Raw genomic sequence first — 121896 nt, 5'->3', positions numbered from 1 at the left:
CCTAACGCAGGGTGTCTGGAACCATCGGGCTGCAATTGTAAAGTAGCTTACAAATCTATTTATAACTACACTTTTCAAGATCCGCTGTGTACATTAAAAAACATTTCTTTGATAGAAATATTTTTCCCATGGAAAACCAATGTATAATATAAATGGGAAATATTGTACACTTACACATTTCTGAACTATAAGTAAACACTGATCAGAGCATTCACCAGTAACGGCAGAGTATCATGAACTCAATCAAAATGGCCATGGCTTGCTTAGGGCACTATAAATGGGTATGTTCCCGTTACATAAAACTGCTGCCCAGATTTGTACGCCATTGTTCTTCCTGCTTCGAATATTTGGGAGAACCTTGTCTTTTTCTAGTTCTGTGTACATCAAAATAGTAGAACTGAAATTTATATTTACTAGAACTTCTAAAAGATACTTTCTATATTGTAAAAAGCAAATGAAAATCACAGAAATAAACGTTTATACTATTCTGGAGTTTGTGTGGTTTTTAATTGCATGCTCGCACTGTTTAATGTATTGGCAGGAAACTGCAGTAAAATATGCTGTCCACTATTAGATGCCTCAGAGTGCTCAAAAAATAAATAAAATATATATAAAAAATATATGGTTAATGGCATGGCTAAACACAAGGTTCCACTCTTTGTTTTGTATAGAACTGATACTTGGCAGAGTACCATGTTCTGTGATGCAACTGTGGAGAAAGCCTCTTAAAGTAGATGGGGCTGTAACAGCTGGTTTCCCCCATAAAACCACAAAATGAGAATAAGACTGATTATACATCTTGCTGCATCCAAACCTTAACACCACAGTGATGTCCACATGCCACTCTCGAAACCTAATCTTGGAGCCATTGCACAGGGAAATCGTACGGACTGTCTTCCTGCACAGCAGCTCCAAATTGTAGGATTGAAAAATCTGCTTTTCACCCTGTTCAGCATACTGAAGGTTTTCTGCAGTCCACACTTTCTATCCATGGTCTAGCAGGATTTAGGACTCAGTCTATCAGTTTGTTTTTTTCACATGCAAGAAAATTCTTGGTTGCTTATCGGTAACAGGATTTTACAGAGCCCATGACAGGACCACCTGACAGGGGGCATCTGCCCACCAAGGACAGGAAACCTACTGATAAAAAGGCAGTACCTCTCCTCCACATCAGTTTTGTTTCAGAGCATGAGAGGACCACCAGACAGTATCTTAGTACACAACTACCACCAAAACATTTCTTACTATACACTCTTACATAGTGCACACCACAAGTGATAAAAGGGAGGGAATATAAGGGTGCAGTCATGGGCTCTGTAAAATCCTGTTACAGGTAAGTAACTAAGGTTTTTATTCCCCTTCTCCAATGAGAGCACCACCTGAGAGATTTGTATAGAACAGACACCTTAGGGAGGGATCACCGCTTGTAACACCTTTCTCTCAAAAGGACAGATCAGCAGATGAAGATAGATCAAGCTGGTAATGGTTATAGAAGATGACCATGTTGCTGCCTTACATATGTTGTGAATGGACACCTCAGCCTTCTCAGCCCAGGAGTCTGCCACAGCCATGGTGTTGTCCTTCAGGTTCTCTGGAACTGGCACATTACTGGAGGAATATGCTAATGGCATCCCTGATCCATCAAGCTCCCCTTGTAACCTTAAGCCCCCCTTCTAGCTCCCTGGAAGGAGACAAAGCATCACTTCTCCTCCAAGGCATTACCACCTCCAAATACTGAACCAAAAGCCGCTTAACATCTAGAGTATGAAGCCTCTGTTCCTCTAAATCTTTTAGGTTAGGATAGAAAGAGGGGAGAATGATCTATGTTGTGTGGAATTTGGAGGCAACCTTCGGAACATAGGTCGGGTCTTAAAGTAACTATCTATAAAGACCCGTGTAAAAGGATAATTTACAGACAGTGCTTGTAAGTCACTAACTATGGGCTGATGTTAGAGCTATCAGTATGACTGTTTTCAAATTGAATTTTTTCTGTCACGCTTTCTAATGGCTCAAAGGGAGACTTGGGGCTTCTAGGAACAGGTTTAGATCCCAGGCAGGTATTCTTTGGGTAGCAATAGGTCTGGATCTATCGCATGCCTTTAGAAACATGATGACTCCTATCTGCTGCCAAATTTTAGTTATATAGTGCTCCAAGAGCTGATACTTGCACCTTAAGGGTACTGGTAGCCAACCCCATATTTAAGCCCCTTTGAAGAAATTCCAGGATAGCTTTAATAGGAATTTTACCCTTAGCTGACTGCCCTGATGTAGATTGGAATTTTGCCCAAGTCCTACTATAGATCTTAGTAGTCACAGGGTTTCTGCTTTTGAGCAGAGTAGTGACTAGATGCTGGGAAGGTTAACCCTGCACAGCGCACACTCCTTGTTCTTGCTTTTGGCACCTAGACTTTTTGGGCCTTTCCTAGCAGGAAAAAAAATATAGAAAAAGGGACCCATTTACTATGGTGAACTTTCACAGATCACTCACCACTCTGCCATTCAGTCTAGGGTACCAGAGATGGAGGCTGGATCTATTCACATTATCACTCCTGTCTGGAGGTGGTGGACTCTCAACCTGCCCTGCTCCTCTGGCTGGTCTTGCTGGCACTCGTCCAACTGCCACGACCCTGATGACAGTGCTGCTGTTGCCACTTTAGCGCCAACCGCTGCTGCTCAGGTGACTGCAGCTCTTAGTCCATGGTGGGGATTTGCACACACCACCATCTTGCAACCCTCCCTCTTAAATAGCTGAGGGATACCACCACCCCCCCCCCTCCCCCCAGGCAGATACAGCTGTGCTTTCTTAATTAAAAAAAGACCCCTTTTTTTTCTACTACAACCTACTGGCACACACAAGCCACAAGGAACATCACTTCCTGACCTGCGCAGTCCCAGCACGCTATAGCAGCAGGGCATGCCTGACTTCCCAACATGCTACATCAGCAGGGTGCGGTAGACCCAGAAGCCTGCGGGCACGCTTAGCATATTGCTGCACTACTCCGTGTGCGCAGCCCTGGCAGCAGGTCCTGGTGCAGTCCATCGGAAGTCTCCCGCCCAGCAGCAGGGCAGGCAGCACTGAAAAACCTGACGTGCTACCATGGGCAGGCCCCAAATGCGTGCATGTCTGAGAGAACCCCACCTGCATGCCTACTCACCACTGACCTCCAGGCCGCAGTATAATCCAGATTCAGGGTATCCCAGGTGCCAGACACCCTCAGCCAGGTAAGTCCATAAGGTACCACCTTGAGGTTCCCATCAAGGACAGGAAATCAAACAAATGCAGAGGAGAGGTACTACCTTTTTATTTAGTAGGTTTCCTGTCGTTGGTGGGCGGATACCCTCTCAGGTGGTGCAGTCATGGGAGAAGGGGGGGGGGGGGATGGATTGAGTTATCAGATTTTCACTGATTAAAGCTGGAGAAACTCCTTGCGTTCATGAAAACCGGACAGCACATGGATTGCATCCAAGTTTTTTTTTTTTTTTAATATAGACACTTAACAGACTTTGATCAGATACTTGGATCAATATCGAACAGGTTTTGTAATTTGCATCAACCACTAGGTCTGCACAAAAACAAACATGTGAACAGCCTCATGATGGCATAGTCATGAGTGCCATCTGAAAGGAAACCATAAGCTGATGCATCTATAGACCCTTGGGCTAAGTACCCACCATCATTAGCAGGATTTCTGCACTAGTTAGCTAAATTAGTGTTTTTTCCAGGTGCAGTCTTTTTGCTATGTTTTATATAAAATGTTTGATTCTTCCTGGTGCATTGCTGTGATGGACCCATCTGGCCCTCTACAACACCACTGATAAGTACTCTTGCTTTTCAGAACCATCATACTCATGGGGCTGGGGTACAGCACAGTAATGGATGCAGAGCTAGCATGTGACTTGGATAAAGCTGCTTTTTTTGCATGTAACATGCATTTGTAACAAGCTTCTTATTTTAATGTGAAAACTGAAGCCATTTGTACTTCATCTTTAATGATGCAACAGCTTAGGAAGTAGCTGTTTAACCACCACACCTGTGATAGTGGTCAGTGTGACCAGCTGCGATGTGGGACCCCAACACAATTATAGGCACAACTACTGACTTACTAAGTGGTTTTTCATACATGGCTCAAACCTTATGCACACATGTACTTTGATAGCTCTAGGAACTTCTGGCCTGCAATGAAACTTACTGTAGGAAGTTACCATACTTGTGACATTAATAAGTTACAAAACTATTTCCTATGACATTCTGAGGCTGTCATACAGGCTTCCTCCATATGCAGGTATAATGTTTTCCCCCAACACACTTAAGATGGATGTGTGATCAGCTGCAATCTAAACATGGCTTCTACTGTAATATCCCACTCTAGATTCCCTAGATATTTTTATATATACAAGGAACACTTAAATTGCTTTTAAGAACTACTCCATATAGTCTATCCTATTGCCAATGTGTTCTAGTTTTAAAATAGAAAGGCTGATCAGGTCAATAAGTTCTGCAACAGCTAATTTCCAGTCTATTGTCCCATCAAGGCAATTAAACAACTTCTAAAGCCAACAGCAACTTGCAAAGTTAATATGGAGCCCACCTTCATAACTAAATCCTTTAGATGCTTAACTATCTAAAACATTAAAGGCGTATTCACATTTATTTTTGTAGCACATATGGAGCTTTAACATGGCACCAAAACAGGCCAAGTATTCTGTATGTGTTTATTTTCAACTTCTCTCAGTACTGAAGAGCCTTTAGCTAATAACCTCATTGCCCCTGCTCAAGTGACAGCTGTAGTGGGGCTCCTGGGTGGATGCTACAGTCATGCAGGAAACGTACCCAAGCAAGATGGAATAAAATAAGCAAGTCTCATCTAAAACAGACTCCTGATTTCATAATGAGTATATGGGATAAAGACAATTCCTAAGACACAAAACAGCATGGAGTTTATTAGATTGCTGCTCTGTGCAGTGTATCACAAGGGGGGGAAGCATCTGAACCACCAACTTGTACCAAAAACAGTCCATGTGTGTAACCATTGGTTAGGGACCCAAATATCCCCTGTAAACCACACTGAATGCATACCAACAATCCTAAAAACTGCAGTGCACAGAACTTACCTAGAACATGGCTCCATGGTGCACAGAAACCCCAAGCACCACTGACAATATGCACCATTAGTACACAGAGTTAATTACTTTTCACAATGCTTTACATAAAGCATATATGATATAATGAAAGATTTACAGTTCAGTTTTGCTTAATGTAGAATTTTAATTGCAAAAACCTTAATTAGAAATACATCTAGTACCATATGCCTATTGCAAAGACCATATGTTCTTGACCCTTTCGTAACGAGTCTTCAGTGGCACAAAATACAGTTGGCACCATCTCCATTGAAGTATAATCTGTGGGGACAAATTAGTTTTATCATTAGCCCATACTAAAAAAAAAAAAAAAAAAAAAAAATTAAAAAGAATTTCCAGTGCAAGAAAAGTAATCATTAAACAGTTAACTGAATTTTGACAGCATGTAGTACACACTCACAAGTTCCCCATGTGGGTGGGCAATTTACATACATAGTTACATGTAGACTAGACTGCACTTCAATCAAGAAGCAGGATGCAACTAGTCAGCAGGTGTCCACATACTTCGGTCACATGACCACCCACATGGTGAATAAAGTGCAATCATGACAGTGCACATTGTGCATGAGCATGATTCAGCAGTCTGCAGATTTTAGATAGAAAAAAACTATTAAATGTTCTACAATTATACTGAAACCATTCAAAATAGAAGTGTAAAATGCTTCCATGTCTAATCCCTGTTCTATATGTATGGCACGGCCTCAGAGTTAAGTGCTGTGATCACTTCTAGCCAGTTAATGGTCACATTAGTATGTACAGGAGGTTCCAGGCCAAATGTCATCTGGCCAATAAAAAAAAAAAAAAAAAAAAAAATCCACTCACTAGAAAAGGCTTCTCCCCAGTACTGAAGTAGTTGGGTAGATCCAAGGAAACCAAAACAGGAGGTGCCATAGCTACCATGTAGCAATATTTAGCAGTTCATATGCAGCGCCATTCAACTCAAAATGAAAACATGACCCCCAGCAGGTAAGCTTTAAGGGGCTGTCCAGTCAGAATTAATGTTTAACCTCTTAGTGACCACCAATACATTACTGACCTGAGATACAAGCTATAGTACAGCTGCTATATTGTCACTTGTCAGGGGATGTTATTCTGAGACCCTGCTGCATTAGACCATGGCTGTTTAACCCTCTAGATCAGCATTTCCCAAACCCCATCCTCATGGCCCCCCACAGGTCATATTTTCAGGATCTCCTTAGTATTGCACAAGTGATTGAAGTATCAAGGCATCAGAAATTGCAATACTAAGGAGATCCTGAAAACATGACCTGTGGGGTCTGTGAGGATGGGGTTTAGGAAACACTGCTGTAGATGCTGCTGTCAATAGAGACTACAGCATCTAGATGGTTAGTGTGGGGGGCTCCCGCTAACCCCAAGAGCACCCTGAGATCAGGATTGTGTGGTCCTGATGGATGCCATGGCAATTTAAGGCCTTAAAGCAGAAATGAGGCTTTTTTCTCTATAGCACCAACATTCTACAACACTTTACATTTTAGCATGACTTGTACCAACAATAAAGACATTACAGAACAAATACTAAAAAGAAGTGCCCTGCCCACAAGCTTGCAATTAACTTTATGTGGCATGACTGGGTTAAAAGGGATCTCCGTCTGAAATTTGCACTATTTTTGAAATTTGCCAAATTTTAGGTTGATATTTTTATAAAATCGATCAACAAAGTAAGACAAAAAAATCACTAACTCTGGAATGTTTCAACATATCCTAGTGATTTTGCAACAAAGTGAATTGTCAGACTTGAGGGCGTGGCTAATTGGCCTGGTCACTAAGGAGTCAAGTCAGGAGCTGATCTGCAGTATGCATCAGCAGCTGCTACACATTAAACCAATCTGCAGTACAACTGTTCAATATGTATATCCAACTACTGCCAGAGTCACCCAGGAGATCTATCCTTAAGGCTGTGCCCACTATGCGTTTTTGCTGTGGAATTTCCGAAGAACACACTTAACGCTTGGTAATATGTGCCCCATGGTCCCCAATGACAATCTGCATGTGCTGTACGCATGCTGCAGATCATTGTGGAAAAATACGCAGCATGTTTATTTTTACAGAAACGTGGTGTAATTGCTGCCATTGAGTCGCATAATATTTGCATGACTACATATGCACATGCAGATATTAAGAGATTCAATATGCGGATGGTACCTGGGTCTGGAGAAGAGGAGACTCCTCCAGACCAGGGAATTTGTACCTATAAAAAAAAAAAAAAAAAAAAGAATTTAATTTAAAAAAAAAACAAAAACATACCTTTTGATGGCCCCCAGTCTCCATAGCGATGCGTCCTGTCTCCCCGGCAGCTCACAGCGGTGCAAAAGGACCTTCCACGACGTCATTTAGTAATGTGACAGGTCACGCAACTGCTGACGTTAGTCACATGACTAAATGACCTCATGAAAGGTCCTTTTACACCATCATAAGCCACTGGGGAGCCAGGACGCACTGTACAGGAGACCACGGGCCATCCAAAGGAGTGTGTTTTTTTTACCATTTTTATTTTTTTAACTAACTTGGTCACACTATATATGCCGGTTGCATGGATTTATATAGTGTGACCAAATTGTCAAGCACTTTCCAAGTGATGATAAAAATCGCTTGGAAAGCACTTGATAACCCGCATGTGGAAATGCATGTGAAGAACGCTTGACAAACGCATCTACCTGGCAGGAAAAATGCATGTAAAATCCGCATGTGTTTTTTCCTGCCTGGGAGATTAAGAAAAAAAAAAAAGGAGCAGCATTTCTGCACCGTGGGCACATAGCCTAAAAAAGAGATTGACCTTTTATAATCTTTGTGCACATTGATTTAATTTTAAACCACTGAAAAGTTTTTCAAATTAATTATTTTCATATTTGCTTGCTCAGTGATAATCACATGACCCCTGGGTGCAGCCTGTGCTATTGGATGAGGTCATATCAACTTTCAGACAGGAAGTTAACCCCTTCATGATGGAGCAATTTCAGTTTTAGCATTTTTGTTTTTGCTCCCCTTCCCAGAGCCAGAACTTTTTTATTTTTCAGTCAATATGGCCATGTGAGGGCTTATTTTTTTGCAGGACGAGTTGTACTTTTAAACCCCATCACTGGTTTTGCCATATAGTGTACTGGAAAAGAGGAAAAAAATTCCAAGTGCGGTGAAATTGCAAAAAAATGCAATTCCACTTTTTTTTTTTTTTAAACACCATGTTCACTGAATGCTAAAGCTGACTTGCCATTATTATTCCCCAGGTCATTACAAGTTGGTAGATACCAAACATGTATAGGTCCTTTTTATTTTAGTGAAAAAAATATCCAAGCTTTGCTAAACAAGAAAAAAAGCCATTTTTCAAGACCCATAGTGTCTCCATTAGTAGTGAGCGAGTATGTTTTAACCCTTTCAAAGAGTACGCTCGGGCCGAGCTCCGAGTATTTATAGCTGCTCGGTGATAAGGTTAAATCGCTCCCTGTGCATGATTTGCGACTGTTTGACAGCTTTATTACATGTGAGGAATGTGTAAGAAATAGACATTCCTCACATGTACTAAAGCTGTCAAATAGTCACAAATCATGCACACGGAGCGATTCAACCATATCACAGAGCAGCTGTAAATACTCTGTGCTCGCCTGAGCATACTTGGCAAAAGGGTTAACAAAACATACTCGCTCATCACTAGTCTCCATTCTTTGATTTGGGGCTGGGTGAGGGTTTTTTTTTTTTTTTTTTTGTTTACACCATTTTGGGGTAGATCCGAAGTTTTGATTGCCCATTATGGCATTTTACTGCAATGCTGCAGCAACCAAAAACGTAATTCTGGCATTTGGATTTTTTTTGTTACGCCGTTTACCAATATTGGCACGAAATTTAAAACACTGCTTCTGTTGGGCCGCAGCCACTCAGCGACTGGGGCAGCCAAGCCGCGAATTGGCGCCAGATTTGAAACACGCAGGCCACCGTCAGGAGATCAGCGGCGACGCAGCCGGGAGATGACGGTGCTAGCCGGTTATCTCGCAGCAGAAGTACCCCAACCAGCGGCCTCGCTCCCCAGTCCTCCCTTCACACTTGCTGTTGGGAGGGGCCCCAGGGGGTAGATTTGGGGGGGGGGGGGGGGGGGGGGGCAATTTAAAGTAGTGTACAACCCATTTAAACACTGCTTCGCTGATTAGTCACACCCGGTCGGCTGCATACATATTCTAGAATACCCGATGCGTTAGAATTGGGCCACCATCTAGTGCTTCAATAATCTCCAAAGGAGACTAGAAGCAGCAGTTTTCTGATTGCTTCTACTGCATACAGGCGACGAGCAGATCACCTGTATGCAGTAGAAATGCTTATGTGCTATGAGCGCCGACCACAAGGTGGCACTCATAGCAATCTTTACATGACAACCACAGGGGTCTGCTGCAGGTTGCCATGCCCACCCATCAGTGACCCACGATCATGTGATGAGGTCACTGATGCGCTTCTGGCACGGCACTTTTAAATGCCGCTGTCAGATTGACAGCGGCATTTAACTGGTTAACAGCCATGGGTGGATTGCGATTTCACCTGTGGCTGTTGCAGGCAAATGTCAGCTGTATAAATCAGCTGACATGTGCCCGGTTCAGTGCGGGCTCATCGCTGGAGCTCCTGCTGAACTGGCCTTTCCGACATGGTGTGTACCATTACTGACCATGTCGGAAAGGGGTTAATGTTGCATCACTGGAAGCTGCAGCCATGTGATTGTTTTTTTTCAAATAAGTTTTTTTTCATATTTGCTTGCTCAGTGACAAACCACTTATTTCAGTGGTTTAAATCAATGTGCACAATAAAGATTATAGTGCCTCTTTAATATAGTTCATGTCTTATGAAAGACCAACACCTTGGAGTGTAAGGCCAAGTGTCCATGATGCAGAAATGCTGCATATTTTTTACACTTCTCCCTGGCAGGAAAAACGCATGCGGATTTTATATGCGTTTTTCCTGCCTGGTAGAAGCGTTTGTAAAGCGTCTTTGCATGCGGGTTGTCAAGCGCTTTCCAAGCAATTTTAGCATCACCTGGAAAGTGCTTGACAACTTGTTCACACTATATAAATCCATGCAACCAGCATGGATTTATAGTAGTGTGACCAAGTTAGTTAAAATAAAGAATGGAAAAAATAAAAAAAAATAAAGTTTATACTCCCCTTCTGATGTCTTCCCGGTGTTTTGTCTGCTCCGTCCAGTGTCTTGCACTGCTTGCGGGGGTGTGAAGGACCTGCGGTGACGTCATTTGAGCCATGTGATGGGTCACATGACTCAGTGACGTCATGGCAGGTCCTTCACATCAATGCGAACATTGCAAGACACCGGACAGAGCAGACAAAACAGTGGGAAGACATCAGAAGGCGAGTATAAACTATTTATTTTAAATTCTTTTTCTACAGTTTCTATGGTACCCAGGTCTGGATGAGAGTCTTCTCTCCTCCAGACTTGGGTACCATCCGCACATTGAACCGTGTGATATCCGCATGTGCAAATGCAGTGATGCGGATGTCACGCGGTCCAATGCAAGTCAATGGCGGAGATTACGCTGCATGTCTGCAAAATTAATGGACATGCTGCGGATTTTTGAGCGCAGCATAAACGCTGCGGAAAAATCCGCAACATGGGCATTGACATTGCGGCTTGTCATTGGGGACATGGGGGGCGGATTACCAAGCGTTTATGCTGCGGAAATTCCGCAGCATAAACGCTTGTAAAACGCTACGTGGGCACCCAGCCTAAATCTTGCCATAATTCCTTAAAGGGACCTGTTAGTGTAAACACTGCATTCTTTTGTGCTACTATGCATGTCATTTCAGAAAAAACACCTCATTTACTGTGTATTTAAAGAACCTGTGAGCATGATTTTGTAAAGACAGCTGTAATACCTTTGGTGAATAAATAGCTGTGGTTATTTAACCCCTTTACAACCTTGACATAGGTACAGCCAACGTAGTCTGCACATAACAGCTGATCAGATCAGCTGTCAAGTGGCTGGAACAGCCGCAGGTGGACCCAACCAGTTAACTGCCACTACATGCTGGCCGCACATCAAAAGACAGCCCATTGGCCCTTTGTCATGTGATTGTGGGGCACCGATGGGTTGTCATGACAGCCGACGATTTGCAGAATACCCCCCATGCCTGTCATTGTGAATCTCCTATGAATGCCAGCATTCATAGATTGAAACCGCATGAAAAAAAAAAAAAAATGAAACCCCAGAATTCAGTATTTTGGCTGCTGAAACATTGCAACAGGCAAACAAAAACTATATATACCAAAATTGTAACAAAAATGTCAGCTTGACGTGCAAAAAAATAAGCCTCCCAGCCCAAGATCACAAAAAAAAAAAAAAAAAAAAAAAAAAAAAAAGGAGGAGCTACAGTTCTTGGAAAAATGGCAACAAGCCATTTCCCACCACTTGAACCTATATGCTTGGCATCTGTACTCCTACTGACCTGGGGGAATTATATTGCCAGGTCAGTTTTAGCATTTAGTGAAAATTGTAAATAAACTCAAGTTTTTTGCACTATGGCAATTTCACCACACTTGGAAAGTTTTTTGCTGTGCACATGGTAAATCAAGTGTCATTCAAAAGTACAACTCTTCCTGCAAAAAAAAAAAAAGAAAGTCCTCATACAGCCATATTGACAGAAAAATAAGTTATGGCTCTGGGAAGGAGAGCAAAAAATGAAAGTACAAAAACGAAAAATTGCAAGGCAATGAAGATGTTTAATCACCACTTGAAGTTTTTTCAATTAGATTTCAGTGCACAGGGGCAGGGCTGTGAAGTCAGTAAGCCTAACTTCCAACTCCATTTCCCTGACTCAGACTCCCTCATACATGGCTCAAGTTTAAGTGATAAATTTACTGTAGCACAGATTCATCTGAGCTAAAAGTCTAGACCCTTAGATCAGAAATAGGACATTTCATAACTTTCCCAAATTCTTATGAAAAAATATTCCCCACAAACTGCATTGAACTACTGTATCCAATTTATTATATATTTTAGGAGTTGGAGTCAGTCCATTTTATACCGACTCCAACAAAATGGACACAGACTCCACAGCCCTGCACAGGGGCTGGACTGTGTACTGGGGCCCCTCCGTTCCCTTCGGTGTAAGTGACCGGCCTCCTGTCTCAGCAGTGACCTGTATTCACACACTGGAGCAGGCAGAAGGGCCAGGAATCAGACAGGGAGAAGACTGGGTACAGTCCAGCCCCTGTGCACCAACATCTAATTAGTAGAAAACTTCAAATGGTCATTAAAGAACAAAGGAGATTTCTGCACCAAAAGTATCAATGTAATCAATACTGCAGCTATGTTTTTTCATTACAATATCATGCTGATATTTTCAAGTTGCATTTTCTTCCTGATAATGGTTGAGATTTTACACCTTTAAAGTTTTCTGGCTTCAGAGGGTGCCATGGCAGTTTGCTTATTAAAAAAGCAGCTTAAAGGGGTTGTCCACTACTTATCCCCTCCCCAATGTATCCCCCCAGGGCCCATAAGTCTTTGTAATTACCTTCTGTTGCAGGTCCTGCCTGTGAGCAGCGCCATCGGTGGCCGCTCACAGGCATAACGTGACCCCCAAGGCCAAGGGTCCCTCTTCTGCATTCCACTGGTGGATGCTGGGTTGTGGGCAGAGTTACCCCACATGTCACACCCAGCATTCACTGCACGTGCTCCCTCATCATTCATCAGGTAAGCACGCAGTGGATGCTGGGTGTGATGTGGGGGTAACCCCACCCACAACAAGTCACAGCGCTGGGGTCCCCGCAGAGTCACGCCTCACTTGTCGTGATGTCAGCGTGGGGTCCCATGAAGTTTGTGAGCAGCCAGAAATACAGCCGCTTACAGGCAGAACCTGCAACGGAAGGTAGTTACAAAGACACTTATAAGCCCTGGGAGGGGGCATAATAAAAGTTGTGGCCAACTTCTTTAAACGGTTTCTTTCCACGCATTGGTCCAGCACTATCTCCAATGCTGCTCCTGCGGGCCGTCTTCAGCAATGCTGCAGCCATCTGGTGAGCTCAACCACTTGTGTTGTCAACTTAGCCAGAGCTGCTAAACTCAGATTGGCTGCAAAAACAAGAACCTTTATGGACCCATGGTGGGTGTGTAAAGCAGTGCATGGGTTAAAAAATATGTATTATATAAAAGGAAATGCATTGAAATTCCCCCATTGATCAAACATTACCTGCAGATGTAGATTTTAGGATTTTTGGTTTCAGCCTGCAATAAATTAAACGGCAATTAATGAAAGTGTTACTAAAAGTACAACAGGAAGGTTTATTTTTTAAAAATGGTGTCCTCATTTGTAAAGTAAAATTGAATCATGTGTATCATAATGTGAACAGCAGTACAAGGTTTTAATCATTGGACACAAGTAAAACCAGAAGAGCAATAACTAGTTTCACATGAAGACATTGTGTATTAGGCAATATCAATCTCATTACCTTTGCGAATATAGTTCTCCGGTAGTTTCTGATTCGCCATCGCTAATTGACCAGGAAGCTTAAAAAGAAAGTGACATGTACAACTTTAGTGCATTTTAAGCAAGCTAAACTGAGGATTTATGTTGCAAAATCTTATTTCTCTACCTGGGAAAGACTACCCAAAGGCAGCATACACCTTTATGAGGACAGCAGATATACCAGCATGGCAGATAAACCCACTAAACACAACCTCAAGTTACCAGTTATATTAAAGATCGTACTATATGCCAAACATTGCACTAAATGGACTCATTGAGGGCAAAGTCACATGCTTGACAGGAGCAGAAATGGGATTTTTCTGCAATCTTTGTCATTTTGATGTTGGTAAGGGGTTAAAGCATTACATCTTTTTTTACCACAGTGTACCAGGAAAATAAACACAATTCTAACATTGTTTTTTGGGTATTTTTGACAGTTACATTGTGGTAAAGTGGACCTTGTAGTATAGTTCTCATTAGTATGATTAGCGATACCAAACTTGTTCACTTTTTATCATTTTATAATTGCCTTTGCTTATGTCAGCATGTTCTGACACCCATGCTTTCATATTTTGGTTGATAGAGCTGGGTGAGGGCTTATTTTTGCAGGGTGAGACTTTATAGGTAGCATTTTGGCATGGCGATTTGAACATGTTTATTTTTTAAGTGTTACTTTATTAGTCCCCTTGGGTACTTGAACCTGCGATCTTATTGCTTGTATTATACACAGCAATACCACAGTATTGCTGCATATAGTAAGAATTACCATGAACCCAGCCACTGCCTTTTTTTTACCTGCCTCTAATGGAATTCTATGGGGAAAATGATGCAGTTAAAAAAGCAGTGGTCATGAGATTTCTAGAAATTGCATCCAAATATCACTTGTCTAGAAAAAAAACTAAATGTTTGGTAGCTTTGGACTATTCGTTTGTTATGCTTATATACCACGTAAACTGCTTTAGTTTGTGGAGGAACCTGGCAGCTGTAGTGAATTTCTTACTGACCCACCCTCAAACTGCTCACATGGGAATTAAGTCTTTGAACCATAAGGCAATCTGTACCCTTTACTTAAGCAATCTTGCTACATCATGGAAAAGTTTTTTCCATATGCAAACAATGCTCAGTTGCTCTGGGTGTGACCACAGCACTTCATGAACCTTTGCCTTCAATGACCTCCATGCCCATGTAAACAGGTAGGAGGGAATCGCACAGATCATTTTTAATCCCTTTAGACCCATCACCCAACTTCATATTGATGACCAACACCCCCCCCCCCCAATCTGTTTTCAATAAAGTGTGGCATAATCTTGCTGAACCCAGGTATATCTATAATCGTTTGTGCTAGTATGTACAACCAGTCAGAAACAGCCTCTATTTTCAGCACATGCAATGCATCAGATGGCAAAATCATCATTGGTCAAATATTCTACATGTAAAGTCTAATAAAAATGAATAACTTACGTTTCAATAATCCTGTCAGTTCGACTGTGGCATCATGTCATTTATCAGGTCCTGTCAAAAGTGATGAGACATGTTAGCAAGGCAACATCCACCAAAATCTATAACCATTTCTGTACTAATGTCAACTAGTTCTCTGTATCATCCAAGGTGGAACTTATTCACCATTTAAAGGTGTAGTCACAGCCTGGTCAATTGTATCAACCACACTTATGATTGTGATACAGGAGAAAGGCACATGCATGACCATTTCTCCATTCCTGACAGCACAAGATCATTGCATTTCCTATGTATTATCAATCAAGTTTCTTCGACAGACAACTTTTGGTTTTATTTGGGGTGGTGGTGAAGGGGGAGGAGATACTCAACTGATTTTAGCACTCGCCCCTTTCTGCTCCTGAACACAGAAGGGAGTAGGTAAAATACCAGTTAATAGAGTTCTCACCATACTGAAATTATTAACACTATTACTGGAACCTACACCCAAGGTTACACCACCATCCTCAGCCAGTTAAGTGCTAATCATGCTTAAATCATGATGTGAACAGCAGTAAAAAGGCTTCATCACTGGATGCTGGAAACAATCTGGCATTTGGATGTCATATTATAGAATAGTTTGGGCATTACCCCATTTGTTCATTTTGGTGTAATCTGGGTGGACTCCTCATGGCGGCTTGTGCAACTCCTGCTCCTGTATGATCAATTTACACTGCATCTGAAATAGAAAATTAAGTCATTAATGAGACCTTTAGATTTGTAAGAATGGTCATTCTCCAGAGCACATCCTCATAACTCATGAGTGTAATCACAGCAGTCATGATGTGAACAGCAGAAATGCATTTTAATCAGCAGATGTGCAACAAAGGAATTCAAAGAGAACCTGTCAGCAAATCAAAACCACCAGTTTTTGCTTGTATTTCATTTCTGCAGCTCTCTTGAGTATTTTTTTAACCCCTCCCCCTACTGCTCTAGAGATAACTGCCATTAAATATAAAGGCCTGTAAGTTGTTTTTTTTTACCAAGAGGACTGGGGGCACCTCCGGGTCTGTCAAGAACTGTGGCCTGCATGGTCTAAGACTTCTGTCAGTGTAATACTGACAGGTATAAAGCATCACCTACATTGCAGTGCATACCAGCAATCAGAGCCATGAACGTTAAAGTCAAATAGAGGGACTAAGTTGACCAAGTTTAAAAAAAATTTTTTTTTTTTAAAAAAGTCACAAAAAAAACCAGACATGAAGACATAATACCCATAAATATGTTTTTATGTAAAAGCAAAAAAGTACACTTTGTATCACTGCATCTGCAATGACTATCTGAACTAAGTCATTCTGAGATTTAGATGGAAACCCCGATATAAGTGCTCAGCGTAGAGAGCAGGATAAAGGTGATCCAAAAGGTTATGTAAATGTTCCCAATAAAAGCTTCAACTCAATCCACAAAAATGGCAAGTCCCCACTTAGGTTAATCATCTGTCAATGGAAATATAGGGGGCTTCCACATAACTGGTAGTACAAAGGCTCTGGAAAAGTGAAATGGCTCCTCGCTCTTCAAAAGAAATCCAAAGAATTCTGGGCTCCCAAATCCTAATGCCCACCTCACTTCTGAGCCACAGTGTGCCTACACCACATTTAGCATCCACATGTTTGGCATTTCTGTAGTGATGAGAGCCCACCATGTCTCCAGAAGAATGAGCTAGGCACTACAAAGGCAGATTTGCAATTTTCACTTAGCAAAATCTGCTTCTGGAAAACACCCATGGAGTTCTATGGTCACTACATCTGAAGGTAAATTCCCAAAGGGGTATAACTTCCAAAATGGGTTCACTTGAGGGATTCTGCTCTTCTAGCACATAGGGGCTTTGTATATGGAGGCTAGAAACTATTCTAGGAAAATCTGCGCTCCAGGAGGCAAATAGCTCTCAGTCCCTCCCGAATGTCGTCGTATGGCTAAGCAGTACTTCACAGCCACATATGAAATATTGCCACATTCAGCATAAATTGTGGGACAAGTTTTGGTGCCATTTTCTACCCATTTCCCAGTGTGAGAATGTAAAATCAGGGGCTAAAACTTTTTGTGGTAAAAAAAATGAGTTTTCTCTTCTCTGCCCAATGGTATAAAGTCATGTCACACCCATGGTGTCAGTATGCTCACTGCACCCCTAGAAGAATTCACTTTGTATAATGGGGTCTCTTATGGGGAGCAGCCAGTGTACATCTGCAGGATTATAAGTGACAAGTACACAGGCATCCCAAAGGCCAGAGTGGTGGCTCAGTGGTGATCCCTGCAGCGCTGGGGTCCTGGGAACAAATCCCACCAAGAACAACATCTAAAGAGCTTTTATGTTCTCCCTCTAAAATAACAGCAGTGCACTGGCAGGAACCTCCATTAAGAGGACACTGCAAACCACTGAGCTTTCATAGAAACCCGGCTCCCCCATTCACTAGACCAGCCGTGCAATACACAGCCCAGCTACCAAGCTGAGCACTCACCTCCTCACCCTCCAACAGCCAGGCTCGAAAGGCCGTCCAGCTCCAAACCACGAGGTTATAAGCGTAGTCACGTAATCAGGTCACGTGTGCAACGTCACTGCCAAAAAGCTGAGAAGGAAGTCGTTGAGCTCTGCGTCATTTCCTGTGTGTTCACGGCGGCCATGTTTGTTTCTGGAGCTGTGCTTCCTGTAGTTACAGTGCTTGCCGTTATTTCATGTGCAGTTAAATAATGGACAGTGAGACACCGCGGACAGTAATAAATGTACAGTAATAACGTGAGAGTGGGCGCATGCGTGTCCCACCTGCTTCTGTGGTCGCGGTGTAGGCCTGTGTGGGCGGAGTTCTGGTTGCCACGTTGAATTGGACGTGGAGGGGAGGTGCTGGGACCAGAAGAGCCGGGCAGGAAAGAGGCTGGAGGGACGTGAGCACGGCCACTGGTCACACAGCCACAGTCCGCGGCTTTTATGACATTTTCTGTGGCAGTCTGTACCGGGCACTGTCTTATCGCCAGCGTGTAAGAGGCCAGGCATCTTCTATCCTGCAGGCAGGTGAGTGTGTGGGGGGGCTGCCCAGCTGGCACTGTAGCATAGAGGGGCATCACTGGGTGCTGGTGGATGAGTTATAGTAGGGCACAGTGCCCAGATGTGGTGGCAGCCATGGTGAGTGTGTGGGGGGCTGCCCAGCTGGCACTGTAGAATAGAGGGGCATCACTGGGTGCTGGTGGATGAGTTATAGTAGGGCACAGTGCCCAGATGTGGTGGCCGCCATGGTTAGTGTGCGGGGGGCTGCCCAGCTGGCACTGTAGCATAGAGGGGCATCACTGGGTGCTGGTGGATGTGTTATAGCAGGGCACAGTGCCCAGATGTGGTGGCAGCCATGGTGAGTGTGTGGGGGGCTGCCCAGCTGGCACTGTAGCATAGAGGGGCATCACTGGGTGCTGGTGGATGAGTTATAGTAGGGCACAGTGCCCAGATGTGGTGGCCGCCATGGTTAGTGTGTGGGGGGCTGCCCAGCTGGCACTGTAGCATAGAGGGGCATCACTGGGTGCTGGTGGATGAGTTATAGCAGGGCACAGTGCCCAGATGTGGTGGCCGCCATGATTAGTGTGCGGGGGGCTGCCCAGCTGGCACTGTAGCATAGAGGGGCATCACTGGGTGCTGGTGGATGTGTTATAGCAGGGCACAGTGCCCAGATGTGGTGGTAGCCATGGTGAGTGTGTGGGGGGCTGCCCAGCTGGCACTGTAGAATATAGGGGCATCACTGGGTGCTGGTGGATGAGTTATAGTAGGGCACAGTGCCCAGATGTGGTGGCCGCCATCGTTAGTGTGTGGGGGGCTGCCCAGCTGGCACTGTAGCATAGAGGGGCATCACTGGGTGCTGGTGGATGAGTTATAGCAGGGCACAGTGCCCAGATGTTGTGGCCGCCATGGTTAGTGTGTGGGGGGCTGCCCAGCTGGCACTGTAGCATAGAAGGGCATCACTGGGTGCTGGTGGATGAGTTATAGCAGGGCACAGTGCCCAGAGGTGGTGGCCGCCATGGTTAGTGTGTGGGGGGCTGCCCAGCTGGCACTGTAGCATAGAGGGGCATCACTGGGTGCTGGTGGATGAGTTATAGTAGGGCACAGTGCCCAGATGTGGTGGCCGCCATGGTTAGTGTGTGGGGGGCTGCCCAGCTGGCTCTGTAGCATAGAGTGGCATCACTGGGTGCTGGTGGATGAGTTATAGTAGGGCACAGTGCCCAGATGTGGTGGCAGCCATGGTGAGTGTGTGGGGGGCTGCCCAGCTGGCACTGTAGCATAGAGGGGCATCACTGGGTGCTGGTGGATGAGTTATAGTAGTGCACAGTGCCCAGATGTTGTGGCAGCCATGGTTAGTGTGTGGGGGGCTGCCTAGCTGGCACTGTAGCATAGAGGGGCAGCACTGGGTGCTGGTGGATGAGTTATAGGAGGGCACAGTGCCCAGATGTGGTGGCAGCCATGGCTTCCTGCAGAATTATTATTCATCCTGTCACTTCTGGGCCTTCTCATTCTACATCTGTACTGGGGGGATGATTCCCATCTTGGGCTTGTATATTCTGTATCAGTTGTGTAATTACTGACCGTAGCGTGGAACTGTAAGAGATAAGACTGACCCAGTTCTGGGAATCCGCCATGTGTTATGATAATTTTCCTGCAAAGTATATCTATCCCAGGAAATATGTGTGCAAAAGCAGAGCTGGGATTATATGTGCCGCCCAACATATAACTCCTGCTTTATCGGAATGGCTTAGGTGCACCAACGTATGCTGCATCGCTGTACAATCAAAATCTGCAACTGTGGAGCTACATAATTCATGGAAAGCTGATGATCTGATTGCACCAATCATCATGATTTCATTTTCCACTGTGTGACGATGCAATTCTTCAACCACTAGAAGAGTATATGGTCGCGACTACAATCACTGATTGCCAATCATTGACGTTTTCAGACCATTGATTTGTAAAGGTTGGAATAGTTTCTCTCCATGACAGCTCCTTACTTATCTCCTACATCATAGGGACTTCAGGGAGGAAGAGCCGCTAACAAGGAATTGGGCTACATGTTCAATGCAAAAAATCCGTTGCATTTTACAGTGCCGGCAAAGGGCATGAGATATTAAGAAATCTCATGCATGTGCTGCCAATTATATCCACAGTGTAAACTGGCAGCACCTGCCGGCTTGAGGTTCGCAGCTTATCAATATATACGGCAGATGGTGCGAGTTTCACCCTTTGCCACACTAAGGGTGAAATGTGCGGCTTTCCCACACATGATTTATAATGTTATCTGCAGCGGTGTGTCGTGCTGACGGAGTCTCTGCTGGCTTCAGCTGATCGCTAAGCCGTTTACTACGATCAAGGGATTAAACCTTTGATATGAAGGTTATCACCATGTCCTGGATGGGTTATTGTGCCATGCGTGGCAATCTTTTATTAGATGCAGCATACCCTCAGAGTGTTTGAAGCAGAAGACACTTTAGAAAAACGCTGGTGGTGTTTTCCCTGAAGCGTCTACTTTGGCGTCATTTTGGTAGTGTTTGCCACAACTTTGCTTCTGGCGTTTTTTTTTTTACTTTCTAAATAAACTAATGAGCGGCTTCCAAGCAGAAGCCGCCTGAAGAATTGACTGGTCACTGCTTTTAGCCGCTTCATGACTTTCAAAGCCTGAAGCAATTAACAGAAGCTCAAATGGACAAAACCTAAAAACAGCGAGTCGATTTGACATTGCAATGCATATGTTCATTCTTTTCAACATTTTCTAAGTGCTTATTCATGCATGTTCCTGCACCCGCCTGAAAAAGACGTTGTGTAAAATGGTAATTTCAGACTTTTCATCACCATTATGATACAATAATCAAGCTATTTACTGTACCTGCCTTAATCCTGTTTTCCTGTTCACTCTATCAGTTCTGAGATGAGTGTGGGCATTCCTTCCCAGCGCCTTTTTCCCCTGATCTATAGAGGAGCTTCACTACTGAGCATGTGCATAAAATGCAGCACGTTTAATCTCAACTAAAAGCCGAGATCCTTTAATTAGGAATAGAATAGACATTTATAGGACATTTCATAACTTTCCCAAATTCTTATGAAAAAATATTCAGCACATCCTGCATTGTAATACTGTACCCAATTTATTATATATTTTAGGAGTCGGAGTTGGTCCGTTTTATACCGACTCCACAAAATCGACTCAGACTCCACAGCCCTGCTTGTGGCTTTCCCACCAATTTGTGGTATAAATATTGATGCATTTATGGCACATGTTGTGGCCACTACTCGTGTCTATAGCTTACATATGGGATCTCATGAGCGTATTTTATGGTCTGCATATGGACCGCAATGCCCTATTTGACGGCGCATCTCCTGACCCAAACGTAGGGCCTCATTTGGTTCTACAAGGCTGAAAGTTCTGGTTGGGTGGCCAGCAGCCAGTCCGGGCATTGCAGTACGTATACACCTGTGTGAATCAATTGCCTTCTTCATATTAGAGATTCAGATGCAACAAGGATTGTAAAATCTGACAACGGACCAAAAATCGATCCAGCATCCCTAGAATAAAAAGGTTGATTTTTCACATGCGAGACAATAAAAAAAGTTTTGTGAAACCAGCCTTAGGGTGAAGGCAGACTTTTTTTGCTGAACTAAATTAAAAACAATGTAGATGATGTCTAACAAATCTCATGAACACGTTGTAGACATTTTCCACATGTAAATTATCATGTGGTGAGGAGTTTCAGATTGGCAGCATGTCGATTCCTTGCAGACAACACCTTGCAACACGAACGTTCGCAGTCATTTTGATGAGTGATGAAGTTTGTAGAAATGTCTGTAAAAGGTTTTCCCATAGGGAACACAGGAGCGCTCGGCCAAACAAGCACAACTGTAGGAGAGAGCTGGCCAAGATGGCTGTCGTCCAAACGATGACCTGAAGCATCATTCGTCTGACAGCTGTGTAGTGTGTATGGGAGCCTCTGCACTGTTTTCACACAGCTGTAATCGGCCTTAACAGTTTGATCCCAACCGCTTTACTAAACACTACTTAGTATACCTTTACATTACTTACAACCATTTGATCATCTAAGTGTGCCTAAGAAGAAACGTGGGGGTCTCGGTTTGTCTGTATGAATATTCCCTAGTACCTGGAACTTTACAAGGAAGCCACAAGGCCACTGTATCAGCTGGAGCTGTACGGACTACTATGGCCTGTTGGCTGATAGCCTGGATTCACACAATCTTCTTTCATGGTCCACACGTTGACCACAATGCTTGGACTGACCATGGCCTGAACCTACAGCCTGATAGACACATTTAAGGCTGTACGTTCGGCATAGTGGTCTATGTGCAGACTGAAATACCCCCGTCTGAACCTGCTCTTAGGCCAGGCTTAGACAGCCATTGAAAAGAAGGCCAGGTGCTTTTGGAAATTGCACATGTGACTGGCTCCGTGTGTTTATCCACATTGCAAATGGCTGCCAGAGTTGCCATTACTTTGCCGACATTATTCCACGTAAATTATCAGTCAGTCTGGAAAATTGCGCTGGCACACTGGCTATAATTGGCATGTGTGCGTTGTGTGGCACATACAGACAAGACATGAACCAATTATACACTCGTCTCATCGAGCCCTGAAGTGTCCACTATTTATGTACAGTGTGACTGGGGAACATTGATGGCACGCTCTGCTATCTTTTATTCATGGCTGCTGCATTGTTACTTTCCATTGAAATACAGGTTCAGTTAGGGGGATAACATTGCTGAGCTCCAACTAAGAAACTGTTGTAAGAATACAGCAATGTTCTCACTCACACCCAAATGTATGAAAGCCACCTGTGTTGTCCAAAGCTGCCAATTACAGCACAGCTTTCATTTTACCAGAGTAGTTTAAGAAATGATAGCTAAACACCGATTGGTTGCTATGGGTAACAACTTTTTTCTTTTGGATAGTTTTCATACATGATTCATTAACTTGTGGTGTAACTTCAGTATGTAGAAGTCTTGAAATATGGATGAATATCAGCACATATACATTTATGCCCTTATTCTTCAAACACTTTGAAAAGTCTCAAATTTTGGAACTTTTGGCTTTTTCATGCCAGCTCTGCCTGAATGGCTGGATCTGGGGCAGTGGTGTGATACCACAGTTCTCCTAAGGCCACGTGCACACATTGAGTATTTGGTGAGTATTTTACCTCAGTATCTGTAAACCAAAACCTGGAGTGGGTGATAAATACAGAAGTGGTGACGTGTTTCCCTCTGATTGTTCCTCTCCTGATTTTGGCTTATAAATACTTAGATAAAATACTGAACGTGTGAATGTGGCCTAATTCATGACAAGCCGTGGCGTTCCGTACGCCAAAAATATGACTCCAGTCACTGACCAGTATAAGATTTCTGCTGTATCGCACAACGGCAAACACCATTTGTCAGATTTAAGGGGGTCTCTCAGCCCTCACTGATATAATTTATACAGACCTATAGGGGACTTAATCTCTATAAGGGTACGCTCACACTGGCGTCGTCTGTTGTGAGAGAAGCGGGCCGATTTATGCTCCTGACACTTTGCTCAAACTCCCAAGTTGATCTGAGTGTGATCCGATCGTCTCGCATGAGAGAATCGCAGGACAGGTGAGGAGAAGATGGAGAACGTCATTGCTCCATTGTCTCTGAGTGTACATTGGACTGCACTCACACTCACCTATAGACTTGTATGGGTGAGTGCGATCAGATCATTGGATGCACCCGTGGCATGCTGTGATTGTTTTCTTATGCTGAATCGGCATGATCATCACAGATCAGCACGGAGCCCACAGTATAATGTTGGGCCGAATGCTATCCAATAAAACATCAGATAGCACTCGGCCGTGTTATACGCTAGTGTGAGCGAACCCTAAAATTCTTACTAGCAGTATAGATATCACTTATGTAGTGCTTCAGAAAAAGAAAAGAATTTCATGTGCAAGTGAGAGCTCCTCAGTGCACCCTTGGTGTGGCCAAGGCCTCTTATACTGTTATGCTGCCTCAATCAACATGCCGCTCACCTGCCCTCAGCTTGATTTACAGTGCTCGCTTACCTAGTTCATCGTCTCTTGGGGCACATTTACCCAGACCAATAATTGGGAACACTTATTTTATGATTCTGAGCCCTCCCTATACAGCCCGGGCCTGCCCGGCAATCATCCAACCAGCAAACAAAATATTTCTTCGTCAGATGATATCTATTTTAAGCAGTCTCACAAATAATAGCTGTGAACAATGCATCGCTTCTGCAAACCTGACATGTGCTGCCGATAACATGATATTGTATGAGCCCCGACCGACCGTGTGCGCGATCGATCTGTGCACTTTGAATTGTGGCTGGTCGTCTAACAGGCTACAACTGCTGATCGGCTTGCATGCAGTCCATCTATGGTCGTTTAACAGCCATTGCTGGTCAGTGTTATATTAACCTTTATAAAGGATATTCCCATCTCTAACATCCTATCCCAATATGTAGTAGGTATAATAATAATAATATTAGCAAATACCTCCAATTAGAAATGTAGTATAGTTCTTCTCATTCTCTCTGTCGCTTACCATGTGCAGGGTATTGCAGTAGCTTAGGTATCCATGGCTACGACCACTAACAACTAACTCACTATATGAGTGGTTGTGACCATGGATACCTAAGCTTCTGCAATACCCTGCACATGGTAAACGACATAGCGAATCAGAAGAACTATACTACATTTCTAATTGGAGATATTTGCTAATATTATTACACCTACAATATATTTGATAGGATCTTGGAGATGGAATACACTTAAAGGCTCATTCAGATGTCCATGCAAAACAGTCTGGAATTGGACAGCAATGCACGGACTGGCCATGGCTCTTCCAACCTGAGTGGGACTGCCTCATAGAAATACCAGAAGCTGTCGCACTCATGCAGGTGACCAGCGGCCAGTCCATGCATTAGCGGTCCTTTCTTGGGCCGATGTGCACAGATGTCTGAATGAGCCCTTAATGAATTTGGCACATCTTAGTGCGGTGCACCCTTCATTGAAGATGACTTGCAAAATGCCTGTCTTGATGAATAGGGAACTGAGTGTTTTTATCACTGGTGTTTCTAAATTGCTGATAAGATTCACTGAAGCTCACAGTGGACATACAGCAGAGAAGGTACAAAGTGCAAACTTCAGTTTCTGCTTCAGTACATGTCCACGTGGATTTACTGGCAGCATTTTACCTGCAGCCGTCCTCATTGTAAGCTCAGTTGACTCTTCTCATATATTATATGTATCCTATTGAAGTTCTCACACATTGTGCAGCGCTGTGCGCCATGTTGGCTCTTTATAAATAATGGGTAAATTATAATAATAATGTTTACAGTCCAGAGGATGTATTTTAGGCCAAAATCAGTTTTTAAATTCTATTTCATTATACGTTTTGGTCAGGTTTGCTTTCGCAGGGCTCTATGCAGAATGAGTTTAATGAGAAACTGTCAGTAAGGTCATTCTGACAGCAGGATTTAGGCTGCTTTCATATGCATCAGCTACAATGCACTTGGCTCCTGCGATCTTTTCATTTCTCCCTGCACAGTTATTTAAAGGGGTTGTCCACTACTTATTATCCCCTCCCCAATGCATCCCCCATAAGTGTTTTTGTAAATACCTTCGGTTGCAAGTTCTGCTTGTGAGTGCCCCCCGGCTGCAGCCGGCACTGACGTCACGACAAGTCCAGGCTGCAGCCGAGGGTCCCTCTTCATGCGTTCCATCGGTGGCTGATGGGTTGTAGGTGAGGTTACCCCGCTCGTCACACCCGGCATCCACCGCGCGCTCCGCCTCTCCCCATTCATCGGGAAATCATGCGGTGGATGCTGGGTGTGATGAGCCGGGTAACCCTGCCCACAACCCAGCAGCCACCGCGGGAACCCCAGCACTGAGTCACGCCTCACTTGTCATGACGTCAGCTCGGGGTCACGTGATGCCTGTGAGCGGCCACCGATAGCGCCACTCACAGGTAGAACCTGCAACCGAAGGTATTTACAAATATACTTATGAGCCCCGGGGGGATACATTGGGGGGATAATAAAAAGTTGTGGCCAACTTCTTTAATTTTACAGGGAAACTGCTGTGCCCTTTAGAATTACATGATTGTGTAGGGAAACAGTGAGAACATTGTAGTGGCACAGGGCTGCTGCAGTTTTCGGCCACAGAGTGGTCGCTGCGTGTGAAAAAGCAAATATCTGTTCTCTATGCCATCAAAAGGACTGTAACAGGAGGTAAGGAGCTGGAGGTCACTTCACCGCATGTGCCAGCACAGGAACAAGAATTTAAAAGGGAACCTGTCATGTCAAAAATGCTGTTAACCTGCAGATATGGGGGTAATCTGTGGGTTAATAGGGTTCTGAAGCTGTGCAGCCGTCATATTGAAAGCCCGGCTGCTGGGAGGAAGTGAACTTTATTCCTCGGGACAGCCTCTGGCTTTTAGTCATAGAGGCACATCTTCAATCACCTCACAGTACATAGTGAGCCATGGCTGTAACCTTGCCCTGACACTGATGGCCGGCTCTACAATGATGCCATGCAGAGCCGGCTGGTAGTCAGTATCAGGGCGTGGTTACAGCCACCGTTCACCGTGTATTGAACTGTGACTGAAGCTGCGCCGGGCGCACCTCTATGACTAAAGGCCAGAGGCTGCTGGGACGAATAAAGTTAATTTCCTCCCTGTAGCCAAGCTCTCAATGCAGCAGTCACATTACTTCAGATCGCTATTAACCTGCAGTTTAAGTGTTTTTTTTGACATGTCAGGTTTCCTTTAACAGCAAATAAATTATGAAGTTTCTTAACTTCTCATAGGCTGTGCAATGATTTAACGATCCGTGTGCCTGGAGAGCCACTTTAAGTAAAAAAATACAAACTATTAACTAACTTCAACCATGTTATTTGAAGCATGGCTACAGCGGTGTTGCCTTAAAGAAGCACTCCTCCTCCCATCAACATTTTTATCCACTTAATATATTGCAAACATCATATTATACAGCACCGTGTACTTCCAATTGCTCACTTTACCCTTCTACCCAGCTAATTCTTCTCTTTTCCTTTAGGTCTATGACATCACACGATTAAAAACTGACTAGCTGAATCCTTCTAAGCTTTATGTAGCAACAGGAGGTCAATTTACCCTGTATGAGTCATAAGTCACTGCAAAAGTCCCTGGCGGAAGGGGGGGGGGAGGGAGGAGCTGGGTCAGGAGGTGAAGAGGGGAATGATAAATGCAGGGACAAGAGACTTCCTGTTTCTACATAGAGCAAAGAAATAGAATAATTAACTGTGTAGAAAGGCAAAATGAGCAATTGTAAGTGCACAGTGCTGTATAATGTGATTGCAATATATTAGGATAGAGACTTTGATGGGAGGAGTGCTTCTTTAAGTAACATTGTTTTATCTATAGATTAGATCATAAATGTTAGATCGATGGAGGTCCAGCCTCTGAGGTGCCCAGTTCCTCTACTTATGGACCTTATTTTGGGGGCAGTGGGATAGTTGTATGGACTGATTGCCAGATATGGATATGGAAAATGAGGATGGTAAAAAAAAAAAAAGAAGAGAATTATACTACTGAGTGGAATATGAGAATCAGACCCCGGTTTCCCTTGTGTGGCCTGTTCTGGATAATGCATTCATCCCAACTGTCTTACAGTAAAACTCTTTGTGTCCTCCAGCGATCAGTCGGCGCTCAGCTTTCATGTTGCCAGAGGAGGGTAGAAATGAAGGCGGTCCATTGTATCCTTCCCTGACAGTGGTACTTTCAGCAGAGGGCAGTAGTGTTTAGTATGTGTCCAACATGCCGTATAGTGGAGGCCAATCTACACATAAGATCATTCATTAAAACATAGGGATATTTTGCATGTTAATTTCAAGACACTGGTTCGCTGTGTATCTGTGGGAGATGCAAGAAAAAAAAAAACACCCTACACAGACATCCAGGAGACAATTATGAGAGGTCCGAGGAAATGGATCCATCAGGAGCACCTCAGCAGAACATGATGATTTGTATTAAAATGGCTCCACCTGAAGTCATAGCGATTGTGACTTGTGCAGGGAGGCATGTAGGGTGCTGCGGTTGTCTACTGGCTATGATCCTAGACAGCCCTCTTGCAATGCATCATGTCTGCAGTGTGGTTGTAACTGGGTATGATAATTCACAGTACAGTAGGAACTGTCACAGAAGAATTCACACAAGCAGCACCAACATCCACGTCATGATCTAAATATCAGACTTGGTGCTGAGCTGTGACCACATGGGCTGTGGACTCATTTATGACAATGTGAGCACAGCCATGTCCATGACCAACCTTCAGCAATTCTCTAACTGATGGCAAATGTGAGTGTTGATTTTATGGCCACTATCCAGGTGCTGGAGCTGTGCTGTTCCGTCCCGCGGTAAAGCACATCTAGATCTGGTATTGATGACCTGACCTATGGATAGGCCATCAGTGTTCAAGTACTGGACAACCCCTTTAATAAAGCCATCTTTTGCATGGTAAAGGACCCAACACAAGCTGTGAAAATCGCTACTCAACCATGAATGTTCTGCCATTAAAACTTACTTGTAGGACTTTCTACCCCGATAGTGTGTTCTCCTGGCATTTGCCAAATCACGTTTCAGACTGGTGTATGGTAAATGCACCTCTCCAGAGTACATGTTCACACTATAATCGTAGGCTCTATGCCCCGATAGCCAGTGATTGGCACTGCACATGATGATTCCAGACGCCTTAATGCACCCATTATAAAGTTTCCTTCTTGTCAGTGGCGTAACTAAAGTGGGTGTAGAGGGTGCAGTCACACCCTGATCCCAGAGTTGGCAGCGTCTTACAGCTCCTTAAAAATGGATTGGATTTATAGGATCTCATGCCCACTGTGCTTTCATGTTACTCAGCATACACTGACCTGCGGTGCTTTTTTTAAATGTATTTTATGTGCAGATTTCCCCATAGACTTGCATTAGATGCAGAAAATCTGCAGGTAAAAACACAAGTTTTTTTAGTGTGTTTCTGCTGCAGAAACGATACAGTCCTGTGCAGATCACGTATGTCTATCAAAAATATTTAGTAAAAGCCAAATACCAGGAAATATCAAAAACAAAGCAACTTCATTTAAATTATTACATAGCAAAGAGACAAAAACCACAGCGTAACCTAATTTAGCTAATAGGTGCAGAAAATCTGCGATATCAAAAACTCACACACTTACCATGGGAACATAGCCTTAAAGACCAGTGATACAATCATTGACATTTCTTTGTTCATGTTAGAATTTACAAGGATCTTAGACTATGTTCACACCATGGTTTTTTTTTTTTAGCATTTTTTGATGCTTTTTTTTATGCAAATTTTCTGCTGCCTTTTGCCGCACCAGCAAAGTCTATTAGATGCCAGAATTCTTAGTTCACACATCATGTTTTGTTTTTTTGTTCAGGATTTTGTGCTTTGCATGTTTTTTTGGAAAATAGAGCATGTCTCATCTTTCTGCGTTTTTTCACCCATAGGAATTAATGGGTGATGAAACAAAACGCTGAGAAAACGCACCAAAATTTGTTTCAGCGTTTTTGATTCCAAAAGAGGATAGGGTTCTTTTTTTTCATAGAACTTTATGTGCACACGTGGTCAAAATTGTTGGTACCCCTCGTTTAATGAAAGAAAAACCCACAATGGTCACAGAAATAACTTTAATCCGGCAAAAGTAATAATAAATTAAACATCTATGAAAATGAACAAATGAAAGTCAGACATTGCTTTTCAACCCTGCTTCCACAGAATTAAAAAAAAAAATTACACTCATGAAATAGGCCTGGATAGAAATGATGGTACCCCTGAAAATAATGTGACAAAAGGGACATGTTAAATCAAGTTGTGTCCACTAATTAGCATCACAGGTGTCTACAATCTTGTAATCAGTCAGTGGGCCTGTGTATAGGGCTACAGATACTCACTGTGCTGTCTGGTGGCATGGTGTGTACCACACTCAGCATGGACCAGGGGAAGCAAAGGAAAGAGTTGTCTCAGGAGATTAGAAAGAAAATTATAGACATTAGGTCATTTGTGGAACGGAGGGAACATGTAGGACGATAGACTGAGATGAGAGAGGAGATATAAGGTGGTGCAGAACTGTGGAAAGCTTTGTGGGTGAGAGCAATGAGTTTATATTGGACCCTGTAGCGAATGGGTAACCAGTATAATAACTGGCACAAGGTGGAGGTATTATACTAATTAATCTACCACAACTGATTCTCCCTCCCTGAACTTCCTATATATAGACAGTGTATCACACTATGGGACTATCCCTGACGAAGCTGCTAGTGGGCAGCGACACGCGTTGGGTGACTACAACAGGTATTTTGATTCTGACCTCTCAATGGTGCTTATCTACATTGTATCTTGTCCATACTCTATATACTATTGCACTTTATATTTGTAACTATTTGCACATTGGGTTGTTAATGGTTAAATCCATGGGCAGTACTATCTTGAATCTAAACCTTAATTAATTATATTATTACCATTTATAAAATACCTGTTGGTGCATGTTTGGGATGATCCTACCCTTGCATGGGTTTTTTGTGTTTTTAATGTTTTCTTGTGTGGTTATATCGTCTTTGTCAAACCTTGTCCAATAAAATTATCATATTTTTGCAATACAAGCATTTGGGTGTGCCTGGCTCTTTGTACCTGTGGCTTTCTCTCTGTCTTTCATAACCTCCCTGGATGTGGCTGCAGGAGGAAAATTGATGACAAATCAAACAGACGGATAATATGAATGGTAACAAAAGAGCCCAGTGTAACTTCTAAAGAGATTAAAGGTGAACTTCAAGCTCAAGGAACATCAGTGTCAGATCGTACCATCCGTCGTTGTTTGGTCCAAAGTTGACTTCATGGGAGATGACCAAGGAGAACACCATTGTTGAAAAAAAAATCATAAAAAAGGCAGACTGAAATTTGCCAAACTACATGTTGACAAGCCACAAAGCTTCTGGGAGAATGTCCTATGGACAGATGAGACAAAAATGGAAGTTTTTGGCAAGACACATCAGCTTTATGTTCACAGATGGAAAAATGAAGCATATCAAGAAAAGAACACTGTCCCTACTGTGAAACATGGAGGAGGCTCTGTTATGTTCTGGGGCTGCTTTGCTGCATCTGGCACAAGGTGTCTTGAATCTGTGCAGGGTACAATGAAATCTCAAGACTATCAAGGGATTCTAGAGAGAAATGTGCTGCCCAGTGTCAGAAAGCTTGGTCTCAGTCGCAGGTCATGGGTCTTGCAACAGGATAATGACCCAAAACACACAGCTAAAAACACCCAAGAATGGCTACGAGGAAAACATTGGACTATTCTGAAGTGGCCTTCTATAAGCCCTGACCTAAATCCTATTGAGCATCTTTGGAAAGAGCTGAAACATGCCGTCTGGAAAAGGCAACCTTCAAACACGAGACAACTGGAGCAGTTTGCTCATGAGGAGTGGGCCAAAATACCTGTCGAGAGGTGCAGAAGTCTCATTGACCGTTACAGGAATCGTTTGCAGTGATTGTCTCAAAAGGTTGTTTTACAAAATATTAAGTTAAGAAGAACCATCATTTCTGTCCAGGCATACAGTATTTCATGAGTTTAATTTTTCTAAATATTCAGTGGAAGCAGGGTTGAAAAGCAATGTCTGACTTTCATTTGTTCATTTTCATAGATTTTTAATTTATTATTACTTTTGTCAGATTTAAGTTATTTCTGTGACCATTGTGGGTTTTTCTTTCATTAAACGAGTGGTACCAACAACTTTAACCACGTGTGTACATGCACAAAAAGAGACAGAAGGACAGTGAAAAAAAACGCTGAAAAAAAAATGCACCAAAACTGCAAGAAAAAATGTGATGTGTGAACATAGCCTTAATCTAGTGTGATTTGCTGCAATAAATACCCTATTACCGTAGTTAACCCCTTGTGCCCCACATCTAAGTCTTCAAACCTAAGGGTTTCAGGAGGCAGTAGAATTGGACAAATCAATTCTAACATCTCTAGTAGGCAGTCACGGCACTCTACTCTTTAAAAAAAACTTGTGGGCACCCATTATTTTTACATATGATTTTTTCATATGATGCAGCTGAATTTACTAATTATTTCCATTGGGTGAGCGATGGGTGCCCATCTCCCATCCATCTCAGGGCTTCCACTTTGCGTCTAAAAAACAGGGTTTCCTGTAAAAAAGGTACGAACATGAGGCCATATAGCTTCATCCATATTATATCTTCATCCAGAAAGCTCAACAAGCTGATCTCTGGTGTATGAAATGTCCAGTAGGCCCACCACAACCTATTCCCTCAAAAAGAAATATAATAACAAGTCTATGCCATAACATTAATCCTTTTACAATGTTGGGCTTTTCCGTTTTCGTTTTTTACTCCCCTTCTTCCCAGAGCCATAACTTTTTTTTATTTTTCGTCAATATGGCCATGTGAGGGCTTGTTTTTTTGCAGGACGCGTTGTACTTTTGAACGACACCATTAATTTTACCATTAAGTGTACTAGAAAACAGGGAAAAAAAATTCTAAGTGCCGTGAAATTGCAAAAAAAAAGGTGCAATCCCACATGTCTCTTGTTTATCATGTTCACTAAATGACCTGTCATTATGATTCTCCAGTTCCTTACGAGTTCACAGATACCAAACATGTATAGGTTTTTGTTTTTTTTATTGATACCATTTTGGGGTAGATATAATGATTTGATCGCTTGTTATTGCAACGTTGCGGCGACTAAAAAAAAAACGCGTAATTCTGGCGTTTTGATTATTTTTCTCGTTACGCCTTTTACCGATTTGGATTAATTCTTTTTATATTTTGATCGAGCCTTTCTGTACGCAGTGATACCAATTGTTTTTTTTTTGTTTTGTTTTTTATTTTATTTTGAATGGGGCAAAAGGGGGATTATTTGAACTTTTATATTTTTTTTTTTAAAAAAAAAATTTCTACTTGCTTCAATACCATACACTTTATTGATCCTGTGCGAAATTACATTATCACAGCAGCAGAACATTTTATTTATTTCTTTTACTCGCTTATATAGCGCTATCATTAATTCCACAGCGCTTTACAGACATTATCACTGTCCCCATTGGGGCTCACAATCTAAATTCTCTATCAGTATGTCTTTGGAGTGTGGGAAGAAACCTGAGTCGGCACAAACGATTTACTGTATCTTTCCTTCTTACACCTTAGTAGGATTAGACGGTTACTGAGATGCTTCTCTGCCTCATGAATGTCATGTGCTGTCATGTGCCAGAAAAGATGCGGGCTCAGCTCCGGCATCAAAGGGGGATGCACGACGTAGCTATAAGTCATATGTCTTGACGGGGTTAAGCACCATATATTGGTGGCATTTGTTATGGCACTGACTCGCCATTTTCAGCAAACCTTGGGGGTGTAGATAACCTTGATGGACAAAGTAGAAGTTTTGTTATTCCTAGCAGGAAAGACCTGCAGTGGGGATTCTAATGCCTCTTAACACTCCTCTGATATCAAGTGTGGAATTTGGGCTTTCCATCTCCCTTCTACAGCAAGAAGAATGGAGAAAAGTCTTGCACAAAATAGATATGTATTGTAGGGTTTCATTCATTCTCTCTGGTAGGTGTTAGGCATTTGGTATCGTTCATACAGTTAATGCAGTTTAGGCCCAAACATTTGCAGTTTTTATTGCTTTCTAGGGGTTGTACAGCACCAAAACATACTCATAAACATAAATCTCTAGCCTTGTTCAGGCGCTAACTAAACAGAACCGACCCTGGCTACTCATTCACGGCTGACCTAGTCCCAGCTTGGTCAAACAAAACAGCTGTTGTCCATAGCAACCACTGATACTTGCAGTCCTCTGCACATGGCCTGTGCAGTCTCTTCTCAGAGAGGGATCCTGTCCTGTGTCTCTCTCTTTAATCCAAGACACATCCAGTCTGCTCAACCTCCCCAGCAGACTGACTCAGATGAACACCCAGCCTGTTTATATGCAGGGCCAGTCAGGTGCATTAATCAGTTCCTGCAGAGCTAGGATTTAACTCTAGCCTACCTGTCATTGCTGTATAAGTATATAATGCAGATATTAGGTCTTTGAGCCGCTTAGTAAAATAGTTGCCTATTGGAGGGTACTGCAAGACTGGCCATATAGTGTTATGGAAGTGGCTGCAGAGGGTATTGTGGCTGTAAATATCTATAGAAAGGTAATTCATGGGCCTCCTGTATCTATGGGAAGGATTTAATAATATCATCCATGCATAGATCTAGAGTACTGATGGTATGTGGCTTCCAGAAGTTACGCTCCTCCAGTGCTGGCTGGAGGAAGTTTCTGATAGCGATTCATCTCTTTGGCTTTATGCATGCCACATCTGTATTGATAACTTATGGATCAGGATGAGTTTGCGTGAATAAAGTGCAGGCTGGGTGCATAGGGTGGGACCTGGAGGTGGTATACTAGGTAGTATTCAGCAGTCATATGAGGGGTTCAATCCACTTGCTAAGGAACCTCAACAGTCCAGCTAGGATGTATAAATAGAAAATGGATAATACCAATCCCTCTTGTGCCTTTGGCCTCTGTATAGAGATAGTTATGCTTAATTTGTGCCTAGAGTTGTGCCATATAAATAACAGTAATGTTGACTGTTGGGGGGGGGGGGAGGATTTGGTCCATGTTCTATTAATGAAAGTCCCTTTGGTGAGAGGATCATCTTGACAAGATTGATATGGCCATCAACCGACAGTGGTAGCGAAATCCAGACTTTACATTTACCTATAAAGTACACCAAAAAGGGACATATATTATTTGCGGGACTTATTGGGCATTTTGGTAGTATATATACCTAGGTGTTTAAATGTATCTACCACTGGGAGATTATAGAGTGAGGGTGGCCATTGAGCGTCCCATGGAGCATGATGGTTGATTTATTCCAATTTATGTGCAGGCCAGAGAACGGTCCAAACTCCTCCAGTATCTGGATAGGTCTTGAGAGTGTTGTCATGTTCAGATATAAAGATAATTAAGTCATTGGCATAGAGACTGATCCTGTCTTCCCGATCACCCAACGTCACACCCTTAAATTTAATATCCTGCCTACAACCCCTTCACACGTCCTGATATTTCCGGTACTGGAAAAAACAGTACCTGTGGCGTCCGTGTGACACGTACTGGAATAGAATGCAGAATAGAAATGACATGTGTTTAGGTGTTAGATGGGCAAAGATAGAGATAAATAGAAAGATATCTGTGAGATATATAATGAGTGTTGTGTGTGTAGTTTACTGTACATGTATTTAGCTAATAAATAATTAAAAAAATGACGTGGGGTCCAACCTATTTTTGATAACCAGCAAAGGTAAAGCAGACAGCTGTGAGCTTATATTATCAAGCTGGGAAGGTCCATGAATATTGGGTCCTTCCCAGCCTAAAAATAGCAGAGTAGTGATATGTCCACAGCCACTTATCTAGCTTAGTACTTCTCAAACCTCATTGAACAGATAGCCAATAGATTCGAGAAACTAGGTGCCAGCACTAGTTTGTATATGTTGGTTTTGTTCTTTCTAATGTAATGTATACTTGATTAAGTCCACCAACGTTCTAATATATTGGTCATATTTTTTTTATGTAGAATGAAGTTAAAAGAAATTGACCGTACCGCCATGCAGGCCTGGAGCCCCTCCGAGCAACACCCCATATATATAGCGACAGGTGAGTGCTTTCACTTCTATATGCACATGCTGTCTGATGTACATGTGCTTCTCCATCAAACTGAGATACTTGTACTGGAAAATTCATTATTTCACAGAGATAATTGATCTAGGTGGTCCATTTCTTTGGCATAGCTCCTATAGTAACTAAAAGGATCTGTAGAAAGATCCTTAAGTTTATGAATTTGGTAAAATACTTCAAAGCAAAGAAAAAAATGATTTTCTTTCCAAATGCAAGGGATTTACATTCCCCCTCTATTTGGGGCAGGGGAATAAGTAGTTATATGTGGATTTTGAATAATAGGGCAGGGCAGCATGGTGACTCAGTGGTTAGCACTGCAACGCTGGGGTCCTGGGTCCAAATCCCACCAAGGACAACATCTACAAGGAGTTTGTATGTTCTCCCCGTGTTTGCGTGGGTTTCCTCCGGGTTCTCCGGTTTCCTCCCACCCATATTGATAGGGAATCTAGATTCTGAGCCCCAATGGGGACAATGATGATGTCTGTAGTGCTGTGGAATATGATGGCACTATATAAGTAAGCATAATATTATCGCAGGGCCTTTTTAAAGCACTTTTTGTGGCAAAGCATTTCTCTGTTTTGGCATGATTGTGAAAATTGCTACCAAAAAACTTTCTAACTTCTTAATGTATTATTCCAGGCAGTAGATCAGATAGAAGCGGCTAAGAATCTCACAGAATGAAAAATGTTTGTATTGTGTTGTAAGCCAATTATAATATTTATCTGGTATTCCACTGTGATTATGTCCAAATGGCAACTTCAACAGCATGTCACAGTGAGGAGACTTTTAAAACCGCAATGCTCCTCTGGGAAATATGCAAATTGTCTCAGCAGCACTGTCAAAACCATATTGGCCACCGCTGGGTACTGCAGATCCATCTCCTTATCATTTGAGTAGGAGTGGATCTGCAGTACCTGGCCATTGCCACTATAGAAATGATGGAGCTGCTGTGTTGTGGCAGCTGCCAAGAACGGCCGCTGCCACCGGAAACAGCTGATTGGCGGGGGTGCCGGTGTCACACCCCCAGCAATCAAATATTGATAGCCTATCTTTTTTTAAACTCTTTTTATTGAAAAATTCCACAGGATAATGGTTACAAACAGATACTGTCATAATATAAGGTCAGGGTAATCCAAACATTAACCATTCTCAGTTTAACACAATTTACATCACGTTCTCAATAATCAGAGTAAACAGTTAGAAGAAAACAAATACGGTAGTTTGAAGCATAAGCTTCATTGTGGAGCACTGCACTCTTTACTAAACCGGCCCATTCCCTATCAGCATTCAGTATATATATCAATTACAGTTGCAATAGAGGTCCACTCTTACAGCCCATATATATCATATATCATTTCCCATGTATTCAAAAGGGCATATATCAGGACTCATAACGTGAGATTAGCAAAGTCATGGCACCAGGGGACAAGTGTGTTAAGGGCGAGTTACACCATCTTTCCCATATCCTTTGGAATTTCTGGAGACATCCCCTATTTCTATATACTATATTTTCATACGGTATTGTATCATTCACTATTTTTTTCCATTGGTTAATAGTAGGAGACTTTCCTCCCATCCATCTTAGTGCTATCGCTTTCCTGGTCATAAATATAACCTCCCGAAGGAATATCCCATCATACTGTGTCCACATTTCCTCGTCCACAACACCTAAGACACATAACTCTGGACTACGTTCAATTGGCATCCCAACTATCCGTTCCACTGTAGTTATCACTTCACCCCAATATCTTCGTATTATCCCACAAATCCAAATAAGATGCCAGAAATCTGCTCCTGATTCCCCACATCTGTGGCATTCATCAGATGCCATTCTACCAAATCTATACATTCTCACTGGGGTCAGGTTAGATTGATGTAGTATATATAATTGAATTAATTATTGGCAGCTGGTGACACCACCATATGCGCTTCCATTGCATCATTCCACCGATCATCAGTTATAGAAGGGATTAATTGCCGCCATTTATTCTCAACAACAAGTTGGGTAGAAGTGATTTTAGAATTCAGTAGAAAAGTATATAGAGAAGATACCAAGCCTGTAGGTCCTTGAGTTTTTCGTACTCCTATTAATGGGTATTTAGATATTGGCCTCCTAGGATGTGGGAATTGATGTGTTATGGTGTTAGGCGTTGGTCTGGTTCTGGATTCGAAATGGGTCCAGGACCTTCTGTGGTCTCCCATTTCAGTCCAGCCGGGGCTGATGCTTCTCAGCATCGTCGTCAGCCTCAACGCCTAGCTGGTCCACGAGACATACAGATTGTCTCCCATGTATTGGCACCTAGCACGGTTAAGCATAGGTTGCAGAGGGAGACAGGGTGCTTGGAGTTTAAGTCCAGGATTCGCCGTACTGAGCATGCCCGTGACCTGGCGGATCGTGATTGCACGTCTCCCTGCGGTTCTTGGAGATTGTGTGAACCGCTGTAATCCGCTCCGTGTGCTTTAACACGGAGTGGTTTATCAGTTAAGTAGGTGCTATCCCGGACGCTCTTCTCCCGTGCAGTTAACGGACATAGAGCGAACCGCTATACCTGTTCCTGTGTGCAGAAACACGGAAGAGTTTAACATTTAAGTTTGTCGCTTTCCTTTCCACCCGGAAAGTGTTCAGCAGCAGTCCAGGCTGCATTGCGGACCTCGGGGTCGGTTGCGTTCCATTTATTAAAGTTGTTTGCAACCGCCCTCCTAACATATGGCATGCCTCATTTGTAGATATCTGTAGAAATCCCTATGAATTTGATCAAATGACAATAAAATTTAGTTTTCAAAAATCTGATTAAGTGTTGTTATTCCGTGTTGCTTCCAGAAGATTGTGTCCTGTAGGTTTTTAAGCTGTGGAAATTCAGGATTATCCCATATTCGGGTTTCTCCCATTTGATCAGTACACCCCACGATACGCTTACTCTCGCGCCACACCTGCATTTCTAGGCTATGTGCAAATAATAAGCCCTGTGGTGGTCTGTAAGAGCCTTCTAATATAGCCCATGGTGTATTCCCATTTAATAAATGTATAAGATGCGCTTCTAAACTTACTGAGTTTATCACTGCTTATCCTGCACTTCAAATATCGTATCTGACGAGCTAAATAATAGAAAAATATGTTGGGCACCGCGCTACCCCCTTGATCCTTGGGTCTCTGCAGAGATCCAATACTTAGTTTGGGCTTTGCTGAACCCCATATAAATGTCATCATGCCGTGCAGTTTCCGAAAAAATTCTTTGGGGATTTTAGTGGAAGAATGTTCTAATACATACAAACATTTTGGAAGGATAATCATTGTTATTAGGTTAATTTTTCCCGCCACAGACAATGGAAGTTGGGACCAGCTTTCAATTTTTTTCCTCATCATATCCTTTATGGGGTACACATTGTCCTTCAGGTCCATAATTGGGTTTTGATTAATTATAATGCCTAGATATTTGAATTTTTGTACTACCTGTAATAAAAAAAAAACGGTTCGGTTATGTTATCTATAAGTGGCATAACCACAGATTTGCTCCAATTGATTTTAAGGCCCGATAATTCCCTAAAGTAATTAATAAGGTCAATTGCTCTTGGGAGGGATTTTTCTATTTTGTTTAGAAAGAGGATCAGGTCGTCTGCATATAACCCCACTTTATCTGTTCTGGAGTTTATACTAATACCCTCCACCAGGTGGTCCTGCCTAATTTTAAGGGCAATAGACTCTATCGCTAGGGCGAAGAGCATCGGAGATAAGGGGCAGCCCTGTCTAATTCCTCTACCCAGGTTAAACTATTCCATTTACTAGAATGTTAGCTCTCGGCATATAGTAGATCAATTTAATCCCGCTACAAAATTTATCAGAAAACCCAAATTTCAGGAGCTCACACTGTAGGAACGTCCACTCCAAGGAGTCAAAGGCTTTTGCCGTATCTAAAGAAGCTATAGCCCCGGGTTCCTGATATTTATGGCCTATCTGTGTCAACACTTGAGCTCTTCTAATATTAGATGAAGTAGACCTTCCCGGCATAAAGCCAGATTGATCCTCATGTATAATGTTTAATATTACTGTTTTTAATCTATTGGCTATGAGTTTCATAAGTATTTTGTAATCTGTATTCAATAGGGATATAGGGCGATAAGAACTACATTCCTCAATTGGTTTATCTGGCTTGGGGATCAATACTATAGCATCATGGAAGGATTGGAGAATAGAGCGTCCGAAAGTGCTTCAGAAAAGGTTTGCAACAGAACTGGGGCTATCAGGTCTATGTATCTTTTATATAATTCTATGGATATGCCATCGGGTCAGGGTGCCTTCCCATTAGATGAAGACATGGCTGCTTCCCTTATTTCTTCCAAAGTGATATCTCCATCCATGAGTGTCCGATGTTCACAAGAGAGTTTAGGGAATTCTATTTGATTTAGGTATTCATCAATTTCCTCTATAGTGTGGTTGGATTGGGAGTTATAAAGTTCTCTATAGTATTCTTCAAATCTGCTTGCAATCTGATCTGATTTAAGCAGTGGGCTACCTTCCCTTAAGTGTTAATGGCCAATATTGATGTGGACATCTGATTTTGTTGGACTATGTATGCTAAAAATTTACTCGATTGGTTACCCAGCTCAAAGTAAATTTGTTTTGAAAAGAAAAGTTTTCTCTGCGCTTTTTCATGCAGATGGGTCAGGTACTCCCTCCCTTTCCCAAGCCAGTTATGTAAGGAATTATCTGAGGGATTGTTAATATATTCAGCTTCTAATTTGCATTCTTCGGCAAGCCTCTGCTCCCCAATAGACGATTCCCTTTTAATGAATGAAATCGATGATTTAACGCATCCCCTTATATATGCTTTAAGTGTGTCCCATACTATCAATCTGTCAGGGAAGTCCCCATGATCTGCTATAAAAACTTCCCCTTGATCTGGTATTCTATCATGTTCTCCTATAAGGGACAACCAAAACGGATGTATGCAAAACCTCTTGGATCTATTAGGACCCCCCCAAATGAAGGGATGCTATCAGTGGAGCATGGTCCGATACAGTTCTAGGGGAATATTCAATTTTACTTAAATCCAAAAATGCAGTACTGTTTGGAAACCCCCTTAGACTTTTATCTTTGGGGTCATCTGAAGGCAATTGTCTATGCTGTGAAGATACGAGATGTGCAGCATCTGAAACAACAGATACTTGATGTGTGTGCTAGCATTTCTTCTGCGGTGTTGCTATCAGTGTGTTAAGAGTGGGAGAAGAGGGTTGCATTGACAATCCAACACAATGGGCAGCACTTTGAGCACATTTTGTACATAAACTTGTAAATAACTCATGAAAGAATAACGTTATGTTAAAACCAAGCACACCATTGTTTTTCTTATGAAATTCTCAATAAGTTTGATGTGTCACATGACCCTCTTCCCATTGAAAAAAATAAAGTTGGATGCAAAATAACCGACTTCAAAATGGCCGTCATGGTCACCACCCATCTGGAAAAGTTTTTCCCCTCCCATATACTAATGTGCCACAAACAGGAAGTTGATATCACCAACCATTCCCATTTAATTTGGGTGTATCCATATAAATGGCCCACCCTGTACATCCATTTTGGCTGGTGGTGGGTTGTATATGTTGAGTATTACATATGGCACCATATCTATAAATGCCTATACGAAAATAAATTCCCTTCTGAGTCTCTTTTGACAGTTTGAACTGACTATCCCACTGACTTATGCACAACGGTAACTACACCTCTAGAATAAGAAGTATGTGTAGCGTGTTTGTGCCACTGTATCCAGGGTTTGTTTATTCTGGACACAGTGTCCGGGGTTAAATAGGTTTCCTGAAGGCATATTATTTGCGTCTGAGATTTACGTATCTGGGAGAATACAATATCCCCTAATGTTCCATGAGAGAAGTTTAAGTGACGCTATAAAGGTTCCATTTAAAATTTTGACCAAGGAAATTATTCCCCTCGAGTGCATGCTTCAGTCATTTGTAGGCCATTTCTGAACAATGAAGTAAGAGTGCAGTGCTCGCATTCAATTAAAGGTACAATCCGATATAAAACAAGTGACCAGTAGCGGTCATAGAAATACAATTGGAGATGCTTATAAACTTTTTCATAGACTTAAGTACAGGCATGAATAGAAAATCCCCCCCCCCTTTTATGAAAAGAAGGAATTATCCACTTTTCTATCTGAACCACTAATATCAAATTGCAATAAATTCAAAATATATACCTTAAATGATTCTGTATAAAGGCTACTATAGGATTATTGGTCCGATAACCTGGTTTTTGCTAAACCCAAAGGGTAACCAAGTCCTCGGACCCGGGACTGAGGCACTAATACCCAAAGAAGTGGATACCTCGCCACCTTCCCAATACAAATTTTTAATAATTTTCATCAGCCCTTTCCAAGAACATTAACATGAGGATATCTAATCACAATCTGGATCCCACCCCTTTCAATATATACTTCGTCCCTCCCTCCTGGCTAATAAATTCCGGAAGGACAAAACCTCTCTAAACCAGGGGAGGAGTCCTGAGGAGATAATTTGCATATTCCCACTGCATTTTGGGGTAAGTGAAGAGTCTCCGCGAGCTCAAAGAACACTGGATTTTGGCTGTTGGAGCTGAAAAGAGGACATCGGTAAACCAGGGGAGGAGTCCTGAGGAGATAATTTGCATATTCCCACTGCATTTTGGGGTAAGTGAAGAGTCTCCGCGAGCTCAAAGAACACTGGATTTTGGCTGTTGGAGCTGAAAAGAGGACATCGGTAAACCAGGGGAGGAGTCCTGAGGAGATAATTTGCATATTCCCACTGCATTTTGGGGTAAGTGAAGAGTCTCCGCGAGCTCAAAGAACACTGGATTTTGGCTGTTGGAGCTGAAAAGAGGACATCGGTAAACCAGGGGAGGAGTCCTGAGGAGATAATTTGCATATTCCCACTGCATTTTGGGGTAAGTGAAGAGTCTCCGCGAGCTCAAAGAACACTGGATTTTGGCTGTTGGAGCTGAAAAGAGGACATCGGTAAACCAGGGGAGGAGTCCTGAGGAGATAATTTGCATATTCCCACTGCATTTTGGGGTAAGTGAAGAGTCTCCGCGAGCTCAAAGAACACTGGATTTTGGCTGTTGGAGCTGAAAAGAGGACATCGGTAAACCAGGGGAGGAGTCCTGAGGAGATAATTTGCATATTCCCACTGCATTTTGGGGTAAGTGAAGAGTCTCCGCGAGCTCAAAGAACACTGGATTTTGGCTGTTGGAGCTGAAAAGAGGACATCGGTAAACCAGGGGAGGAGTCCTGAGGAGATAATTTGCATATTCCCACTGCATTTTGGGGTAAGTGAAGAGTCTCCGCGAGCTCAAAGAACACTGGATTTTGGCTGTTGGAGCTGAAAAGAGGACATCGGTAAACCAGGGGAGGAGTCCTGAGGAGATAATTTGCATATTCCCACTGCATTTTGGGGTAAGTGAAGAGTCTCCGCGAGCTCAAAGAACACTGGATTTTGGCTGTTGGAGCTGAAAAGAGGACATCGGTAAACCAGGGGAGGAGTCCTGAGGAGATAATTTGCATATTCCCACTGCATTTTGGGGTAAGTGAAGAGTCGGCGCGCGCATTTTGAAGCTTTTTTTTAGAGCTTTTTTCACTGTTTTCAGAACATTAACAATAAGAACATGGAAGAGTCCAGGAGCCATTTGGTGAGCTGCATATCCTGCTACATGTTCACAGACTTGCCAGTGGAAAAGCCAGACTTCACATGCCAGAAATGCAAGCTTGTGTCCCTGTTGGAGGAAAAGTTGCGAAATCTAGAAGAGAGGTTAACTACCTTGAAAATCATTAAGGAAGGTGAAGAGTTCTTAGACAGAGCATAATTATCTCTTCATGATTCAGAAAGAGAAGAAATTCGAACTGCACCTGACGAAACAGAGGAATGGAAGCATGTGACCCACAGAAGCAGGAGGATCGAGAGGCAGTCAGCACCCATACTGCTCAGGAACCAGTACCAGGCTCTCACACAGGAGAACCATGAAGAAATACAGCAAGATAAGACTTTGCCAGCAATGAATAACCTTGTAAGCCCTCAGAATCCTCCTGGATGGAGAAAGAAGAATGTTGTGAAGAAAAAACGGAGAGTGGTGGTCATGGGGGATTCCCTGTTAAGAGGAACAGAGGCCGCTATCTGCAGACCAGACATAACCTCAAGAGAAATGTGCTGTCTTCCAGGAGCAAAAATTAAAGATGTGTCTGACAGGATATCAAGACTCTTCAGACCTACAGATCACTACCCATTCCTGCTAATACAAATGACACCGCAAGAAAGGACATGGAAACCATCTGCAGTGACTTTGAAGACTTAGGCAAGAAAGTGAAAGAATTGGGAGCGCAGGTGGTCTTCTCATCCATCCTCCCAGTGGATGGCCATGGATCAATGAGGTGGAATAAGATTCTACAGGTGAACAACTGGCTACGTCGATGGTGCCGTCAACAAGGATTTGGATTTCTGGATCACGGAATGAATTACCTATACGATGGACTACTTGCTAGAGATGGGGTGCACCTTACGAAGACTGGAAAACATGTATTTGGAAGTCGCCTTGCTACACTCATCAGAAGAGCTTTAAACTAGAACAATGTGGGAAGGGAAGCAAAAGGCCAGAAAAAGCCATACAGCTGACAAATACTATTGAGATCTCTGCTACTGGAAGTGGAAAAGAAGAACAAAGACAAAAAAATCTAAATAATAAAAATATGGGAGGAAGAGAAACCAATCACAAACTAAAATGTTTTTATACAAATGCACAAAGCATGGGCAACAAACAAGGAGAATTGGAACTACTAATGCAGGAAAAGGAATATGATGTCATTGGAATCACTGAAACTTGGTGGGACGATACACATGATTGGAATAAAAGGCTAAAAGGATACAACTTATTTGCAAGAAACAGACTTGATAAACGAGGAGGAGGTGTTGCATTGTATGTTAGAAAAGCGTATATCTGCACAGAGATTGAAGCTTCAGAGACTGGAAGTTCTGTGGAAACTGTTTGGGTAAGAATACAAGGAGAGAACAACGGAAAGGACACCATTGTAGGCATTTACTACAGGCCACCTGGGCAAGCTGAAGATATGGATGAACTCTTTATGTATCAAATGACCAAGTTCTCCAAAAAATATGACGTAGTGGTCATGGGAGATTTCAACTATCCAGACATTTGTTGGGAATCTCTCTCAAGTAAAACTAACAGGTCAAGCAAATTCTTATCCTCTCTTGCTGACAACTTTATCTTCCAAAAGGTAGGGGAGAAAACAAGGGGATCTGCTACTTTGGATCTAATCCTTATAAACAGGGAGGAAATGGTTGAGGAGGTAAAGGTGGCTGGGACCCTAGGAGGCAGCGATCATGCTATTATAGAATTTTGGATAACTAGAGGAGGAAGACATGTGAAGACTCAAACTTCAAGGTTAGATTTTAGAAAGGCAGATTTTAAGAGACTCAGAAAGAGAATAGGAGGGATCCAATGGCTGGATGTCCTTAAGGACAAAAATGTCCAGGAAGGATGGGAAATTTTTAAAAATGAGATTCTCAAAGCACAATCGTTAACAATCCCGAAAAGTAGGAAGAATGGGAAGCATTTAAGGAAACCAGGATGGATGAACACAGAACTTAAACACATGCTAAAAAGAAAGAAAGAAATGTTTATTAAATGGAAAGAGGGAGGCATATCTAAAGAAGATTATAATGCAGTCTGCAGATCCTGCAGGGCACGTATCAGGTTAGCTAAAGCTGACAATGAATTAAGGCTTGCAAGAGATGTCAAAAGCAATAAAAAAGGATTTTGGGGGTATGTCAAAAGTCAAAGATGCTATAGGATTTTTACAGGATGAAAATGGAGAAATGGTAAGAGAGGATGTTGAGAAGGCCGAACTTTTTAATTCCTATTTTGCATCTGTTTTCTCTCAAAAAGAAAATGTAACATCAACTGATCTTCACTGTCCTTTTAAAGGAATAGAGGAATCCAAGTTATCAGTAAACAGAAAGATTGTGAGGGAATATTTAGCTAACATAAATGAGTTCAAGTCTCCAGGTCCAGATGAATTACACCCCAGAGTACTGAAGGAGATTGTAGAAGAAATTTTAGAACCACTCTCCATAATCTTTGAAAATTCTTGGAGAACAGGAGAAGTCCCAGAAGACTGGAGAAGATCAAATGTTGTTCCTATCTTCAAAAAGGGGAAGAAGGTGGACCCAGGGAACTATAGGCCGGTGAGTCTGACTTCTATACCAGGAAAGATCTTTGAACAAATTATTAAACAACATGTATGTAAGTACATGGATAAGAATGAAGTGATTAACCAGAGTCAGCATGGGTTTGTAACTAACAAGTCATGTCAGACTAACTTAATTTCCTTCTATGACAGAATCACTGACTGGGTGGATCAGGGAAATGCTGTAGATATAGTATATCTTGACTTCAGCAAAGCATTTGACAAAGTATCTCACATCATCCTTATTGAAAAAATGACCAAGTATGCAATGGACCAGGCAACTGTTAGGTGGATTCATAACTGGCTTAGTGATCGGACTCAAAGGGTGGTTGTAAATGGCTTCACATCCAGCTGGATGAATGTCTCAAGTGGGGTACCACAGGGCTCCGTCCTGGGACCTGTATTGTCCAACATCTTTATCAATGATTTAGATGAAGGAATTGAGGGTAAACTGATTAAATTTGCTGATGACACAAAGCTAGGAGGGATAGCTAATACTAGAGAAGAGAGAGAGAGGATTCAAAAAGACCTAAATAAACTGGAGCAGTGGGCAGCAACCAACAGAATGGTTTTTAACAGGGAAAAATGCAAAGTACTACATCTGGGCAATAAAAATGAAAAAAGCATATACAGAATGGGAGGAATAGAGCTAAGCAACAGTACATGTGAAAAAGACTTAGGTATACTAATAGATCATAGACTGAACATGAGTCAACAGTGTGATGCAGCAGCAAAAAAGGCAAATACAATTCTGGGATGTATTAACAGAAGCATACAGTCTAGATCACGTGAAGTCATTATCGGTCTTTACTCCTCTTTGGTCAGACCTCATCTGGAATACTGTGTACAGTTTTGGGCACCACATTTTAAAAAAGACATCGACAAACTGGAGCAAGTTCAGAGAAGAGCGACCAGAATGGTGACTGGTCTGCAAACCATGTCCTATGAGGAACGGTTGCAGGATTTGGGAGTGTTTAGCTTGCAAAAAAGAAGACTGAGAGGAGACTTAATAGCTGTCTACAAATATGTCAAGGGCTGTCACATTGTAGAAGGATCATCTTTATTCTCATTTGCACAAGGAAAGACTAGAAGCAATGGGATGAAACTAAATGGGAGGAGACACAGATTAGATATTAGAAAAAACTTTTTGACAGTTAGGGTGATTAATGAGTGGAACAGGCTGCCACGAGAGGTGGTGAATTCCCCTTCAATGGACGTCTTCAAACAGAGGCTGGACAGACATCTGTCTGAGATGATCTAGTGAATCCTGCTTTGAGCAGGGGGTTGGACCAGATGACCCAGGAGGTCCCTTCCAACTCTACCATTCTATGATTCCATGATTCTTTTGTTTAATCACTATATTAACTGTCCAACTCAACCTTATGGGTGTAAGTTCTATTTTGTTTTGATAATTGGACATTAGATTAAATTCAGAGGTATTCTGATTAATCATTATGATAATTCTTCACAGGTATAAACATAGAACATTTCAACAATATCCTGCAGGGTTTAAATTGATGTCCTCTATCTCAATCAAATAAGTCAATATTAATACAATAAACTTTTCATATCAACATGTACTATCATTACTGCCTCTGACGTCTCTCTCTCCTGGAAATCCACTCCTCCGCTTCCACAGGATTCTGAAAGAAAACTACCCTCTCGTCATCCACCACCCTTAGCCTGGCTGGATATGCCATAGAGTAGCTCAGATTGGAATTTTTCGTCTTTTAATCAATATGAATGAGGCCCTTCATTTCTGTAGGTCAGCTGAAAAGTCTGGAAACAACATCACGGTGACGATTTCATGTTTAATCACTTGGGCCTTACGCGCCAATTGTAAAGTATAGTCTCTATCTTTCCAGTTAAGGAATCTGGCCAGTAGAGGTCTGGGAGTGACCCCCGGAGGATTTGGTCTCCCAGGAACCCGGTGTGCCCTTTCCACCGCATATGCAGCAGAAAAGGTGGCATCTGGAAATAGGCTACGAATCCATTTTCCCACAAAGTCACTGGGGTTGTTTCCTTCTGCTCTCTCAGGCAATCCAATTATACGGATGTTGTTTCGCCTCCGTCTATTCTCCAAATCATCATTCTTTTGTATACACAGTTCCATTTTGTGTTCTATTTCTCGAATACTCTCTGGCAAAGGTGTTACTTGGTCCTCCAGATTCGAGATTCTATCCTCCGCCTGTCGGACTTTCTCTCCCAGATTTGACATATCATTGCAAAGGAGTCCCAGATCAGTTTTAACCTCCTCAATTTTCCCAGTCAGGGAGGCTGTGCAGTCTTGGATAGCAGCCAGCAATTGTGTAGAGACCTGCTTCAGAGTAGGGTCTGAGTCCATATCATGTTGTTCTTGTATTAGTGGTGTCTCCCCTTGAGATAGTTTTGAGGATCTCTGGGCTGTCGCCAAGTTATTCCCTCTGGCGTAGGGCTTCAGTTTCTCAGCTGCAGATTGTTGTCTACTAGGACTCATGTTGTTTTCCCCGAGAGGCGTGTGCAGTATAAGGGGTGAACTTGTAATTGGCAATTTAATATGTGTTTCAGGATATTGTCAGTGGTTCGAATATTAATATTTGGAAGATCATAGAATAATTTCTCTGCTAAGTCATACTGTGGAATATGTGGAGCAAGTGCAATTTCAAAGAGGGACAGTAGGTGGCAGTAACACGCTGCAGCATCAAAACACACACACACACACACACACACACACACACACACACCCTTTTATGAGAGAGAGTGCAGGGGAAGTCCTAATACTTAGATAAAGTAGAAGAGCCACTGGAGATTGGTAGTATGCTGAGAGATAACGGGGGGGGATGATAGAAGGATTGTTTAGTCACTGGAGAGGTTATTCACCGCGCAAGGTCTGTGGTGCAGCACCTCTTAAATAAAAGTTGGCAGCTACGATCCGCCCATACCCCTCCGCCAGTTGGATCTTCACTTCCCTCCGGTTCTCCCTTTCTCCGAAGGGGAGGGGCGGTTACCGGCCAGTCGTCACTCTTGTGATCGCAGCACCATGCCTCCACCACACGGCTGCAGGCTCCACTGAACATGGGTCACAGAAGGGGGCCGCGTCCCAAGATGGCGCCTCTCCTCTCAAACTCCTCTCCTCACCCTCAGCCGTCCCAGGAGGCACCAGACTCCGCGTCCCTCGCCGACACTGCGCGCCCCGACCAGCAGGGCCGCTATCCGCGATGAACGATGGGCTGGTCCCAGGGGCAGGAAACACCGCCGCCCCACATGGGTCCAAGCGCCGACACGGGCTCCCCACGTCTCAGCAAAGGCTCCACAAAGGGACCCGGTCTGCCACAGCACCTCAATCCACGGTTGCTTGCCTCCACACTGGAGGAGTAGGTCGGCGATGATACGGGGGTGGGTGAGGGCCCTCTGGAGAAGTCACGGTCACGAGGCGGGAGTAGGCCTCAATCCCTATCTTCGCTTAAATGTGGCCGATCCGGTCCAGAGAGGTCTCAGATAGTAGCTCACAATCAGGAGAGTAATGTGTGGGCAAAAAGGGCCTAAAGTGGCTTAGAATGCAGAAGGATTGTTATAAATGGCTTGGCAAGGTCACAGAGCTTGGGCAAACACGTCCTGCTTCATGGACTTCCGGCCACGCCCCCTTGATAGCCTATCTTAAGCCCCCGTCTCACATAGCGAGATCGCTAGCGAGATCGCTGCTGTGTCACGGTTTTGGTGACGCAACAGCGACCTCACCAGCGATGTCACTATGTGTGACACTTTGCAACGATCAGGCCCCTGCTGTGAGGTCGCTGATCGCTGCAAAGTGTCCTGGACCATTTTTTGGTCGTTGCTCTCCCGCTGGTCAGCATACATCGTTGTGTGTGACCTGCGGGAGCAGCGATCAGGCTGGTAACTATGGTAAACATCGGGTTACTAGGGGCACACGCGCACCTAGTAACCCGTTGTTTATCATGGTTACGAGCCTGCTAAAGTGAGCGGTAACCTCCCGCTCACCGTAGCAGAGTGGTAACCATGATAAACAACGGGTTACTAGGAGCGCGTGTGCCCCTAGTAACCCGATGTTTACCATAGTTACCAGCCTGCTCCTGCTTCAGCAGGCTCGTAACCAGGAGCCGGACATCGTGGAAAGATTCTTTCCACGATGTCTCTGCTCCCCTGATCGTTGGTGAGCCTGCCTGTTTGACAGCTCACCAGCGATCACATAGCGATGCAGCAACGATCCCTGACAGGTCGTATCGTTGTCGGGATCGTTGCAGCGTCGCTAAGCTTTAAGCATAGGCCATCAATGAAAAACTATGGCCATACTTTTTATTCATGGTTTACTTTAGGCAATAACATGGCATATTTTTACATTTGCTACCTTATGGGTTTAGGGTAGCGTTTAGATGTTTGTTATATTGGTTCTTGCTGCAGCCATAAATCCAGTGCCAGGATGGGCAAGTGATCTGTTAACAGTTTATCTGGGCTGGATTTAGCTGATTTTCACGGCTTACTTGCAGCTACATAATGGGTGTATTTAGGATATTCTTATTACAGACGCAACAACCAGCCTTAGCGCTGATCTTCAGAACCACACTTAGAACGTCCTAGAAGAGCTCTGGGTGCAGCTTCCACAATAAAGTACTTATGTTACACCTGCCTAAACGTGGCCTTGGAAGAAGCGGTTTTATGATACTAGAAATGGATGAATTAGGAAAATGTGACTCAGCCTAGCTTATGAGTAGCTAGAATAGTCTCTCAGACAATGTACCTTGGTACATCTGCCCTCCTGTCACATTCGACTCTTTAGCTGCTGCCCTAGGAAGACCCCAACAATCCTGCTGTTATTTGCAGTTTGGTATTGTATACACTGTGTGCAGAATTATTAGGCAAGTTGTATTTTAGAGGATTATTTTTATTATTGATCAACAACTATGTTCTCAATCAACCCAAAAGACTCATAAATATCCAAGCTTAATATTTTTGGAAGTAGGAGTGGGATTTTTTTAGATTTGGCTATCTTAGGAGGATATCTGTTTGTGCAGGTAACTATTACTGTGCAGAATTATTAGGCAACTTAATAAAAACCAAATATAATCCCATCTCGCTTGTTTATTTTCACCAGGTAAACCAATATCCGTGCACAAAATTTAGAAATAAACATTTCTGACATGCAAAAACAAAAACCCAAAAACTTAGTGATCAATAAAGCCACCTTTCTTTATGATGACACTCAACAGCCTTCCATCCATAGATTCTGTCAGTTGCTTGATCTGTTTTCGATCAACATTGCGTGCAGCAGCCACCACAGCCTCCCAGACACTGTTCCCAGAGGTGTACTGTTTTCCCTCCCTGTAGATCTCACATTTTATGATGGACCACAGGTTCTCTTTGGGGTTCAGATCAGGTGAACTAGGGGGCCATGTCATTATTTTTTCTTTTTTTAGACCTTTACTGGCCAGCCACGGTGTGGAGTAGTTGGATGCATGTGATGGAGCATTGTCCTGCATGAAAATCATGTTTTTCTTGAACGATACCGACTTCTTCCTGTACCACTGCTTGAAGAAGTTGTCTTCCAGAAACTGGCAGTAGGTCTGGGAGTTGAGCTTCACTCCATCCTCAACCCGAAAAGGTCCCACAAGTTCATCTTTGATGATACCAGCCCATACCAGTACCCCACCTCCACCTTGCTGGCGTCTGAGTCAGAGTGGAGCTCTCTGACCTTTACTGATCCAGCCTCTGGCCCATCCATCTGGCCCATCAAGAGTCACTCTCATTTCATCAGTCCATAAAACCTTTGAAAAATCAGTTTTAAGATATTTCTTGGCCCATTCTTGACGTTTTATCTTATGTTTCTTATTCAAAGGTGGTCGTTTTTCAGCCTTCCTTACCTTGGCCATGTCCCTGAGTATCGCACACCTTGTGCTTTTTGATACTCCAGTAACGTTGCAGCTCTGAAATATGGCAAAACTGGTGGTGAATGGCATCTTGGCAGCTTCACGCTTGATTTTCCTCAATTCATGGGCAGTTATTTTGCGCCTTTTTTGGCCAACACGCTTCTTGCAAGCCTGTTGGCTATTTGCCATGAAATACTTGATTGTTCGGTGATCACGCTATAAAAGTTTGGAGATTTCAAGACTGCTGCATCCCTCTGCAAGACATCTCACAATTTTGGACTTTTCAGAGCCCGTCAAATCTCTCTTCTGACCCATTTTGCCCAAGGAAAGGAAGTTGCCTAATAATTAGGCACACCTTATATAGGGTGTTGATGTCATTAGTCAACACCCCTCCTCATTACAGAGATGCACATCACCAGATTTACTTAATTGGTAGTTGGTTCTCAAGCCTATGCAGCTTGGAGTAGGACAACATGTATAAAAAGTATCAAAGTGATCAAAACATGCATTTGCCTAATAATTCTGCACACAGTGTACTGTGTATGGTCTTATGTAGACTATATATTGATTTATATTATTGTTCCATTACAGTACCATTTGGTGTGTAGTTGATCTTTTTTTTTTTTTAGCCTTACATTTTATCTCATTTAGAATTGTTTTGGTGCTTTACTACCAGAATCATCAAAACATGCTGTGTAAAAAAAATGGATCTATCTGTGCTTCAATCACCATTGAAAAGTCTTGAAATTCCTAAGAATGTAACCACTTGTCCTCAAGACCAGGGCTACACTAAAGCTATATTTATATCCTTATATGTAGACTGATTTTTTTTTTTAAAGAGAATTTGTCAGTAAGATCAACCGCTTACATGAGCACTCAGGTCTTTGAAATGTAAATGGGCCACCATGTTGCCCAATCGTTAATACATGTAGCCCTGCAGCACTGGGGTCCTGGGTTCAAATCCCACCAAGGTAACATCTGCAAGGAGTTTGTGTGTTCTCCTCTTGTTTGCAAAGGGTTTCCTCCGGCTTCTCAGGTTTCCTCCCACACCCCAAAGACATACTGATAGGGAATGTAGATTGTGAACCCCAATGGGGGCAGTGATGATCAAGTGCTGTGGAATTATTGGTGCTATATAAATGAGTAAAAAACATAAATCTGTCGACACCTTTATATTATCTATCTCTTGCTACATTTCGAAGTAATAAGGCAATAATTGATCTGCGTGTGACTGCTTGTTTTCCCACTTCTCACCGGCCTCCTTAGCTTGGTTGATAGCTCACTCTCTGATTTCCTTGCCTCCAACCTGGCGTAACATACACAGTGAGCTATCAAGTTAAAGACGCTGGTGCTAAGCAGGGAAACCAGCTTGAGGCAGAGGCTGCTAATTGCTCTTGTCAGGCCCATAGCACTTACTGTATTATTTGCATATGAATGAAAATGCTAATTATCCAGAAATGCAGCAACAGATAAAAGATATAAAGATGTCCATGAATTAACATTTCAAAGGTTTGCATGTCGATCTATACGGTTTGAGGGGGTATATCTTACCAACAGCTAAAGTTGTAGAGCACAGAATAGATGAAATTGCATGCAGTCTTGTGGTCTATAGCTGACCTGACACTCACTACAATATGTCTGAGTGTAGACTAGACGTACAGTTTCCATTTTATTATATGACGCATGATGCCAGCCACCTTATGTGATTGTACATGGGTAACACTACCTTTCTCTCCCTGTGTTTCCAGGTACCTCTGCCCAGCAGCTTGATGCCACGTTCAGTACAAATGCATCTTTAGAGATTTTTGAGCTGGATTTGGACGATCCATCGTTGGATATGAAGTCTTGTGCTTCCTTCGCATCCTCTCATCGGTATTCAGTTTGCCTTTTTTATATATTTATAAATAGCCAATGTGGGAGCCCAAAATATATATTAATTTTTATGTAACAATTAGGGTTTTAAAATGAACTTTTATTCTCTTTTCTAAAAAATAGATAAAACATAGAAAAACCCAAGGTGCAATGTTCATAGAGAAACCTACAAATCCTGGTCAGTCCAGATCCCCTCTTATTTCTATCACTCTTGATACTCTTCCCTATTATGTCGGTAGTAGACCCCCATACATGAATGTTTCTTCAGTCTAGTACTATATCCGGTATTATATATGGCTGTTTGCTATTTCTGTCTGAGACCTTTAGAATTGAGCTACTGGTGAGTAATGAGAGGGGATCCGGACTGACCCATACCATACTCTGGATTTGTAGGTTTCTCTATGAACATTGCATCTTGAGTTATTCTATGTTTTATCTATTTTTAGTAAAGAGAATAAAAGTTAATTTTAAACCCTAATTGCTACATAAAATTGCCTTTTTTATATGTACATTTATGGCAATATGTGTCGGGTCACAGCAATTTTAGCTTTTGTAGAGCTGCCATTGAGTCTTGACTATATTTTATTTCTTTTATCATAAACTTTGGTATGCAGTATAGCCATTTTGTCACATTTAGTGTCTCCTTGGCATCATGCGTATCGTGCTAGACCAAACATTCAATAAACTTGATGGCTTGAACGAAGGTTTATCGCCATTACGCTCGTGCAGCCAGGAGCAAGCAAACATTTCCAAATAAAATGATGGCGGGCCGTTATTTTTTAACATCATGATTATGAATTTTGTACCAAATTCTCAGGGCGTAGTTTGTTATTAAAAAAAAAAATCAAACCACACTTTACTGTCCTCGTGTCCACTTTCCACCGCTGAGTCTCCACTGCTGCCCCCAGCACCAATGTCACTCAACAGTTCGGCAACCAGTCAGTGAGCTCTGCAATTGAGTGGGGTGTTCTGTCTACATGGGCCGAGTCGCTGAGCTCACTGATTGGCTGCCGCACTCTCGACGTCGTTGTCAGCACTTCAGCCGCCCAGAGCAGTGGTGGAGACTCTGCCTTAGACACGGGAGCATAAGTAAAGCACATTTTGTTTTTTATTTTTTACTGGGATTTTCTGAAAGGGGACATCCCCTTTTAAATAATTAATGACCTATTATCTTACTAGATATAGCTTTATCCTTATGCTTTTTTATAATGTGTGTTTCTTACTTTTTTAGGTACCATAAGCTTATTTGGGGACCACATAGAATAGATTCAGAAGGCAACATTTCGGGTGTGCTGATTGCTGGAGGAGAGAATGGAAATGTAATTCTTTATGATCCCGCCAAGATATTGGCTGGGGACAGTAATGTGATGATCTCTCAGCAGGAAAAACACACTGGACCTGTTAGGGCTTTGGATGTAAACCCATTCCAGGTAAGGTCTCCTAACTAGAATATTGGGGTGTACTTTGTTGTTCTGTTCAGATAATAAGCATTCCCTGATTGTGGGCCTACGCTCACCCGTACATTAGTACGTCTTCTGTTCTTTCATTGGGACTTCATCTTCAGCAGAGAGATAATCATTTTTCCTTTTTCTGTTATAGACAAATCTTTTTGCATCTGGGGCCAATGAATCTGAAATTTACATTTGGGATTGTAATAATTTAGCTGTCCCCATGACACCTGGAGCTAAATCTCAGGTAAGATAAAGTGGCCGTTCTTAGTCACCCGAAAGGGCCAGTTAGATTTTTTTTTGTCGGCCACTAATGCCATTTCATGATACGGACAGGTATGACGGTTGCTGGTTATTGCAGATATCTGTCGAGAGGTGTCAAGTACGGAACCGGTCCAAAGTTTGGACAAACCTGTTCATGCAATAGTATTCTTTCTTCTAATGTTCACTTTAGACTGTAGATTCAGCCTAATGGCAGAAAAACCTCGAAGAAACACGGAGTAAAGGAACACGCGTGAAACTAACCAGAATATGTGTTACACCTTAGTTTCCTCAAAGTGCCCCCTTTTACTCTGATACAACTTTACACACACTTGGCATTCTCTCAAGCAGCTTCATCAGGTTGTCATCTGGAATGGCTTTCCAACAGTCTTGGAGGAATTCTCCGAGGTGCTGAGACATTGTTGGCTGCTTTGCCTTCACTCTGTGGTCCAACTCATCCCAAACCATCTCAATTGGGTTTAGGTTTGGGTGATTATAGAGGCCATGTCATCTGACACAACACTTCATCTTTCTGCTTCTTCATCTCACAGCCCTTGCATAGTCCGGAGATGTGTTTCGGATCATTGTCCTTTTGCAATATATAAATGATTATCCCACTAAGTGCAAACCTGATGGGAAGCATGGTCATTGCAGAATGCCGTGGTAGCCATGCTGGGTAAGTGTGCCTTGAATTTGAAAGAATTCACAAACAGTCCATCACACATCCCCATACTTGTATCACAATGGACACCACAGAGGTATTAGCCATCTGCTCCCCTATTCTGCATCTCACAAAGACAAAGCGGTTAGTACTAAAAATCTCACAATTTGACTCATCAGAGCACAGTACAGATTTCCACTGATTTAATGTCCAGTCCAGTGTTTCTTGGCCCAACCAGATCTTTTCTTCATATTTGCAGTCCTCAGTAATGGCTTCATTGCAGCAATTTGATCAGAGCAGTTGATGTTGAGATGTGTCTGCTACTTGAGATCTGTGCATCATTTATGGGGGTTGTTTTCTGAGGTGCTGTCAGTTTGTGGTTTCTGAGGCTGCTAACTGATGAACATATCCTCTGGAGCAGAGCTAATTCTTGGTCCTTCTCATAAGAGCCAGTTTCATTACAGTGATTGATGGTTTATGACTGCACTTGAGGCTATCTTTAAGGTTCTAGGAATTTTCCACATTGACAGAGATTCATAGACTCTACTTATTTGAGTGTTTCTTGCCATATTCAGCAGCACGTCAGTAATAGATAGGAGCGTGTGACCAGGGAAGTGGGTTGCGCTGTGAACAGTCCGCATGTGGAACAAGGCGCTGGTGTAATGCACTGCTGTGCTAAGAAATGGCGCGACCCACTTCCCTGGTCACACGCTCCTATCTATTACTGACGTGCTGCTGAACTATAGACTGTTCTGAAGAAGGCCAGAATAGGCCGAAACGTTACTCAATGAAAATCTGTACAATAAAAACTTTATTTCTTGCATCTATTTGGAGTGCCAAATTAATTTTATTATTCGGATTGGAGTGAAACCCTATTTGAGCACCCATTATAGGAGTGCCGCATCGCCTCTACTTTTGTTATAAAGCAAATCCTGTCATTGGCAGGACAGTATTGTAGGCCGCTATCACACCTCTAAGTGTCTAGGAGAAGATGGTGTCTAATACCCTGATAATTTTTCTTCTGCTACTAACATACGGTCTCAAACATGTGCCAAAATTTTGCTGCATGTGAGCACATTTAAGCCATCACTTCTTTTCTTGACACTCTCCAGTGATTTGTAAGAAGTGTTTTGAGCACACATTGATTATTCTGCAAGGCATAATTTTGATACCTGTTGCTTAGTATTTCCCCCAGCAATGTGTACTGAATTTGCACAATAAAATGCCATCTGAATAGGACCAAATAGCAGCATTACTCTCCAATCATTGATGTAATAATTCTAATTACTATATTGACACTGGATTATACGGTCCAAAAACTGAGATAATTGTCATTTACAGAATGTAAGTGAAGACCATTGGTGGGGTGGCCAATTAAGGACTGGGCTGATGGGTGATGCGTCTGCATCAACCATTGAATACAGGAGATCCTTTTTTCTTACTCTACACACCAAAAACATTTCATGAGAACTTTTCATTTTGTGTTTTTTTTTTTTTTTTTTAAGGAATTTGTCACCATGTTTTTGACAGCAGCATTATGTAGAGACAGAGACTCTTATTCCAGTGCTGTGTCACTTACTGGGCTGCTTGCTGTAGTTGTGATAAAATCACTGTTTTATCAGCTGGAGATTATCACTAGAGGACTAGTAAACCTGTTGTCATGTAGTCTATATTCATGAACTCAGTATAACGCTGCCCCCAATACTGATTTTCAGCTTTCTGCCTATGGACAGTGTACACAGAAAGCTGCCAATCAGTGGTGTGGATGGGGCTGTTCAGAGCTGAGCATTCAGAGAACTTGTAGATCTGCAGCAAAGAAAACATGGCTTCTATCAAAACTGCAGCAAGCAGCTTAGTAAGTGATACATATCTGAAATCAGGGTCTCTGCCTCTTCATCATGCTGTTCTCAGATGGGGTAGCAAAATCCTGGTGACAAATTCCATTTAGCTGAAACTTCTAGCAAACTATACCTTTCCTGCTAAATATTTAGCACTCTTCATTGTTGGCATGTTTAACACCTGTGATCTGAAATATTTCAGCCTCTAGAGGACATCAGCTGCATTGCATGGAACAAGCAGGTTCAACACATTCTGGCTTCCACTAGCCCCAGCGGTCGAGCCACAGTTTGGGATCTTCGGAAAAATGAACCGATTCTTAAAGTCAGCGACCACAGCAATAGGGTACAGTGAATACACAGATCTTTTTTGCATCTCTTTAAGCATGTATATATTTATATTTTAAATTACATTTTCTCCCGATCTTTGTGCAGATGCATTGTTCTGGAATGGCTTGGCATCCCGATGTTGCCACACAAATGGTCTTGTCTTCAGAGGACGATCGCTTACCTGTGATACAAATGTGGGATCTTAGATTCGCCTCTTCTCCATTACGAGTGATGGAGAATCATTCCAGGTACATACACTGAAAGTGGTGCCGCTTCGCAAAGCATCGTGTTTTTTTACATTCCGTCCATTATTCCTTTCCTGGGAACATTTTGTGTGATCTTTAATCTGGACTACGTGCTTTTACATCAGGGGCATCTTGGCTATTGCTTGGAGTGCAGCAGACCCAGAACTGTTACTAAGCTGTGGGAAGGACTCAAAAATACTGTGCTGCAATCCAAACACTGGAGAAGTAAGTGACTATAGAAATAATTTACATCATCTGCATATTGTAGCTTTTGTGGTAAATTATTATAATAAAGGATGCTGAATTTTCTGAGTGAATCCATGTCATAATGGCTGTGTAATACTCTATGAAAGTTTAAAGGGAACCTGTCACCTAATCTGAGAGCAGCATGATATAGAGACAAAGACCCAGATTCCAGCGATTTATCACTTACTGGGCTGACTGCTGTAGTTCTGATAAAATCACTGTTTTATCAGCAGCAGATTATCACTAGAGGACTAGTAAATCTGCTGTCATGTAGTCCTCCATATTCATGAGCTCTAAATAACCCCATCCCGACCACTGATTGGCCTTTTTCTGTATATACACCAAAAGCTATCAATCAGAGATGTGGGCTTGGTTATACAGAGCTGCAACAGATAAACAGTGACTATATCAAAACTGCGGCTAGACGCCTAATATGTGTTAGTTTGCTGGAATCAGGGCCTCTTCCCCTACATCATGCTGCTCTCAGATGGGGTAACAACAACCTGGTGACAGATTCCCTTTAATTCAAACTCTTTCCAACTAACTTGACAGCTCCTCATTGTCCCTCCTGTTAAGATCTCATTGCTCAGAACAGGTTGCAGCTGTCAATCTGGCTGGGCGGTCATAGACTGAATACACTTGGACACACAAGCTATTTCATTCTATAGCTGGATTAAAAAAAGGCTCAACCTAATAGCAGAATTATAAATCCATTGATGTCTCCCACCTCCCTGTCATTCTTGTTCTGCACTGCTTGCCTGCACCTTCATAGCTTGTATATGACCTGTCAAGGAGCGTGGATTGAGAGCTGGAGAAGCAGGGAGATTGAAATGACAGCTCACATACAAGCTGTGAAGGTGCAGGCAAGCAGTGCAGAAGGAGGGTGGGGTCATCAAAGGTGCACACAGACTGTGATAAGCCTTGGTCAGAGGGCTGGCTTGGATAAGGAGTAATACATATGTCATGCCATCGATCTCTAATGGAGCATCCCAGAAGGGGGAAAGAAAACAAAAAGCCAGGGCCAGCACACCTGTGGTATTAAAGTAATAGACATACTTAGAATAAAAACACAATGCATGGGCACAATGCAATAAATGAATGCAAGAATATCATTATATACTTAAAAAAGTAGTGTACTTAGTTAACATTTTTTGAATTAAAGCTTAAAAGCCCCTCCCCCTCCACGACGAGGTGTACCCAATGAGGATAGTCCCTAACTTTACTGAAGCACTAGGAGGGAAGAGATGCACTCAAGAGCAGCAGAGGTTACATATAAGATCAGGCAGAGGGGTACAAGCCTATATACTTTTAGAAAGAGAGGAGTCCAAAGTGCTTTTTTGCATTCAATATGGGAGTTTATATTGCCCCCATCCTACACTCCCTGACAGAAGTTATGTCGCTTATCCATGTTATGTAAATAAAAGCTTATAACCTGATGTTAAATTCATCCATTGGTTTTATAAATGACTCTTTTGAAAGCTGAAACCCTCCCAAATTTGGTTTAGGTTAAGAAAATAAATTGGCATTAATGCTGAAATATTGATCATTTAATGAACACAGAATGGTCAGATTTTGGCAAGACAAAAGTTTTGTCGCCCACAGAAAGTAATGTGATATTCAAACAAATAATTATCTTAAAATACAAATCTATGTTGCATAACATTGGTGAATGAAGTTGTGGTGCTATTAGAGTCATATTTAATATTTTGTGTGACTTCCATGAGCTTGAAGGACTGCATCCATGCGGTTCAACAATGATTCATACAATTTATTAATGAAGTCATCAGGAATAGCAAAGAATGCAGTCTTAGGCTATGTGCCCACGATGCAGAAATGCTCAGGATTTTTTCCTGAGCGTTTCTGCATCTCCCCTGGCAGAAAAAATGCATGCGGATTGTACATGCGGATTGTACATGTTTTTTCCTGCCAGGGACATGCGGATGTGAAGCATTCTTCACTTTCATTTCTGCATGCGGGTTGACAAGCGCTTTCCAAGCGATTTTAGCATCACTTGGAAAGTGCTTGACAATTTGGTCACACTATATAAATCCATGCAAACTGCATGGATTTATATAGTGTGACCGAGAGAATGTCAAAAACTAAAAAAATAAATATATACTTACCCTCCGATGACCCCCGGTGTCCTGCTGCGCTCGGTCCCGGCTGCCAGCAGCGGTAGAGTGAAGGACCTGCCGACGTCAGCGTCGCATGACCCGTCACATGACTGACGTCAGCGCAGGTCCTTCATTCCATCGCGAAGTGCCGGGAAGCAAGGAGGAGCGCAGCGCGGGCCGCCAGAAGGTAAGTATATATTTATTTTTTATTTTATTCTTTTTTTAAAGCTTTTTTAATGGTACCTGGTTGTGGATGAGACTCTCCTCTCCTCTACACCCGGGTACCATCCGCACATTAGAACGCGCCAATTTCGCAAGTACAGATGCAGTCTTGCGGAATTGGCGCGTTCTAATGCAAGTCAATGGTGGCAAAAACGCAGCACTTCCGCAAAATAATTGGTAGTGCTGCTTTTTTTTCCGCAATGATAATCCGCAGCGGAAATTTCCGCAGCATGTGCACAGCACATGCGGATTATCATTGGAGGACATGGCAGGCCTTCTACCATGCTTTTTTTAAGCGTTTCTGCAGCGTATTTACCGCTGCGGAAACGCTTAGAAAACGCATCGTGGGCACACAGCCTTACATGCCTCCCACAGTTCATCTAGATTCTTTGGTTTTGTCTTCCAAGCTTCCTCTTTCATCCTACCCCAAACATGCTCAATGATGTCCATGTCTGGTGACTGGGCTGGCCAGTCCTTGAGCACCTTGATCTTTTTTGCCTGGAGGAACTTTGTTGTAGAGATGGATGTATGAGATGGAGCACCATCCTGCTGCAGAATTTCACCCTTTTTATGATTTGGAATGTAAGAGGTAGCTAATACTTCTTGATATTTTAGGCTATTGATATTGCCTTCCACCTTGCAAATGTTTCGCACACCCCCATACTGAATGTAACCCCAGACCATGATCTTTCCACCACCAAATTTAACTGTTTTCTGGGTGTATTTTGGATCCATACGGGCTCCAGTAGGTCTCCTGCAGTATTTGCGGCGGCTGTGGTGTAATTCTACTGAAGATTCATCAGAGAAATCCACCTTCTGACACTTTTCCAGCATCCATCTGTTTAGCAGGCTGTGGGACTTTGCAAATGCCACACGGTTTTTTATTTGCCTTTTGTTTAGTGCTGGCTTCTGGGCACTGATTCGACCATGAAGGCCATTTCGAGACCGAATCTTACAAACTGTTCTAGTTGACACAGGGACTTGAGGTGACCAGGCCTGTTGGAGCTCTGCTGAAGTGGAAGAGGGGCTTGCTTTGGATTTTCTAACCAACAAACGTTCCTCCTGAGCAGTTGTCTTGCGGGGTCTGCTGGACCTGGGCTTGTCAAACACATCTCCAGTCTCTTCAAATCTTTTTTTAATTCTTTGTACTTGACACTGAGACACATTAAAGGTGCCAGCCACCTCTGCAGTGGATCTGGTCTTCAGCCTCTTGATAATCAAGGCTTTGGTTGCAGGGTGGATTTTTGGCATGTTGTCAGAGCTCAAGTTGCAGTTCAAGTGAAGGTCTGGGGTGCTGGGTTTCTTTTTATACACACCCACTAATTAACCGATCATTTACTGCGCACTGGTGAGGATGTAAACTAGGATTGGGTGCATTATATGACCAGGCGACAAAACTTTTGTCTTGCCAAAATCTGACCATTCTGTGTTCATTAAATGATCAATATTTCAGCATTGATGCCAATTTATTTTCTTTACCTAAACCAAATTTGGGAGGGTTTCAGCTTTCAAAAGAGTAATTTATAAAACCAATGGATGAATTTAACGTCAGGTTATAAGCTTTTATTTACATAACATGGATAAGCGACATAACTTCTGTCAGGGAGTGCATTCACAGATCAGATTATCGTTGGGTTTAATGAAAACGTTGATTTCGCCTGGTGTAGATAGATGTCCTAATAACGAGGAGCAATGTATGTGCCGTTTGTTTCATTGAAGGATTATTGCAGCTAATCAGCCAGACCAGCGTGAAATGTAGTTTAGTCTTGTGTCGTTGTTGTCTTTGGCATAACCTTCTTTTTTTCCTGTTCTTAGGTTTTATACGAGCTGCCGACAAACACCCAGTGGTGCTTTGATATCCAGTGGTGTCCGCGGAATCCGGCTGTGCTTTCTGCTGCTTCTTTCGATGGACGGATCAGCGTTTATTCCATAATGGGTGGAAGCAATGACAATCTGAATCAGAAGCAGGTGGATAAGGTAAATTGTACCCCGTTCAATCTTTATAAGGAAAGGTGCAGATATCACATTTCTGATTTTTAAAATGGTGTAATCTGTGTAAACATTTGGCCTAAGTTTTCATTGTTTCAGTATTATATCCATAAAGTTATTTCCATGCCTATTTTTTGTTAAAGGTTTCCTTTTGTTTTGGGATGTTTCCTTACAGCTTTCTTCATCTTTTGGGAATTTGGATCCATTTGGCACTGGACAGCCCCTTCCTCCTTTGCAGCTTCCTCAGCCGACCACCCAGCAGAGCAGTGTTCAGCCGTTGAAAAAACCACCGAAGTGGTTACGACGACCAGTCGGAGCTTCATTTTCTGTAAGTGTTTGCCATCAGCAACAAATGCAGTCGATTTTTGGAAGACACTTTAATGATTAAAGTTTAGTGTTTTATCTTCCTCTAGTAAGGCTTCCAACTGTTATTCTGTTGACTTGTACACATTCAGTACTGCAAAAAAGTTTTAGGCAGGTGTGGAAAAACTTTCTGCAAAAATAAAAGTGGTTGGCTAAGGACAGATGGTAGTTCCTGGGCCCCACTGGGTGCAGCCAGTTCTGAGCTGATAGCCATGCTGAATATCTTGCAATTTCAAAGGTAAGTAAGCATGATTTGTCTTTCATCTGCTGCACTACATGTCATTAGCTGACCACTGCATCTGCAGTCCTCAACATTGCACAAATTTTTCAAAATTGCTTGAACAGCATATTGTGAAACCACAGTCTACTTGGTTTTGCTTTGAAATCTTTCCTTGATGATACAGTATAACTACCTTCTATCTTGATGCTATGGTCCTTCTTGCCATGGAGTATGAATACCTGTGCCATGAAACCGTCTTCCACAGCCTCACCTTTTGTAGCAGAGTTTGGCATACCAGGATTGGGGGGTGAGGGGTATCACACATACCAGGATTGGGGGGGTGAGGGGACCATGCATACCGGGATTGGGGGGGTGAGGGGACCATGCATACCAGGATTGGGGGGGGTGAGGGGACCATGCATACCAGGATTGGGGGTGAGGGGACCATGCATATCAGAATAGGGATGAGGGGTGCCATGCATACTAGGATGAGGGATTGGGTGCTGTGCATACTAGGATGAGGGATTGGGTGCCATGCATACCAGGTTTCTGGGATGAGGAGCCCACACATGCCAGAATTGGGATGAGGGGTACCATACATACCAGAATAGGGATGAGGGGGCCATGGATACCAGGATGAGAGATGGGGTGCCATGCATACCAGGATAGGGATGAGGGGCCCATGCATACCAGGATAGGGATGAGGAGTGCCATGCATACTAGGATGGGGGTGAGGGATGGGGTACCATGCATACCAGGATTGGGGATGATGGGTGCCACGCATTACCTATTTCCTATTACCTGTCTACTGAGTGCAAGCAGCAGCGCTGATCACGGATCCCGGAGACACCCAGCTGGTTCATGGAGGTGATTGGGGGCGAGTGGTGCTATGCACACCAGGATAGGATGGTGGGGACAGGATGGGGGCAGCACAAATACCAGGAGGGGAGACCATATACCAATAAAAATGCTCGCCACCCGGGCATAGAACGGATTCAATAGCGTGTGTGTATATGTATGTATGTATGTATGTATATATGTATGTGTGTGTGTGTGTGTGTGTGTGTATATATATATATATATATATATATATATATATATATATATATATTATATGAAAATGATGATCATTATCACCTGTTTGATTGCACATGCTTATAACCCTACAAAATTATTTTCTTTGTGCAAGTGTAATTCTCTTTTGTTCATTCACTTTGTATTTTGTTAATTGATTAAAATTAACTATTAAAGGGAATCTGTCAGTAGGATCAACCCTCCTAACCAGTCTATATGAGTATGTAGGTCATAGGAAGCTGAATAAAATGATACCTTGATATCTGTGATCCGATGTCTTATTTCAGAGAAATCCACGTTTTTCTTGTATATAAATGAGCTGTTCAGGACTATGTGTCGGACACTGATCTGCATGAGAATCTGCCCAAGAGTTATTTTAAATAATATGGGGAGTTACCAGTGTGAGACATGTAACTAATGCAGAACCGTAAAACTGAACTTTATCTTCTTACAAACACGTTAGCATCTGCAGCTCTCACAGCTCTGCTGTATTGTAACAATATTGCAGCCCTGACTGCCTGTGAGATGGAAGCTGAGAGGAGCCTGCAGATGTGTCAGCTATAATCACACACAGCTCTGCAGTGAGATCAGGAGAGCAGAGAGCGGCCATTACTCAATCACACTGGTAACGCCTCCTTTTAGTTAAAACAAGCTCTCAAACTCTCATGCAGATCAGTGTCCGGCACATAGTCCTGGACAGCTCATTTACATATAAGAAAAGCATGGATTTCTCTGGAATAAGACACCTAATCATAGATATCTAGGTATCATTTTATTTAGCTTCCTTTGACGTGCAAGGCCATATTGACGGCTTTGGGGATTGCTCCTACTGACAGATGCCCTGTAACACCTCTCTTTTTAAAGCATTCTCAATTTTCAGCATTTTTTTTATTAAAACTTTTGTACTGCACTTTATGTCAGAACTTTTCATTTGGGCCAGTATACTCATCTATGGGTAATAGGAAGGAACATTAAAAAGTTGTTACCAAGATTGAAAGTTGGGAATGTGGCACTGTAGAAACCATCTGAAGGTAGCAGAGGTTGATCATGTGCACCTCTGCTCCATTCATTGTCTATGGTACTGTTAGAGAAAGCAGAGTACAGCCCTATGCTATTTCCAACATTCTTGTAGACCATGCTTGACCTTTGCTTCATTCAGATGGGGCTCTGCAGAACCCCTGTCTCTGAATCGGGCATTACAGCACCTGGACCTCCAGCAATCAGTAAGTTATCCCCTGTTCTATGTATAAGGGATATCTGTCAATCTTGGTAACACTATTTAAGTCTAATGAAATAAATATTAAAAAAAACTACCATAGCCCCATTAAAATATATCAGAGCTCCATCAACTGAGATTACCAAGCTAATGTCATTTGGTGGGATCAGCTCATACACTTGCAGAAGTAAAAGCCTCTGATGCTTGTAACTTTTGGAGGTGAACTATAGTATTTTCTAAAGGTTCTTTTATTATTTTACAGTTTGGAGGGAAATTGGTTACATTTGGGGCTGAGAAAACGCAACCAACCCAACAGCATCCACAAGCTGAACGCTTTCACGTGTATGTCAGTCAAGTGGTCACTGAGGAGGAGTTCCTGAACCGCTCTAATAAACTTCAAGATGTGGTCAGCACGGGGGCATTCCTTGAGTACTGCCAGAAAAAAATTGATGATGGAAAGAATGACTTTGAGAAGAGTGTCTGGTCGTTCCTAAAGGTTAGTGTGTTATTGCTTTTCATTTGCCTTGTCATTGCATTTCATGGTCTTCATCTTGTTCTACATGCACTCTTATCTGTGGACAGCATGGTGTAGAGAAGGAGTAGATGAGCGGAATGATGTATAAGTTTGTTGGGAAAGATTCAGTATAACTTGCATTTTATTCATTGAAATCCCTGGTTTATGTATAGAAATCCAGTGGGCGGTCCTACTAGTGATTGACAGCTACAGTGCATTGTGAAAGTATTTGGCCCCCTTGAACTTTTCTACCTTTTGCCACATTTATGGCTTCAAACATAAAGATATAAAATTCTAATTTTTGGGGGAAGAATCAACAACAAGTGGGACACAATCATGAAGTGGAACGAAATTTATTGGATATTTTAAACTTTTTTAGCAAATTAAAAATTAAAAATTGAAAAGTGGGGCGTGCAATATTATTCGGCTCCTTTTCTTTCAGTGCAGCAAACTCACTCCAGAAGTTCAGTGAGGATCTCTGAATGATCCAATGTTGTCCTAAATGATTGGTAATGATAAATAGAATCCACCTGTGTAATCAAGTCTCCGTATAAATGCACCTGCTCTGTGATAGTCTCAGGGATCTGTTTCTAGTGCAGAGAGCATCATGAAGACCAAGGAACACACCAGGCAGGTCCGAGATACTGTTGTGGCGAAGTTTAAAGCCGGATTGGGATACAAAAAGATTTCCCAACTTTTAAACATCTCAAGGAGCACTGTGCAAGCAATCATATTGAAATGGAAGGAGTATCAGACCACTGCAAATCTACCAAGACCCGGCCGTCCCTCTAAACTTTCATCTCGAACAAGGAGAAGACTGATCAGAAATTTTTTGCCAAAAGGCCCATGATCACTCTGGATGAACTGCAGAGAACTACAGCTGAGGTGGGAGAGTCTGTCCATAGGACAACAATCAGTCGTACACTGCACAAATCTGGCCTTTATGGAAGAGTGGCAAGAAGAAAGCCATTTCTCAAAGATATCCATAAAAAGTCACGTTTGAAGTTTGCCACAAGCCACCTGGGAGACACACCAAACATGTGGAATAAGGTGCTCTGGTCAGAATCGAACTGTTTGGCGTAAAAGCAACACAGCTCATCACCCTCAAAACACCATCCCCACTGTCAAACATGGTGGTGACAGCATCATGGTTTGGGCCTGCTTTTCTTCAGCAGGGACAGGGAAGATGGTTAAAATTGATGGGAAGATGGACGGAGCCAAATACTGGACCGTTCTGGAAGAAAACCTATTGGAGTCTGCAAAAGACCTGAGACTGGGACGAAGATTTATCTTCCAACAAGACAATGATCCCAAACATAAAGCAAAATCTACAATGGAATGGTTCAAAAATAAACGTATCCAGGTGTTAGAATGGCCAAGTCAAAGTCCAGACCTGAATCCAATCTAGAATCTGTGGAAAGAGCTGAAAACTGCTGTTCACAAACGCCCTCCATCCAACATCACTGAGCTCGAGCTGTTTTGCAGGGAATAATGGGCAAGAATTTCAGCCTCTCGATGTGCAAAACTGATAGAGACATACCCCAAGCGACTTGCAGCTGTAATCGCAGAAAAAGGTGGCGCTACAAAGTATTAACTCAAGGGGGCGGAATAATATTGCACACCCCACTTTCAGTTTTTAATTTGTTAAAAAAGTTTAAAATATCCATTAAATTTCGTTCCACTTCACGATTGAGTCCCACTTGTTGATTCTTCCCCAAAAAATTAGATTTTAATATCTTTATGTTTGAAGCCAGAAATGTGGCAAAAGGTAGAAAAGTTCAAGAGAGCCAAATACTTTCACAATGCACTGTATCTCTGTATGCCTGGTGATATGGGAAAGACTGTCAATCACTTAATACAACCGCCCACTGCGCTCATATACATGCAAGCACCAGGGATTTCAATCTTTGCTTACATTTTTCTTGGAAAAGTTTGTCAATGGTATCCATTTCTCCTGTTCTATAACCTCCTGCCTGCAGATCAAATAGCATAGTCAAAATGGCAGGTTCCCTTTACATAATCTGTTTTTGAAGATACAGTATTATTGGCTGTAATGAAACTTTACTTTCCAGAATGTCCATTAACTCATTGAAGTCTTAATGTGCATTTACACAGCACCATTATCATTCCTAGGAACGTTTGTTAACAGATAATCATGCAGCATAAATAGGCTGCTGATCACCCGACAAAAGAGTAAACTGGGGACAAGCGGTCAGGCAGCGCATCTTTTGTGTAAACAGGACAAGCGGTCAGGCATCGCATCTTTTGTGTAAACAGGACAAGCTGTCAGGCATCGCATCTTTTGCGTAAACCGGACAAGCGGTCAGGCATCGCATCTTTTGTGTAAACAGGACAAGCGGTCAGGCATCGCATCTTTTGTGTAAACAGGACAAGCGGTCAGGCATCGCATCTTTTGTGTAAACAGGACAAGCGGTCAGGCATCGCATCTTTTGTGTAAACAGGACAAGCGGTCAGGCAGCGCATCTTTTGTGTAAACAGGACAAGCGGTCAGGCATCGCACCTTTTGTGTAAACAGGACAAGCGGTCAGGCATCGCATCTTTTGTGTAAACAGGACAAGCGGTCAGGCATCGCATCTTTTGTGTAAACAGGACAAGCGGTCAGGCATCGCATCTTTTGTGTAAACAGGACAAGCGGTCAGGCAGCGCATCTTTTGTGTAAACAGGACAAGCGGTCAAGCAGCGCATCTTTTGTGTAAACAGGACAAGCGGTCAGGCATCGCATCTTTTGTGTAAACAGGACAAGCGGTCAGGCATCGCATCTTTTGTGTAAACAGGACAAGCGGTCAGGCAGCGCATCTTTTGTGTAAACAGGACAAGCGGTCAGGCAGCGCATCTTTTGTGTAAACAGGACAAGCGGTCAGGCAGCGCATCTTTTGTGTAAACAGGACAAGCGGTCAGGCAGCGTATCTTTTCTGTAAACTGGACCTGCACTGATGAGAACAAAGGTGCGCATAGGCTGCCTGCGTAAACAGGCTATTAACCTCTTACTGACATCCGCCGTACATATACAGCGGATGTATGGAGCTGACTAACAGGATGAGCTCGCTCAATACCCCGATCTGCATTTAATATCTGCGGATAGGTTGGAGCTCCATCTGCGACTGCTAACCTGTTAAATGCCTCATTCAAACTTTGACAGCGGCATTAAAAGTGCGCCGGGATGGGATCGCGTTATTTTATATGCACATCAGCGATCCTCCGTCATCGCGGGGTTCTGATACCCGGGGATCTGTTGAAGACCTCTCTTCTTTCCATTACAGAGCTCCCTTGAAACCTAGCCTGTGGCTGGGCTTCAAAGGAGACCGTGATTTTACTATTTACAGTGTAAATGATCAGACAACCAATACAGTAAAATACACATATTTGATATCGTCGCGTCCAGAAAAGTCCGATCTATGAAAATATAAAAATAATGAACCCGATTGGTAAACATCGTAAGCAGGAAAATAATCATTATTTTGGTCACTGCACTACCGAAAAAAATGCTGCAACAAGTGATCAAAATGTCATACCTGTCCCAAAATGGTATCAATAAAAACAGTGGTTTTCCCCACCCTAAATAAGCCCTCAAACAACTCCATCAATCGAAAAATCAAAACGTTACAAATCTTGGAAAATGGGGATATAATCCCTCAAATTTTTTACTTTTATTTTTTGGTGTCACTACAATAATAAAAAAACTGTTAAGTTTGGTATCGCCTTAATTGTACTGATGAAGAGAATCATATTGCCAGTTCATTTTTACCACACAATGTTTGCTGTAAAAACATTTCCCAAAAAACAATGTCAGTCACCTTTTTTTTCGCAATTTCATCCCACTTGGAATTTTTTCCCTATTTTCTATGGTTAAATGAATTATGCCATTCAAAAGTACAACTCGTCCCGAAAATAACAAGCCTTCATACATCTATATGGACAGAAAAATGTTAAAAAGTATGGCTCTTAAAACAAGGGGAGGAGAAAAAAAAATAGGAAATTGACCATGTTGGAAAGGGGTTAAACGACAGTCGGTTTGCAAATGTTTTTCTCTAGGCGGTCATTTAGCGCTGCAAAATTGATAAATGTAAACCCACCCGTAGACGGAGTCCACACTCCACACACGATCACGGATTTTTTTTGTTGTGCTGAGAAAAATCTGTGAAATAAATCCTCAGTGTGCTCCTTGTTTTCCAGCTCCGTGTAGGTGGGGGTTTTAATGCCCCATCCACATGTACCATACAGTAGATCCCGGTTGAATCTGCAGTGAAATCCTGCAGCAGATCAGGACTGTGTGAATTTACCCTTAGTGTGCGGACGTGAACATTTCGATGTTTCCCCAGATACATTTGTGAATCATTATCAGTAAAGCTACTTAGATTTATCTCTTCCTATACTGTTAGGTCAATTTTGAAGATGATTGCCGGGGCAAGTATCTAGAGCTACTGGGATTCAGAAAGGAAGATCTTGGAGCAGAGGTAACAATCTATCCCACACGTTGGCTTTGGATGACGGCTGATTTTCCATTGCTTTCTTTTATCTCCCCTTGGTCACTATTGTCCATGTGTTTGCATTTTCCTTTCTTACGTGTATGTAAAGTTGGAATATTTGAAGGAATGCTTTTTTTCTCTTTTGTTCCAGATTGCATCTGTTTTAAGCCATGTGGATGGAACAGATCAGGTAAGTTTGGTGACTGGTGTGTGCTTGGATGCACAAAGGGACATTTTCAACCTACATGCATTCTCGAATTCCGGCAATTCCTCCGTTGTAGTCCAGTATCATCATCCACATATGGCAGCTAGTGAATTAATAAAACCATTGCAGACGTTTTTTTCTAAAATAGTAGTTTATATCATTCACATAAAATGACAGCTGAATCTTTATGAATATTTTTTGTGTTTGTAATACTATACAAAATTATTAGGTAGTAAAAAAAACAGCATTTTTTATTTCACTTAAAGGGTTTATCCAGGACTAAATAGCTTTCAAACTCATTGTATAAAAAAAATGAACAGGCAACAACTACCTACCTGTTCTATCCGGCTCAGAGCGATCACCGACTGCTCCTGCCGGTGATTCCGCTGCTCCACATCAGCAGAGCAGCTCTTCTTCTTAAGGGCAGGGTGTGACTGCCGACGTCATGCTGATTGACAGCCAGCTTCCCGCAGTTACCCAGCAGGGAGCAGGCTGTCAATCGGCATAACGTCGGTAGTCACACCCTATCAACAGAGCAGATTAGAAGACGCTGCCCTGTCAACGTGATGTCATCAGAAGCCACAGAATCACCGGCAGGAACAGGACCGCTCTGCACCAGCAGAGATCTGTGCCAGGTAGAACAGGCAGGTACTTACCAACTGCCTGCCTGTTAGTTTTTAGGCCCACAGTAAAAAAATAACATAGTCCTGGATAATCCCTTTAAACCTTAATTAGAGAGGTTTATTACCAAGTAATAGTATGTCCCTAGCAGATACGTATATACTACCTCTGATATATAGAAAAGTTACTCCAATGATACTCCATCAATTCCTAGAAGGATGAGCATCGTTTAATGCAGTTTCATTCCTCTACTAATTCCTTGGTTGCCGTCACTACTAAGCAGAGAAAAAAAACAAATGCCATTTATTGTCTAGTTTATTTTATAGATTCTAGAAGCCCAGTGGTCCTTGACAAATCACATAATAGTATTTTGAGCTCGTAGTTTTGCTTAAAAAATTATTTAAATATTACACGGTTATTAATATTTAATACAGTGTTATACTTATGGTTAAATCCCCGGCTTAGTTTTCTCCCAACAACTTTGATACTTGAACAGATTGTAGTGGCACTAACCCAATAAGCACTTTAACTTATTCCCTAGAATTCAATGGAGTCCGATAACTGAAGCCCAGCGTGTTACTATCTTTATTGACTGCTCTGATCCACCAGAATTTTGGTGTTTATCAGAATGAACTTTGCAAACTAATTGCAGGCTGATATTGTATAATAGAGACTCCAGTGCTTGTGAAAATATAGTAACGGATTGGTTAAACATCATATTTAACTTCTATTTAAAGGGGAAGAAAACAATAAGCATGATTTATTACCTTTTAGATGTTGGATGGATTTTGCCTGATAAACCAGGTCAATCGTCTAATGTCCAGACTGATTTTGCCTTTTCTCAGCTTGTTAGAGTATCCTGAAGATGACAGAACAAAAAGCTTTATGGCAGGTCCAACCCAGCCAAATAATGGAGCTGGGGGGATTTCTGGCTGCAGAGCAGCTCAGCTCATTTCTGATGAAGGCCTGCTGGTCTCTGCATTCTGTACTGTCCGTCACTTTGTTTCCTTTCTGTAAAATGAGAAATCAAATCCAATTATTTAACCATTGCAAACTTTAGTTCATGGTGGGCTTTTTTTTGTTTTGTTTTTCAATGGGGACCATGGCAATTTCAGATATATGTGTATAAAGTTTAATCGTAGTATAATAAAATTGTATGCAACAAAAAAAATATTAATTTTCACAAATTCTGCTAGCTGTCAGTGAATAGGAAACCTCTGCTTACATGTATGAGCTAGGACAAGGGAGTTAACCTTGCATCCAAGGACTCTCATTCAGCTGAAATGCTTTGTGGCACAGAGACCTATTGGGCCCCTGCACTGCAATACACACTGCCAGTCAATCAGGGGTCGGCAGCTGACCTCGACATGCTAGTTGGCAGTGACGTCACGTCGCTTGCATGCTGAGGTCAACTGCTGGCTCCTGTGCCGGCTACAGAAGAGGACGCCTCGCTGCGGGTGAAGATGAGTAGAATCGTTAATTTTTTTATGCATTAAAAACAGCAGTAGATCGGGGGACATATATATGAAGATGGGCCCAGAATGGCAGACATGTATACCAGGATAAGGAACATGTATAACAGAATGGACCCAGGATGGGAGACCTGTATAACAGGATGGACCCAGGATGGGAGACCTGTAGAACAGGATGGACCCAGGATGGGAGACGTGTAGAACAGGATGGACCCAGGATGGGAGACGTGTAGAACAGGATGGACCCAGGATGGGCCCAGGATGGGAGACGTGTAGAACAGGATGGACCCAGGATGGGAGACGTGTAGAACAGGATGGACCCAGGATGGGAGACGTGTAGAACAGGATGGACCCAGGATGGGAGACGTGTAGAACAGGATGGACCCAGGATGGGAGACGTGTAGAACAGGATGGACCCAGGATGGGAGACGTGTAGAACAGGATGGACCCAGGATGGGAGACGTGGAGAACAGGATGGACCCAGGATGGGAGACGTGTAGAACAGGATGGACCCAGGATGGGAGACGTGTAGAACAGGATGGACCCAGGATGGGAGACGTGGAGAACAGGATGGACCCAGGATGGGAGACGTGGAGAACAGGATGGACCCAGGATGGGAGACGTGGAGAACAGGATGGACCCAGGATGGGAGACGTGGAGAACAGGATGGACCCAGGATGGGAGACGTGGAGAACAGGATGGACCCAGGATGGGAGACGTGGAGAACAGGATGGACCCAGGATGGGAGACGTGGAGAACAGGATGGACCCAGGATGGGAGACGTGGAGAACAGGATGGACCAAGGATGGGAGACGTGGAGAACAGGATGGACCCAGGATGGGAGACGTGTAGAACAGGATGGACCCAGGATGGGAGACGTGTAGAACAGGATGGACCCAGGATGGGAGACGTGTAGAACAGGATGGACCCAGGATGGGAGACGTGTAGAACAGGATGGACCCAGGATGGGAGACGTGTAGAACAGGATGGACCCAGGATGGGAGACGTGGAGAACAGGATGGACCCAGGATGGGGGGACATACAGTAGGTACGGAAAGTATTGCAGCCATTTTGTAAATTCTAAAAAATTAATTTTTTTCTCATTAAAGTACACTGCACGCCATCTTGACTGAAAAAAACAGAAATGTAGAAATTTTTGCAAATTTATTAAAAAAGAAAAACTGAAATATCACATGGTCATAAGTATTCAGACCCTTTGCTCAGACACTCATATTTAAGTCACATGCTGTCCATTTCCTTGTGATCCTCCTTGAGATGGTTCTACTCCTTCATTGGAGTCCAGCTGTGTTTAATTTAACGGATAGGACTTGATTTGGAAAGGCATACACCTGTCTATATAAGACCTCACAGCTCACAGTACATGTCAGACTAAATGAGAATCATGCGCTCAAAGGAACTGCCTAAGGAGCTCAGAGACAGAATTATGGCAAGGCACAGATCTGGCCAAGATTACAAAAGAATTTCTGCATTACTCAAGGTTCCTAAGAGCACAGTGGCTTCCATAATCCTTAAATGGAAGAAGTTTGGGACCACCAGAAGTCTTCCTAGACCTGGCCGTCCAGCCAAACTGAGCAATCGTGGGAGAAGAGCCTTGGTGAGAGAGGTAAAGAAAAACCACAAGATCACTGTGGCTGAGCTCTAGAGATGCAATAGGGAGATGGGAGAAAGTTCCACAAAGTCAGCTATCACTGCAGCCCTCCACCAGTCGGGCCTTTATGGCAGAGTGGCCTGACGGAAGCATCTCCTCAGTGCAAGACATATGAAAGACCACATAGTTTGCTCAAAAACACATGAAGGACTCCCAGGCTGAGAAATAAGATTCTTTGGTCTGATGAGACGAAGATAGAACTTTTTGGTGATAATTCTAAGCGGCATGTGTGGAGAAAACCAGGCACTGCTCATCACCTGCCCAATACAATCCCAACAGTGAAACATGGTGGTGGCAGCATCATGCTATGTGGGTGTTTTTCAGCTGCAGGGACAGGACGACTGGTTGCAATTGAAGGAAACATGAATGCGGCCAAGTACAGAGATATCCTGGATGAAAACCTCTTCCAGAGTGCTCTGGACCTCAAACTTGGCCGAAGGTTCACCTTCCAATAAGACAATGACCCTAAGCACACAGCTAAAATAACAAAGGAGTGGCTTCAGGACAACTCTGACCATTCTTGACTGGCCCAGCCAGAGTCCTGACCTAAACCCAACTGAGCATCTGTGGAGAGACCTGAAAATGGCTGTCCACCAATGTTCACCATCCAACCTGACGGAACTGGACAGGATCTACAAGGAAGAATGGCAGAGGATCCCCAAATCCAGGTATGAAAAACTTGTTGCATCATTCCCAATAAGACTCATGGCTATACTAGCTCAAAAGCGGGCTTCTACTCAATACTGAGCAAAGGGTCTGAATACTTATGACTATGTGATATTTCAGTTTTTCTTTTTTAATAAATTTGTAAAAATTTCTACATTACTGTTTTTTTTCAGTCAAGATGGGGTGCAGTGTACTTTAATGAGAAAAAAAATGAGCTTTTTAGAATTTACCAAATGGCTGCAATGAAACAGAGTGAAAAATTTAAAGGGGTCTGAATACTTTCCATACCTACTGTATATATCAGGATGGGCCTAGGATGAGGGACATATATTCCAGGATGAGTGACGTATATATCAGGATGGGGAGACATGTATATCAGGATGGACCCAGGATGAGGACCATACATATCAGGATGGGGAGACATGTATATCAGGATGGACCCAGGATGAGGACCATACATATCAGGATGGGGGGACATGTATATCAGGATGGACCCAGGATGAGGACCATACATATCAGGATGGGGGGACATGTATATCAGGATGGGCCCAGAATGAGGGCCATATATATCAAGATGAGGGACCTATATACCAGGATGAGAAACATATATACCAGGATGGAGGAACATATATATCAGGATGGGCCCAGGATGAGGGACATATATTCCAGGATGAGTGACGTATATATCAGGATGGGGAGACATGTATATCAGGATGGACCCAGGATGAGGACCATACATATCAGGATGGGGGGACATGTATATCAGGATGGGCCCAGAATGAGGGCCATATATACCAGGATAGAGGGGCATATACATCAGGATGAGGGACCTATATACCAGGATGAGAAACATATATACCAGGATGGAGGGACATATATATCAGGATGGGCCCAGGATGAGGGACATATATATCAGGATTGGGGGACGTATATACCATGGGGGGCTTATATACCGGGATGGAGGACATTACTACATAATTGGGGCAGCACGTATGTCCTTATAGGATTTAGAATGCTACAAGGGCTCATACATCTCACCAACATGTGGGAGGGGAGGGGGCTATGGAGGAAGGGGGTCCAGGTTCTAATTTTGCAATGGGGCCCATCGGACTTCAGTTACGGCACTGGCTAGGAGGACATCTGTTTAGACCTATGACTTTAGTTTAGTACAGTTTTTATAACTGTAGAAATCTGTAGAGAATGTAGTGCCGGTAAACGTGTCCACCTGCCGTTTAGACAGATTAGCTCACAGAGGATTGCCTAGACTGGGGAAACAAATGTGGAAAACTCTTCCACTGGGTGGTGCATGTATCTTCATCTCTTGGGTAGAAAGGAGAATGTTCACCTTCACTGACAGCTAACTGCTTGAAAATGGTGATTAATGAAAGTATATACTGTATTGAAATGTTGCCTACCTGTACATTAGATTAACCGCTGTTTTCGTTTTTATTTAATAAATCAATGGTACACCTTAAAATAAGAAACTTTGTCATGTACAGTATGTTATCAGAGAAATCTGCTTCTTTCTCACCCTGGACTGATCTTTCACTCTCGGGTAAAATCTGTATTCTTTGAAGATTACTGATATAGGAGGTGACAATTAGTGTTTTTAAAATTCTAGGAAAAGGGAGATGCAGACAATCTATTGCAAGTTCCCCTGAAGTGACAGTTACAGTTCTCCATAGAAGTTTATGAGCACCAACTGTCATCTCCTATCTCAGTAATGGGAAAGTGTATTCACTGAAGACAGATTTTTCCTGTAAATTGGAAACATTGAGAATGGAAGATCAGTCCAGGAGGAGATAGATTTCTCTGATAAGTTATATTACAAACGTTCTTATTTTTACGTGCACCGATGGTTACTCTTTAAACTGTATTGGCATAGACCTAGAAAGCCTTCTTGTTTTTGCTACGGTTACCCACCATGGACATTGTTTGCTCCGCGTTGATCTCTATCTTACCCGCTTGATTTTACTTCTGGTCTTTTAATACTTCCTTACTTTGTTTTGCATTTCTTACTACATTTACCTAAGACTGTCAAAGAAAGTGACCAGGCTGTAGAGCATGATGATGAGGAGGAGAGTGAAGCGGCAGAGGAGCTGATCTTGGGGGAGGTACTTTTTACCATCTTTACTGCTGCTGTCCTGTGCTCTCCGTGCCTTTCCTCACTGTATTGCCGTAGCTGCACTGCTTGCCAAGATGCTTATTAACAATCGAATACCTCTTACACCTCCCAGGATTGCTGGTGGGACATTTCTCTACTACTAATTGTAAAGCTAATTATGGAATTGCTTTGCTCTGTAGTCGCTGAGAACATCACCCAACAGTGTTGCTGTGCTTCCCATGTCAACCCGCCAGTGTTTAGTACAGTCATTGAATTTTTGTGTGGTTTTTTTTTTTTTTTTTAGAATGTAAAATCGGAGAAAGCTGAAGGTGGTCCCACCATCCCGGCAGGAGAAACATTTAATATATCAGTGAGCGGAGGTAAATGATCTGTACTCTCTCAAGTTTTTATAAAGCCGTCCAGTGTGCCGACTATGTTTTTGGAATTTGCTGTTTTTTGCACTCACATGTGTGAATTTATGTCATCAGTGACTGCATATGGATAGCAGAATAGTACACATTGCTAAAAATCCAGTACAGGTGGCTTTTGTATCTGCTTTATCATGGATTTGAAGACGCAAGACTAAAGGGATTCACCTACAATGACTAGATAAAAAAAATAAAGTTTGCTGAAATAATGAAATATTCATGTAAGAGAACATAAAAGATAGTAAAAGTTGGACAATATATCAACAGCTACAGCCAAGCAATAAACATGTATTATACTTGGCCTCCATATCACCGCCTCCGCATAGGGAATGGGGGCCCAGATTGACAAAAGCAGACTTTCCATGCTGCAGGTTAATTTGGACTCAACTGTTCTTTGTCTAATCCATACATGAAAAACTCTGGTCCGCAGGGTGGTTATATTTGGCCCTCAACACCAAAACCACCACCCCTATGTGAGGCCATTATTCTGTATGGAGGACTATGTGGGCCCATTATTCTGTATGGAGGACTATGTGGGCCCATTATACTGTATGGAGGACTATATGGGATTCATTATTCTGTATGGAGGACTATGTGGGCCCATTATTCTGTATGGAGGACTATGTGGGCCCATTATACTGTATGGAGGAATATGTGGGCCCATTATACTGTATGAAGGACTATATGGGATTCATTATTCTATACGGAGGACTATGTGGGGCCATTATACTGTATGGAGGAATATGTGGGCCCATTATACTGTATGAAGGACTATATGGGATTCATTATTCTATACGGAGGACTATGTGGGGCCATTATACTGTATGGAGGACTATGTGGGCCCATTATACTGTATGGAGGACTATGTGGGCCCATTATACTGTATGGAGGACTATATGGGATTCATTATACTGTATGGAGGACTATGTGGGCCCATTATACTGTATGGAGGACTATGTGGGATTCATTATTCTGTATGAAGGACTTTGTAGGGCCCATTATTCTGTATGGAGGACTCTATGGGATTCATTATTCTGTATGGAGGACTATGTGGGCCCATTGTTCTGTATGGAGGACTATATGGGATTCATTATTCTGTATGGAGGACTATGTGGGCCCATTATACTGTATGGAGGACTATGTGGGATTCATTATTCTGTATGAAGGACTTTGTAGGGCCCATTATTCTGTATGGAGGACTCTATGGGATTCATTATTCTGTATGGAGGACTATGTGGGCCCATTATACTGTATGGAGGACTATGTGGGATTCATTATTCTGTATGGAGGACTATGTGGGGCCCATTATTCTGTATGGAGGACTATATGGGATTCATTATTCTGTATGGAGGACTATGTGGGCCCATTATACTGTATGGAGGACTATGTGGGATTCATTATTCTGTATGGAGGACTATGTGGGGCCCATTATACTGTATGGAGGACTATGTGGGATTCATTATTCTGTATGAAGGACTTTGTAGGGCCCATTATTCTGTATGGAGGACTCTATGGGATTCATTATTCTGTATGGAGGACTATGTGGGCCCATTATACTGTATGGAGGACTATGTGGGATTCATTATTCTTTATGGAGGACTATGTGGGGCCCATTATTCTGTATGGAGGACTATATGGGATTCATTATTCTGTATGGAGGACTATGTGGGCCCATTATACTGTATGGAGGACTATATGGGATTCATTATTCTGTATGGAGGACTATGTGGGCCCATTATACTGTATGGAGCACTATGTGGGATTCATTATTCTGTATGGAGGACTATGTGGGGCCCATTATTCTGTATGGAGGACTATATGGGATTCATTATTCTGTATGGAGGACTATGTGGGGTCCATTATTCTGTATGGAGGACTATGTGGGGTCCATTATTCTGTATGGAGGGCTATGTGTGGCCCATTTTTCTGTATAGAGGACTTTGTGGGGCTCATTATACTGGTTGGCCCACCACTTTGTCCAAGTTTTTCATTTTGGTCTTCTGTATTTGAGTTTGACATCCCAGGTCTAATCCTAACTTTTATTCCCTCCATCCTAACACCTGAGCTACGATGAGCATAGATCTTTGTAGAATCAATAAATAAATGTCTTGTAAAGCCCTGTCCTAAAGTAGTCATTTAGCAATGGGGTCTAGTACTTGGTAGACCCCAGTACGTCCCTTTTTTAAAGGCTAAATCAAAGATGAAACTAAGAATATTAAAGTGGTAGAATGAAACTGAACCATAAAATTGCTTCTTTCCCATAGTTTCCTTCTCTCTTCTAAGTGAGGCCGTAAGATGGGAAAGTGTATAGATAAAACTGCACACATTTCGTTGTAGCGATTCTGATGTAAAATCACAATTAAATATGAACTTTTAGTTGAATTTTTGAGCAAAGCCAAAAAGGCTTTGCCTGTATGAATATGGATGACTGGCACGTACCGGGCTTACAACTGCATTCAGTACAAGTCTTTTTGAATGTCGATGGGAGGAAATGGCAAGAAGCTTGGATCAGCATCACAGGACTTAGTTGCCTTCTTAAGCTAATTTGTAGATTGCCCAGTCATTGCATCACGTTTTACAGCCATCCGTGTATGAAAGTGTGTGCTGGTATTGAATGCTTTATGATGTATTAAAGTTAGTCAGGTTGACATTTTCGAAGCGGTGTACTTGAAAGCTTTTTAATATTGCATCACATCTTATCCTTACCGCTACATTTACTTTGTGGTTATAGATGTTGATGGACTTATCACCCAGGCTTTGCTGACTGGTAACTTTGAAAGCGCAGTTGACTTATGTTTGCACGATAATCGTATGGCTGATGCAATCATTCTGGCCATCGCTGGAGGACCAGATTTATTGGCCAAGACACAAACAAAATACTTTGCTAAATCACAAAGCAAAATAACAAGGGTATGTGCTTTTTCTTTCATTATTCATCTGTGTATAAAGTCAATTTAGCCTTGTAATTGAGGTATAGGTGTGGTAATCTGCTGCGTCCTGGAAGTCCTGGACCTCTATTGGAAAGATAAAATAGGCCCTGCTGTTTAACACCTTCATGAGGAAGGCGTTCTGGCATATTACTCTTAGATGTATGCCAAAAGGATAGTCTCAGCACATGTATACCCCAAATAGTGAGAATGGTATGACAAAAGGTATGCCAACATGTAAGTCAAACATCTTGCCCAAATATGACGTTAACATATTTTTAAGGGTGATAATGTCTTTTGGGGTCCCCACATTCCATATAATGAGGGTTCTGAGCCTCTTGATTGACCTAAAGAAAAACCTGTAGCAACCACTAACAGCACAGCATTTAGTTCTCAAGAGCACTTTAGAGGGGATCTCCAAGAATGTGATAAAATGGCCCCATCACAGAATTCAAATGGCAAACTGCCTAGTAACGTGTCAGGGCGGGCTGCAATCTGAAGAAACGCAGTTCCCGAGACCTGTGTCTCAGCCAACAGATGACCGGTATCGAAAGAACATGTGCCTATGTGAGCTGAAGAGAAGGACTGTGACAGGAGAAGAAAAGAATCCTCACCTTGGTGGACTGAGGACTGAAGCTAGAGAAAAAAATCCTTTGTGCTAATCCTACCAAGGAAAAGTTTAATTTCTTCTCCCCTTACAGTCCTTCTTGACTCATGAAGATATTACAATACGGCTCTTCTTTCAGTTGAGACACAGATTTCGGGAACTGTTTTTCTTCAGACTGAAGCTCATCCTGACACATGAGTAGGACGGGCTGCCGTTTCAATGTAACAAATTAAAATTGGGCTTTGGTTGGTTTTCAGCAATAAATCTCTAAGCTATGCTTTGTATTGTCCATGTATAAGTGCTTGCATTTGATTGGATACTGGAAATGAGCGAATTGCTTTGTAAGAACTCCAGTCCGTGGACAGGAGCTGCGTGAATTTCCTGTACTTCTGGGATCCCATGCTCGTCTAATGATTTGCTGTGCTGGTGCGTCATCATCTATGTTGTCACGCCAGGCTGGCAAATCAAACGCCGCATTGAGGAACCTGGATGGTCCGAAAATTTGTGCGGCTCCAATACGCGGCTAGAGTGCACTGACCTGTACCGGGCGAAGAATTCCGCTCCGCTCTATTGGATACTGATTAGATGCAATGTGTCTTTATTTAGCTGATCACGGCTGTCGTTACCAAGAACTGGAGTGATATTGTTGAATCTTGCGACCTGAAGAATTGGAGAGAGGCGCTAGCTGCAGTGCTGACCTACGCCAGGCCTGAGGAATTTGCCTCTCTATGCGGTATGAGTTTTGGTTCCTTATTTTTGGGAAGCTTTTGTGATCTGCACACACTTATATCATTTGTTTGTTTTTTTTGAAAGTGTTGAATTTTATTGAACGTTTTAAAGTCAAACAGATTAATAATGCATCAAATTGACAAAAGTACAAACTTTCGATTAAGTAAATGTGAAAAGAATATCATTTATTTCTTTTTCTTGTACTGTGCAGAGCAGAAATGTTATCCAAAACCTCAAAATTAATATTGGCAATGTCACTGCTTTATCCTTATATGTTATTTGAAGTCTAATTTCGCAAAGAGCGTACCTTTACAACCCTTTGACATGTCACGGAGATGAGTCTAGAATTGCTAGGCAGTTATCCGGGTGATGAGCCCGTCTCTGATTGCTATAACTAAGGACGGAAGCACCCTGCCATACACGATCTCTACGTCCAGGTTGTAGATGAGCTCATACACTTTCTATTGAGCCCATCTTTATCCTCTGAGGAGATCAGGACTCAGCTGAACTCTACTTCTTCATTTTTTTGCGATCAGGGGTTTTCTGGGAAGGTTAAAATTCACTTGTCAGCTAATGGTACATGACTAATTTGACCTTATTAACATTATGACCGAAAGCACCCGGATGCGGCAATGTTTAGTTTAGCAAGTTAATGCAATAATAATATCTGGCTTAGAAAAATGTGCTTGACTACGATCTGAACTTGTGATTACAGACCTGCTGGGCTCCAGACTTGAGAAGGAGGGTGATCCATCTCTTCAGGCACAAGCTTGCCTATGCTACATCTGCGCAGGGAATGTGGACAAACTGGTGGCCTGCTGGACCAAAGCTCAGGATGGAGTCAGCCCACTCTCATTGCAGGTGAATGTTGTGACCTCTTTATCCTCAAATATCTGAGGATTATACTCGTCATTCCTGAAACATCTTCTTTAAAGTTATTAAAGGATTATTCCTGTGTTGTAAAGTTTCTGATCAGGGGAGATCAAACTGCTGGGAGCCAGTGCTGCCCTTGTAGCTGTGTCTGTGTCTCTATTTCCAGGAATCAGGCTGGGTTATTATACACGGGCTTCACTGGAATACTTTTGTTTTCAATTCAGTGCATCCTAAGGCTAAACTATCATCTTTTTTTCTGCGCTCTATATCATATATGTACTGACAAAGAGAAAAGCTAGCTCACCACATTTGTACTATTATTCCAAGTGCAATAGAACAGCTATAATCTGCTTGACTTACGGCAGAAAAATATAACCTTTAATAAATCTCTAAAAAAACCATTTATACCTCCAATATCTGATACTAACTACTCATTACATCTTATTCACATCAGGACGGACAAATATGACCTCTTGGATAACATACCAAAAAAGAGGCAAAAAATGACAAAAATAGACAAATCTACCTAAGACATATAATGTCTACTTGGCCCCTTTAGGATGTACACATATGACTCTTTAGATAACGAATACCAGAAGGCCAATAATTTCAAACCAATCCTGGTCAATAAATGAAAAAATACAGTGCTATGATCAAACGTTAGTTATATGTGTGGATCTCACCCATTTTTTGCATGCGGGCATAATTCAGGGTTCTTCATCCCATTCAGTCGATTTCTTTAAAAGAAATCTACCCTGTCGTGCCCCTGGTGTCTCCCGCCCTAACAAGGGTAGTACCCAAGTATATCTTACAACATCACCCACTAGTCCCTCCCGACGCGTTTCTTCCTCCTTATGGAGGATTCATCAGGGGAGTGTATTTGGTATTTTCGGGAGCACTAGCAATACATTAGAGCAAAAAAGTGCCAAGTGACTTAAAAAACGTAACTTAATGAACCTCACAATGGTGAGTGTCCATCTCAGTGGTACAGAGTGCTGTTGCCACTTTCAACAAATGCAAAAAAGGGGGATGATCACACACACCTACCTTCTCTGTTTAAATACATTCATTTTCCCTCCATTTCTCAGCGGCTATAACCCCGGACACATAATAGGACAAGGGAAGCCACGTGGGGAACCAGAATATACACCATGTGGCTCTGCTGTAAGGCATATGACGTTATCATGGGATTGTATGAAGTAAATATACTATACTTAATATACGAATTTAACGAGGTCTCTGACTGAGACATATAGTACCAAGCTTAATTTAGAGAAAGTGAAATGTTATACTTTATAATAAGGAGGTTGTGAATTATGGCAAGTAACTTCAATTGGAAAATAAGCCCCGCCCTGGAAATAACATGGGACGCTGAGAAATGGAGGGAAAATGAATGTACATATATATATATATATATATATAATCTATTAAAATAAAAATGTAAATGTTCGTTTGTTCAAAATATTAAATCTCCGAAAGTTCTTCACCGATTTCTTTGAAATTTTGACACAGTCAGGTGTCACAATGGAGCCGGTCATGTCAGGGATTGCTAGTTATGCAATTCCCTAGTACAGAGGGAATGTGACAGGAGGGGGCGCAGAGTTGAAGGCAGGCAACAGAGGAGGAGGTGATCCACTTGACATGTCCCGGGCTGGTACCGGCCAGATCACAGCGCCGCTCCCGCCGGTGGCTCATTGGGATTTGCACTCGCTCGCTATCCGCCCACTGCTGCGAGGCTCTGGCCCAGCTCAGCACCCAGAGCGGAGGCCGCGGCCTGCACCCCTCCGTGCAGCCTCCCTCTCTCCTTCCCTTGCTCCCCCACTTGATGTTGCTGCAGTCGGAAATAAGATACAACCTGCCGGAGAAGAAGAAGCCGCCGCAGCAGCAGCGGTGCCGGAGAGCAGAGGCGGCTGCCTCTCAGGCGGTGGTGGTGATGAGCAGCAGCATCTTTTGGCCTCGAACAGACGGGCTCATCATTACCCCTTTCTCCCAACCCCTACGGGGGACACGAAAGGAGCAGAGCACAGTCAGCGGCTGGGGCGAGTGAAGGAGAGGGAGAAGTGTTTATGAATGAGATGTCACTAAGGTAGGGGTGGGGGGGGTAGAGTCAGCCTTGGACTGAACTGGTAACACTCCCCTCCCGCTGTTGCTTTTATGTCCAACAGCTGGTATATAAAAACATGCGTGTATTCGAATGCAAAGTTGTGTCAAAATTTCAAAGCAATCGGTGAAGAACTTTCGGAGATTTAAGATTTTGAACAAACGAACATTTACATTTTTATTTATATAGATGTGCAACAAGATAAAAGAACATATTCACTTGCATGTCAAAAGGCAATGCGTTTCAAACCTATAGTTTTATCAAGCCTTTGAAAAAGAACTCTATGTTCTAAACATATTGGCTTTTGCCATGCAAGTGAATAAGTTCTTTTATCTTGTTGCACATATGTCAAAAATCCAATCTTTTTTTGCAGGCTACATCCGGTGATGCTTGACTTTCTTTAAAGGGAATCTGTCAGCAGATTTTTGCTACCTCATCTGAGAGCAGCATGATGTAGGCTAAGGTATTCTGAATCCAATGATGTATCACTTAGTTGAGTGCAGTAGTTCTGACACAATCGTAGTTTTTAGATTTAGAATGAAGCAGAGCTGAGAAAGCTAACCCCGCCCACACCAGGCTCTGTAAATACATTGTCTATAGACAGTGAGCTGCTTATCACATGAAGGGGTGTGGTCGGACTAGTAGTTGCATGCACATCAGACCTGGCATTGATAATGCCCTACTAACAAACAAAGTAGCACTCTGCAACACGAAGTATGCGAACATGAAATATATGAACCTTGAATAGCATTACTGCTCTAGAAAATAGAAATAAATGAGAAATCTTAGTGCATAAATTGGCCAATTCATGTGTACCTGGTAGCCGCGATAAGGCGTTTCTCATTACCAGGACCCTGCCAATGTGGACTCCTCTCTAAGAGACACAAGTCTGCTTGTGTGTGGTAAAGCAAGATCCTGATGCAATTAAAACCGCCTGTGGCCTAGAGGCGGAGTGATAATGTCATAAAATTTTCAGTCTAAGTAAACAACAGTACGCAGCTTAATAAAAGACACATTGTTGAATTCAGTGTTTGAACCCCTACCTCATGCTGTCCACAGATTACATAGCCAAAACCTTTAATTATATCATATATAGTGATCTGGGTCAAAGAGTGAGGTGTGTATTGGAAGCTAGCTGGTGGCATGCGTTAATATTTAACTAATCCTTTTTTAGTTTAACTTTCTTTTCCTTTGTATGTATTGAATTTGTTTAGGATCTTATAGAAAAAGTAGTTATCCTTCGTAAAGCCGTGCAAGTCACTCAAGCTGTGGACACGCAAGATGTAGGCTTCCTCCTGGCTGATAAGATGAGTCAGTATGCCATCCTACTGGCAGCTCAGGGAAGTCTTGCAGCAGCTATGGCATTTTTGCCCACCAGCACCAACCAAGTGAGTAGAAGTGGACAGTGTGCAACTAGAACACTACTCATCCCTGAAGCTAGTGTAAAAGCCACTCTTTTCGCATCTGATTTGTTCTCTTTTAACATTACATATACAACAATAAATTAGGTCTCTCAGAGTACCCAGTCACTGTACCCATAAGCCTATCTCCCCAGGAAAATGATTTGTCGCACACCTCATTGGTAGACACAGCTAAATTCGACTATGGTTCCCTGTGTCCCCCAATGAACGGTACAAGAAAGAGATGTTACGATGAGTACTAAAATCCTCTTTTCTTGGGCGCTTCATTGGAGGAGACCGGAAACCATGGTTAAGTTTAGATGTGTCCCCCAAGGAAGTCTACGAGAAAAGAGATTTTAAAATGAGTACCAAAAATCCTCTTTCCCACATCAAGTCAAACTATTATACCATGTAGACATTATAAAGTGATATCTCCCTCTAATGCCTCTTTTGTATATGTGAAAAAGGAGAGATGCTGGAGTTCCCGTGCTGAGGACCAAGTGCATGAACAGCCGTCAGCTCATGGATGTGTAGCTGGCTAGAGCGTTTAGAAGCTGACTCCTTTTTAATAAGGGGTTGTTTAAATTATACACCGCCTTTTTAATTGATTCTACTCTAATTGAGCATGTAAAATAATATATTGAGCGTGTAAAAAAAATATTAATGAAATTCTCTTTTTAGGTGTATGACAACTTATAGTTGTGATCAAAATGATGCAACCCTTCTTATTGCAAATTCAGTTTATTAGAAAAATGTACACACTTTCTGCTGTTTCCAATAAATCATTGAAACAATCTCCATATTCAGCTAAAATGCCACATTTACTGACTACTTCAATCTCTGCATTCTTCACCCCTTTATGACAAGCGTCTTTAGTACTTTCTTAGACCCCACTGGCTGTTATGACCTGCTGCAAATGTAATGGATGTCCAGACACCAGCTTCTGGCAGCTTCCTAAGAAATCTTAGCTCATTCCTCATGGGTAATGGCCTCCAGCTCACTAACATTTTTGTGTTGTCATTTGAATGGTCCAAAAAGTTACAAGATTATTACTGCACAAACAAGTTTCGGGATGCAAAGGCATTGCATGTTCCTAGAGATACGGCTGTAAGCCAAGGTAGAGGAACACTGGCTCTACATGGCAGAAGGAGGAAGTCAAAAATCGTCGAGTGACTGCAACGGACCTACAGCAGCGGGCACTAGGGTTTAGGTTTGAACAGTAAGGGGCATGATAAATGCTGAAGGTCTCCATGCCCGGCCCCCTTGATATACAGCTTTACTGACCCAAAAGCACAAGAAAAGTCTGCTCCAATATGCTCAAAGCATACAATTGGTCACAGTCACCTGACTTGATCCCCATAGAAATCTTTGGTTGAATTTGAAGAAGGAGGTTGCAGCATGGGAACCAAAGAATAATAATGAACTGGCCATTGGAGGAATAAGATGCCTCAAGAACGCTGCCAGAAGCTGGTATCTGGTTATGCATCACATGACTAAGCACTAAAGAAGCTTGTACTGAAGGGGTGAATAATTCTTGGGCATCAGTAGTCAGTAAAAGTGGCATTTTGTGCTGAATTTGGAGAAGCCACTTGTTATGTTACTTGTGTTGAGCTTTTTAACTTGGTTCATTGTAAACAGCAGAAAGTTTGTACATTTTTCTAATAAACCTAATTTGTAATAGGGGTGCATCAGTGGTTTATTTTGCCTGCATTGCCTACTTTAATACTGCAGAGAATATACACCTGTCCTACTAGAAGAATTTTCATATCTTCAGCATTCTAGATTAATCGTAATTTTATTATTATTGTAAAATATATGGTGTGTGATCGTGTGTGTGTGTGTGTGTGTGTATATATATACGGTATATATATACATATATAATGTGTGTGTGTATATATATATATATATATATATATATATATATATATATATACAACACATGCTAAAGCGCACAGAATAGTATAAGTCGCGCATCAGTGGAGCATTTCTCCCCTCTGCAAATTCCCATCTATTCTGTTACTTAAGTGTTGTAATCTGGTATACTTTATACAATTTCTTCCCTTCTCCAGCTGAATATTGTGCAGTTGCGGGAGAGATTGTCTCGAGCAAGTGGCGTGACTCCCACTATGGGAACCCGTGCACCATCGGTGGTTCCACAACGCATGCCAATGCACGTGAAACCAACACCAGAAAACCAGTACTACCCACAGGTAAAAGCATTCTTACTGATTTCTAGTGTTAGATGGACGTGTTGGTTTGTTCAGTATTGTGTAATCTTTAAAGAGATTGTGGTTTTCTTTTTTTTTTTTTTTTGTAAGTCAAACCTAATTATTGTGTAGTGAAAACTGCAACTTTCCTCACCAATTAAAGGGAAACTGCTCAGTTGATTCGTGCATACTACTGGCTTTATGCCTCGTGCTCGGCTAGACCGCCATGTCTCCTCCTATGTGTGTGTGTATAGGGAGAGACCTGTCAGTCTAGCTGAGCTGGTGCGGAGAAGCCTCCAGGACCTGCTTCTTGGACTGGTCATTTCATTCCTAGAGGTGGTTTTAATTGTATTTTTTTCTGAAAATGGGCAGTGTTTTAGAGTAAAAGATGGATGTCCCACCAAGGACAACATCTGCAAGGAGTTTGTATGTTCTCCCCGTGTTTGTGTGGGTTTCCTCCGGGTTCTCCGGTTTCCTCCCACGCTGCAAAGACATACTGATAAGGAATCTAGATTGTGAGCCCCAATGGGGACGGTGACAATAATATCTGTAAAGCGCTGTGGAATTAATGGTGCTATATAAGTGAGTAAAATAAATAAATGTTAATGAAGTATGAGCTGGCTGTGGTTCGGGCAGCATGAATCATTGGATAGGTTCCCTTTCATGATCTATTCTTGCTGTCCATGATTGGAAACCTACCTGTCAACAATCAGAGGCTGGAAACGTGACTGACTTATAAAGGTATTCCAATCTCCAAGATCCTATCCCAATATGTAATAGGTATAATAATATTAGCAAGTACCTCTAATTAGAAATTTAGTAGAGTTCTTTTCATTCACTATGCCACTTACCTCATGTGCGGGACATTGCAGTAGCAATGGTATCCATGGTTACGACCGACCACTATATGAGTGGTCGTAACCATGGATAACTAAGCTTATGCAATGTCCTGCACATGTTGTAAGTCACATTGCTAATCAGAAGAACTCTACTACATTTCTAATTGGAGGTATTTGCTGCTAATATTATTATTACACCTACTACATATTGGGATAGGATCTTGGAGATGGGAATACCCCTTTAAGCTTAAATATGTCAGAGATGAAAAGTTTTCCAAAGTTTTATTGATTCAAGGAAATCTTCTTTGAGCTAAACACAAAGGATCGCTGTAAATTATGTGGGTACAATGCTGCCTTTTTATTCCCAGGTAAGGGTACCGGTATTTCAGCCCGGTGAATGTTATTTTACAAGCCTCATATTTTTCCAGCATAGTACAGAAGGTTGTGGCTGTTTTATTGTGACTTTCCTCTTCTCCCTACTGAACACTTATCTTTCACACTATGCTTTTCTGTGTGCCACCATTGTATTATGGTAGCCCTTTATTCACAGATGCCTTATACTTTCTCTGAAGTCTATATCACTCCTACCAGACGGTGGCATTTGTCTCTGTAGGACCAATAGGAAAGTGGCCACCCTTTGACCAAGGCACAATTTAGCTGTAATCTTAGTTTTTTCCAGTGATTTTTATTTCTTTATTCACCTCAGGCTAGAATTGCCCCTACTGTCACTTCCTGGAGTAACAAAAACCCTACTGCCCTTCCCAGCTTTGCACCTGCTGCCTCCTCTTCCTTTGACACCCAGGTATAACATTGCAGTACATTTAAGGTTTGCCTCTTTTCTTTTGCAGTATCACTGGGCATGCTCTGATCTTGCGCAGCACATCACATATTGCGCAGCACTTGGTGTCTGATAAAGATACTTTCTTTGTGCAGATTTTCTAGCTTGCTGCCTTTTAGATATATTGCACTGCTGTTAATGCTATCGAGTGTCGACTTCTTATTAACATAGACTCGTTTCACCTGAAAAGTTGCAAAAAAAAAATGTGTAAATAGTTTTTTCTTCCATTTTACAGAGAGAAAATGCCCCACCACCAGGCTTCAACATTCCTGGTAACTTGTATCCACCTGCTGGAGGAGCCTCAGCTCTGCCGCCAGATTCTAATGCCAACCCGTATAATATAGGTGGTCGGCAATCCTACCCACCAAGTATGTACTTATGTGTTATGTGCATATTTCTATGAATTCTTCCCTTTTATAACTATGTTCTTCATGCAGACCTTTTTTGCACACCCTATACCTCTCATATAGAAATTTTCTAATTCGACACAATGCAAGTAATGAACACCTTATATCTGATTTTGTATATATTTCACTTTGAGTTGGTTTGAATTTATTTGCATATCCCGTTCCATCAGCCATGACCGTGATCTATGGCTGCTGCACGAGAGTGGTAATACCGCTCTTTACCTGCCAGCTCTTCTTTTGATTAGCCTTCCTGGAGTGACCTCATCGTTGCAGTGTGACGCACTCGTGATGTCACGCCAGGCCAGCTCGTCAAAAGAATAACCACCGATACCAGCAAGTAAGAAACATTACTCCCGCAGATGTGCAGGGCCAATAGACCATTGTCGTGACTGGTAGAGTTGGTGCAAATCGATTTGCACATCCAATTCCACCATATGCATGTATATCGTCCATATTTTTTTTTTTTTTTTTAATGTTTAATTTATTTCAGTTAAATCTAAAAAAAAAAAAAAAAAAAAAAAAAGACAGTATAATATATTTAAAATGACAGGTTAGGTAGTATTAGATAGCTGATCCTGCTCTGGACCTTTTAGTGTTACTTAGATCCAGAGCTGCGTTCACAATTCTGTTTCTATTGCAGCGCTGGGCTATAATAAAAGTAATCAATTAGGAGTGGTGCAATGTTACAAAATTACTCAAATTTATGTAGATGGTCTTAAAGGGAATATATCAGCTCCCTAGCCCCTCTTAAGCCGCTACCATAACTTTATAAGCTTATTCCTGGATTATAAGAATTTGCCATACACTCCTTTATTTGCCATACACTCATTTTTATATTTAAAAAATCAAGTTATAAAGTGGGCTCACAGTATGCAAATTTATCGGGACTAGTCTGGCAGGGAGTTGATGCCCCCAGACTAGCCCTGCCTCGGATCTTGTAATCATGTCCAAAGGGACGTGATAACATCAACTACATAGGCAACATCACCATCAAGACACTGCAACTCACGCATGAATACGATGTTCTGGCTTCCTGGCCAAGCGCAGTGAAGTTGGGTGTACGCTCCCCGGCTTCATCAGCACACTGCTCATGCCCAGGTAGGTGTTAGGGAAGCCAGCTGCAGTGCACCAGTATCGGCGTCACTAGTACCCAGCTGGGCATGAACATTGTCCTGATGAAGCTGGGGAGTGTATGCCCAGCTTCATTGCTCATGACCACGAAGGTAGAACGTTGCACTCATGCATGGGGTTTTCAGGGTCCTGATGGTGGCGTCACCTGTGTGGTGGAAGTTAATCCTTTTCTCCTGGGTGTGATTCCAAGGCAGGACTAGTCCTGGATAATTTGCATACCACGAGCCAGATTAATAACTTAATTTTTCAAACTCAGAAATAAGTGTAAGGCACATAAGGACCTTCTTATAATCCAGGTTTAGCTTACATAAGGTTACGGTGGCAATTTAGGACGGGCTGGAGAGTATACAGGTTCCCTGTGTAAATTTTATTTTACAGTATTGTACTAATTATTTTAACTGCAAAAATATATTTGCATGATACTGCTTTCTATTATACAAAAACTAATATTGTTGCTAATTTTATATTTTGTTTCTCTTTTTTTGATATAGCCTATCCACCTTCTCAACAGTATTATGGTTCTGAGGGACCGGCTGTCTATCAACCTCAACCGTCGGCCTCCGTTCCCTCTGCTTCTCCCTATCATAACCCTTCTTACACCTCGCCTGCTCATTCTGCTCCTCAACCGCACTATCCTGTTCAACCTCAGCACCCTCCAGTGTCTACACCTTCTTCTCCTCATTCTTTCCCTCTTCCTGGACCATCCTTCCAGCATGCCAGGCCAGGAGCGCCAGCTACCTCTGCTCCTTATGCAATACCTCCACCTGGATCTACAGGTACTCTGCCTGCTGCCAGTGAACTGCCTGCATCCCTGAGAACAGGTCTGAGCATGAAATGGGGGGGTGGTGGGAGCATGGGATTTTTAACCCACTGGGAAAGTAAAACATAAATGCATGTGTCTACGACTTACAGGTTTCTCCTCTATTTTTTGTTTATTTGTATATCCTTACAGTAATGTGTTTTCCTATGTAGAATATATACAGTCATATGAAAAAGTTTGGGCACCCCTATTAATCTTAACCTTAATGTTTTATAAAAATTGGTGTTTTTGTAACAGCTATTTCAGTTTGATATATGTAATAACTGTTGGACACAGTAATGTTTCTGCCTTGAAATGAGGTTTATTGTACTAACACAAAATGTGCAATCTGCATTCAAACAAAATTTGACAGGTGCATAAGTATGGGCACCTCGCCAGAAAAGTGACATTAATATTTAGTAGATCCTCCGTTTGTAAAAATAACAGCCTCTAGTCGCTTCCTGAAGCTTTTAATTAGTTTCTGGATCCTGGATGAAGGTATTTTTGACCATTCCTCTTTACAAAACAATTCCAGTTCAGTTAAGTTTGATGGTCGCCGAGCATGGACAGCCCTCTTCAAATGATCCCACAGATATTCAATGATATTCAGGTCTGGGGACTGGGATGGCCATTCCAGAACATTGTAATTGTTCCTCTGCATGAATGCCTGAGTAGATTTGGAGCGGTGTTTTGGATCATTGTCTTGCTGAAAGATCCATCCCCTGCGTAACTTCAACTTTATCACTGATTCTTGAAAATTATTGTCAAGAATCTGCTGATACTGAGTGGAATCCATGCGTCCCTCAACTTTAACAAGATTCCCGGTGCCGGCATTGGCCACACAGCCCCAAAGCATGATGGAACCGCCATCAAATTTTACTGTGGGTAGCAAGTGTTTTTCTTGGAATGCTGTGTTTTTTTCCGCCATGCATAACGCCTTTTTGTATGACCAAACAACTCAATCTTGGTTTCATCAGTCCACAGGACCTTCATCAAAAAAGAAATTGGCTTCTCCAAATGTGCTTTTGCATACCTCAGCCGACTCTGTTTGTGGCGTGCTTGCAGAAATGGCTTCTTTCGCATCACTCTCCCATACAGCTTCTCCTTGTGCAAAGTGCGTTGTATTGTTGACCGATGCACAGTGACACCATCTGCAGCAAGTTGATGCTGCAGCTCTCTGGAGATGGTCTGAGGATTACCCTTGACTGATCTCACCATTCTTTTTCTCTGCCTTTCTGATGTTTTTCTTGGCCTGCCACTTCTGGCCTTAACAAGAACTGTCCCTGTGTTCTTCAATTTCCTTACTATGTTCCTCACAGTGGAAACTGACAGGTTAAATCTCTGAGACAGCTTTTTGTATCCTTCCCCTGAACAACTATGTTGAATAATCTTTGTTTTCAGATCATTTGACAGTTGTTTTGAGGATCCCATGATGCCACTCTCCAGAGGAGATTCAAACAGGAGAACAACTTGCAAGTGGCCACTTTAAGTAGCTTTTCTCATGATTGCATACACCTGGCTAAGAAGTTCAAAGCTCAATGAGGTTACAAAACCAAAAAAAGGGCTTTAGTAAGTCAATAAAAAGTAGGTAGGAGTATTTAAAACAAGAAAATGATAAGGGTGCCCATACTTATGCACCAGTCAAATTTTGTTTGAATACATATTACACATTTTCTGTTAGTACAATAAACATCATTTCAAGGCAGAAACATTACTGTGTCCAACAGTTATTACATATATCAAACTGAAATAGCTGTTGCAAAAACAGCAATTTTTATAAAACATTAAGCTTAAGATTAATAGGGGTGCCCAAACTTTTTCATATAACTGTATTGTGTCCATCTTGTTACTTTTTCCTTAATTTTACATTGTTTTCTCTCCAGCCTAGTTAGTCTCCCATTCCTCTACCCTTGCAGTGGGTGCTTGTTGAGTTTTGTAGATACTCCATGTTCAATATATTTTATAGATTGATGTGACAGGTTCAGTTATTACTTCTCTAAGGTCCATTATGCATTAGATGATGGTGGTTAAAGGGAAGCTACCTATGATTTAAATCAGATTTTTGTGTTAAATGTGGTTTTTATATATTTTTCCGTTTGTTTTTTAAACTTAAAGTGGCTATAAAAAGAATACACACCCCTTTTAAAATTCCATATTTGTCTCCTGCCAAAAAGAATAATTTCATCACTTTGTCCAACTACGAACTGTACAAATCCATTGAGAAACAAACTGAATTCAGTTTGAGGGGGAAATAAAAATGACAAAACGAAACTATTGTGGTTTCATAAGTGTGAACAACCTCCTATAATTAGGGATGTGGTTGTGTTCAGAATTAGCTAATCACATTTAAATCCATGTTACACAGTACAGTAATTGGTACACAGCTGCAGTTATTTAAAGTTATTTTGATTAACCCCATATAAAATTTAGCCATTTTAGTAGGATTTTCCTGACATCTTCTTAGTTGCATTTAAACAGCAAAATCTATGGTCCATAAACAGCTTACAACACAGCAAAGGGATCTCATTGTTGAAAGTTATCAGTCAGGAGAGGAGTGCAAAAAAAATTTCCATCATGGAAAACTGAAGACTGTCATGAAGAAGTGGCTTAAATTTGTCACAACAGTAACATTACCTAGAACTGGACGTCCCTCAAAATTTGATGAAAAGTCAAAAATAAAATTGGTATGGAGGCTGCGAATAGGCCTTCATCAACAATAAAAGAGCTGCAAGAATTTATAGCAAGTATTGGTTGAATACTGCATGTGAAAACAGTGTCCTGTATTCTTCATGTCTGACCAGTAGTGTAGGGTAGCAAGACAGAAGCCTTTTCTTACAAGAAAAACATCCAAGCCTGGCTATATTTCGCCAAAACCTACATGAAGTCTGCCAAAAGCATGTGGAAAAAGCAGTAATCGTCTGATGAGACCAAGGTTAACCTTTTCAGCCATAATTGCTAAAGGTATATTTGGCGTAAAGCCAACCCTGTGCATCACCAAAGGAACACCATACCCACAATGAAGAATGGTGGAGCCAGCATTATGCTTTAGGGCTCTTTTTTGGCAGCTGGAACCGGGGCTTTAGTCAAGGTGGTGGGGATTAGGAACAGTTCAAAATATTAGTCAATTTTGCAACAAAACTTTAAGGCCTCTGCTAAGAAGATGAAGAGGAATTTTACCTTTCAGCATGACAATGACCCTAAGCTAAGATAAACAAACAGTGGTTTCACAAGTAGGTGGTCTCAGTTTTGGAATGACCCACTTAGAGCCCTGACCTAAACCCAATTGAAAATCTGTGGGTTGACCTAAAGAGGGCTGAACACAGGAGATGTACGAATAAGATTGTGGTATAAAAAAAATAGCCCCCAATTTTTTTTTTTTTTTTTACAAAATACATGTAACACAAAAAAACCTTATTAAAACAGTAGATCATTGCCTGATGATTGCTTTCCTTTAAGTAGTATCTGGCTTGTAGCTGTTTTTCCTGATTCTTCACAATATTTCTGCCTGGAACAAAGGCATAGTCATCTGGAGCCTGGAAGGGTATTGTGTTACTTTCTCTGCTCCATCATGACTTTTGTTTCATTCCAGCTCATAGTTTCTTTTACTAGATGTATATTTCCATATAGCGGGGAAACAATGTGCATTTGAATGCAATAATGGATAATTTCATGACAGACGGATAATGGGCAAGTAGAAAATGACAATGTTAGTTGCCCTGTTCTGTCCCTAAAACATCCTTGCCTTACCGCTGAGGTTAGCAGCCTAGAAAATTCAATGGGCGCCCCGCTCACCGAAGGCTAGCCCTATAGTGCTCTGTTAGGCCCTACAATATTCGATCCTGCCACCAAAGACCATACAATATATCCCAATCACATGGTAATGTACATGAATTGGCATGTAAAGTATATTGATAGCCAAGCAGAACTAATCAGGATAAAAAAGCAGGAATATGTCCTGAGTAGAGAGTAGGAACAAGCCACTAATGTAGATATAGACATGTAATGTAATTGCCGGCATGTAGGGAATAAGTATGTAGGATTTACTAGTTATTGGCATATAAGGAGTAAAATTATGAAAATTCTCCGAGTTGTCCTAGTGATCAATATCACCTATTAAATGAGCAAACCGTATATATGATTTTTTTTTTTCAACCTGTTGTAGAATTCCTGGCCGATCTAGATGCAGCATTCATGCATCGTGTAGTCTTATTAACAATGTTTGGCTTTACTGTTTAGAAATGACATTGCTACATAATAAGTGATCTTTGCATCTTATCTACAGAATTTTCCACTGTTCAAGATATGACAACTTACCCGCAAGGTGAACAGCGCGCTGCAGAACGAGCGCAAAAAAAAATGAATAGACATCTGTTACAATTTACATTATTTTATTAAAGGGATTGTCCCCATTCAGGAAATCTTCGTCCCCGGCGCAGTTTGGCATAAAATCAAAACAAACCATGCTATGTTTGTTATCCCCAGATCGGTAGGTGAGTCTCCACCACAGCTTGCTGTGTCTGGCCATTGGCTCATGTCGAGAGCATGGCAGCATATCCGCTCAGTGGCTCTGCCAGTGCAGATGAGACACGCCGCTGAGCTCACCGATTGGCTATGACGCTGTCGATATCAGCGCCACAGCCAATTCCAGACATCGAGAGTAGCGGCGAGGGTGAGTATATTGCAGTTTTTGTTTGTTATACTGCACCAAGGGAAGAAAATTTCTTAAAAGGGGACAACTCCTTTAAAGGGAATCTGACACCAGGATTTTGCTTCCTAATCTGAGATTAGCATAATATAGGGACAGAGACCTTGATTCCTGCGTGTCACTTGCTGGGCTGTTTCAGTGTTGCGTTCATAAAATCATTGATTAGTAGGAGAGGGGCAAATGACTTGTAAACCTACTAATGGGTAGTCCAACCACGCTAAAAACACTGACTGGCAGCTTTCTGCCTATGCACAGTTTAGACAGAAATCTGCCAATCAGTGGTGTGGGCGGGGTTCTACATTCAGAGAATTGGTAGATCTGCAGCAGTTAAAATACTTTTTAATCAAAACTGCAGCAAGCAGCCCAGTAAAGTATGTGACACATTACGAGAATCAGGGTCTCCTACATCATGCTGTTCTTAGTTGGGCTAGCAAAAACCACCTGCTGACAGATTCCCTTTAAGTTCCTTGTAATTTATCCTTTCACTAATTAAACATCCAAAACTGTTAACAATATATGAAGAATAAAGAATTAATCAAATGAAAACAATGATTAACCTTTTAATATAATTTTTATAATTCAAATTCTTTAAAAACTATGTCAACCATTTTTAGTGCTCCACTGCATCCCAAAAAAATAAATGAAGCAACTTATTAGCAGTTTTCCAAAATTAGAAGAAATAGGGCCATGGGAGGAAAATGACATAAGACCTGTTATTCACCTGATAAATCTCCTCCGTTTTAGCACCACCTTTACCTCGACACCATTTTTTTTCTGATCCTTAAAACCCATGCAAAAAAGGTGTCTACTGCCCAATCCCAAACGGCCTTCCACAGCTGTTAGTGACATGCAGACCCGTCGCTGTTTGATGCTCCTGTGTTTCGGGCAGCTTGATTCTACTGATAGGTTCCCTTAGTGTGATTAATAATAAGTGTTTACAGCTCCTATACAGAACCATGTATTTTCATAGTTACTGACTCCAAACCTACTCGTAGTCTGATCTTACACTTATGTGCTACTTCCTTCGATCTGACCCTCACCTATTGTCTCTAGGTTATTAAGAAAAGGGGTCCAATGAAACATAAAAACATATAAATAATATAGGGGTTGTATACATGCTTTAAGATATTTTTAATTGAGACAGTTCCCAAGTGTTTTTTATTTTTATTTTAGTTACATTGGAGCAATACAAAAAGTGGTTGCAAAAGCTCACATAGCTTTTAAAGGGAGTCTGTCAACACTAAAACGCACATTAAACTACATATACCGTTATATAGGGAACTTAGCAGCTAGAAAAACATACCTGCAGTGTAGGTTTTGGTGGCTAAGAAAAAGCCTTTTATTTCATGTGCAAATGTAGGTGCTTCGGTGCGCCCTTGGTGTGACCAAGGACTCTGCTCTGTTACTCTCCATCAATTTGGTTCTGAGCACTTCCCCTTATCCTGATTAACAGCACTAGCTTGACCAGGGCGAATGCTGCCTGACCTCAAACTGGCAAGGACCCCAGTGGCGCTCACTCTGGCCAAGCAAGCACCGTCATCCAAGGTAAATTGTTTAGAATGCAAATTAACAGGGCATAATGGTGCACCGAGTAGTAGACAAAAAACAGGGATGAGAGAATGCCAGCAGCCACAATGAGTGCACACCCACACTTACACTGAGCGCCGATGGGCTCCTTGCCATAGATTGAGGTCAGGCAGCGTTCGCCCTGGTCAAGCTAGTGCTGTTAATCAGGATAAGGGGAAGTGCTCAGAACCAAATTGATGGAGAGTAACAGAGCAAAGAGTCATTGGCCACACCAAGGGTGCACCGAAGCTCCTACATTTGCACATGAAATATATCACTTTTTTTCAGCCACTAAAACTGAAATTTATACTGCAGGTATGATTTTTATACTGGTTAAATTCCCTATTGTATTAGTGATTAAATTTGCATTTTGGGGGGTGGCAGGCTCCTTTTATATGCTAATTTTCCGCTATACCAAAGCAGATAACTTTTCAATGTGCACAATTAATCAAAAGAAAAGAAAAGCATGGACAAAGCCAAATCTCCCTCTTTTGTGTGTGTGTGTACATATAATCATCTTCTTCAGCCCAAAGATATAAAGTGGAGGTTCACCTTCACATTATCGAGAAGATTTCATTAGAGGGGCTCCTCCGTCTTATAACTTCTATATGCTTAAGACAAAAACACAGTGGAACAAAAGTGTATGTGCAGTATATGTATATATATATTATACATACAGTGGGTCCAGAAAGTATTCAGACCCCTTTAAATTTTTCACTGTTTCATTGCAGCCATTTGATAAATTATAAAAAGTTTATTTTTTTCTCATTAAAGTACACTCTGCACCCCATCTTGACTGAAAAAAAACAGAAATGTAGAAATTTTTGCAAATTTATTAAAAAAGGAAAACTGAAATATCACATAGTCATAAGTATTCAGATCCTTTGCTCAGTATTGAGTAGAAGCACCCTTTTGAGATAGTTCAGCCATGAGTCTTCTTGGGAATGATGCAACAAGTTTTTCACAACTTGATTTGGGGATCCTCCGCCATTCTTCCTTGCAGATCCTCTCCAGTGCCGTCAGGTTGGGTGGTGAACGTTGGTGGACAGCCATTTTCAGGTCTCTCCAGAGATGCTCAATTAAGTTTAGGTCAGGGCTCTGACTGGGCTAATCAAGAATGGTCACAGAGTTGTTCTGAAGCCACTCCTTTGTTGTTTTAGCTGTGTACTTGGGGTCATTGTCTTATTGGAAGGTGAACTTTCGGCCAAGTCTGAGGTCCAGAGCACTCTGGAAGAGGTTTTCATCCAGGATATCTCTGTACTTGGCCGCATTCATGTTTCCTTCAATTGCAACCAGTCGTCCTGTCCCTGCAGCTGAAAAACACCCCCATAGCATAATGCTGCCACCACCATGTTTCACTGTTGGGATTGTATTGGGCAGGTGATGACCAGTGCCTGGTTTTCTCCACACATATCGCTTAGAATTATCACCCAAAAGTATTATCTTCGTCTCATCAGACCAGAGAATCTTATTTCCCTCCTTTACATCTCAAGGAGGATCACAAAGAAATGGACAGCATGTGACTTAAATATGAGTGTCTGAGCAAAGGGTCTGAATACTTATGACCATGTGATATTTCAGTTTTTCTTTTTAATAAATTTGCAAAAATTTCAGTCAAGATGGGGTGCAGAGTGTACTTTAATGGGATAAAAAAAATTAACTTTTTAGAATTTACCAAATGGCTGCACCACTGAAGCAAACAGTGAAAAATTTAAAGGGGTCTGAATACTTTCCGTGCCTACTGTATGTATGTGCATACATATATGTGTGTGTGTGTGTATGTGTATATATATATATATATATATATATATACATACATACATACATACATACATACATACATACATACATATATATTAGTACAGACCAAAAGTTTGGACACACCTTCTCATTTACAGATTTTTCTGTATTTTCATGACTATGAAAGTTGTACATTCACACTGAAGGCATCAAAACTATGAATTAACACATGTGGAATTATATACTTAACAAAAAAGTGTGAAACAACTGAAAATATGTCTTATATTCTAGGTTCTTCAAAGTATCCACCTTTTGCTTTGATGACTGCTTTGCACACTCTTGGCATTCTCTTGATGAGCTTCAAGAAGTAGTCACCGGAAATGGTCTTTCAACAATCTTGAAGGAGTTCCCAGAGATGCTTAGCACTTGTTGGCCCTTTTGCCTTCACTCTGCGGTCCAGCTCACCCCAAACCATCTCAATTGGGTTCAGGTCTGGTGACTGTGGAGGCCAGGTCATCTGGCGTAGCACCCCATCGCTCTCCTTCTTGGTCAAATAGCCCTTACACAGCCTGGAGGTGTGTTTGGGATCATTGTCCTGTTGAAAAATAAATGATGGTCCAACTAAACGCAAACCGGATGGAATAGCATACCGCTGCAAGATGCTGTGGTACCCATGCTGGTTCAGTATGCCTTCAATTTTGAATAAATCCCCAACAGTATCACCAGCAAAGCACCCCCACACCATCACACCTCCTCCTCCATGCTTCACGGTGGGAACCAGGCATGTAGAGTCCATCCGTTCACCTTTTCTGCGTCGCACAAAGACCCGGTGGTTGGAACCAAAGATCTCAAATTTGGACTCATCAGACCAAAGCTCAGATTTCCACTGGTCTAATGTCCATTCCTTGTGTTCTTTAGCCCAAACAAGTCTCTTCTGCTTGTTGCCTGTCCTTAGCAGTGGTTTCCTAGCAGCTCTTTTACCATGAAGGCCTGCTGCACAAAGTCTCCTCTTAACAATTGTTGAAGAGATGTGTCTGCTGCTAGAACTCTGTGTGGCATTGACCTGGTCTCTAATCTGAGCTGCTGTTAACCTGCAATTTTTGAGGCTGGTGACTCAGATAAACTTATCCTCAGAAGCAGAGGTGACTCTTGGTCTTCCTTTCCTGGGACGGTCCTCATGTGAGCCAGTTTCTTTGTAGCACTTGATGGTTTTTGCAACTGCACTTGGGGACACTTTCAAAGTTTTCCCAATTTTTCGCACTCACTGACCTTCATTTCTTAAAGTAATGATGGCCACTCGTTTTTCTTTACTTAGCTGCTTTTTTCTTGCCATAATACAAATTCTAACAGTCTATTCAGTAGGACTATCTGCTGTGTATCCACCAGACTTCTGCACAACACAACTGATGGTCCCAACCCAATTTATAAGGCAAGAAATCCCACTTATTAAACCTGACAGGGCACACCTGTGAAGTGAAAACCATTTCCGGTGACTACCTCTTGAAGCTCATCAAGAGAATGCCAAGAGTGTGCAAAGCCGTCATCAAAGCAAAAAGTGGCTACTTTGAAGAACCTAGAATATAAGACATATTTTCAGTTGTTTCACACTTTTTTGTTAAGTATATAATTGCACATGTGTTAATTCATAGTTTTGATGCCTTCAGTGTGAATGTACAATTTTCATAGTCATGAAAATACAGAAAAATCTTTAAATGAGAAGGTGTGTCCAAACTTTTGGTCTGTACTGTGTGTATGTGTGTGTGTATATATACATACATACATACACACACACTAATACTATGTCTGCATTTACTGTGCATGCATGTAATTTTGTCCCATTGTCTCTGTGTCTCAAGCCCAAGACCAGCAATAAAATGGAAAACTGAAGACATGAAATGCTAGCTTATGCTGTGGCCATTTGTGACATTCTTAAAAACAAACTTTCTAACAATGGTCTCATCTCATAAGACTGCTCTATGAGGCTATGTTCACATGCAGTGTTTTTACAGCTTTTTTTCTGCAGTAAAAACATTGCATTCAAAACACTGCGCCTTTGGTGCGCTTTTGCTGCGTGTTTTTTTTTTTGTGTGTGTGTGCCAATTACATGTGTGTTTTTTCCACAGTTCATGTTAAACAAAATTAGTTTCATTCACTAAAACACAGCAAATAACACTGCAAAATGCAATGTGTGAACATAGCCTTAAGCTGCATCTTTTCAGTATTTTAACCTGACCAAACTGTTCTTTTTCTTAGGACCTCAGAATGGATGGAATGACCCCCCTGCACTCAGTAGAACTTTAAAGAAAAAGGTTTGTGTTAGTAAACTGTCTTTCAGTCTGAAAGATCGAGACCAAAATTGTTAAATCATTTTCTTATGTTTTTTTGTAGGTTCTTGAAAACCGCATTCCTCCTCCGCCAATTACAGCTCCTATAATGAACCCCGGTGCAGAGTCACGCTCCCAACCACAGCAAGCTCCATTGCCTGCCACTCCTGCAGCATCAGTACCATATCAGCCATCGCACATGCCAGTACCACAACCAGTACACCTTGATTCCTCAAAGCCCAGTACAGAAGGTGCTCCGGGTGCACCAATCGGCAACACCATACAGGTTAGTTGAAAATTTTGCTTCTCTTAGGCTTTATTCACACCTCAGTATATTTTATCAGTATTTCATCAGTATTTGTATGCCAAAACCAGGAGTGTCTCCAAATCAGAGAACAGGTGTCAGTCTTTCAGGTATAATTTTTCTCTTTGAGATCCACTCCTGGTTTTGGCATACAAACACCGATGCAAATATTGAAGTATGAATATGCCCTTACAGCCATTGGAGAAAAAGACCCAGAATCATGCCTGCTGCCGAGGTTTTTCCTTACATAGTTACATAGGTTGAAAAAAGACCTAGTTCCATCAAGTTCAACCTTCCTCCACCAATTATACATTTTGTCACTAATTTAACTGTAACCCACAACTTTATTTGAACTGAGGAAATCATCCAGCCCTTTTTTAAAAGCTGTTATAGTGTCTGCCATTACTACCTCTTGTAGTAGGGCATTCCACAGCCCAACTGCTCTAACTGTAAAGAACCATTTCCTTTTATATACCAATAATAAATAATGGGGCATGCCTGGTATTAACCCCTGCAGGCTGATGCAAGTACTGCACAGTGCTGCGAGCCTTATGGATGTATCCTCCTACAATTAATACATTATTAATAGAATTACCAGAAAATGATGTCAAGTATAGGGTTCTACCCTATACTCCCGTCACTTAAATAGGACCCCCTTCTTACCTGACGAAGCCATGAGGTGAAACGCTCGTCGAGGCGCCCTGCCCTTCCCTTTTTGAGCCCTACGCTGTTACTAACTATGATCCAAGGTATTTCTGCCTCCATTATCTGTCCTCCAGGGTATTAAGCTGCCTCATGTCCTTATCTGATATGATAGTGTCTAAACTGTATTCTATTTCTTTATGCTGATATTTCTCAGTGTGTTTTATATATATAGTTATTGAACTATGTATACTGACTGTCTGCCTTCCGTTTGTGCCTCATATAAGCATACATATAGGATTTGAGTCTTTTTTGATACATATACACCCTTCTGTGACATTTGGGTATCACACACAACTGTGTGCAACTATCATCTTTTCACAACTGTGTAATCTCTAACTGCTCCTCTTGGAGTATTTCTAGATGAATACCTACTGGATATTATCCCTATTTATTAATGCGTATATGTCATAGGTATTAGCTCTCCTGCCACTGGGTAATGCATATACTGAGGCGTCTTACCATCAGCTGGAACGCTCTTTTTGGGATCGTGTTAGTCACTTATGTATGGGATTTTTTCCATCTTTTCCCATATTAGTTTTTAGCCTTAATTCTTCTTTCATCTGTTATATTTTTTGTTATGTATGATCTATTTTTGAATACTAAAATGTATATACTTCTTTATCCTCTTAGTGTTTGGGTGTTTTTCATATACTGACATATACTCAGCATCAGATATACTAACGTAAATTGTGGATAATACCCTACATCTGTACAAGTAAAATGCATTCATGTCATTAGCATGTACATAGCCATTTCACCTTTAATGAGAAGAAGTTTATTTTGTTTATGCTTTCACTATCTATCTATCTATCTATCTATCTATCTATCTATCTATCTATCTATCTATCTATCTATCTATCTCTATATATATATATATAATATGTGTGTGTGTATGTATATATTATTATTATTTTTTATTTATTTTTTCTTTTATTACATTTTTCAGACTATACACAGTTTGCCTGCTGAGAAGATTACCAAGAACCCGATCCCTGAGGAGCACTTAATCCTTAAAACGACTTTTGAGGCCCTAATCCAAAGATGTTTCTCATCGGCCATCGACCCGGTGCGTTTCATTTGCGTAATGTCACTTTTCACATTAATTCTGTTACCTCTTGCTTAGTCTATATTATGTCCTGTGATATTGACATATGTTTAATTTACATATTGGAAACCTTTTATTTATTTTTTTTCCAGCAAACCAAAAGGAAATTGGATGATGCAAATAAGAGGCTGGAGTCCTTGTATGACAAGCTAAGAGAGCAAACGGTAAGTTAGCTGCGATCTGAGTTTTATTGCGCTGTAATTGGCCACACAATAGACCTCTGAGGAGGCCTGTTGTACATCCGTAGAAGAATATAGAGATTTAATGTCTGGTTTATATGGAGTCCAACAGTGAAAATAGTTGCATGTTTCTCTGAATGCCCCACAGTGAAACTCCGTATTAATATGGAAGGAAGCCAGACCCTGATTCCAGTGATGTATCACTTACTGGGCTGCTTGGCACAGTTTTGATAGAATCACTGTTTTGTATGTATGCTATAGATGTGGCAGTGATCAAAATGTTGCCTACCCTCCTGAAAAAGGCATCGTGTGCACATACCCTAAGGGTACTAAGAAAATGGAATGTGATGGCGGTCTATAAGTCAGTAAAATAAATAATCGCAGGGTGAAACCTGCAAAATCTGCCACCTTTTCGCTATGATAAAACAATTACATCACGCAATTCATTAATTAATCATAGTTGTGGTTAATGTCCAATTCTTTTGTAACCATTTCTTCACTTGTCTTCTCCAGCTTTCTCCTGCAATAATTGTAGGTTTACACAACATTGCAAGAAGTATCGAGTCTCGAAACTATGTGGAAGGCCTGAACATCCATACTCACATAGTGAGCACCAGTAACTTCAGTGAAACATCCGCCTTCATGCCTGTTCTCAAAGTAGTGCTTACCCAGGCCAATAAACTTGGCGTGTGAACTGTTTACTCAGAGACTTCCTTCATGATTTCTTGAAGAGCTTCTGCACCTTGTATAAGATGACGGACCTAGGATTGGCATGTTTTTAAAGCTTCCAGAACGCAAACACTTTGTGACACCTGAATTTTTTTTTCAGCATTTTTATAAGGAGGTTTTTTTTCTTTAAGCATTATTGTATATCATAGATTATTCTCAGCTCATGTCAGTCGAGTTGCCTGAGTTATGCTATCAAATCTTTGACCAAGGTTATATATATATTTTGTTATTTTAATGGCTCACATTTCCGAAACATTTGGTTGCCAAATTGTGTCATCTAAAATAAAATATGTGATCCAAATTAAAAACATGTTGGTTTCTTCTCATTGTTACACACCTGTCCCTGGTCTGGCCTCTGCTCCATCTGCCCCAGTCTGTTGAACTTTCTTGTTATCCACGTCGGGCTTTGCATGTGGCCTGGCATGCTTCTATGTGATGAACTTCCTGGGCCTACTTAAGGGCTTCTAAGACACACACCGGGGACTTGATATTGAATCTGTGACTAGACTTGCAGTTGTGTGTGCACAGCAACCTGGCTGCTGGCCTCCTACTTGTCTGCAGATTCTAGTGACTCCGGAGTTCTGCCAGCTGCCTGGTCTCTTGGACCTCTTCTTTGTGTCCGCCTACAGTTTTCAGGACATCTTCCTGGCTGTGTGCGGCTTTCTTGGTTGCTGACTTTCCTGTTGTTCCCGTGTGTTATCTGCTACCTGCCTGCGGTTTCCTGCACTTCACCTGCTTGCCTGCGGTTTCCTGCCCTTCACCTGCTTGCCTGCGGTTTCCTGCCCTTCACCTGCTTGCCTGCGGTTTCCTGCCCTTCACATGCTTGCCTGCGGTTTCCTGCCCTTCACCTGCTTGCCTGCGGTTTCCTGCACTTCACCTGCTTGCCTGCGGTTTCCTGCACTTCACCTGCTTGCCTGCGGTTTCCTGCACTCCACCTGCTTGCATGCGGATTCCAGCATTCCACTTGTCTACCTATGGTTTCCAGTCCCTCTACTCACCAACCTGCTGCACCGATGCCCATGGCCCATGTGCCCACCTGGACTTTGGGCTTAGAGGATCCACCTCACCTTGTGAGCCCCTTAAACCTGTCATAACACTCATTTTAAATTGGATATGCTAAATGGTAGCAGTATTTTAGGAGGTTCTTGAGCGCTAATTTAAGTTTCCATTGACTAATTATTCATCAAGGCACGTTCTAATGAAGCATCCACATAAATGCTCCATGTAGAAGTAGCTTTGTGCTTCATGGACACAGCCATGTTATGGTCTGTGTCTTACCAAGCTGTAATAGGGAACCTGGAGAGGTGCTTGGGAACTATATCACCTTCCTACATATGCCGGTTATTATTTCTTTAAAAAATCAATTGGAATATTCTATTATATTATGACTTTAGCAGAATATCTCTAACATACGATAATTGATGGCAAAAATGGAAGCTGGCACGGTTAGGTGGACTGCGCTGCGGGAATGAAGAGCCTTGGGATTCCCAACGTTTTTATTAATACCAATGCGTTTCTGCGCCGGACCGGCGCTTTTCTCAAGGCATAAAAACCAAGTTATACGATAATTAATGGAGCAATACTGCTACACACAGTCAGCACTGATGTCTGCATGAGTTCTTAGACCACAATCACATGTGGCAGCTTTTCGGTACACATTCTTCATTCGATATGGGTTCTAAATAGAGATGAACAAATTTATTCTAGTGGAATTGATATCTCGAATTCCACACACTACTGATTTTTTGCAATTTGCTTCTCATAAGGGCCGGGCAAATGGTTAAAAAATAAATGAATACCTTACGGCTTACCTGTCCCCACCGTCCAGTCCTTGGCACCTCTTTTTTTTTCTTCACCTTCCTCTGTGACACATATTTTCTCTGGCATCTTCAATCCAGGCTGTGACTTGCAGCTCTAATAGACCTCAGACATCACCCAAGTGATGACACGGCATTCATGCGCGGTGACGTCCTGTGCCTAGTCAAGCAGCAGCCTAGATTGAAGAAGCCAAATGACGGGGGAATACAGGGAATGTGATGAGGCCATGGCTGTGAGAACAGTGGCACAGGTGAGCAGTGAGATGAGTATTAGTTGTTTTTTTTGTTTTACACCCTACATTTATTATGCTCAAATAAATCAAATTTCACTGTAAAATCCACGCGATTTGGCAAATTAAAATCTTGGCAGATTTAATCACCTCTAATTCCAAATAGAAAAACCTTTTATATCCCGCAGAAACAAATTATTTGCAGATTTTGATGCATGTTACGATTTTCAAGTCTACAACATTTTTGTGGATTTTGATCTTTGAGTTTTTGTCTTCACAGCTTCTTCTGTTGACGCGTTTCCAGCACAGATTAAATAAGAGCAAAGAAATCAAATAACATTGCATGAAGAAATGACGTTGGAAAACCAATGTATACATAGAGCCGATAATTGAACACAAATTCTGAAATAGATAATGATTTCATACAAAATCCATACCAAATTTCAGTATATGTTTTTAAAAAATAATCCTGAAAAAGCAAAGTAACAAAACTCCACAAAGGAGGTTTCTCTATTCCTCTCCCCCTCTCCTCCGCAACGGACTTACCTCCCGGACTCCAAACACTGCGACGGACTTCCACAGAAAGTCCTTGTTTGGCGTTCTGCCCCGGACATTGACTGTCCAGTAAGAACACCGAACATTTCAGGTCGGGTTCGCCCATCTCTAGTCTTGGATGTAAAGTCAGATGTAGTTGTTAATCACAGCCTAAATTATTCTAGCTAATTTCATCAAAATTATAGAAAACAAACTCATCAGTGGACCATAACTGAAGAAAAAAAAAGTGTATCAGATTCTCAAGAAAAGCATATTTTTTATTTTATTTATACATGGAAAGTAAATAAAATATATACCCACAATGAACATAATTTTTTTTTTTTATTTCGAAAGGCATGCTGATTTCAAAACTGCAGTCAGTTTTCTTCTATCACTTTAGGTTTTTCTCTACATCTTGTCTTAAAGTGATTCCTCTTGGCTGGATCGAGGGTAGCACTAGTGCTCTCCTACTGGCCGAGAGCAAACCGCCCTCGAGTGGGGAGGGGTGGAGGATGACCTTATTGACCAGCCACAGGTTATTTGTCTAGGCTAGTCAGTTACACATGAGGTTATGTGCCGCTCTATACAGTGAAACTTATTCTGAAAGTCTAACAAAGGGTTAACAGAATTTTTTAGTTTCACACACTTATTTTCTTTCTTTCAGATCATTTCTCTCCGCTGTTTCTCTTCATAAGTGTCCAAACAGCCCTGATTCCTTTTGTTATATGTGGCAGTTTCACCATTCCCAGTCAAAGGATGAACATCAGCACGTTTGTCAAGCAAGCCTATTTTGCATATTTCAAAGTAAAATTTGGTGATGAAGATAAGTCTTGGGCCCCTCACAAAGTGTGCAAGCAGTGTCTCGAGAGTTTACGGATGTGAACTAATGGAACACGTGATAAGATGCCATTTTGGCAAACCTACTTTTGTAAAGTGAAAACTTCATGATATAACAAGAAAAATAAATATAAAATAGAATATCCTATTCTACCATCAGCTACAGTGGCATGTAAAAATTTGGGCACCCCCAGTCAAAATTACTGTTATTGTGAACGGTTAAGCAAGTTAAAGATGAAAAGATCTCTAAAAGGCTCAAAGTTAAGATGAGACATTTCCTTTGTATTTTAGGCAGCCAAAAAAGATATATTTTCTTTTACTTTTTAAAATTACAAAAAGGAAAATGGGCCGATGCAAAAGTTTGGGCACCCTGCATAGTTAGTACATCGTAGCACCCACTTTGAAAGTATCACAGCTTGCAAATGCTTTTTGTTGCCAGCCAAGAGTCTTTTAATTGTTGTTTGAGGGATTTTCATCATTTCTTCCTTGAAAAATTCTTCCAGTTCTGTGAGATTTCTGAGTTGTCTTGCATGCACTGCTATTTTGAGGTCTAGCCACAGATTTTCAATGATGTTCAGAGCAGGGGACTGTGAGGGCCATTGTAAAACCTTCAGCTTTCGCCTTTGAGGTAGTCTATTGAGGATTTCGACGTGCGTTTAGGATCATTATCCATTTGTAGAAGCCATCCTCTTTTCAACTTCAGCATTTCTACAGATGGTGTTATGTTTACATCAAGAATTTGTTGAAATTTAATTGAATCCATTCTTCCCTCTACCTGTGAAATGTTCCCCATGCCATTGGCTGCAACACAACCCCAAAGCATAATTGTTCCACCCCCATGCTTAATGGTTGGCAAGATGTTCTTTTCCTGAAATTTGCTGCCCTTTTTTTTTCCACACATACCTTTGGTCATTGTGGCCAAAGAGTTCTATTTTAACTTCATCGGTCCACAAGACTTGTTTCCAAAATGCAGCAGGCTTGTTTAGATGTTCTTTTACATACTTCTGAAACGGAATTTTATGGTGAAGACGCAGATAAGGTTTTCTTCTAATGACTCTTCCATGAATGCCATATTTGTGCAGGTGTCTCTGAATAGTAGAACAATGTACCACAACTCCAGAGTCTGCTAAATCTTTCTGAAGGTCTTTTACAGTCAAGCTGGGGTTCTTATTTGCCTCTCTAGCAATCATACAAGCAGCTCTCACTGAAAATTTGCTTAGGCTTCCAGACCTTATCTTGACCTCAACTGTTCCTGTTAACTGCCATTTCTTAATTACTTTTCGAACTGAGGAAAGGACAATTTGAAAACGCTTTGTTATCTGCTTATAGCCTTCTCCTGCTTTGTGGGCCTCCACCATTTTCATTTTCAGAGTGTTAGGGAGCTGCTTAGAAGAACCCATTGCTGCTATTTTTTGGCACAAGTTTAGAGGAGGCTGAATTTTTATAAAGCTGGGAAATTTGCATCACCTGGCCTTTCCTATCAAGCCATAACCCTAATTGGCTGCCATTACCCTAATAGGCTAATTAAGATCTGAAACCTTGGTCAAAGTTATCTGAGTGCACAAATCTCCAAGGGTGCCCAAACTTTTGCATAGCCTATTTTCCTTTTTGTAACTTTTAAAATGCAAAAAAATTACTATATGCAGTGTATATATATATATATATATATATATATATACACTGCTCGAACAAAAAATAAAGGGAACACTCAAATAACACATCCTGAAAGAATGAAATATTCTCATTGAATACTTTGTTCTGTACAAAGTTGAATGTGCTGACAACAAAATCACACAAAAATCATAAATGGAAATCAAATTTATTAACCAATGGAGGCCTGGATTTGGAGTCACCCCCAAAATTAAAGTGGAAAAACACACTACAGGCTGATCCAACTTTGATGTAATGTCCTTAAAACAAGTCAAAATGAGGCTCAGTATTGTGTGTGGCCTCCACGTGCCTGTGTGACCTCCCTACAATGCCTGGGCATGCTCCTGATGAGGTTGCGGATGGTCTCCTGTGGGATCTACTCCCACCAGTCCTACCAGTCTGTGGTGCAATGTGACGTTGGTGGATGGAGTGAGACATGATGTCCCTGATGTCCCAGATTTGCTCAATCGGATTCAGGTCTGGGGAACGGGCGGGCCAGTCCATAGCTGCAATGCCTTCATCGTGCAGGAACTGCTGACACACTCCAGCCACATGAGGTCTGGCATTGTCCTGCATTAGGAGGAACCCAGGGCCAAACGCACCAGCATATGGTCTCAGAAGGGGTCTGAAGATCTCATCTCGGTACCTAATGGCAGTCAGGCTACCTCTGGCGAGCACATGGAGGGCTGTGCGGCCCTCCAAAGAAATGCCACCCCACACCATTACTGACCCACTGCCAAACTGGTCATGCTGAAGGATGTTGCAGGCAACAGATCGCTCTCCACGGCGTCTCCAGACTCTGTCACATCTGTCACATGTGAACCTGCTTTCATCTGTGAAGATCACAGGGCGCCAGTGGCGACTTTGCCAATCCTGGTGTTCTGTGGCAAATGCCAAGCGTCCTGCACGGTTTTGGGCTGTGAGCACAACCCCGATCTGTGGACTTCGGGCCCTCATACCACCCTCATGGAGTCAGTTTCTAACCGTTTGTGCAGACACATGCACATTTGTGGCCTGCTGAAGGTCATTTTGCAGGGCTCTAGCAGTGCTCCTCCTGTTCCTCCTTGCACAAAGGCAGAGGTAGCGGTCCTGCTGCTGGGTTGTTGCCCTCCTATGGCTCCCTCCACATCTCCTGGTGTACTGGCCTGTCTCTTGGTAGCGCCTCCAGCCTCTGGAAACTACGCTGACAGACACAGCAAACCGTCTTGCCACAGCTCGCATTGATGTGCCATCCTGGATGAGCTGCACTACCTGAGCAACTTCTGTGGGTTGTAGAGTCCGTCTCATGCTACCACGAGTGTGAAAGCACAACCAACATTCAAAAGTGACCAAAACATCAGCCAGAAAGCATTGGTACTGAGATGTGGTCTGTGGTCCCCACCTGCAGAACCACTCCTTTATTGAGTGTGTCTTGATAATTGCCAATAATTTCCATCTATTGTCTATTCCATTTGCACAACAGCATGTGAAATTGATTGTCAATCAGTGTTGCTTCCTAAGTGGACAGTTTGATTTCACAGAAGTTTGATTTACTTGGAGTTATATTCTGTTGTTTAAGTGTTCTCTTTATTTTTTGAGCAGTGTATATATATATATTTATTTATTTTTTAGCTAAAATACAAAGGAAATGTGTCATTTTTAACTTTAGGCCTTTGCTTAACTGTTTACAATAACAGTAATTTTGACCAAGGGTGCCCAAACTTTTACATGCCACTGTATATGTCCAGTGCCTCATTCAGCTGAAATCCCAGTGCCAGTTTCCTTGAACTACCCTCTTTTCAAGAGCAGCATTATGGTGAAGAACAAAGTGACCGCAATGATGAAGATTTTGAAATTGAAGATGTTTCAGTTTGTAAGGGATTTGATCAGCATGAGTTGAACGATTTGGCATGAGGTTTGGGACTATCAAAAAAGCGTTCAGAACTACTAGCATCAAGACTGTATGAGATAAACTTGCTTGAAAAAGGATCAAAGGTATCCTACTTTCAATCCAGAGAAGGTGCATTTCTGCAATACTTTAGAAGTGACAGTGGCGTTGTGTAGTGTCATAACATACATGTTAAATTGAGGAATTATAATCTATAACTGAAATGAATGATGACTGTTCATTGATGGCTCAAAGTAGAGCTTAAAGTGTGTCCTCCACAGTGACAATTTGTTTGGTGCAGTCCCACTTGGCTATTCAGTTTCTCTTTGTGAAGAATATGCAGACCTAAAGAGAGTCATTGAGTTGTTGCAATGTCACAAACACAATTGGATCATCTGTGTTGACCTTAAAATGATATGCTTGTTTCTTGGTCAGCAATGCAGATATGCCAAATATCCTTGTTTTCTGTGCATGTGGGACAGCAGAGCTTGTAAGAAGCATTGGGTGGAGAGGAAATGGCCTCCAAGACCTCAAACCTGGTGGTCCAAACGTTCTACATGAACCACTTGTTGACAGAAAGAACATTCTATTCCAACCTCTGCACATGAAATGGTCTCATGAAGCAATTCGTTAAAGCTTTGCCAACTGAATGAGACTGTTTCATTTTAGCATTTCCTAGCCTGATATTTGAAAACATAAAGACCGGTGTGTTTGATTGTCCACAGATTTGGCAGCTCATCAAAGATGAACATTTTATTGAGACAATATCAGAACTTCAAAAGAATGCTTGGTTATCAGTCAAAGAACTTGTCAAAGACTTTCTTGGAAATACACTAGCAAACAATTACCTCAAAATCGTCCAGAAACTCTAGCAGAGCTACAAAATGCTTGGTTGCAACATGAGCATCAAGGTGCATTTTCTGTATAATCATCTTGCTAACTTCCCTGAAAACCTTGGTGTAGTCAGTAATGGACAAGGTGAATGATTCTACCAAGATTTGAAGGTCATGGAGGAACGGTATCAGGATAGATGGGATGTACAGTACACACGATGGCTGACTATTGTTGGAGCACCAGGTGAGATTGTCCACAGATTGAACCCTCCAGGAAAAGCTATAAGGCTGCATGCCCACGATGCGTTTTTTAAGCGTTTCCGCAGCGGCAATTCTGCTTAAAAAACGCTTGGTAGAAGGTCTGCAATGTTCCCCAATGATAATCCGCATGTGCTTTGCACATGCTGCGGAAATTTCCGCTGCGGATTATCATTTATCAAAAATCACAGCATGTCCATTAATTTTGCGTAATCACGGCGTTTTCGCCACCATTGACTTGCATTGAATCGCTTAATATCCACATGACTACATGTGCACATGCGGATATTAAGCGTTTCAATGTGCGGATGGTACCCGGGTCTGGAGAAGAGGAGACTCTCCTCCAGACCCGGGTACCATAGTGCCTGTAAAAAAAAAAGAATTTAAAATAAAGAATAAACATTATACTTACCTTCTGATGGCCCGTGGTCTTCTCTCCTGTGCGTCCTGGCTCCCCGGTAGCTCGTGATGGTGTAAAAGGACCTTCCATGACGTCATTTAGTCATGTGACAGGTCACACGAACGCCGACGTCAGCGGTCGCATGACCTGCCACATGACTAAATGACGTCATGGAAGGTCCTTTTACACCACCGCGAGCCGCCCAAGACACCGGACGCATCGGGGGCCATCGGAAGGTGAGTATAATGTTTTTTTTAATTATTTTTTACCATTGTTGATCTTTTTTTAAGTATTAACTTGGTCACACTATATAAATCCATGTTGGTTGCATGGATTTATATAGTGTGACCAAGTTGTCAAGCACTTTCCAAGTGATGCTAAAATCGCTTGGAAAAGCGCTTGGCAACCCGCATGCGAAATCGCATGTGCAAAATGCGTGACAAACGCTTGTCCCTGGCAGGAAAAACGCATGTACAATCCACATGTACAATCCGTATGCGTTTTTTCTGCCAGGGAGATGCAGAAACGCTCAGGAAAAATCCAGAGCATTTCTGCATTGTGGGCACATAGCCTAAGTGTAAATTTTTACCTTAACTACTACCTAACTTTACTACTTGCACACAATTTGACATACAGTAACAATATATCCTTTGTATGAATAAATAGCTTTAAATGCACATTACATTCAGGTTATTTGTTGCATTATTTTGCCTTGTAAGTACACTTTGTATGGTTTTGGAGACAAAGTAAGGGCATCCTGTAGCTTAAAAAAATGTTGTGATAGAGAAAAACTGGGGTCACTTTTCGATTCAGAAGCCAAAACTTATCCATAAACAAGTGTCAGATATACGAAAATTGTGTTCCTCATAAATCAAAGCAATCTGCTTTATCTCACATGACCACCAGGTGGCAGAAATCGTTTACATTTCAAATGAGCCTACATTGGGCAGAGAATGTCTATTTTTCATTATTTTATGCTGTTTATTTTTGGACCCTTGCAGAAAATAATAGCTGCTCATGTCGACACAAATATTACATCACAAGAGTTGTCACCTGCCAAAAAGCTCATAAGACAGGAGTCATCCAAGCAATAGTAAAAATGTTACTTAATGCCGCCATAAACATGCCTACCGAGCACAGATAGGAATGCTGTTCCAATATGGACTGTGAGATAAGCAGCCCATGCTTTGTATTTAGACTTGTTGAATACATCCCCAGCTTTCTGTGCTCTTCTGTCCGCTTTGTTCGCAGACTCTTCTGTGGCCATGCGATGCTCAGCTCATTCTCGGGTGGTCTTGATGAGCTCATCTGGCCTATTCTGCCAAAGGCCTCATTCAGATGATGGGTTTCACATACGTGTTGTATTCATTTTTTAATAGATAGAGCATGTACCTACTATAGTCTTGGAGGCTGTTCACATGTCCCATTTTTTTCTTTGCAGGCCGAATGCCCTCAAAAGAAACGGAGACGTGCATTTTTGGTCATGGAGTGAAAATCACACTTTCAAGTCTATGGCTCTGTGAACAGATCTCTTTTTTTCACTGACAGTTTGCTAGGAGAAGCTTCAGAAACCTGCATCAGTTTGTTTTTTGTGCATTCAATATAAATTGATGAAAAACTGATGGCGAAAACTGGCACGCTGTCCAAACACTGAGAAAAGTCTGACCCAGCACACTGATAAAAATCGGTTCATTTTTTTTCACGTGCGAGAAAAATCACTGATGTCTGAATGTGGCCAAGGGGTTAAGCCAAATGGAGCAGCAACAATAGAGTTTTGATGTGGTTATTGCATGAACAATGATTTTTCCTCTGCATGACCCACATTTAAAGGGAATCTGTCACCAGGTTGTTGCTATGTAATCCGAGAGCACCATAATTTGTAAGAGACCCTGATTCCAGCGATCTGTCACTTTCTGGGCTGTGTATAGCTGTTTCAATACAATCATTGATTTATCAGCAGGAGATTATCACTACAGGACAACTTGGCACATGCAAAGTAGTCCAACCCACCCCCCACCACTGATTAGCAGATCCTTGTCACTATACAGAGGACACAGAAAGCTGTGGAGTGGGCAGGTTATACACAGCTCAACAACTGAACTCTGTTCAATCTGCAGCAGAGAAAACTGTGAATCTATCATAACTGCTGCACACAGTAAACTAAGTGATTTGTCATTAGAATCTGTGTCTCAGCCCCTACACCCTGCAAAATAACATTAAGATGAAAAATTGCCCTGTCATCTGAAAACCGCGGCGCGGCCTCTTTATTTTGCTTTACCCAAGCTTTTATTTTGTGCTTGGTGATCATGGTGCAATCCTAGGGCTCCTGATCATTTGCTGTTGTGCTGTACTGAACCTCGGCTCTTTTCTCGGTTCTTTTCCTGACCTCGGTTCTTTTCCTGACCTCGGCTCTGTTCCTGACCTCATCCCTTCCTTGCCTCTCATTTTATTTGCCTGGTATATATGGTGCTTCCAGAATGCTGACCTTGGCCTAGTCCTTAAGCATGCCACTGTCTGATACCTGGCCAAGTCACTAGGGGCGTAATGAAGGCGGTCGCAGAGGGTGTGACTGTGACTGGGCCAGTGTGGGAGGGGGTCCCGCTGACGCCAGATCCTATTTCAGGTTGAATGTGTGTGCATGGATGCACATTCAGCTGAAGTGTATTGCTGTGCAGGGACCCGATGGGACCACAGTTAACAATTTTATGACTCCATGATCAATGAAGTTCGATGATTGTAGCTAATATTGGTGGGTGTATTGTGTTGCAGTGCCTTCTTCTGTATTTAGGGGCCTGGCAGGGGCTGACTGATCTGATGAGTTGGAATGCAGGTAAAGCTGTCAGTCAGCATGGTGTCTTCCAGGATAACAGATCTCATCTCTGGGATCCTTCAAAATCAATGGACAGAGTTGGACCATATTTCTGATGAACGTGTATTCACTTGGGACGGCAATAAAGTGACTTTTGGCTTAGTTGGGTTCTGTGGAAAAGCCGCTTGCTGGGAACAAGTCTTTCTAGTGCTGCAAAGTTGTATAAAGCTGTAAAATATAGCCCTGTCATATAACTTAAGCACCTTGCAATTTGTGAAGGAGTTACCCTGACCCTGTTCAGATATGAAAAGGAATGAAGGCGAGGCCAATGTGATATATAAATCATAAACCTAGGAGTTGTAAAAAAAATAAAATAACTAAAAGCACAGGTTAAAAAACAAATATTTGAAATCAAGAAAACAGAAATCATTTAAAGTTACACTAAACATAGCTTTAAAAAGAATAAAATTTCATTTAAGGGGGTGTCTGTTTACAGGGGTTATCCTAAGGATAGTCGATATTTTACTTCGATCATACAAAACACAACAATCCAATATACAGGTGCATCTCACTAAATTAGAATATCATCAAAAAGTTAATTTATTTCAGTTGTTCAATACAAAAAATGAAACTCATATATTATATAGAGTCATTACAAACAGAGTGATCTATTTCAAGTGTTTATTTCTGTTAATGTTGATGATCATGGCTTACAGCCAATGAAAACACAAAAGTCATTACCTCAATAAATTAAAATAATTAACAAAAAACACCTGCAAAGGCTTCCTAAGCGTTTAAAAAGGTCCCTTATTCTGTTTCAGTAGGCTCCACAATCATTGGGAAGACTGCTGACTTGACAGCTGTCCAGAAGGCAGTCATTGACACACTCCACAAGGTCCCAGAGTTCCAATTTTCATTTGGAAATCAAGGTCCCAGAGTCTGGAGGAAAAGTGGAGAGGAACACAATCCAAGATGCTTGAGGTCTAGTGTGACGTTTCCACAATCAGTGATGGTTTGGGGAGCCATGTCATCTGCTGGTATAGGTCCACTGTGTTTTATCAAGACCAAAGTCAGCGCAGCCGTTTACCAGGAAATTTTAGAGCACTTGTCTGCCGACAAGCTTTTTGGGGATGGAAATTTCATTCTCCAGCAGGACTTGGCACCTGTCCACACTGCCGAAAGTACCAATACCTGGTTTAAAAACAACAGTATCACTGTGCTTGATTGGCCAGCAAAATCGCCTTACCTTAACCCCACAGAGAATCTATGGGGTACTGTCAAAAGGAAGATGAGAGACACCAGACCCAACAATGCAGATGAGCTGAAGGCTGCTATCAAAGCAACCTGGGCTTCCATAACACTTCAGCAGTGCAACATGGCTAATCGCCTCCATGCCACGCAGCATTGATGCAGTAATTGATGCAAAAGGAGCCCCGACCAAGTATTGAGTGCATTTACCAAACATACATTTCAGTAGGCCAACATTTCGGATTTTAAAATAATTTTTCAAGCTGTTGTTATAAAGTATTCTAATTTACTGAGATAATAACTGTTGTGTTTTCATTGGCTGTAAGCCGTAATCATCAACATTAACAGAAATAAATGCTTGAAATAGATCACTCTGTTTGTAATGACTCTATATAATACAACCCCTGGCAAATATTATGGAATCACCGGGCTCGGAGGATGTTCATTCAGTTGTTTAATGTTGTTGAAAAAAAGCAGATCACAGACATGGCACAAAACTAAAGTCATTTCAAATGGCAACTTTAGGGCTTTAAGAAACACTAAAAGAAATCCAGATTAAAAATGTGGTACTCAGTAAGGGTAATTTTTGTCAGACCAAGCAGAGGGAAAAAATTATACAATCACTCAATTCTGAGGAAAAAATTATGGAATCACCCTGTAAATTTTCATTTCCAAAACTAACACCTGCATCAAATTAGATCTGCTCATTAGTCTGCATCTAAAAAGGAGTGATCACACTCTGGAGAGCTGTTGCACCAAGTGGACTGACATGAATCATGGCTCCAACACGAGAGATGTCAATTGAAACAAAGTAGAGGATTATCAAACTCTTAAAAGAAGGTAAATCATCACGCAATGTTGCAAAAGATGTTGGTTGTTCACAGTCAGCTGTGTCTAAAATCTGGACCAAATACAAACAACATGGGAAGGTTGTTAAAGGCAAACATACTGGTAAACCAAGGAAGACATCAAAGCGTCAAGACCGGAAACTTCAAAACAGGAAATGCACCACAAAACAAATGAGGAACGAATGGGAGGAAACTGGAGTCAATGTCTGTGACCGAACTGTAAGAAACCGCCTAAAGGAAATGGGATTTAAATACAGAAAAGCTAAACATAAGCCATCATTAACACCTAAACAGAAAAAAACAAGGTTACAATGGGCTAAGGAAAAGCAATCGTGGACTGTTGATGACTGGATGAAAGTCATATCCAGTGATGAATCGAGAATCTGCATTGGGCAAGGTGATGATGCTGGAACTTTTGTTTGGTGCCGTTCCAATGAGATTTATAAAGATGACTTCATGAAGAGAACATGCAAATTTCCGCAGTCATTGATGATATGGGGCTGCATGTCAGGTAAAGGCACTGGGGAGATGGCTGTCATTACATCTTCAATAAATGCCCAAGTTTGCATTGATATTTTGGACAGTTTTCTTATCTCATCAATTGAAAGGATGTTTGGGGATGATGACATCATTTTTCAAGATGATAACGCATCCTGTCATAGAGCAAAAACTGTGCAAACATTCCTGGAAAGAAGACACATAAGGTCAATGTCATGGCCTGCAAATAGTCCGGATCTCAATCCAATTGAAAATCTTTGGTGGAAGTTGAAGAAAATGGTCCATGACAAGGCTCCAACCTGCAAAGCTGATCTGGCAATCAGAGAAAGTTGGAGCCAGATTGATGAAGAGTAGTTTGTCACTCATTAAGTCCATGCCTCAGAGGCTGTAAGCTGTTATTAAAGCCAGAGGTGGTGCAACAAAATACTAGTGATGTATTGGAGTGTTCTTTTGTGTGTTTGTTTTTCATGATTCCATAATTTTTTCCCAGCATTGAGTGATTCCATAATTTTTTCCTTCTGCTTGGTCTGAAAAAAATTACCCTTACTGAGTACCTCATTTTTAATCTTGATTTCTTTTAGTGTTTCTTAAAGCCCTAAAGTTGCCATTTGAAATGACTTTAGTTTTGTGCCATGTCTGTGATCTGCTTTTTTTCAACAACATTAAACAACTGAATGAACATCCTCCGAGCCCAGTGATTGCATAATTTTTGCCAGGGCTTGTATATGAGTTTCACTTTTTGCATTGAAGAACTGAAATAAATTAACTTTTTGATGATATTCTAATTTAGTGAGATGCACCTGGGTATATATATATCCCGTATATACAGTGGTAACCAAAAGTTTTGCATTTTTTTAAAGTGTGACTACTTATGTCTGGTTGTTGTGATGCCATTTCCCTGGTGATCAATTGATAGTGCATGAAGTTGTCATCATGCAAGACCTTAATTTTAACCAAAATGCTTTTGAATATAGGTATGGTCATTTAATACTATTTATTGATCACAACATAGAAAGTAATTAATTGTTTAACTTAGTATTTTGTAGCATAACCTCTTGCTTTAATTACTGCACCACACCAAAGGGGCATTGAAGCCACTAGAGTATTCAAGACATCTTGAGGGAACTCTTCACCCTAACTAATCCCGAAGGTGCTCTACAGGGTTTAAATCAGGTGATTGGTTTGGCCCTTGCAACAGGTGAACATTTTTCTTTGCTAACCAATTTATGACTAAATTGGATGTGTGCTTAGGATCATTGTCTTGCTGGAATTTCCATCCCCTGCCTACTTTGGTTTTACCATGTGGCAGCATTATATTCTCCAGTATATCCGTGTACATGGTAGCATTCATATTTCCATCAATTCTATGCAGAGGGTCAATGGCAGATGCAGAAAAGCTGCCCCAAACCATGACATTGCCACCACCATGTTTCACTTTAGGTGTTTGGTACCTTACATTATTACGTTTTCAAATTGGGTGGTATATATAGTGTTTGCCATCACTACCAAACAGATTGAACTTGGATTCATCCGACCACAACACCTTAGACCAATCTGTCTCTTTCCATTGGCTGTGTACTTTGGCAAACTCAAGTCTGATCTTCCGGTTCTTTGCAGAGATGAAAGGCTTCTTGACTGGAACTCGTGC

At 41.9% G+C, this 121896-nt stretch overlaps 1 protein-coding gene and 1 long non-coding RNA gene across 10 annotated transcripts; one reads left to right on the top strand and one right to left on the bottom strand.

Annotated features, from left to right (window-relative positions):
• Positions 1–5246: 5246 nt before the first annotated feature.
• On the bottom strand, positions 5247–17652 carry LOC141151133 (uncharacterized). Its single transcript, XR_012246983.1, has 6 exons — positions 17561–17652; positions 15696–15783; positions 15072–15122; positions 13594–13651; positions 13335–13369; positions 5247–5400 (listed from the first exon to the last, which is right to left on the bottom strand). It is a non-coding gene; the product is annotated as an uncharacterized lncRNA (long non-coding RNA).
• A 61-nt stretch (positions 17653–17713) lies between these two features.
• On the top strand, positions 17714–106727 carry SEC31A (SEC31 homolog A, COPII coat complex component). 9 transcript variants are annotated; one of them, XM_073637025.1, is made up of 29 exons: positions 17717–18108; positions 35740–35819; positions 53691–53814; positions 55046–55244; positions 55414–55509; positions 58225–58365; positions 58455–58597; positions 58720–58819; positions 62992–63153; positions 63341–63493; positions 66301–66534; positions 70953–71027; positions 71191–71229; positions 77706–77786; positions 78081–78156; positions 80936–81114; positions 82345–82471; positions 83183–83328; positions 86656–86829; positions 88911–89051; positions 90594–90689; positions 90961–91093; positions 92755–93039; positions 97345–97383; positions 103327–103382; positions 103462–103683; positions 105353–105472; positions 105604–105675; positions 106204–106727. In XM_073637025.1, the coding sequence occupies exons 2-29, from the start codon at positions 35741–35743 to the stop codon at positions 106381–106383; spliced, it is 3672 nt and encodes a 1223-aa protein (XP_073493126.1). In that variant the 5' UTR covers positions 17717–18108; position 35740; the 3' UTR covers positions 106384–106727. The 9 variants fall into 9 exon arrangements, with proteins under 9 accessions (XP_073493127.1, XP_073493131.1, XP_073493132.1 ...); XM_073637023.1 differs by having other exon boundaries at positions 92755–93084; XM_073637026.1 differs by lacking the exon at positions 77706–77786 and having other exon boundaries at positions 17714–18108; positions 92755–93084.
• The last annotated feature ends 15169 nt before the right edge of the window (positions 106728–121896 follow it).

This window comes from Phyllobates terribilis, unplaced genomic scaffold, assembly GCF_046119375.1.
Source record: "Phyllobates terribilis strain yellow unplaced genomic scaffold, ASM4611937v1 Scaffold_1__5_contigs__length_1240528914, whole genome shotgun sequence".
NCBI lineage: Eukaryota > Metazoa > Chordata > Amphibia > Anura > Dendrobatidae > Phyllobates > Phyllobates terribilis.
Note: the sequence above shows the minus strand (reverse complement) of the source record. Positions and strands in the feature narration are given on the sequence as shown.

Coding starts and splice junctions, on each gene's coding strand:
- SEC31A (XM_073637023.1), top strand. CDS start 35,741: ATGAAGTTAAAAGAAATTGACCGTACCGCCATGCAGGCCTGGAGCCCC. Junction 58,820..62,991: donor GCAATCCAAACACTGGAGAA/GTAAGTGACTAT, acceptor TCCTGTTCTTAG/GTTTTATACGAGCTGCCGAC. Junction 63,154..63,340: donor ATCAGAAGCAGGTGGATAAG/GTAAATTGTACC, acceptor GTTTCCTTACAG/CTTTCTTCATCTTTTGGGAA.